Source organism: Carassius auratus, unplaced genomic scaffold (genome assembly GCF_003368295.1).
Source record: "Carassius auratus strain Wakin unplaced genomic scaffold, ASM336829v1 scaf_tig00217656, whole genome shotgun sequence".
Classification (NCBI taxonomy): domain Eukaryota; kingdom Metazoa; phylum Chordata; class Actinopteri; order Cypriniformes; family Cyprinidae; genus Carassius; species Carassius auratus.
The window spans coordinates 37,786-181,964 of record NW_020529165.1 but is presented as its reverse complement, the minus strand read 5'-3'; the positions used below and the strand labels follow the sequence as shown (position 1 = coordinate 181,964).

General features: G+C 36.6%; 1 protein-coding gene, 1 long non-coding RNA gene, 6 other non-coding genes and 4 pseudogenes across 8 annotated transcripts; 11 read left to right on the top strand and 1 right to left on the bottom strand.

The window, feature by feature from the left end:
• The first annotated feature begins 49,364 nt into the window (after nucleotides 1-49,364).
• LOC113101850 (uncharacterized) lies at nucleotides 49,365-49,772 on the top strand. Its single transcript, XR_003290443.1, has 3 exons — nucleotides 49,365-49,386; nucleotides 49,466-49,525; nucleotides 49,694-49,772. It is a non-coding gene; the product is annotated as an uncharacterized LOC113101850 (long non-coding RNA).
• Nucleotides 49,773-58,313: 8,541 nt separating this feature from the next.
• LOC113101844 (leucine-rich repeat extensin-like protein 5) lies at nucleotides 58,314-71,539 on the bottom strand. The gene is made up of 8 exons (XM_026265686.1): nucleotides 71,481-71,539; nucleotides 70,529-70,741; nucleotides 69,955-70,120; nucleotides 68,702-69,868; nucleotides 68,144-68,209; nucleotides 59,192-59,262; nucleotides 58,798-58,841; nucleotides 58,314-58,522 (listed from the first exon to the last, which is right to left on the bottom strand). Exons 2-8 carry the CDS (start codon nucleotides 70,733-70,735, stop codon nucleotides 58,468-58,470), a joined length of 1,776 nt encoding a protein of 591 aa, XP_026121471.1. The 5' UTR covers nucleotides 70,736-70,741; nucleotides 71,481-71,539; the 3' UTR covers nucleotides 58,314-58,467.
• A 31,319-nt stretch (nucleotides 71,540-102,858) lies between these two features.
• LOC113101867 (5S ribosomal RNA) lies at nucleotides 102,859-102,977 on the top strand. The gene has a single exon (XR_003290459.1). It is a non-coding gene; the product is annotated as a 5S ribosomal RNA (ribosomal RNA).
• Nucleotides 102,978-103,335: 358 nt separating this feature from the next.
• On the top strand, nucleotides 103,336-103,454 carry LOC113101884 (uncharacterized; annotated as a pseudogene).
• Nucleotides 103,455-103,538: 84 nt separating this feature from the next.
• LOC113101876 (5S ribosomal RNA) lies at nucleotides 103,539-103,657 on the top strand. Its single transcript, XR_003290469.1, has one exon. It is a non-coding gene; the product is annotated as a 5S ribosomal RNA (ribosomal RNA).
• A 4,070-nt stretch (nucleotides 103,658-107,727) lies between these two features.
• Nucleotides 107,728-107,846, top strand: LOC113101871 (5S ribosomal RNA). The gene has a single exon (XR_003290464.1). It is a non-coding gene; the product is annotated as a 5S ribosomal RNA (ribosomal RNA).
• A 360-nt stretch (nucleotides 107,847-108,206) lies between these two features.
• LOC113101869 (5S ribosomal RNA) lies at nucleotides 108,207-108,325 on the top strand. Its single transcript, XR_003290461.1, has one exon. It is a non-coding gene; the product is annotated as a 5S ribosomal RNA (ribosomal RNA).
• Nucleotides 108,326-113,745: 5,420 nt separating this feature from the next.
• On the top strand, nucleotides 113,746-113,864 carry LOC113101875 (5S ribosomal RNA). The gene has a single exon (XR_003290468.1). It is a non-coding gene; the product is annotated as a 5S ribosomal RNA (ribosomal RNA).
• Nucleotides 113,865-116,096: 2,232 nt separating this feature from the next.
• LOC113101879 (uncharacterized) lies at nucleotides 116,097-116,215 on the top strand (annotated as a pseudogene).
• Nucleotides 116,216-116,585: 370 nt separating this feature from the next.
• On the top strand, nucleotides 116,586-116,704 carry LOC113101860 (5S ribosomal RNA). The gene has a single exon (XR_003290452.1). It is a non-coding gene; the product is annotated as a 5S ribosomal RNA (ribosomal RNA).
• A 373-nt stretch (nucleotides 116,705-117,077) lies between these two features.
• Nucleotides 117,078-117,196, top strand: LOC113101883 (uncharacterized; annotated as a pseudogene).
• A 4,097-nt stretch (nucleotides 117,197-121,293) lies between these two features.
• Nucleotides 121,294-121,412, top strand: LOC113101881 (uncharacterized; annotated as a pseudogene).
• The last annotated feature ends 22,767 nt before the right edge of the window (nucleotides 121,413-144,179 follow it).

The window sequence follows — 144,179 nt, the reverse complement described above, 5'->3', positions numbered from 1 at the left end:
GTCAGTTTACAGGTTTCTGAGAGCAGTAATGCTAAAATACTGCTTCTGTTCAAATGAAGTGAAATCTAGCCCAAATCTGCTCAAAAGCTTTTCTCTCTAATAGAGAAAGCTGTTTCATTCAATATTCAGTGCAAATCTTGCCAAACTGAAGGATGCTTATGCCTTATGAAATACAATTGTTTTGCAATGCTGTAAGACTGTTTTTAATGTGTTAGAAGTTATATGCACAAAAACAGGTTTCTGAGAGCAGTAATGCTGAAATACTGCTTCTGTTCAAATGAAGTGAAATCTAGCCCAAATCTGCTCAAAAGCTTTTCTCTCTATTAGAGAAAGCTGTTTCATTCAATATTCAGTGCAAATCTTGCCAAACTGAAGGATGCTTATGCCTTATGAAATACAATTGTTTTGCAATGCTGTAAGACTGTTTTTAATGTGTTAGAAGTTATATGCACAAAAACAGGTTTCTGAGAGCAGTAATGCTGAAATACTGCTTCTGTTCAAATGAACTGAAATCTAGCCCAAATCTGCTCAAAAGCTTTTCTCTCTATTAGAGAAAGCTGTTTCATTCAATATTCAGTGCAAATCTTGCCAAACTGAAGGATGCTTATGCCTTATGAAATACAATTGTTTTGCAATGCTGTAAGACTGTTTTTAATGTGTTAGAAGTTATATGCACAAAAACAGGTTTCTGAGAGCAGTAATGCTGAAATACTGCTTCTGTTCAAATGAAGTGAAATCTAGCCCAAATCTGCTCAAAAGCTTTTCTCTCTATTAGAGAAAGCTGTTTCATTCAATATTCAGTGCAAATCTTGCCAAACTGAAGGATGCTTATGCCTTATGAAATACAATTGTTTTGCAATGCTGTAAGACTGTTTTTAATGTGTTAGAAGTTATATGCACAAAAACAGGTTTCTGAGAGCAGTAATGCTGAAATACTGCTTCTGTTCAAATGAAGTGAAATCTAGCCCAAATCTGCTCAAAAGCTTTTCTCTCTATTAGAGAAAGCTGTTTCATTCAATATTCAGTGCAAATCTTGCCAAACTGAAGGATGCTTATGCCTTATGAAATACAATTGTTTTGCAATGCTGTAAGACTGTTTTTAATGTGTTAGAAGTTATATGCACAAAAACTTATGTTTGAGCTTCTATACTCAAGATTGTCAGTTTACAGGTTTCTGAGAGCAGTAATGCTGAAATACTGCTTCTGTTCAAATGAAGTGAAATCTAGCCGAAATCTGCTCAAAAGCATGTCTCTCAATTAGAGAAAGCTGTTTCATTCAATATTCAGTGCAAATCTTGCCAAACTGAAGGATGCTTATGCCTTATGAAACACAATGTTTTTGCAATGCTTTAAGACTGTTTTTAATGTGTTAGAAGTTATAGGCACAAAAACAGGTTTCTGAGAGCAGTAATGTTGAAATACTGCTTCTGTTCAAATGAAGTGAAATCTAGCTGAAATCTGCTCAAAAGCTTTTCTCTCTATTAGAGAAAGCTGTTTCATTCAATATTCAGTGCAAATCTTGCCAAACTGAAGGATGCTTATGCCTTATGAAACACAATGTTTTTGCAATGCTGTAAGACTGTTTTTAATGTGTTAGAAGTTATATGCACAAAAACAGGTTTCTGAGAGCAGTAATGCTGAAATACTGCTTCTGTTCAAATGAAGTGAAAACTAGCCCAAATCTGCTCAAAAGCTTTTCTCTCTATTAGAGAAAGCGGTTTCATTCAATATTCAGTGCAAATCTTGCCAAACTGAAGGATGCTTATGCCTTATGAAATACAATTGTTTTGCAATGCTGTTAGACTGTATTTAATGTGTAAGAAGTTATATGCACAAAAACTTATGTTTGAGCTTCTATACTCAAGATTGTCAGTTTACAGGTTTCTGAGAGCAGTAATGCTAAAATACTGCTTCTGTTCAAATGAAGTGAAATCTAGCCGAAATCTGCTCAAAAGCTTTTCTCTCTATTAGAGAAAGCTGTTTCATTCAATATTCAGTGCAAATCTTGCCAAACTGAAGGATGCATTCAGTGCAAATCTTGCCAAACTGAAGGATGCTTATGCCTTATGAAATACAATGTTTTTGCAATGCTCTAAGACTGTTTTTAATGTGTTAGAAGTTATATGCACAAAAACAGGTTTCTGAGAGCAGTAATGTTGAAATACTGCTTCTGTTCAAATGAAGTGAAATCTAGCCCAAATCTGCTCAAAAGCTTGTCTTTCTTTTAGAGAAAGCTGTTTCATTCAATATTCAGTGCAAATCTTGCCAAACTGAAGGATGCTTATGCCTTGTGAAATACAATGTATTTGCAATGCTCTAAGACTGTTTTTTATGTGTTAGGAGTTATATGCACAAAAACAGGTTTCTGAGAGCAGTAATGTTGAAATACTGCTTCTGTTCAAATGAAGTGAAATCTAGCCGAAATCTGCTCAAAAGCTTTTCTCTCTATGAGAGAAAGCTGTTTCATTCAATATTCAGTGCAAATCTTGCCAAACTGAAGGATGCTTATGCCTTATGAAATACAATTGTTTTGCAATGCTGTAAGACTGTTTTTAATGTGTTAGAAGTTATATGCACAAAAACTTATGTTTGAGCTTCTATACTCAAGATTGTCAGTTTACAGGTTTCTGAGAGCAGTAATGCTGAAATACTGCTTCTGTTCAAATGAAGTGAAATCTAGCGAAATATGCTCAAAAGCATTTCTCTCTATTAGAGAAAGCTGTTTCATTCAATATTCAGTGCAAATCTTGCCAAACTGAAGGATGCTTATGCCTTATGAAATACAATGTTTTTGCAATGCACTAAGACTGTTTTAAATGTGTTAGAAGTTAAATGCACAAAAACTTATGTTTGAGCTTCTATACTCAAGATTGTCAGTTTACAGGTTTCTGAGAGCAGTAACGCTGAAATACTGCTTCTGTTCAAATGAAGTGAAATCTAGCACAAATCTGCTCAAAAGCTTTTCTCTCTATTAGAGAAAGCTGTTTCATTCAATATTCAGTGCAAATCTTGCCAAACTGAAGGATGCTTATGCCTTATGAAATACAATTGTTTTGCAATGCTGTAAGACTGTTTTTAATGTGTTAGAAGTTATATGCACAAAAACAGGTTTCTGAGAGCAGTAATGCTGAAATACTGCTTCTGTTCAAATGAAGTGAAATCTAGCCCAAATCTGCTCAAAAGCTTTTCTCTCTATTAGAGAAAGCTGTTTCATTCAATATTCAGTGCAAATCTTGCCAAACTGAAGGATGCTTATGCCTTATGAAATACAATTGTTTTGCAATGCTGTAAGACTGTTTTTAATGTGTTAGAAGTTATATGCACAAAAACTTATGTTTGAGCTTCTATACTCAAGATTGTCAGTTTACAGGTTTCTGAGAGCAGTAATGCTGAAATACTGCTTCTGTTCAAATGAAGTGAAATCTAGCCGAAATCTGCTCAAAAGCATGTCTCTCAATTAGAGAAAGCTGTTTCATTCAATATTCAGTGCAAATCTTGCCAAACTGAAGGATGCTTATGCCTTATGAAACACAATGCTTTTGCAATGCTTTAAGACTGTTTTTAATGTGTTAGAAGTTATAGGCACAAAAACAGGTTTCTGAGAGCAGTAATGTTGAAATACTGCTTCTGTTCAAATGAAGTGAAATCTAGCTGAAATCTGCTCAAAAGCTTTTCTCTCTATTAGAGAAAGCTGTTTCATTCAATATTCAGTGCAAATCTTGCCAAACTGAAGGATGCTTATGCCTTATGAAACACAATGTTTTTGCAATGCTGTAAGACTGTTTTTAATGTGTTAGAAGTTATATGCACAAAAACAGGTTTCTGAGAGCAGTAATGCTGAAATACTGCTTCTGTTCAAATGAAGTGAAAACTAGCCCAAATCTGCTCAAAAGCTTTTCTCTCTATTAGAGAAAGCGGTTTCATTCAATATTCAGTGCAAATCTTGCCAAACTGAAGGATGCTTATGCCTTATGAAATACAATTGTTTTGCAATGCTGTTAGACTGTATTTAATGTGTAAGAAGTTATATGCACAAAAACTTATGTTTGAGCTTCTATACTCAAGATTGTCAGTTTACAGGTTTCTGAGAGCAGTAATGCTAAAATACTGCTTCTGTTCAAATGAAGTGAAATCTAGCCGAAATCTGCTCAAAAGCTTTTCTCTCTATTAGAGAAAGCTGTTTCATTCAATATTCAGTGCAAATCTTGCCAAACTGAAGGATGCATTCAGTGCAAATCTTGCCAAACTGAAGGATGCTTATGCCTTATGAAATACAATGTTTTTGCAATGCTCTAAGACTGTTTTTAATGTGTTAGAAGTTATATGCACAAAAACAGGTTTCTGAGAGCAGTAATGTTGAAATATTGCTTCTGTTCAAATGAAGTGAAATCTAGCCCAAATCTGCTCAAAAGCTTGTCTTTCTATTAGAGAAAGCTGTTTCATTCAATATTCAGTGCAAATCTTGCCAAACTGAAGGATGCTTATGCCTTGTGAAATACAATGTATTTGCAATGCTCTAAGACTGTTTTTTATGTGTTAGGAGTTATATGCACAAAAACAGGTTTCTGAGAGCAGTAATGTTGAAATACTGCTTCTGTTCAAATGAAGTGAAATCTAGCCGAAATCTGCTCAAAAGCTTTTCTCTCTATGAGAGAAAGCTGTTTCATTCAATATTCAGTGCAAATCTTACCAAACTGAAGGATGCTTATGCCTTATGAAATACAATTGTTTTGCAATGCTGTAAGACTGTTTTTAATGTGTTAGAAGTTATATGCACAAAAACTTATGTTTGAGCTTCTATACTCAAGATTGTCAGTTTACAGGTTTCTGAGAGCAGTAATGCTGAAATACTGCTTCTGTTCAAATGAAGTGAAATCTAGCGAAATATGCTCAAAAGCTTTTCTCTCTATTAGAGAAAGCTGTTTCATTCAATATTCAGTGCAAATCTTGCCAAACTGAAGGATGCTTATGCCTTATGAAACACAATGTTTTTTGCAATGCACTAAGACTGTTTTTAATGTGTTAGAAGTTATATGCACAAAAACAGGTTTCTGAGAGCAGTAATGCTGAAATACTCCTTCTGTTCAAATGAAGTGAAATCTAGCCCAAATCTGCTCAAAAGCTTTTCTCTTTATTAGAGAAAGCTGTTTCATTCAATATTCAGTGCAAATCTTGCCAATCTGAAGGATGCTTATGCCTTATGAAATACAATTGTTTTGCAATGATGTAAGACTGTTTTTAATGTGTTAGAAGTTATATGCACAAAAACAGGTTTCTGAGAGCAGTAATGCTGAAATACTGCTTCTGTTCAAATGAAGTGAAATCTAGCCCAAATCTGCTCAAAAGCTTTTCTCTCTATTAGAGAAAGCGGTTTCTTTCAATATTCAGTGCAAATCTTGCCAAACTGAAGGATGCTTATGCCTTATGAAACACAATGTTTTTGCAATGCTGTGAGACTGTTTTTAATGTGTTAGAAGTTATATGCACAAAAACTTATGTTTGAGCTTCTATACTCAAGATTGTCAGTTTACAGGTTTCTGAGAGCAGTAATGCTAAAATACTGCTTCTGTTCAAATGAAGTGAAATCTAGCCGAAATCTGCTCAAAAGCTTTTATCTATATTAGAGAAAGCTGTTTCATTCAATATTCAGTGCAAATCTTGCCAAACTGAAGGATGCTTATGCCTTATGAAACACAATGTTTTTGCAATGCTGTGAGACTGTTTTTAATGTGTTAGAAGTTATATGCACAAAAACAGGTTTCTGAGAGCAGTAATGCTGAAATACTGCTTCTGTTCAAATGAAGTGAAATCTAGCCCAAATCTGCTCAAAAGCTTTTCTCTCTATTAGAGAAAGCGGTTTCATTCAATATTCAGTGCAAATCTTGCCAAACTGAAGGATGCTTATGCCTTATGAAATACAATTGTTTTGCAATGCTGTAAGACTGTTTTTAATGTGTTAGAAGTTGTATGCACAAAAACTTATGTTTGAGCTTCTATACTCAAGATTGTCAGTTTACAGGTTTCTGAGAGCAGTAATGCTGAAATACTGCTTCTGTTCAAATGAAGTGAAATCTAGCCGACATCTGCTCAAAAGCTTTTCTCTCTATTAGAGAAAGCTGTTTCATTCAATATTCAGTGCAAATCTTGCCAAACTGAAGGATGCATTCAGTGCAAATCTTGCCAAACTGAAGGATGCTTATGCCTTATGAAATACAATTGTTTTGCAATGCTGTTAGACTGTATTTAATGTGTTAGAAGTTATATGCACAAAAACTTATGTTTGAGCTACTATACTCAAGATTGTCAGTTTACAGGTTTCTGAGAGCAGTAAAGCTGAAATACTGCTTCTGTTCAAATGAAGTGAAATCTAGCTAAATATGCTCAAAAGCTTTTCTCTCTATTAGAGAAAGCTGTTTCATTCAATATTCAGTGCAAATCTTGCCAAACTGAAGGATGCTTATGCCTTATGAAATACAATGTTTTTGCAATGCTCTGAGACTGTTTTTAATGTGTTAGAAGTTATATGCACAAAAACAGGTTTCTGAGAGCAGTAATGTTGAAATACTGCTTCTGTTCAAATGAAGTGAAATCTAGCCCAAATCTGCTCAAAAGCTTTTCTCTCTATTAGAGAAAGCTGTTTCATTCAATATTCAGTGCAAATCTTGCCAAACTGAAGGATGCATTCAGTGCAAATCTTGCCAAACTGAAGGATGCTTATGCCTTATGAAATACAATTGTTTTGCAATGCTGTAAGACTGTTTTTAATGTGTTAGAAGTTATATGCACAAAAACTTATGTTTGAGCTTCTATACTCAAGATTGTCAGTTTACAGGTTTCTGAGAGCAGTAACGCTGAAATACTGCTTCCGTTCAAATGAAGTGAAATCTAGCCGAAATTTGCTCAAAAGCTTTTCTCTCTATTACAGAAAGCTGTTTCATTCAATATTCAGTGCAAATCTTGCCAAACTGAAGGATGCTTATGCCTTATGAAACACAATGTTTTTGCAATGCTGTAAGACTGTTTTTAATGTGTTAGAAGTTATATGCACAAAAACAGGTTTCTGAGAGCAGTAATGCTGAAATACTGCTTCTGTTCAAATGAAGTAAAATCTAGCCCAAATCTGCTCAAAAGCTTTTCTCTCTATTAGAGAAAGCTGTTTCATTCAATATTCAGTGCAAATCTTGCCAAACTGAAGGATGCTTATGCCTTATGAAACACAATGTTTTTGCAATGCTGTGAGACTGTTTTTAATGTGTTAGAAGTTATATGCACAAAAACAGGTTTCTGAGAGCAGTAATGCTGAAATACTGCTTCTGTTCAAATGAAGTGAAATCTAGCCCAAATCTGCTCAAAATCTTTTCTCTCTATTAGAGAAAGCTGTTTCATTCAATATACAGTGCAAATCTTGCCAAACTGAAGGATGCTTATGCCTTATGAAACACAATGTTTTTGCAATGCTGTAAGACTGTTTTTAATGTGTTAGAAGTTATATGCACAAAAACAGGTTTCTGAGAGCAGTAATGCTGAAATACTGCTTCTGTTCAAATGAAGTAAAATCTAGCCCAAATCTGCTCAAAAGCTTTTCTCTCTATTAGAGAAAGCTGTTTCATTCAATATTCAGTGCAAATCTTGCCAAACTGAAGGATGCTTATGCCTTATGAAACACAATGTTTTTGCAATGCTGTGAGACTGTTTTTAATGTGTTAGAAGTTATATGCACAAAAACAGGTTTCTGAGAGCAGTAATGCTGAAATACTGCTTCTGTTCAAATGAAGTGAAATCTAGCCCAAATCTGCTCAAAAGCTTTTCTCTCTATTAGAGTAAGCGGTTTCATTCAATATTCAGTGCAAATCTTGCCTAACTGAAGGATGCTTATGCCTTATGAAATACAATTGTTTTGCAATGCTGTAAGACTGTTTTTAATGTGTTAGAAGTTATATGCACAAAAACTTATGTTTGAGCTTCTATACTCAAGATTGTCAGTTTAGAGGTTTCTGAGAGCAGTAACGCTGAAATACTGCTTCTGTTCAAATGAAGTGAAATCTAGCCGAAATCTGCTCAAAAGCTTTTCTCTCTATTAGAGAAAGCTGTTTCATTCAATGTAACAACAATGAGTTTTACATAGTAATTAACTCAAATGATATATAGGGAATTTGAATAATTAATCAAGAATTTGATTAATATATATCTCAGATGACAGTTACATTTAATTTTATTGATTATGAAAAATAGCTCAATTGCCAATACCAATACTAATCACAGGGCACTGTAATTTACTCATTAATATGTCAATATTACATTCTTCATATCAATTATTGTGATCTCTTACTGTAAATTACTGCAGATCAAACCGTGGTATGTCCAGCACACCACTGTAGACCTATCAATTTTCAATAAAGTTATCACGCCTTATAATTCAAGGAAAAGTATTCTCTGGCCATGAAAATATTATCCTATCCTTATGATAAATTTAGTTTCTAAATTTAAGCTTGTAGCTAAAGACCAAAAACATTTCAGTGACTCGTAATGAGAGTGGGGTGGAGTCCAAGCCAATCATTTTATATATGGGTTTTTAATAATTCAACTAGTAATACATCAAACTACAAATCACACAGAGTAAATATGCGTACGAAAATACAGACAATAAACATTTACAAGACATAACGGAATCCAAATAAAAGAGAGAGAGAGAGAGAGCGAGAGAGAGAGAGAGAGAGAGAGAGGGAGAAGTGGAGAAAGCGAGAGAGATCACAGAATGAGCCCAGGTATGAAAATCAGTCAGTAAACCTTAGTGAAACCAACAACGAATCAAATAATAGCAACACTTTAAAGCAGCATTTAAATCTCCATAGAAAACGATACTTGCATGGCCCAGTGGGTGAGCGTGGTACCGGCGACGCACGTGTGATGTCACGTGGTCCTTTGAAAACTGCGCGCGTGGGCCGGAGGCCGTGTGACGCGCGTGCAAGCTGTGTTCGTTCATCTTCGCGCGGTATTTGAAAGGTTCAACAAACAATGTTCCAGAATTCGTCTTCATTGTGTGGAGAGGCGAATAGTTGAATAAACTTAGTAAAGAAAAGAAAACAAAACAACGAAAATGAAAGTTTCCAAATGAGCCATGAAAATGGCTTTCCTCTCCTCAGTCCGTGTGCTGAGGGGGGAGGAGAACGGGAAGAAGAGCAAGAAGAGAGAGGCGGACCTTGTTCGGTCGACTCTTATAGCTTGAGATGTTCACGCCTCTTTTCGCGTGAACCACCCAATGAACATCCGCGATCTGAAGCGGCGGGAAAGTTCCTTTGTCTCTGGGAACAACCCACCCTAATGATTTAGGACTTGTCCGATTTCATCAGGGATATTCTAGCACATTCGTAATTCCAGAATAATACATTTTTCATTACTTTACTTTAGATAAGTGGGTCTGTCAAAGCATGACGATTAGAACAAGACTAGACATAATATATATATGACCAAAGATCTAATTTTTAGATCGAATTACACATTTAAAGATTTGTTTAACACATGATAACACTGCAGATGTTGGGAAACATCTAAATGTACCAAAAGGGAATACGTAATACATTTATAAAACATGAAAACAGAAAGTTAATGAATACATTCCATAGAATGCATTGTTCAAAAGAAGCCAGTGACTTGGCTTCTCTCCTGTCCTGTGTGGTCGTAAAATTTTACGAGCTACCAAGGAGTGTGGGGGTTGCAGAACATTTCTTTTTGAGAAAGTTAAAGTGAGGAGAGACATTTCCTAAAGTATGAGCTTGCAACTTATACTCTTCACATAACAAGGATTAACCATTTTATGCAATCCAAAAACATAATTAAAATACATATTAATAATAAAATGAAAGTAAGGAACTTATACAAAAAGGTTTCCTTTGTCTCCAGTGTGTTGGAGGAATTTGGGGGGGGTTTCAGGTATCCTTTGAGGCTCGCATGGGTATCGTAAAGTAATTTAAGTCCAGCCAGGCTGGCATTTAGTACCAACAGTCTGAATTTATAAAACAGAATTTAACCCATGAATCGCTGACCTGCATATCTGTTACATCTCCCCCTTTACGTCAGATGAAGTCCCTGTGTGGACATCATCGGACGGCAATCATCCGGATGGGCAGATGACAGGTGAATCGTGATGGTCATGCAGCAGGTGGGTCATGATGACAGGTGGTTCCTGAAGCTGAGGATTCAGCTTGGTGAGGTTCGGTATTGTCTTTGACTTTGCGTCCCTTTTCCGGGGATTCCATCGGAGACCTCCAGCCACAGTTGTCGTGAGTTTGGCTGTAGAGGTTTGCATCTCGTTGAGTATCCTGTATAGGATGAAGGTCACGCCAAGAGTAAGGGCGGGACCAATGACGGTGGAGATGCACCGTGCAGTGTCGGCAGCAGTCCAGGCTAGGACCGCAGATGACTGGTTCAGAATGGGCTGTCGAGACAGTGCTTGGAGGGCTGTATCGACAGGAGTAATGTCAATGTGTTGGGTGGTACCTTTCAGTACTTGGTCCAGCAGGTTGGCACGGGTGGCGGTGTCATGCTGGTCGTAGGTCAGCATAGCTGAGCGCACAGGAGTGTTGACGAGCCATCTGTTACCCACAATCTCTGCTTGCGTTTCTGTGACTTGTGTACGAGGCTTGGCTTCGGCAGGGCAGCGCGTATCGCTGACCCAGGGTTGCAGCTCGCAGATTCCTTCAGAGTTGTGTCTGAGGAAGGGTTTGCTAAGGCAGAGATAATGAATGTCTTTGGTTAAAGTACACATGTGCATGTTTGGGGCCAGGTACAGCTGTGTGTTGCTGTCGTGGTAGGCCACCACATTTGGAATGTGTGTTTTGGTGTGGGTGTTGCTCTTCCACATCCTGACACTGACAATGTCTTTAGGTCTGTAGACTTGGTTTGACTCACTGATGAGTTGGTTCAGGAGCACGTTCACTTCTCTCTGTTTGGGGTTTACGTGCCGTAGGAAGGCGCTATTCAGAGAGTTGGCCAGGTGTACTTGTAGCAGGTCAGCTGGCATGGTGATGGCGTAAGACAGCACAGTTAACACAAGGCTTAAGGGTATCATGTATGGTGGGGTTTTACTCGTGGTTAGGCTGTCATTGGAGGAGCTAACCTCCCACAGCATGTCTGTTGTTAACGCTGTAGGCAGCTGAGTCTGGGTAAAGTTCTTCTGGAAGACAGTAAACAGTGGTTTCAAGGAGTTTACAGTCTGGTTCGCTGCATTGACACTGGACATAACAATGTTAAACATTCTGGCGGCAGCAGCAGCGGCTCTAAGCAAAGCTCCCGGGCACTGTTTGGAGCGGTGGTGGTGTCCACCTAACTCCATTTGTGTAACCGTCACTTTCTCATGTTGGCTGAACAGGTGTTTGACATCGGCCTCAGTGTGAGTGAGGGAGTCCTCTCTCCATCGGAACCTTGTACAGCTGTATTCGGTTACAGTGCTGGGGTAGTGTGCCCTGTCATCGGTAGTCAGGAGTCTCAGCGGTTTTCTCGGTGGCAGCTGTCCTCTCTTTGGCTGACAGCACGGCACGGCAAACCACAGCAGCATCCTGGTACAGATAATAGGGAGAGAGAGAGAGAAAGGGGAGAAAGAAACAAACAAGGCCTGTCTTTGGTTGGACAGGACAGTCTCTTTGCTTCGTGGGCGGTGACTGGGTTTAGCTCGCCCTCGCCCATGTTTTGCCACATCTTGCTGCTGGCATGACGCTTGCTTCAGTGTTTTGTCAGTGGCTCTGGTGCTGCGTGGTGCAGCACATGCTGCGTCATGGAAATATATTGGCTTTATCCCCCTTTTGCTCCGTGGCATTACACGCCCTGGCATTGTGATGTCAGACGGTGCACAACCCACAATATTGTTCTGTGCACGCAGCATGGTTTGTGTATCATGCAGTGGTCTGGGGCTTTGGTTGTCAGTGACTGTAGACTGGTTGCCAGGGTGGATGGAGGGGTCTGAGAGGTGGTAAAACAAAGTCATTATCAAGGTTTCAGAAGCCCGCATGTCCGCTATGTTGGTCTGTGTAGACAACGGAGCCTGCGTAAGCGATTCTGAGGTAGGCAGTTTAGCTAGTAAAGTTCTTGTGCTGTGTGTAATCACTTCAACCTTGAATGTGGGTGGGTGGGTTGGGAGTGACCACAGAATGTTGTTTAGTGTGCCAGTTTTGGCAAGGGTGTCAGTGTGATCTTTAAAGTCCTCGTCTAGACTTGGTAACTTTGAGTGTCCTTTTTCCTTCTTCCAGTACACGATCACATTGTGTGTTTTTGTGATGTTATCACATTGCTGGAACAGGTGTTGGTGTTTGACATGCTTGTTTGCAAGTGTGAGTCCGAGTTCCACACATTCAGGTGAGGATTGGAAGAAACCCAGCGTGTGGTGTAAGGTTTGACCACCTTGCAGGTTGAGCCGAACAGCGACCCCTTTGGTGTAAGCTGGTACCACCGTACCCTGTTTGTTGACTAAGGTACAGAGGCTTGAACTTGGGCCTGTTGTTAGGGCGTTGTACTCATGGCTGGCTGCTGGGGTTCCCGTGACCTCTGTGACCTGACCGTCTGGCTCTGTGGGAGTTCCCGTGACCTCTGCGACCTGACAGTCTGGCTCTAGCAACCTGTGTGGCTGGAGAGAAAGAGGTTCTCGCACTTGAGCAAAGTCTTTTAGCTGTTTGAAGTTCAGAAAAGGGTCAAAGTGTTCTAGCAGGTCTTTGTCGATGAGCAATGTATGAGTGTTCATTGGTGGGACATACATGGGATGTATTAGACTCATCGGAACGAATGTCAGGTGAATGGAAACAACCTGTTCAAACTGGATGTCATCCTGTCTGTACACCTGTACATTCAGTTCATAAGTTTGAGGTGTAAGAGTTCGATCTTGTCTCTTAGCTTCAAATTGGAGTCTTTTGAAAAGGTAAGATGAGATCACCGTCAGGTTTAATCCTGTGTCGATCAGGTCTTCCCTGTTGACTCCTTTTTGACCCACCCCCTTTTTGACAGGGCTGCCCAGGAATGTTGGCATTAGGGCAGGTGGGACGATCGGTGGGTGATGAGGACCGGTCTTGTGTAGCTCGCTGCGAAGGCAGGTAGTCAAAACAGCATTTTCTGGTACCTTGTGTTTGTGGTACCTGGTGTGAGGACCTGTGCTGTCTCGTTCAGTTAGCTGTAGCTGTTGACTGTGGAGCTCGGGCAGTGTTCTGGGTGCTTGGCTCATCTTCCTTGCGAGTATTCATGTGAAGAAGATCTTTCAGCACCCTCAGGATCTCTGCTGTCTCAGACGTGGCTGCACTGTGTTGCCCTCTGCTGGCTTGGAATGGTATTGACTCTCTGTAAAGATGTCTGTGACTGTGGTGTTGTAGAGCGCCATCTAGGGTTAACTCCAAGCAGTGCTCAGAGACAGAGACGTTGGGGTTTTTCACAGTCTTTTCACAAATAGTCTTTTGCTTGGTGCAAGCTTTGTGGGCTAAGTTCCGTAACTCTTGTGTAGTCCTGTTACGGGGACACGCTGGGACTCTGAGATGAAAACTCCAACTAGCATGTAGGTTTAGGAGGGACAGAGTTTTTAAGTTGAAATCCTGTTCCATACCTGGTTCGTTGCATGCTCCGAAGTAGGTGTTTCGTAGCTGACTACAGAAAGTCTGTGGGTTTTCAAATCGGCCCTGTTTGAGGTCCATAGCAATAAGGAGCCCATGATCTGAGTTTGGATCAGAGAATTCAAGAATCAAAGTCTGTAGCAGTTGCTGGTAGTACGCTTTGACAGTCTCTGGTTGACGATCCAGAAAGCAATGCACATCACGGCTGGCCGTGATTTTTAACAGGTACAATGTGTTCACATCTGTCACGTTGGCGACAGTTTGCAAATGAAAGTCAATGGCTTGTAAAGAAGCATGAACATCATGTCCTCCTGCAGGATCTGGAATGAATGTAGAGATGCTTCTGGCTAGCTTGTGAAGTTCTCTGTGAGCAGTGCAGGGTTTGGTGACATGCGTTCTCTGGAAGGGTTCTCTTCCCTCCGTTGTTGACAGATGTTCTTGTAAGCTGGCTGGTGATTTCCTTAGAAGGGAGATTACACCCCCTTTTCCAGCTCTGGGTTCTTGGCTGAAAGGGTTGGAGTGGCGGCCCGGGAGAAATTTTGTGGTGTGCGTTTCTCCGATCCAGCCACTCTGTAACCTGTGAGATTGTCTCAGTTCGGTGTGAACAGTGTCAAGTTCATCTTGGAGCTTGTTGAATTTAGCTCGGGCCGCTTGCAAGTGTGTTTTGCAGGCCCAGGTTTTATAGTCTCTTTCTTTCAATTCAGTCTCTGCTCTTTTTAGGAGAGCGTCACCTTGCTAGAGTTTTTTTTGAGGTCTTTTCTGGCTTCTCTCTCCAGCTGTTCTCTTTGATCTGTGTCGAGGCGAAGATCTTGCAGGGCATTGTGAAGTCTTTCACCTCCTTTCTGTAGCTCTGGATCTGTGTCGTCCTCTTTCTCGCGCTGGTTCTGGGTCTCGAGGAGAAGCTGATCAAGATGACTCTGGGTTGGGGCCTGGTCCTTCCAGGCCTCCTCCGCGATGTTGCTCCGTTCACTGAGCCGTGCCTGGGTGACGAGAATGTGAACTAGGCTTCCGAAGATCCTGGCGAGTTCTCTGTAGTAGTCGCTTTGGTTTGGATCGCGTGCCATCAGTTCATCTAGCTCGGTGTCTAGTTGCTCTGGGTGCTGCAGGTTACTGGCGTCCTTGGGCAGGAAGGGGGTCGTCACTGCTTTCAACCATGTCGAGAGGTTGCCCCCGTGGACTGCTGGACTGGATGCCTGGAACATCCTGATTCTCTGTCGGTGAGAGAAGCACAGCACACACACACAAAAAGACCAATGCAAGTTCGTTCTACGTTTAACGAGCTATATTCATACGGGCTGTGCCGTTTATGAGAATTTTGGGGCTGACTGATGCAAACAGTCAGACAGTTAAGTAGCCAATTAACTTGGGTCAACGAAGGACCTGAAATGGAGATTTGACAGGCAGTAGCCTAGCGGGTCGTGTGATGACACCGGCTGCTGGTGGTCGCTCTACTATTTAACTTCGTTGGTGGCTCCCAGGATACTGTCTCTATGTGAAATGAAAGAAACAAATCACAACAGAACAGAGGGTAGAAAAGATCAAAGTGAAACAACACTTGAAATGAGATGAAAACAATAGAAACACAATGTGTTAGTGGGAATAAGGAGGCCTAAGCCTACTGCTAGGTTTTAAGATAGGGCCAACAGGTGAGTGGGCTATCTGGGTAGGAAACCTAGAAATATGGTGTGGCTTAAAGAAGCAAAAGGGTCAGAACACTGAAAATATATCCGGGGGAATATCTAATATTCTGTGGCTTATAATAAGTGGATAGGTTATATCATTTTTGGTTCACCTGGTTGAATTGAAGTCATTCAGGTGGGAACCAGTGGCTTGGTCAACCTCCCCGGTGCTCCCCAAACACTGAACCGCAGTGTCCCCGGTCCTCTGTTACTCTGGCGTGTCGCAGGACAGCACGGCTTGTGACTTTTAGCACAACCTTTGGAGTGCCAAAATTGCTGATGTCTCTTGAGACAAGAGGGACCGAGTTTCACTCGCAGCCAGTATCGGTAACACCGGTCGGGCAGCCTTGCTCACTGGAAACCTGAGATGACTGTCCAATCACCGAGGGAGTTCTACAATCAAATACACAAAGGATGAACAAAGGAAACTTAAAGTTAATTAAGGTTTGGTTTGTTTAACATCAATTGAGTAACTATATGTAGAGAGGAAAGGTAACAGCTTTACCTAATCATGATAAAACAAAACAAATGAATTATGATAATAATGGTAATTATCAAAATAACCTAAGTCAAAAGAGAGAAGCAAAATAATAAACATAAAATAAAAAAAAAAAGGAATGAAACAAGAGAGAAGGAGTAGCTGGTTTTCACCACAAGGGGGGGGGGGGGGAAGTACTGCTTCTCTGTCTTTAACCTGCTGAGCAGAAAACTTAATTCAAATTAAAAATTCAAAACTGGTTTAAATCAAAATTTAAAATAAGCATGTATGAATTAAAAAGGAAAATCTGAATAATATCCTATAATAACCATTGATAGCTTGTAAGTCATCATTAATGATCATGAAATTAATCAAACAGTGTGAGATTAATCAAAGAGGGTAAAAGTGGACATGCAATTTCAAAACAGAATGGAAAAGACAGAGGTCTGTTAGTCGATTTAACAGGAGACTGCCACTAGATGGCTTGCCTTCTAAGTGGGTCAATCAGTGGTTGACCTGACACATCTAGATTTCCACTATTAACAATTACATTTTAATTCAAATCATGTTTGAACTAAACTCAAAGTAAATGTAAACAGTCAAAGGCAGGGAACATTCTTTTGTTTCCCTGTAATAATATTCGCACAAGCAAGAGTGTAAATGCAAATAATTATCGAGAATTTAGACATCTAATTCAAATACATCAAGGGGAAAAATTAGCAATTAGAGCGCATTATCTGAAATGGCCATAGGATGGCAGCTTTGCACTCATGCAAGCTGGAATCAGAAAGCAGGGCGTACCCTGAAATTTCTAACCCACGCGTTCCTCCTGGTGTTTAGATAGAGGAACTACAATTTCAATATGACTTAGAAATTATCTGATCGTTTGTCAGGCTGATTTTCTGCATCAAAAATCACAAGTAACAAACCAAAGGTTTTAATCTCTGAGGTGCTATATTAACATAGGTTGAAGAAGGATCCGTTCACTTCCAAAACACAACTGTAATAAAAACAGGAATTTTCCCACTGTTGACTCCAATAAACATTTATCAAAATAGCACTTATGTTTAAATGTTTTAGGTTTAAAAATCGGGTAGCTAAGCCAATTTTAGACCAGGAGTTTTTATCGTTTTATTTTTGAATATTATTGTGGTTTACCACGAATTCAATAACGATATTTAATAACAAGGCCTTTTTAAACTGAATCAGAGGAACATCGCTCATGTTCAGATTTACATGTTGCAACTAATAAAAGATTTCTTTATCTTTTAATTATTCATATTAAAATGTTCTCACTGTAAAAGATTTGGTCTTTCTTAACAGGATACTTTTTAACATTATACTGCAGTTTACTTTCATTAAAAATAACAGTGACTATACTGTTAGGTTTCTACAAATACCTAGCGCTGACTGACCAGCTTTTTGCCTCAGTCAGTTGAGTGAGTTCGCGTCTTGCGACTTATCTCACCAGTAACGTTACATAATTTCATAGCGCACGTGCAGAAATTATTAAAAACCATATACGCAGATTGATTGCTCACAAAACGAAGTTTGAAATGCCCGCGTTCCTCCACCAAAATGTAACAACAATGAGTTTTACATAGTAATTAACTCAAATGATATATAGGGAATTTGAATAATTAATCAAGAATTTGATTAATATATATCTCAGATGACAGTTACATTTAATTTTATTGATTATGAAAAATAGCTCAATTGCCAATACCAATACTAATCACAGGGCACTGTAATTTACTCATTAATATGTCAATATTACATTCTTCATATCAATTATTGTGATCTCTTACTGTAAATTACTGCAGATCAAACCGTGGTATGTCCAGCACACCACTGTAGACCTATCAATTTTCAATAAAGTTATCACGCCTTATAATTCAAGGAAAAGTATTCTCTGGCCATGAAAATATTATCCTATCCTTATGATAAATTTAGTTTCTAAATTTAAGCTTGTAGCTAAAGACCAAAAACATTTCAGTGACTCGTAATGAGAGTGGGGTGGAGTCCAAGCCAATCATTTTATATATGGGTTTTTAATAATTCAACTAGTAATACATCAAACTACAAATCACACAGAGTAAATATGCGTACGAAAATACAGACAATAAACATTTACAAGACATAACGGAATCCAAATAAAAGAGAGAGAGAGAGAGAGCGAGAGAGAGAGAGAGAGAGAGAGAGGGAGAAGTGGAGAAAGCGAGAGAGATCACAGAATGAGCCCAGGTATGAAAATCAGTCAGTAAACCTTAGTGAAACCAACAACGAATCAAATAATAGCAACACTTTAAAGCAGCATTTAAATCTCCATAGAAAACGATACTTGCATGGCCCAGTGGGTGAGCGTGGTACCGGCGACGCACGTGTGATGTCACGTGGTCCTTTGAAAACTGCGCGCGTGGGCCAGAGGCCGTGTGACGCGCGTGCAAGCTGCGCTGGATCTTGGCGTGAGCGTGGAGTCACGTGTTCCTTTGTTGCAAAGAGGTGTTCGTTCATCTTCGCGCGGTATTTGAAAGGTTCAACAAACAATGTTCCAGAATTCGTCTTCATTGTGTGGAGAGGCGAATAGTTGAATAAACTTAGTAAAGAAAAGAAAACAAAACAACGAAAATGAAAGTTTCCAAATGAGCCATGAAAATGGCTTTCCTCTCCTCAGTCCGTGTGCTGAGGGGGGAGGAGAACTGAGCGCGGCCCGAGGCCGCGCGGAGCGACGTGTCCGAGAACGGAGAACGGGAAGAAGAGCAAGAAGAGAGAGGCGGACCTTGTTCGGTCGACTCTTATAGCTTGAGATGTTCACGCCTCTTTTCGCGTGAACCACCCAATGAACATCTGCGATCTGAAGCAGCGGGAAAGTTCCTTTGTCTCTGGGAACAACCCACCCTAATGATTTAGGACTTGTCCGATTTCATCAGGGATATTCTAGCACGTTCGTAATTCCAGAATAATACATTTTTCATTACTTTACTTTAGATAAGTGGGTCTGTCAAAGCATGACGATTAGAACAAGACTAGACATAATATATATATGACCAAAGATCTAATTTTTAGATCGAATTACACATTTAAAGATTTGTTTAACACATGATAACACTGCAGATGTTGGGAAACATCTAAATGTACCAAAAGGGAATACGTAATACATTTATAAAACATGAAAACAGAAAGTTAATGAATACATTCCATAGAATGCATTGTTCAAAAGAAGCCAGTGACTTGGCTTCTCTCCTGTCCTGTGTGGTCATAAAATTTTACGAGCTATCAAGGAGTGTGGGGGTTGCAGAACATTTCTTTTTGAGAAAGTTAAAGTGAGGAGAGACATTTCCTAAAGTATGAGCTTGCAACTTATACTCTTCACATAACAAGGATTAACCATTTTATGCAATCCAAAAACATAATTAAAATACATATTAATAATAAAATGAAAGTAAGGAACTTATACAAAAAGGTTTCCTTTGTCTCCAGTGTGTTGGAGGAATTTGGGGGGGTTTCAGGTATCCTTTGAGGCTCGCATGGGTATCGTAAAGTAATTTAAGTCCAGCCAGGCTGGCATTTAGTACCAACAGTCTGAATTTATAAAACAGAATTTAACCCATGAATCGCTGACCTGCATATCTGTTACACAATATTCAGTGCAAATCTTGCCAAACTGAAGGATGCTTATGCCTTATGAAACACAATGTTTTTGCAATGCTGTAAGACTGTTTTAATGTGTTAGAAGTTATATGCACAAAAACAGGTTTCTGAGAGCAGTAATGCTGAAATACTGCTTCTGTTCAAATTAAGTGAAATCTAGCCCAAATCTGCTCAAAAGCTTTTCTCTCTATTAGAGAAAGCTGTTTCATTCAATATTCAGTGCAAATCTTGCCAAACTGAAGGATGCTTATGCCTTATGAAATACAATGTTTTTGCAATGCTGTAAGACTGTTTTTAATGTGTTAGAAGTTATATGCACAAAAACTTATGTTTGAGCTTCTATACTCAAGATTGTCAGTTTACAGGTTTCTGAGAGCAGTAATGCTGAAATACTGCTTCTGTTCAAATGAAGTGAAATCTAGCCGACATCTGCTCAAAAGCTTTTCTCTCTATTAGAGAAAGCTGTTTCATTCAATATTCAGTGCAAATCTTGCCAAACTGAAGGATGCATTCAGTGCAAATCTTGCCAAACTGAAGGATGCTTATGCCTTATGAAATACAATTGTTTTGCAATGCTGTAAGACTGTTTTTAATGTGTTAGAAGTTATATGCACAAAAACTTATGTTTGAGCTTCTATACTCAAGATTGTCAGTTTACAGGTTTCTGAGAGCAGTAACGCTGAAATACTGCTTCTTTTCAAATGAAGTGAATTCTAGCGAAATATGCTCAAAAGCTTTTCTCTCTATTAGAGAAAGCTGTTTCATTCAATATTCAGTGCAAATCTTGCCAAACTGAAGGATGCTTATGCCTTATGAAATACAATGTTTTTGCAATGCACTAAGACTGTTTTAAATGTGTTAGAAGTTATATGCACAAAAACTTATGTTTGAGCTTCTATACTCAAGATTGTCAGTTTACAGGTTTCTGAGAGCAGTAACGCTGAAATACTGTTTCTGTTCAAATGAAGTGAAATCTAGCCGAAATTTGCTCAAAAGCTTTTCTCTCTATTAGAGAAAGCTGTTTCATTCAATATTCAGTGCAAATCTTGCCAAACTGAAGGATGCTTATGCCTTATGAAATACAATTGTTTTGCAATGATGTAAGACTGTTTTTAATGTGTTAGAACTTATATGCACAAAAACAGGTTTCTGAGAGCAGTAATGCTGAAATACTCCTTCTGTTCAAATGAAGTGAAATCTAGCCCAAATCTGCTCAAAAGCTTTTCTCTCTATTAGAGAAAGCTGTTTCATTCAATATTCAGTGCAAATCTTGCCAAACTGAAGGATGCTTATGCCTTATGAAACACAATGTTTTTGCAATGCTGTGAGATTGTTTTTAATGTGTTAGAAGTTATATGCACAAAAACAGGTTTCTGAGAGCAGTAATGCTGAAATACTGCTTCTGTTCAAATGAAGTGAAATCTAGCCCAAATCTGCTCAAAAGCTTTTCTCTCTATTAGAGAAAGCGGTTTCATTCAATATTCAGTGCAAATCTTGCCAAACTGAAGGATGCTTATGCCTTATGAAATACAATTGTTTTGCAATGCTGTAAGACTGTTTTTAATGTGTTAGAAGTTGTATGCACAAAAACTTATGTTTGAGCTTCTATACTCAAGATTGTCAGTTTACAGGTTTCTGAGAGCAGTAATGCTGAAATACTGCTTCTGTTCAAATGAAGTGAAATCTAGCCGAAATCTGCTCAAAAGCTTTTCTCTCTGTTAGAGAAAGCTGTTTCATTCAATATTCAGTGCAAATCTTGCCAAACTGAAGGATGCTTATGCCTTATGAAATACAATTGTTTTGCAATGATGTAAGACTGTTTTTAATGTGTTAGAACTTATATGCACAAAAACAGGTTTCTGAGAGCAGTAATGCTGAAATACTCCTTCTGTTCAAATGAAGTGAAATCTAGCCCAAATCTGCTCAAAAGCTTTTCTCTCTATTAGAGAAAGCTGTTTCATTCAATATTCAGTGCAAATCTTGCCAAACTGAAGGATGCTTATGCCTTATGAAACACAATGTTTTTGCAATGCTGTGAGATTGTTTTTAATGTGTTAGAAGTTATATGCACAAAAACAGGTTTCTGAGAGCAGTAATGCTGAAATACTGCTTCTGTTCAAATGAAGTGAAATCTAGCCCAAATCTGCTCAAAAGCTTTTCTCTCTATTAGAGAAAGCGGTTTCATTCAATATTCAGTGCAAATCTTGCCAAACTGAAGGATGCTTATGCCTTATGAAATACAATTGTTTTGCAATGCTGTAAGACTGTTTTTAATGTGTTAGAAGTTGTATGCACAAAAACTTATGTTTGAGCTTCTATACTCAAGATTGTCAGTTTACAGGTTTCTGAGAGCAGTAATGCTGAAATACTGCTTCTGTTCAAATGAAGTGAAATCTAGCCGAAATCTGCTCAAAAGCTTTTCTCTCTGTTAGAGAAAGCTGTTTCATTCAATATTCAGTGCAAATCTTGCCAAACTGAAGGATGCTTATGCCTTGTGAAATACAATGTTTTTGCAATACTGTAAGACTGTTTTTAATGTGTTAGAAGTTATATGCACAAAAACTTATGTTTGAGCTTCTATACTCAAGATTGTCAGTTTACAGATTTCTGAGAGCAGTAACGCTGAAATACTGCTTCTGTTCAAATGAAGTGAAATCTAGCCGAAATCTGCTCAAAAGCTTTTCTCTCTGTTAGAGAAAGCTGTTTCATTCAATATTCAGTGCAAATCTTGCCAAACTGAAGGATGCTTATGCCTTGTGAAATACAATGTTTTTGCAATACTCTAAGACTGTTTTTTATGTGTTAGGAGTTATATGCACAAAAACAGGGTTCTGAGAGCAGTAATGTTGAAATACTGCTTCTGTTCAAATGAAGTGAAATCTAGCCCAAATCTGCTCAAAAGCTTTTCTCTCTATTAGAGAAAGCTGTTTCATTCAATACTCAGTGCAAATCTTGCCAAACTGAATGATGCTTATGCCTTATGAAATACAATTGTTTTGCAATGCTGTAAGACTGTTTTTAATGTGTTAGAAGTTATATGCACAAAAACTTATGTTTGAGCTTCTATACTCAAGAATGTCAGTTTACAGGTTTCTGAGAGCAGTAATGCTGAAATACTGCTTCCGTTCAAATGAAGTGAAATCTAGCCGAAATCTGCTCAAAAGCTTATCTCTCTATTAGAGAAAGCTGTTTCATTCAATATTCAGTGCAAATCTTGCCAAACTGAAGGATGCTTATGCCTTATGAAACACAATGTTTTTGAAATGCTGTAAGACTGTTTTTAATGTGTTAGAAGTTATATGCACAAAAACAGGTTTCGGAGAGCAGTAATGCTGAAATACTGCTTCTGTTCAAATGAAGTGAAATCTAGCCCAAATCTGCTCAAAAGCTTTTCTCTCTATCAGAGAAAGCTGTTTCATTCAACATTCAGTGCACATCTTGCCAAACTGAAGGATGCTTATGCCTTATGAAATACAATGTTTTTGCAATGCTCTAAGACTGTTTTTAATGTGTTAGAAGTTATATGCACAAAACAGGTTTCTGAGAGCAGTAATTTTGAAATACTGCTTCTGTTCAAATGAAGTGAAATCTAGCCCAAATCTGCTCAAAAGCTTGTCTCTCTATTAGAGAAAGCTGTTTCATTCAATATTCAGTGCAAATCTTGCCAAACTGAAGGATGCTTATGCCTTATGAAATACAATTGTTTTGCAATGCTGTAAGACTGTTTTTAATGTGTTAGAAGTTATATGCACAAAAACAGGTTTCTGAGAGCAGTAATGCTGAAATACTGCTTCTGTTCAAATGAAGTGAAAACTAGCCCAAATCTGCTCAAAAGCTTTTCTCTCTATTAGAGAAAGCGGTTTCATTCAATATTCAGTGCAAATCTTGCCAAACTGAAGGATGCTTATGCCTTATGAAATACAATTGTTTTGCAATGCTGTTAGACTGTATTTAATGTGTAAGAAGTTATATGCACAAAAACTTATGTTTGAGCTTCTATACTCAAGATTGTCAGTTTACAGGTTTCTGAGAGCAGTAATGCTAAAATACTGCTTCTGTTCAAATGAAGTGAAATCTAGCCGAAATCTGCTCAAAAGCTTTTCTCTCTATTAGAGAAAGCTGTTTCATTCAATATTCAGTGCAAATCTTGCCAAACTGAAGGATGCATTCAGTGCAAATCTTGCCAAACTGAAGGATGCTTATGCCTTATGAAATACAATGTTTTTGCAATGCTCTAAGACTGTTTTTAATGTGTTAGAAGTTATATGCACAAAAACAGGTTTCTGAGAGCAGTAATGTTGAAATACTGCTTCTGTTCAAATGAAGTGAAATCTAGCCCAAATCTGCTCAAAAGCTTGTCTTTCTATTAGAGAAAGCTGTTTCATTCAATATTCAGTGCAAATCTTGCCAAACTGAAGGATGCTTATGCCTTGTGAAATACAATGTTTTTGCAATACTCTAAGACTGTTTTTTATGTGTTAGGAGTTATATGCACAAAAACAGGTTTCTGAGAGCAGTAATGTTGAAATACTGCTTCTGTTCAAATAAAGTGAAATCTAGCCGAAATCTGCTCAAAAGCTTTTCTCTCTATGAGAGAAAGCTGTTTCATTCAATATTCAGTGCAAATCTTGCCAAACTGAAGGATGCTTATGCCTTATGAAATACAATTGTTTTGCAATGCTGTAAGACTGTTTTTAATGTGTTAGAAGTTATATGCACAAAAACTTATGTTTGAGCTTCTATACTCAAGATTGTCAGTTTACAGGTTTCTGAGAGCAGTAATGATGAAATACTGCTTCTGTTCAAATGAAGTGAAATCTAGCCGAAATCTGCTCAAAAGCTTTTCTCTCTATTAGAGAAAGCTGTTTCATTCAATATTCAGTGCAAATCTTGCCAAACTGAAGGATGCTTATGCCTTATGAAATACAATTGTTTTGCAATGCTGTAAGACTGTTTTTAATGTGTTAGAAGTTATATGCACAAAAACTTATGTTTGAGCTTCTATACTCAAGATTGTCAGTTTACAGGTTTCTGAGCACAGTAATGCTGAAATACTGCTTCTGTTCAAATGAAGTGAAATCTAGCCGAAATCTGCTCAAAAGCTTTTCTCTCTATTAGAGAAAGCTGTTTCATTCAATATTCAGTGCAAATCTTGCCAAACTGAAGAATGCTTATGCCTTGTGAAATACAATGTTTTTGCAATGCTCTAAGACTGTTTTTTATGTGTTAGGAGTTATATGCACAAAAACAGGTTTCTGAGAGCAGTAATGCTGAAATACTGCTTCTGTTCAAATGAAGTGAAATCTAGCCGAAATCTGCTCAAAAGCTTTTCTCTCTATGAGAGAAAGCTGTTTCATTCAATATTCAGTGCAAATCTTGCCAAACTGAAGGATGCTTATGCCTTATGAAATACAATTGTTTTGCAATGATGTAAGACTGTTTTTAATGTGTTAGAAGTTATATGCACAAAAACTTATGTTTGAGCTTCTATACTCAAGATTGTCAGTTTACAGGTTACTGAGAGCGGTAACGCTGAAATACTGCTTCTGTTCAAATGAAGTGAAATCTAGCCGAAATCTGCTCAAAAGCTTTTCTCTCTATTAGAGAAAGCTGTTTCATTCAATATTCAGTGCAAATCTTGCCAAACTGAAGGATGCTTATGCCTTGTGAAATACAATGTTTTTGCAATACTCTAAGACTGTTTTTTATGTGTTAGGAGTTATACGCACAAAAACAGGTTTCTGAGAGCAGTAATGTTGAAATACTGCTTCTGTTCAAATGAGGTGAAATCTAGCCGAAATCTGCTCAAAAGCTTTTCTCTCTATGAGAGAAAGCTGTTTCATTCAATATTCAGTGCAAATCTTGCCAAACTGAAGGATGCTTATGCCTTATGAAATACAATTGTTTTGCAATGCTATAAGACTGTTTTTAATGTGTTAGAAGTTATATGCACAAAAACTTATGTTTGAGCTTCTATACTCAAGATTGTCAGTTTACAGGTTTCTGAGAGCAGTAAGGCTGAAATACTGCTTCTGTTCAAATGAAGTGAAATCTAGCCCAAATCTGCTCAAAAGCTTTTCTCTCTATTAGAGAAAGCTGTTTCATTCAATATTCAGTGCAAATCTTGCCAAACTGAAGGATGCTTATGCCTTGTGAAATACAATGTTTTTGCAAGGCTCTAAGACTGTTTTTTATGTGTTAGGAGTTATATGCACAAAAACAGGTTTCTGAGAGCAGTAATGCTGAAATACTGCTTCTGTTCAAATGAAGTGAAATCTAGCCGAAATCTGCTCAAAAGCTTTTCTCTCTATTAGAGAAAGCTGTTTCATTCAATATTCAGTGCAAATCTTGCCAAACTGAAGGATGCTTATGCCTTATGAAACACAATGTTTTTGCAATGCTGTAAGACTGTTTTTAATGTGTTAGAAGTTATATGCACAAAAACAGGTTTCTGAGAGCAGTAATGCTGAAATACTGCTTCTGTTCAAATGAAGTGAAATCTAGCCCAAATCTGCTCAAAAGCTTTTCTCTCTATCAGAGAAAGCTGTTTCATTCAATATTCAGTGCAAATCTTGCCAAACTGAAGGATGCTTATGCCTTATGAAATACAATGTTTTTGCAATGCTCTAAGACTGTTTTTAATGTGTTAGAAGTTATATGCACAAAACAGGTTTCTGAGAGCAGTAATTTTGAAATACTGCTTCTGTTCAAATGAAGTGAAATCTAGCCCAAATCTGCTCAAAAGCTTGTCTCTCTATCAGAGAAAGCTGTTTCATTCAATATTCAGTGCAAATCTTGCCAAACTGAAGGATGCTTATGCCTTATGAAATACAATTGTTTTGCAATGCTGTAAGACTGTTTTTAATGTGTTAGAAGTTATATGCCACAAAAACTTATGTTTGAGCTTCTATACTCAAGATTGTCAGTTTACAGGTTTCTGAGAGCAGTAACGCTGAAATACTGCTTCTGTTCAAATGAAGTGAAAACTAGCCCAAATCTGCTCAAAAGCTTTTCTCTCTATTAGAGAAAGCGGTTTCATTCAATATTCAGTGCAAATCTTGCCAAACTGAAGGATGCTTATGCCTTATGAAATACAATTATTTTGCAATGCTGTAAGACTGTATTTAATGTGTTAGAAGTTATATGCACAAAAACTTATGTTTGAGCTTCTATAATCGATTGTCAGTTTACAGGTTTCTGAGAGCAGTAATGCTGAAATACTGCTTCTGTTCAAATGAAGTGAAATCTAGCGAAATATGCTCAAAAGCTTTTCTCTCTATTAGAGGAAGCTGTTTCATTCAATATTCAGTGCAATCTTGCCAAACTGAAGGATGCTTATGCCTTATGAAATACAATGTTTTTGGAATGCTCTAAGACTGTTTTTAATGTGTTAGAAGTTATATGCACAAAAGCAGGTTTCTGAGAGCAGTAATGTTGAAATACTGCTTCTGTTCAAGTGAAGTGAAATCTAGCCCAAATCTGCTCAAAAGCTTGTCTCTCTATTAGAGAAAGCTGTTTCATTCAATATTCAGTGCAAATCTTGCCAAACTGAAGGATGCTTATGCCTTATGAAATACAATTGTTTTGCAATGTTGTAAGACTGTTTTTAATGTGTTAGAAGTTATATGCACAAAAACAGGTTTCTGAGAGCAGTAATGCTGAAATACTGCTTCTGTTCAAATGAAGTGAAAACTAGCCCAAATATGCTCAAAAGCTTTTCTCTCTATTAGAGAAAGCGGTTTCATTCAATATTCAGTGCAAATCTTGCCAAACTGAAGGATGCTTATGCCTTATGAAATAAAATTGTTTTGCAATGCTGTTAGACTGTATTTAATGTGTAAGAAGTTATATGCACAAAAACTTATGTTTGAGCTTCCATACTCAAGATTGTCAGTTTACAGGTTTCTGAGAGCAGTAATGCTAAAATACTGCTTCTGTTCAAATGAAGTGAAATCTAGCCGAAATCTGCTCAAAAGCTTTTCTCTCTATTAGAGAAAGCTGTTTCATTCAATATTCAGTGCAAATCTTGCCAAACTGAAGGATGCATTCAGTGCAAATCTTGCCAAACTGAAGGATGCTTATGCCTTATGAAATACAATGTTTTTGCAATGCTCTAAGACTGTTTTTAATGTGTTAGAAGTTATATGCACAAAAACAGGTTTCTGAGAGCAGTAATGTTGAAATACTGCTTCTGTTCAAATGAAGTGAAATCTAGCCCAAATCTGCTCAAAAGCTTGTCTTTCTATTAGAGAAAGCTGTTTCATTCAATATTTCAGTGCAAATCTTGCCAAACTGAAGGATGCTTATGCCTTGTGAAATACAATGTTTTTGCAATGCTGTAAGACTGTATTTAATGTGTTAGAAGTTATATGCACAAAAACTTATGTTTGAGCTTCTATAATCGATTGTCAGTTTACAGGTTTCTGAGAGCAGTAATGCTGAAATACTGCTTCTGTTCAAATGAAGTGAAATCTAGCGAAATATGCTCAAAAGCTTTTCTCTCTATTAGAGGAAGCTGTTTCATTCAATATTCAGTGCAAATCTTGCCAAACTGAAGGATGCTTATGCCTTATGAAATACAATGTTTTTGGAATGCTCTAAGACTGTTTTTCATGTGTTAGGAGTTATATGCACAAAAACAGGTTTCTGAGAGCAGTAATGTTGAAATACTGCTTCTGTTCAAATGAAGTGAAATCTAGCCGAAATCTGCTCAAAAGCTTTTCTCTCTATGAGAGAAAGCTGTTTCATTCAATATTCAGTGCAAATCTTGCCAAACTGAAGGATGCTTATGCCTTATGAAATACAATTGTTTTGCAATGCTGTAAGACTGTTTTTAATGTGTTAGAAGTTATATGCACAAAAACTTATGTTTGAGCTTCTATACTCAAGATTGTCAGTTTACAGGTTTCTGAGAGCAGTAATGATGAAATACTGCTTCTGTTCAAATGAAGTGAAATCTAGCCGAAATCTGCTCAAAAGCTTTTCTCTCTATTAGAGAAAGCTGTTTCATTCAATATTCAGTGCAAATCTTGCCAAACTGAAGGATGCTTATGCCTTATGAAATACAATTGTTTTGCAATGCTGTAAGACTGTTTTTAATGTGTTAGAAGTTATATGCACAAAAACTTATGTTTGAGCTTCTATACTCAAGATTGTCAGTTTACAGGTTTCTGAGCACAGTAATGCTGAAATACTGCTTCTGTTCAAATGAAGTGAAATCTAGCCGAAATCTGCTCAAAAGCTTTTCTCTCTATTAGAGAAAGCTGTTTCATTCAATATTCAGTGCAAATCTTGCCAAACTGAAGGATGCTTATGCCTTGTGAAATACAATGTTTTTGCAATGCTCTAAGACTGTTTTTATGTGTTAGGAGTTATATGCACAAAAACAGGTTTCTGAGAGCAGTAATGCTGAAATACTGCTTCTGTTCAAATGAAGTGAAATCTAGCCGAAATCTGCTCAAAAGCTTTTCTCTCTATGAGAGAAAGCTGTTTCATTCAATATTCAGTGCAAATCTTGCCAAACTGAAGGATGCTTATGCCTTATGAAATACAATTGTTTTGCAATGATGTAAGACTGTTTTTAATGTGTTAGAAGTTATATGCACAAAAACTTATGTTTGAGCTTCTATACTCAAGATTGTCAGTTTACAGGTTTCTGAGAGCCGGTAACGCTGAAATACTGCTTCTGTTCAAATGAAGTGAAATCTAGCCGAAATCTGCTCAAAAGCTTTTCTCTCTATTAGAGAAAGCTGTTTCATTCAATATTCAGTGCAAACCTTGCCAAACTGAAGGATGCTTATGCCTTGTGAAATACAATGTTTTGCAAGGGCTCTAAGACTGTTTTTTATGTGTTAGGAGTTATATGCACAAAAAACAGGTTTCTGAGAGCAGTAATGCTGAAATACTGCTTCTGTTCAAATGAAGTGAAATCTAGCCGAAATCTGCTCAAAGCTTTTCTCTCTATTAGAGAAAGCTGTTTCATTCAATATTCAGTGCAAATCTTGCCAAACTGAAGGATGCTTATGCCTTATGAAATACAATTGTTTTGCAATGCTGTAAGACTGTTTTTAATGTGTTAGAAGTTATATGCACAAAAACTTATGTTGAGCTTCTATACTCAAGATTGTCAGTTTACAGGTTTCTGAGCACAGTAATGCTGAAATACTGCTTCTGTTCAAATGAAGTGAAATCTAGCCGAAATCTGCTCAAAAGCTTTTCTCTCTATTAGAGAAAGCTGTTTCATTCAATATTCAGTGCAAATCTTGCCAAACTGAAGGATGCTTATGCCTTGTGAAATACAATGTTTTTGCAATGCTCTAAGACTGTTTTTTATGTGTTAGGAGTTATATGCACAAAAACAGGTTTCTGAGAGCAGTAATGCTGAAATACTGCTTCTGTTCAAATGAAGTGAAATCTAGCCGAAATCTGCTCAAAAGCTTTTCTCTCTATTGAGAGAAAGCTGTTTCATTCAATATTCAGTGCAAATCTTGCCAAACTGAAGGATGCTTATGCCTTATGAAATACAATTGTTTTGCAATGATGTAGACTGTTTTTAATGTGTTAGAAGTTATATGCACAAAAACTTATGTTTGAGCTTCTATACTCAAGATTGTCAGTTTACAGGTTTCTGAGAGCGGTAACGCTGAAATACTGCTTCTGTTCAAATGAAGTGAAATCTAGCCGAAATCTGCTCAAAAGCTTTTCTCTCTATTAGAGAAAGCTGTTTCATTCAATATTCAGTGCAAATCTTGCCAAACTGAAGGATGCTTATGCCCTTGTGAAATACAATGTTTTTGCAATACTCTAAGACTGTTTTTTATGTGTTAGGAGTTATATGCACAAAAACAGGTTTCTGAGAGCAGTAATGTTGAAATACTGCTTCTGTTCAAATGAGGTGAAATCTAGCCGAAATCTGCTCAAAAGCTTTTCTCTCTATGAGAGAAAGCTGTTTCATTCAATATTCAGTGCAAATCTTGCCAAACTGAAGGATGCTTATGCCTTATGAAATACAATTTTTTTGCAATGCTATAAGACTGTTTTTAATGTGTTAGAAGTTATATGCACAAAAACTTATGTTTGAGCTTCTATACTCAAGATTGTCAGTTTACAGGTTTCTGAGAGCAGTAAGGCTGAAATACTGCTTCTGTTCAAATGAAGTGAAATCTAGCCCAAATCTGCTCAAAAGCTTTTCTCTCTATTAGAGAAAGCTGTTTCATTCAATATTCAGTGCAAATCTTGCCAAACTGAAGGAATGCTTATGCCTTGTGAAATACAATGTTTTTGCAATGCTCTAAGACTGTTTTTTATGTGTTAGGAGTTATATGCACAAAAACAGGTTTCTGAGAGCAGTAATGCTGAAATACTGCTTCTGTTCAAATGAAGTGAAATCTAGCCGAAATCTGCTCAAAAGCTTTTCTCTCTATGAGAGAAAGCTGTTTCATTCAATATTCAGTGCAAATCTTGCCAAACTGAAGGATGCTTATGCCTTATGAAATACAATTGTTTTGCAATGATGTAAGACTGTTTTTAATGTGTTAGAAGTTATATGCACAAAAACTTATGTTTGAGCTTCTATACTCAAGATTGTCAGTTTACAGGTTTCTGAGAGCGGTAACGCTGAAATACTGCTTCTGTTCAAATGAAGTGAAATCTAGCCGAAATCTGCTCAAAAGCTTTTCTCTCTATTAGAGAAAGCTGTTTCATTCAATATTCAGTGCAAATCTTGCCAAACTGAAGGATGCTTATGCCTTGTGAAATACAATGTTTTTGCAATACTCTAAGACTGTTTTTTATGTGTTAGGAGTTATACGCACAAAAACAGGTTTCTGAGAGCAGTAATGTTGAAATACTGCTTCTGTTCAAATGAGGTGAAATCTAGCCGAAATCTGCTCAAAAGCTTTTCTCTCTATGAGAGAAAGCTGTTTCATTCAATATTCAGTGCAAATCTTGCCAAACTGAAGGATGCTTATGCCTTATGAAATACAATTGTTTTGCAATGCTATAAGACTGTTTTTAATGTGTTAGAAGTTATATGCACAAAAACTTATGTTTGAGCTTCTATACTCAAGATTGTCAGTTTACAGGTTTCTGAGAGCAGTAAGGCTGAAATACTGCTTCTGTTCAAATGAAGTGAAATCTAGCCCAAATCTGCTCAAAAGCTTTTCTCTCTATTAGAGAAAGCTGTTTCATTCAATATTCAGTGCAAATCTTGCCAAACTGAAGGATGCTTATGCCTTGTGAAATACAATGTTTTTGCAAGGCTCTAAGACTGTTTTTTATGTGTTAGGAGTTATATGCACAAAAACAGGTTTCTGAGAGCAGTAATGCTGAAATACTGCTTCTGTTCAAATGAAGTGAAATCTAGCCCAAATCTGCTCAAAAGCTTTTCTCTCTATCAGAGAAAGCTGTTTCATTCAATATTCAGTGCAAATCTTGCCAAACTGAAGGATGCTTATGCCTTATGAAATACAATGTTTTTGCAATGCTCTAAGACTGTTTTTAATGTGTTAGAAGTTATATGCACAAAACAGGTTTCTGAGAGCAGTAATTTTGAAATACTGCTTCTGTTCAAATGAAGTGAAATCTAGCCCAAATCTGCTCAAAAGCTTGTCTCTCTATCAGAGAAAGCTGTTTCATTCAATATTCAGTGCAAATCTTGCCAAACTGAAGGATGCTTATGCCTTATGAAATACAATTGTTTTGCAATGCTGTAAGACTGTTTTTAATGTGTTAGAAGTTATATGCACAAAAACTTATGTTTGAGCTTCTATACTCAAGATTGTCAGTTTACAGGTTTCTGAGAGCAGTAACGCTGAAATACTGCTTCTGTTCAAATGAAGTGAAAACTAGCCCAAATCTGCTCAAAAGCTTTTCTCTCTATTAGAGAAAGCGGTTTCATTCAATATTCAGTGCAAATCTTGCCAAACTGAAGGATGCTTATGCCTTATGAAATACAATTATTTTGCAATGCTGTAAGACTGTATTTAATGTGTTAGAAGTTATATGCACAAAAACTTATGTTTGAGCTTCTATAATCGATTGTCAGTTTACAGGTTTCTGAGAGCAGTAATGCTGAAATACTGCTTCTGTTCAAATGAAGTGAAATCTAGCGAAATATGCTCAAAAGCTTTTCTCTCTATTAGAGGAAGCTGTTTCATTCAATATTCAGTGCAAATCTTGCCAAACTGAAGGATGCTTATGCCTTATGAAATACAATGTTTTTGGAATGCTCTAAGACTGTTTTTAATGTGTTAGAAGTTATATGCACAAAAGCAGGTTTCTGAGAGCAGTAATGTTGAAATACTGCTTCTGTTCAAGTGAAGTGAAATCTAGCCCAAATCTGCTCAAAAGCTTGTCTCTCTATTAGAGAAAGCTGTTTCATTCAATATTCAGTGCAAATCTTGCCAAACTGAAGGATGCTTATGCCTTATGAAATACAATTGTTTTGCAATGTTGTAAGACTGTTTTTAATGTGTTAGAAGTTATATGCACAAAAACAGGTTTCTGAGAGCAGTAATGCTGAAATACTGCTTCTGTTCAAATGAAGTGAAAACTAGCCCAAATCTGCTCAAAAGCGTTTCTCTCTATTAGAGAAAGCGGTTTCATTCAATATTCAGTGCAAATCTTGCCAAACTGAAGGATGCTTATGCCTTATGAAATAAAATTGTTTTGCAATGCTGTTAGACTGTATTTAATGTGTAAGAAGTTATATGCACAAAAACTTATGTTTGAGCTTCCATACTCAAGATTGTCAGTTTACAGGTTTCTGAGAGCAGTAATGCTAAAATACTGCTTCTGTTCAAATGAAGTGAAATCTAGCCGAAATCTGCTCAAAAGCTTTTCTCTCTATTAGAGAAAGCTGTTTCATTCAATATTCAGTGCAAATCTTGCCAAACTGAAGGATGCATTCAGTGCAAATCTTGCCAAACTGAAGGATGCTTATGCCTTATGAAATACAATGTTTTTGCAATGCTCTAAGACTGTTTTTAATGTGTTAGAAGTTATATGCACAAAAACAGGTTTCTGAGAGCAGTAATGTTGAAATACTGCTTCTGTTCAAATGAAGTGAAATCTAGCCCAAATCTGCTCAAAAGCTTGTCTTTCTATTAGAGAAAGCTGTTTCATTCAATATTCAGTGCAAATCTTGCCAAACTGAAGGATGCTTATGCCTTGTGAAATACAATGTTTTTGCAATACTCTAAGACTGTTTTTCATGTGTTAGGAGTTATATGCACAAAAACAGGTTTCTGAGAGCAGTAATGTTGAAATACTGCTTCTGTTCAAATGAAGTGAAATCTAGCCGAAATCTGCTCAAAAGCTTTTCTCTCTATGAGAGAAAGCTGTTTCATTCAATATTCAGTGCAAATCTTGCCAAACTGAAGGATGCTTATGCCTTATGAAATACAATTGTTTTGCAATGCTGTAAGACTGTTTTTAATGTGTTAGAAGTTATATGCACAAAAACTTATGTTTGAGCTTCTATACTCAAGATTGTCAGTTTACAGGTTTCTGAGAGCAGTAATGATGAAATACTGCTTCTGTTCAAATGAAGTGAAATCTAGCCGAAATCTGCTCAAAAGCTTTTCTCTCTATTAGAGAAAGCTGTTTCATTCAATATTCAGTGCAAATCTTGCCAAACTGAAGGATGCTTATGCCTTATGAAATACAATTGTTTTGCAATGCTGTAAGACTGTTTTTAATGTGTTAGAAGTTATATGCACAAAAACTTATGTTTGAGCTTCTATACTCAAGATTGTCAGTTTACAGGTTTCTGAGCACAGTAATGCTGAAATACTGCTTCTGTTCAAATGAAGTGAAATCTAGCCGAAATCTGCTCAAAAGCTTTTCTCTCTATTAGAGAAAGCTGTTTCATTCAATATTCAGTGCAAATCTTGCCAAACTGAAGGATGCTTATGCCTTGTGAAATACAATGTTTTTGCAATGCTCTAAGACTGTTTTTTATGTGTTAGGAGTTATATGCACAAAAACAGGTTTCTGAGAGCAGTAATGCTGAAATACTGCTTCTGTTCAAATGAAGTGAAATCTAGCCGAAATCTGCTCAAAAGCTTTTCTCTCTATGAGAGAAAGCTGTTTCATTCAATATTCAGTGCAAATCTTGCCAAACTGAAGGATGCTTATGCCTTATGAAATACAATTGTTTTGCAATGATGTAAGACTGTTTTTAATGTGTTAGAAGTTATATGCACAAAAACTTATGTTTGAGCTTCTATACTCAAGATTGTCAGTTTACAGGTTTCTGAGAGCGGTAACGCTGAAATACTGCTTCTGTTCAAATGAAGTGAAATCTAGCCGAAATCTGCTCAAAAGCTTTTCTCTCTATTAGAGAAAGCTGTTTCATTCAATATTCAGTGCAAACCTTGCCAAACTGAAGGATGCTTATGCCTTGTGAAATACAATGTTTTTGCAAGGCTCTAAGACTGTTTTTTATGTGTTAGGAGTTATATGCACAAAAACAGGTTTCTGAGAGCAGTAATGCTGAAATACTGCTTCTGTTCAAATGAAGTGAAATCTAGCCGAAATCTGCTCAAAAGCTTTTCTCTCTATTAGAGAAAGCTGTTTCATTCAATATTCAGTGCAAATCTTGCCAAACTGAAGGATGCTTATGCCTTATGAAATACAATTGTTTTGCAATGCTGTAAGACTGTTTTTAATGTGTTAGAAGTTATATGCACAAAAACTTATGTTTGAGCTTCTATACTCAAGATTGTCAGTTTACAGGTTTCTGAGCACAGTAATGCTGAAATACTGCTTCTGTTCAAATGAAGTGAAATCTAGCCGAAATCTGCTCAAAAGCTTTTCTCTCTATTAGAGAAAGCTGTTTCATTCAATATTCAGTGCAAATCTTGCCAAACTGAAGGATGCTTATGCCTTGTGAAATACAATGTTTTTGCAATGCTCTAAGACTGTTTTTTATGTGTTAGGAGTTATATGCACAAAAACAGGTTTCTGAGAGCAGTAATGCTGAAATACTGCTTCTGTTCAAATGAAGTGAAATCTAGCCGAAATCTGCTCAAAAGCTTTTCTCTCTATGAGAGAAAGCTGTTTCATTCAATATTCAGTGCAAATCTTGCCAAACTGAAGGATGCTTATGCCTTATGAAATACAATTGTTTTGCAATGATGTAAGACTGTTTTTAATGTGTTAGAAGTTATATGCACAAAAACTTATGTTTGAGCTTCTATACTCAAGATTGTCAGTTTACAGGTTTCTGAGAGCGGTAACGCTGAAATACTGCTTCTGTTCAAATGAAGTGAAATCTAGCCGAAATCTGCTCAAAAGCTTTTCTCTCTATTAGAGAAAGCTGTTTCATTCAATATTCAGTGCAAATCTTGCCAAACTGAAGGATGCTTATGCCTTGTGAAATACAATGTTTTTGCAATACTCTAAGACTGTTTTTTATGTGTTAGGAGTTATATGCACAAAAACAGGTTTCTGAGAGCAGTAATGTTGAAATACTGCTTCTGTTCAAATGAGGTGAAATCTAGCCGAAATCTGCTCAAAAGCTTTTCTCTCTATGAGAGAAAGCTGTTTCATTCAATATTCAGTGCAAATCTTGCCAAACTGAAGGATGCTTATGCCTTATGAAATACAATTTTTTTGCAATGCTATAAGACTGTTTTTAATGTGTTAGAAGTTATATGCACAAAAACTTATGTTTGAGCTTCTATACTCAAGATTGTCAGTTTACAGGTTTCTGAGAGCAGTAAGGCTGAAATACTGCTTCTGTTCAAATGAAGTGAAATCTAGCCCAAATCTGCTCAAAAGCTTTTCTCTCTATTAGAGAAAGCTGTTTCATTCAATATTCAGTGCAAATCTTGCCAAACTGAAGGATGCTTATGCCTTGTGAAATACAATGTTTTTGCAAGGCTCTAAGACTGTTTTTTATGTGTTAGGAGTTATATGCACAAAAACAGGTTTCTGAGAGCAGTAATGCTGAAATACTGCTTCTGTTCAAATGAAGTGAAATCTAGCCGAAATCTGCTCAAAAGCTTTTCTCTCTATTAGAGAAAGCTGTTTCATTCAATATTCAGTGCAAATCTTGCCAAACTGAAGGATGCTTATGCCTTATGAAACACAATGTTTTTGCAATGCTGTAAGACTGTTTTTAATGTGTTAGAAGTTATATGCACAAAAACAGGTTTCTGAGAGCAGTAATGCTGAAATACTGCTTCTGTTCAAATGAAGTGAAATCTAGCCCAAATCTGCTCAAAAGCTTTTCTCTCTATCAGAGAAAGCTGTTTCATTCAATATTCAGTGCAAATCTTGCCAAACTGAAGGATGCTTATGCCTTATGAAATACAATGTTTTTGCAATGCTCTAAGACTGTTTTTAATGTGTTAGAAGTTATATGCACAAAACAGGTTTCTGAGAGCAGTAATTTTGAAATACTGCTTCTGTTCAAATGAAGTGAAATCTAGCCCAAATCTGCTCAAAAGCTTGTCTCTCTATCAGAGAAAGCTGTTTCATTCAATATTCAGTGCAAATCTTGCCAAACTGAAGGATGCTTATGCCTTATGAAATACAATTGTTTTGCAATGCTGTAAGACTGTTTTTAATGTGTTAGAAGTTATATGCACAAAAACTTATGTTTGAGCTTCTATACTCAAGATTGTCAGTTTACAGGTTTCTGAGAGCAGTAACGCTGAAATACTGCTTCTGTTCAAATGAAGTGAAATCTAGCCCAAATCTGCTCAAAAGCTTTTCTCTCTATTAGAGAAAGCTTTTTCATTCAATATTCAGTGCAAATCTTGCCAAACTGAAGGATGCTTATGCCTTATGAAATACAATTATTTTGCAATGCTGTAAGACTGTATTTAATGTGTTAGAAGTTATATGCACAAAAACTTATGTTTGAGCTTCTATAATCGATTGTCAGTTTACAGGTTTCTGAGAGCAGTAATGCTGAAATACTGCTTCTGTTCAAATGAACTGAAATCTAGCGAAATCTGCTCAAAAGCTTTTCTCTCTATTAGAGGAAGCTGTTTCATTCAATATTCAGTGCAAATCTTGCCAAACTGAAGGATGCTTATGCCTTATGAAATACAATGTTTTTGGAATGCTCTAAGACTGTTTTTAATGTGTTAGAAGTTATATGCACAAAAGCAGGTTTCTGAGAGCAGTAATGTTGAAATACTGCTTCTGTTCAAGTGAAGTGAAATCTAGCCCAAATCTGCTCAAAAGCTTGTCTCTCTATTAGAGAAAGCTGTTTCATTCAATATTCAGTGCAAATCTTGCCAAACTGAAGGATGCTTATGCCTTATGAAATACAATTGTTTTGCAATGCTGTAAGACTGTTTTTAATGTGTTAGAAGTTATATGCACAAAAACAGGTTTCTGAGAGCAGTAATGCTGAAATACTGCTTCTGTTCAAATGAAGTGAAAACTAGCCCAAATCTGCTCAAAAGCTTTTCTCTCTATTAGAGAAAGCGGTTTCATTCAATATTCAGTGCAAATCTTGCCAAACTGAAGGATGCTTATGCCTTATGAAATACAATTGTTTTGCAATGCTGTTAGACTGTATTTAATGTGTAAGAAGTTATATGCACAAAAACTTATGTTTGAGCTTCTATACTCAAGATTGTCAGTTTACAGGTTTCTGAGAGCAGTAATGCTAAAATACTGCTTCTGTTCAAATGAAGTGAAATCTAGCCGAAATCTGCTCAAAAGCTTTTCTCTCTATTAGAGAAAGCTGTTTCATTCAATATTCAGTGCAAATCTTGCCAAACTGAAGGATGCATTCAGTGCAAATCTTGCCAAACTGAAGGATGCTTATGCCTTATGAAATACAATGTTTTTGCAATGCTCTAAGACTGTTTTTAATGTGTTAGAAGTTATATGCACAAAAACAGGTTTCTGAGAGCAGTAATGTTGAAATACTGCTTCTGTTCAAATGAAGTGAAATCTAGCCCAAATCTGCTCAAAAGCTTGTCTTTCTATTAGAGAAAGCTGTTTCATTCAATATTCAGTGCAAATCTGGCCAAACTGAAGGATGCTTATGCCTTATGAAATACAATTGTTTTGCAATGATGTAAGACTGTTTTTAATGTGTTAGAAGTTATATGCACAAAAACTTATGTTTGAGCTTCTATACTCAAGATTGTCAGTTTACAGGTTTCTGAGAGCGGTAACGCTGAAATACTGCTTCTGTTCAAATGAAGTGAAATCTAGCCGAAATCTGCTCAAAAGCTTTTCTCTCTATTAGAGAAAGCTGTTTCATTCAATATTCAGTGCAAATCTTGCCAAACTGAAGGATGCTTATGCCTTGTGAAATACAATGTTTTTGCAATACTCTAAGACTGTTTTTTATGTGTTAGGAGTTATATGCACAAAAACAGGTTTCTGAGAGCAGTAATGTTGAAATACTGCTTCTGTTCAAATGAAGTGAAATCTAGCCGAAATCTGCTCAAAAGCTTTTCTCTCTATGAGAGAAAGCTGTTTCATTCAATATTCAGTGCAAATCTTGCCAAACTGAAGGATGCTTATGCCTTATGAAATACAATTGTTTTGCAATGCTATAAGACTGTTTTTAATGTGTTAGAAGTTATATGCACAAAAACTTATGTTTGAGCTTCTATACTCAAGATTGTCAGTTTACAGGTTTCTGAGAGCAGTAAGGCTGAAATACTGCTTCTGTTCAAATGAAGTGAAATCTAGCCCAAATCTGCTTAAAAGCTTTTCTCTCTATTAGAGAAAGCTGTTTCATTCAATATTCAGTGCAAACCTTGCCAAACTGAAGGATGCTTATGCCTTGTGAAATACAATGTTTTTGCAAGGCTCTAAGACTGTTTTTATGTGTTAGGAGTTATATGCACAAAAACAGGTTTCTGAGAGCAGTAATGCTGAAATACTGCTTCTGTTCAAATGAAGTGAAATCTAGCCGAAATCTGCTCAAAAGCTTTTCTCTCTATTAGAGAAAGCTGTTTCATTCAATATTCAGTGCAAATCTTGCCAAACTGAAGGATGCTTATGCCTTATGAAATACAATTGTTTTGCAATGCTGTAAGACTGTTTTTAATGTGTCAGAAGTTATATGCACAAAAACTTATGTTTGAGCTTCTATACTCAAGATTGTCAGTTTACAGGTTTCTGAGCACAGTAATGCTGAAATACTGCTTCTGTTCAAATGAAGTGAAATCTAGCCGAAATCTGCTCAAAAGCTTTTCTCTCTATTAGAGAAAGCTGTTTCATTCAATATTCAGTGCAAATCTTGCCAAACTGTAGGATGCTTATGCCTTGTGAAATACAATGTTTTTGCAATACTCTAAGACTGTTTTTTATGTGTTAGGAGTTATATGCACAAAAACAGGTTTCTGAGAGCAGTAATGTTGAAATACTGCTTCTGTTCAAATGAGGTGAAATCTAGCCGAAATCTGCTCAAAAGCTTTTCTCTCTATGAGAGAAAGCTGTTTCATTCAATATTCAGTGCAAATCTTGCCAAACTGAAGGATGCTTATGCCTTATGAAATACAATTGTTTTGCAATGCTATAAGACTGTTTTTAATGTGTTAGAAGTTATATGCACAAAAACTTATGTTTGAGCTTCTATACTCAAGATTGTCAGTTTACAGGTTTCTGAGAGCAGTAAGGCTGAAATACTGCTTCTGTTCAAATGAAGTGAAATCTAGCCGAAATCTGCTCAAAAGCTTTTCTCTCTATTAGAGAAAGCTGTTTCATTCAATATTCAGTGCAAATCTTGCCAAACTGAAGGATGCTTATGCCTTGTGAAATACAATGTTTTTGCAAGGCTCTAAGACTGTTTTTTATGTGTTAGGAGTTATATGCACAAAAACAGGTTTCTGAGAGCAGTAATGCTGAAATACTGCTTCTGTTCAAATGAAGTGAAAACTAGCCCAAATCTGCTCAAAAGCTTTTCTCTCTATTAGAGAAAGCGGTTTCATTCAATATTCAGTGCAAATCTTGCCAAACTGAAGGATGCTTATGCCTTATGAAATACAATTGTTTTGCAATGCTGTTAGACTGTATTTAATGTGTAAGAAGTTATATGCACAAAAACTTATGTTTGAGCTTCTATACTCAAGATTGTCAGTTTACAGGTTTCTGAGAGCAGTAATGCTAAAATACTGCTTCTGTTCAAATGAAGTGAAATCTAGCCGAAATCTGCTCAAAAGCTTTTCTCTCTATTAGAGAAAGCTGTTTCATTCAATATTCAGTGCAAATCTTGCCAAACTGAAGGATGCATTCAGTGCAAATCTTGCCAAACTGAAGGATGCTTATGCCTTATGAAATACAATGTTTTTGCAATGCTCTAAGACTGTTTTTAATGTGTTAGAAGTTATATGCACAAAAACAGGTTTCTGAGAGCAGTAATGTTGAAATACTGCTTCTGTTCAAATGAAGTGAAATCTAGCCCAAATCTGCTCAAAAGCTTGTCTTTCTATTAGAGAAAGCTGTTTCATTCAATATTCAGTGCAAATCTGGCCAAACTGAAGGATGCTTATGCCTTATGAAATACAATTGTTTTGCAATGATGTAAGACTGTTTTTAATGTGTTAGAAGTTATATGCACAAAAACTTATGTTTGAGCTTCTATACTCAAGATTGTCAGTTTACAGGTTTCTGAGAGCGGTAACGCTGAAATACTGCTTCTGTTCAAATGAAGTGAAATCTAGCCGAAATCTGCTCAAAAGCTTTTCTCTCTATTAGAGAAAGCTGTTTCATTCAATATTCAGTGCAAATCTTGCCAAACTGAAGGATGCTTATGCCTTGTGAAATACAATGTTTTTGCAATACTCTAAGACTGTTTTTTATGTGTTAGGAGTTATATGCACAAAAACAGGTTTCTGAGAGCAGTAATGTTGAAATACTGCTTCTGTTCAAATGAAGTGAAATCTAGCCGAAATCTGCTCAAAAGCTTTTCTCTCTATGAGAGAAAGCTGTTTCATTCAATATTCAGTGCAAATCTTGCCAAACTGAAGGATGCTTATGCCTTATGAAATACAATTGTTTTGCAATGCTATAAGACTGTTTTTAATGTGTTAGAAGTTATATGCACAAAAACTTATGTTTGAGCTTCTATACTCAAGATTGTCAGTTTACAGGTTTCTGAGAGCAGTAAGGCTGAAATACTGCTTCTGTTCAAATGAAGTGAAATCTAGCCCAAATCTGCTTAAAAGCTTTTCTCTCTATTAGAGAAAGCTGTTTCATTCAATATTCAGTGCAAACCTTGCCAAACTGAAGGATGCTTATGCCTTGTGAAATACAATGTTTTTGCAAGGCTCTAAGACTGTTTTTTATGTGTTAGGAGTTATATGCACAAAAACAGGTTTCTGAGAGCAGTAATGCTGAAATACTGCTTCTGTTCAAATGAAGTGAAATCTAGCCGAAATCTGCTCAAAAGCTTTTCTCTCTATTAGAGAAAGCTGTTTCATTCAATATTCAGTGCAAATCTTGCCAAACTGAAGGATGCTTATGCCTTATGAAATACAATTGTTTTGCAATGCTGTAAGACTGTTTTTAATGTGTCAGAAGTTATATGCACAAAAACTTATGTTTGAGCTTCTATACTCAAGATTGTCAGTTTACAGGTTTCTGAGCACAGTAATGCTGAAATACTGCTTCTGTTCAAATGAAGTGAAATCTAGCCGAAATCTGCTCAAAAGCTTTTCTCTCTATTAGAGAAAGCTGTTTCATTCAATATTCAGTGCAAATCTTGCCAAACTGTAGGATGCTTATGCCTTGTGAAATACAATGTTTTTGCAATACTCTAAGACTGTTTTTTATGTGTTAGGAGTTATATGCACAAAAACAGGTTTCTGAGAGCAGTAATGTTGAAATACTGCTTCTGTTCAAATGAGGTGAAATCTAGCCGAAATCTGCTCAAAAGCTTTTCTCTCTATGAGAGAAAGCTGTTTCATTCAATATTCAGTGCAAATCTTGCCAAACTGAAGGATGCTTATGCCTTATGAAATACAATTGTTTTGCAATGCTATAAGACTGTTTTTAATGTGTTAGAAGTTATATGCACAAAAACTTATGTTTGAGCTTCTATACTCAAGATTGTCAGTTTACAGGTTTCTGAGAGCAGTAAGGCTGAAATACTGCTTCTGTTCAAATGAAGTGAAATCTAGCCCAAATCTGCTCAAAAGCTTTTCTCTCTATTAGAGAAAGCTGTTTCATTCAATATTCAGTGCAAATCTTGCCAAACTGAAGGATGCTTATGCCTTGTGAAATACAATGTTTTTGCAAGGCTCTAAGACTGTTTTTTATGTGTTAGGAGTTATATGCACAAAAACAGGTTTCTGAGAGCAGTAATGCTGAAATACTGCTTCTGTTCAAATGAAGTGAAATCTAGCCGAAATCTGCTCAAAAGCTTTTCTCTCTATTAGAGAAAGCTGTTTCATTCAATATTCAGTGCAAATCTTGCCAAACTGAAGGATGCTTATGCCTTATGAAACACAATGTTTTTGCAATGCTGTAAGACTGTTTTTAATGTGTTAGAAGTTATATGCACAAAAACAGGTTTCTGAGAGCAGTAATGCTGAAATACTGCTTCTGTTCAAATGAAGTGAAATCTAGCCCAAATCTGCTCAAAAGCTTTTCTCTCTATCAGAGAAAGCTGTTTCATTCAATATTCAGTGCAAATCTTGCCAAACTGAAGGATGCTTATGCCTTATGAAATACAATGTTTTTGCAATGCTCTAAGACTGTTTTTAATGTGTTAGAAGTTATATGCACAAAACAGGTTTCTGAGAGCAGTAATTTTGAAATACTGCTTCTGTTCAAATGAAGTGAAATCTAGCCCAAATCTGCTCAAAAGCTTGTCTCTCTATCAGAGAAAGCTGTTTCATTCAATATTCAGTGCAAATCTTGCCAAACTGAAGGATGCTTATGCCTTATGAAATACAATTGTTTTGCAATGCTGTAAGACTGTTTTTAATGTGTTAGAAGTTATATGCACAAAAACTTATGTTTGAGCTTCTATACTCAAGATTGTCAGTTTACAGGTTTCTGAGAGCAGTAACGCTGAAATACTGCTTCTGTTCAAATTAAGTGAAATCTAGCGAAATATGCTCAAAAGCTTTTCTCTCTATTAGAGAAAGCTGTTTCATTCAATATTCAGTGCAAATCTTGCCAAACTGAAGGATGCTTACGCCTTATGAAATACAATGTTTTTGCAATGCTCTAAGACTGTTTTAAATGTGTTAGAAGTTATATGCACAAAAACTTATGTTTGAGCTTCTATACTCAAGATTGTCAGTTTACAGGTTTCTGAGAGCAGTAACGCTGAAATACTGCTTCTGTTCAAATGAAGTGAAATCTAGCCGAAATCTGCTCAAACGCTTTTCTCTCTATTAGAGAAAGCTGTTTCATTCAATATTCAGTGCAAATCTTGCCAAACTGAAGGATGCTTATGCCTTATGAAACACAATGTTTTTGCAATGCTGTAAGACTGTTTTTAATGTGTTAGAAGTTATAGGCACAAAAACAGGTTTCTGAGAGCAGTAATGTTGAAATACTGCTTCTGTTCAAATGAAGTGAAATCTAGCCGAAATCTGCTCAAAAGCTTTTCTCTCTATTAGAGAAAGCTGTTTCATTCAATATTCAGTGCAAATCTTGCCAAACTGAAGGATGCTTATGCCTTATGAAATACAATTGTTTTGCAATGCTGTTAGACTGTATTTAATGTGTAATAAGTTATATGCACAAAAACTTATGTTTGAGCTTCTATACTCAAGATTGTCAGTTTACAGGTTTCTGAGAGCAGTAATGCTAAAATACTGCTTCTGTTCAAATGAAGTGAAATCTAGCCCAAATCTGCTCAAAAGCTTTTCTCTCTATTAGAGAAAGCTGTTTCATTCAATATTCAGTGCAAATCTTGCCAAACTGAAGGATGCTTATGCCTTATGAAACACAATATTTTTGCAATACTCTAAGACTGTTTTTTATGTGTTAGGAGTTATATGCACAAAAACAGGTTTCTGAGAGCAGTAATGTTGAAATACTGCTTCTGTTCAATTGAAGTGAAATCTAGCCGAAATCTGCTCAAAAGCTTTTCTCTCTATTAGAGAAAGCTGTTTCATTCAATATTCAGTGCAAATCTTGCCAAACTGAAGGATGCTTATGCCTTATGAAACACAATGTTTTTGCAATGCTGTAAGACTGTTTTTAATGTGTTGGAAGTTACATGCACAAAAACTTATGTTTGAGCTTCTATACTCAAGATTGTCAGTTTACAGGTTTCTGAGAGCAGTAACGCTGAAATACTGCTTCTGTTCAAATGAAGTGAAATCTAGCGAAATATGCTCAAAAGCTTTTCTCTCTATTAGAGAAAGCTGTTTCATTCAATATTCAGTGCAAATCTTGCCAAACTGAAGGATGCTTACGCCTTATGAAATACAATGTTTTTGCAATGCTCTAAGACTGTTTTAAATGTGTTAGAAGTTATATGCACAAAAACTTATGTTTGAGCTTCTATACTCAAGATTGTCAGTTTACAGGTTTCTGAGAGCAGTAACGCTGAAATACTGCTTCTGTTCAAATGAAGTGAAATCTAGCCGAAATTTGCTCAAAAGCTTTTCTCTCTATTACAGAAAGCTGTTTCATTCAATATTCAGTGCAAATCTTGCCAAACTGAAGGATGCTTATGCCTTATGAAATACAATTGTTTTGCAATGATGTAAGACTGTTTTTAATGTGTTAGAAGTTATAGGCACAAAAACAGGTTTCTGAGAGCAGTAATGTTGAAATACTGCTTCTGTTCAAATGAAGTGAAATCTAGCCGAAATCTGCTCAAAAGCTTGTCTTTCTATTAGAGAAAGCTGTTTCATTCAATATTCAGTGCAAATCTTGCCAAACTGAAGGATGCTTATGCCTTGTGAAATACAATGTTTTTGCAATGCTCTAAGACTGTTTTTTATGTGTTAGGAGTTATATGCACAAAAACAGGTTTCTGAGAGCAGTAATGCTGAAATACTGCTTCTGTTCAAATGAAGTGAAATCTAGCCGAAATCTGCTCAAAAGCTTTTCTCTCTATTAGAGAAAGCTGTTTCATTCAATATTCAGTGCAAATCTTGCCAAACTGAAGGATGCTTATGCCTTATGAAATACAATTGTTTTGCAATGATGTAAGACTGTTTTTAATGTGTTAGAAGTTATATGCACAAAAACTTATGTTTGAGCTTCTATACTCAAGATTGTCAGTTTACAGCTTTCTGAGTCCAGTAATGTTGAAATAGTGTTTCTGTTCAAATGAAGTGAAATCAAGCCCAAATCTGCTCAAAAGCTTTTCTCTCTATTAGAGAAAGCTGTTTCATTCAATATTCAGTGCAAATCTTGCCAAACTGAAGGATGCTTATGCCTTATGAAATACAATGTTTTTGCAATGCTGTAAGACTGTTTTTAATGTGTTAAAAGTTATATGCACAAAAACTTATGTTTGAGCTTCTATACTCAAGATTGTCAGTTTACAGGTTTCTGAGAGCAGTAATGCTGAAATACTGCTTCTGTTCAAATGAAGTGAAATCTAGCCAAAATCTGCTCAAAAGCTTGTCTCTCTATCAGAGAAAGCTGTTTCATTCAATATTCAGTGCAAATCTTGCCAAACTGAAGGATGCTTATGCCTTATGAAATACAATTGTTTTGCAATGCTGTAAGACTGTTTTTAATGTGTTAGAAGTTATATGCACAAAAACAGGTTTCTGAGAGCAGTAATGTTGAAATACTGCCTCTGTTCAAATGAAGTGAAATCTAGCCCAAATCTGCTCAAAAGCTTGTCTCTCTATCAGAGAATGCTGCTTCATTCAATATTCATAGCAAATCTTGCCAAACTGAAGGATGCTTATGCCTTATGAAATACAATGTTTTTGCAATGCTCTAAGACTGTTTTTAATGTGTTAGAAGTTATATGCACAAAAACTTATGTTTGAGCTTCAATGCTCAAGATTGTCAGTTTACAGGTTTCTGAGACCAGTAATGTTGAAATAATGCTTCTGTTCAAATGAAGTGAAATCTAGCCCAAATCTGCTCAAAAGCTTGTCTCTCTATCAGAAAATGCTGCTTCATTCAATATTCAGTGCAAATCTTGCCAAACTGAAGGATGCTTATGCCTTATGAAATACAATGTTTTTGCAATGCTCTAAGACTGTTTTTAATGTGTTAGAAGTTATATGCACAAAAACAGGTTTCTGAGAGCAGTAATGTTGAAATACTGCTTCTGTTCAAATGAAGTGAAATCTAGCCGAAATCTCAACCCATTCTCACTGCCGAGGTGTCAAAAACTGAAGCATGGTCAAGTGCCTTCCGCGTCACAATTGCGACGCTGAAGTTACCCCTAGGCGTCACTATTTAGACGATCAGGGAACTCCATTGATTTAACTGCGTGCCTTATGCGTCAGAAAAAGATGCATAAAGCAAATGAGCCTAGAATAATAGCCTAAACGTTCTCGCAGTTTTCTAAAGCTCTGGTAAGGAATAAATATTAAATTGATTCGTTTTCCTAGGTCAGTTTTATGCATAAATGTAATTTTTGTCTATAAATCCCCTATTTCATATTTTCTGTGAAGACTTTTATCTGGTTATATAGGCTACCTTCAGCCACTCCTAAACTTTCAAATCCACAGCATGTGTGTTTATATATTATATAAACCTTTGCGTTTTTATGATGCATAATTAAATGATTGTGTAGACCAACTGTGTATTCTCTCTCTCTCTCTCTCTCTCTCTCTCTCTCTCTCTCTCTCTGTGTGTGTGTGTGTGTGTATATATGAAATATTAAAACAATGAAACGATTTATTTATTTTTTATTTGTAGTTTGGAAATGCCCAGTTACACTTATGTCGTTAATTATTTGATTTGTACATGCGTAATGTATTATTATTATTATTATTATTATTATTATTATTATTATTATTACTGCTATTTGCACTTTAGGCCTTTTTTTTACATCTGATGCCAGGGACATTAATAAATTAATAATCAGCTCATTAATGTTGTCTGTAAAATAAAGTAACTTATCTGGAATGTCTAAATAGTTGTCTGATTTGTCTTGTCTGTTGTCTTTTGTCTAATAAAAGAGAAAAGAGAAAAGGAAAAAGAAAAGAGAGATGTATGTATAAGGCGAAGGGGAGTGTTCCTTGTGTTAAATCTAATTTTTTTTTTTTTTTCTCCCCTATTGTATAGAGGTTATTGTTAAGTACTGGTAAACATTTGAATGAACTTGGCTGGAAAACCAGGTTGATTATTGTACAATCTCTCTGTTTTCTTTGTATTTGCATAATAAAAAACAATTATAAAAAAAAAAAAAAAAGAAATGTTGTCTGTAAAATATTATCAGATTAATGTGCTTTTACAGCTGTGGTTCTTATTATGTTGGCCAATCAAAAAAATACCGTGGAACTCATACAGACAATTAAAAAAGGATATTTTTACGGAGTAAAATTATAATTGTTGGTTTATAATTAAGACATTTAAAATATTGTATTACAACAATAAATAAATAATTAAATTAAAGAAGTAATCTCTAATTCATCAGTTTAAAAATATATATAACATTTTGGAAGATATAGGAAAGATGAGGTGATTTTAAATAGATTAACGAGGGCACGCAGGATTAATGCATCACTATATCAAATAGGTAAACATATTGCAGGACCGTTGAACATGTAATAATAATTAAAATGATAAAGAACTTAAAAGGTAAGGATAAAGAAAAAAATAAGATAAATTGGATGTTCGGAATAAATAAATAAATAAATAAATAAATAAATAAATAAATAAATAAAGCAAAGGAATAAAGGAATACACAAGTTTGGGACGGTACTAACTTTGCTATCATACATAAACAGTTAAATACATACATATAAACAGTTGGCGGCGTTATGTGGTGCGCAATACGCCGAAAATTCCGAAGAAGAAGATAAAGCAAACCACCCCATCCCCCACCCCCCACCACTCTAGCATCCCGCGCCATCCACTGCTATATCTCGTCCTTTGACACGGTAAATTATGGGACAAAAATTACATAATTTAGATAAAGAATGTCAGATTCTGGTTTAACTGCCCTTGTGCATTATGTTCAAACGTATATTTTTTTCTTAAAAATATTTAATTATATTAGATAACCTAATATATATATAATCAATGGTATATGTGAACATTAAATAATCTTATTTTTTGCAGTATCTTTCTTTGTTTTTCCATAGGCTATATAACGAACCCAAAAGCACTTTTAAGAGCTTATCTATCTATCTATCTATCTATCTATCTATCTATCTATCTATCTATCTATCTATCTATCTATCTATCTATCTATCTATCTATCTATCTATCTATCTCGTCTGTCTGTCTGTCTGTCTCTGTTTTGATCTGTGTATATCTGTTGAGTGTCTATATTCATTCACATGATGGACTTCGAGTTTGAAGAAGAGCTGAGAAATACTGATGAGCTCCTTGAAAACTTACAAGCTCGAGAGGTAAAATAAAGTCATCATACATACATTGAGTTCAATATATTTTCCTGTTGGTTTAATATTATTAAGTCACAATCAATATTAATTTTGCCATTACTGTTACTGTATCGGTCATTAGTAAGCAGTTTTTAACCCTAACAAGACATTAAGTTATATTTCTTGAATTACTGGCTGGTCATTTTTATGCACTTAGGGAAGACTGGGCAAAAGCAATGTGCACCCTCTACCCTCACCCCCTACTGTTCAGTGGAGAAAGAGGGACAGCCAAGGGGAAATACTTTACAAATATCCTAGAGCCAAAAGGGCAGCGACTGTAGAAAGCAAGTATAATGTACTTACTAATGTACTTACTGTAAACGCAAATCTCTGTGTATTCTCTCTCTCTCTCTCTCTCTATATATATATATATATATATATATATATATATATATATATGAAGCATTCATACTTTTTTTTCTTAATTGTTTGCTATGCAGTATTTAAAATGATGTCAAATTGTGCTTCTGTTTTGTAAATAGGACTAAAAAGAGACCACACCAATGTTTCAGGTAATGTTTACATAAAAATTATGTTGTGTATATGTGTATTTCTTTTGTGTTTATTTCCTTCTTACATTTGTTCTGGCAGGTCCATTTGTTATGGAAGATGACTTGAATGGTGGCCCTGCAAATGCCTCTGAAACAGCTGGTATACACTGAAAAAATATTGTTTTATGATTTATATTTAATGGACTTTTTTATATAAATCTGAATATTTTCATCATTAGACTTTTAAGTGCATGCACAGGTATATACTGCTCACATGTAAATCTTGACTTTTAAAAAAAATATGTTTATGTTTATGAATTTAACTTAGATACTATTCTTGAAGAGCTAAAGAGGCTGTTGGACACTAAGGAAGGTGATGCAAATGTTGTCCCAATTCAAGATCATCAACCTCGGTCTATTTCTAATGACTGGGCCATTAGAACTGAAATGAGGGAGGAGAGATAGAAAGAAGCTAGATCTTCTCTTGTGGAGAACATTTTGAAAGGAGAAGATGCAAGTTCCTCATCCTGCCAACAGTGTAGATCAAATGCAGCTGTTGTGCGCTGTAGGGACTGCCTCCCTTACCCTTACCTCTGTGCAGAATGTGATGAGAAACGACATGGTAGCTTCTTTGTTCTCCACAATAGAGATTAATTTGTCTCAGGTTTTGTACAACCTTTACCTCCATCAACAGGATTCTTCCAGGCAGCTGGTCAAATTTCTGTTAAACATCTTGGTAAGATAATTTTATGCTTAGTTGTATTGTATTGTGCTCTTAACATATCATGTTTTTAAATATAACTTCTTTGTTGCACAGTTCGACTGCTGCCTGTAGAAATACCTACCCATATTTGTGATTGCAGTAACGGGACAGTCCTTGTTTCTTCAGGCAGGCCCATGACCCTGATCACTATGAATGGAAAGGAAGATTTTTTTTCTTCTAATATGTATTACCATTTTCTTAATGTCTTATAATTTCATGTAGCTTGTTTTCCTCCTTTAGGCCGTTACAACCTTAGCATGCCTCACTTGTCCTGTGCTTCGTGTGGATATTCACGAGAGGCGTCTTTGCCAGAACTTCAAAAGAGTGGTTACTGGCCTGGTAACATTCCTGCAAGTGCACTGTTCACAACAGATGTGCTTGTCTCATTTCAAGAGATGAAAATGGCATCACCAGGGATGTCTTTTCAAGCATTTGTTAAAATGCTTGATGAGAAAACAATTCTCTTTGGTAGAGTAAGTATTTTGTTTTGTTTTTAATTATTATTATTTTTTTCATCATTAACCATTGCCAAGTAAAATTACTATTTTCTTTGGACGTAGTAGAAACCTTTGCATGTATAGATTTAACTATTAAGATATTTAATGTACTGAGATTTTAATACATTATGATTCTCAATTTAGCTTTATAACCAAAACAATTAGTTCATTTTCAATGTGAAAATGATTGCTTTTCTGTAGACTGTGCTAACTTTATATGAAATGTTAAACAGACTATCCTTTATGACTATCCCTTTTGAGTCTTTGGAGATTAATTTAAAAGAATATGAGTACTTTCAGTACTACATATAATAAAACATATCACCCAGTAAAACACCAGTATTACCTGTTCTTAATTTCAGATTGGAAAAATATCGGCCAATGCCTTCAGCTGCAGTTTCAATGAATGGGTTGCAGCAAGATATGCAGTGGAAAAGATGTGTCAGGAGGAGTTTTTCACTTGTCCAGCATGCACTCCAGACATGTTAGCTGTATCTGTTGATGGCAATCGCAAACACTATCGCTTTAAAAACAAAGCAAGGTACTCATCTGTTTGTAAATTAAAGTGATTTTCTTAATTTTGAATGTTGTGTTAATATAACTTCCGAATGTTTTCCTCATTAGCACAGAGAAAAGGGGATTACTTGACCAACTTTTTATACAGAGTGATGTGGAGGTGTCTGAATTTGTGGACTATGTCCGCAAAAACAGTGATCACGTAACTATTATGATTGGCAAATATTACTGTTTAACTTGATTTCACAGCTTTTCGCAAATAATTTTACACATTTCTTGAAGTAAAATGTATTTCTTAGAAAAAAATTAAACAGACCCAGAAGATATCGATATGATGCCCTCTGACAACATATGTGTCACACCCTCAGCTCGTTCCCTCAGCCCCAGTCACCATTGCCAGTCACCATCCACTCAATCTCCCATGCACCGCTCACGTGAACCGTCACCTGAATACTGATTACCTGCACCTGCACCAGCAATTACCACACCTTTAAATACTCACCTCACTCATTCACTCACCGGCTGGAATCAAGATTACATGGACACTCTTTGTGGATCTTCTGCCTGCTCCTTGTGGACCGTATTGTGAGTCTGTGGAGATTCAGACACGGCGATTAAGGGAAGTGACTCTTTGTTGTCTGGCCTAGCTTTGTGCTTGAACTCACCTACTGATCAGTGCTTGAAGATTCACCGTCTGTGACCACACTTACCAGCTCTGTTGAAGTCCTATGTTAATAAAGCTTCACGAAAATACTTACCCGTCTTCTCCTCTCCTTGTGTGGATGTGACAATATGTATGTTTTGACTACTTTAGATGTTTGTGTTCATTGTTTTGAAATTAGCTAGGATTGAAGCATTTGGAGATGGTGTAGTTTAAGAACATAATATAACAGTAAACAGTAAATATGTACAACACATGGTAGCATAGATTTGGTTGTTTGAAGCATTAATAATTTTTTTGAGGAATCTATAAACTTATGTTAATGTTCTGTAAATATTTAATCTTTTTTGTTGATCAGGTGTAGAGTTATGTCACATTTAGAGTGGTCTACAGTATTTAGCAGTGTATCTTTTGAGCTTTTAAAAAATGTATGTAATTTATATGATCCAGGTGTCGGGAAGAGGATTATGTGGTGCATCACACTGGACAGCAGCAAAAGAACTGGCCAAGAAATCAAGCAGCAAACTGGATGAGGAGGGATTAGAGATTGCTGTCTGTCGCCATGGAGTTCTCCTTATGGCCTTAAATATGTTTCGAGGGGAAGTTTTTGCTTACCCCCTTTTTCTGCAGAAAAAGCTTGCAGACATGTCACAGGGGAGCATCAAATTCTTCTGTTCAGATGTAGCCTGCAAATACTTGCCATATCTCCAGCGTATTTCCAAGCACTTCCCCGAGCTGCAGTCTTTACTGGACATGCATCCTTTTCTGTCAGTGATGCATGCCAAAGCACACTCTTGGAAATGTGAGGTACATTACCATGTGTTTTAAGTATGTTATTCTAAGAAATAATATAAAATATACATAAAAAATTTGAGTGCATTGTTTTTGTCGGATTTGAAAACTTGTTAGGTCAAGTATAGTGGGGCCTACCAGGAAGGAGCTGGGTCAACTATTGGTGAGGTAGTGGAGCAGGTGAACAGCTTCCTATCTAGAATTGCTGTTACAAGCAAATACATGTCAAAATCAGGTATGTTGAATAAGGTATGATTTTATGCAGAATGCCTTTTGTTATATACACATGTCTCATTACATTTTCTACTATTTCTGTTATAGGACGAGCAGACATGATTACAATGCAAGCCATGTTGTGGAATAAGCGGAAGATTCTCAATTTGGGACAAGCTCTGGTTAACAGATATGTAAAGGTATAACTTTCTTATCAGTCAAATATTGCAGTTGGGATTTGTAGGTTTTACTAATTGATACCCATCTATTAGTGCTTTAAGCAATTAAAAAAAAAAAAAAAAAACTGTTGAAAGTGGATCAGTCTGAGCACCACAGCACTCTTGAAGCCAAAAAGCAGTAGGGGGCGGGTACACTCTTGATGGAGATGAGAAAGAAGGAGATTTGAAGAAAGACTGTTGGAAGAGAGATGGCTGACAGACATTACAAAAGAAGGGAATATCACTGGAAAAAGAGCACTGAAGGGAGGGCTGTGTTTGTTTGGGTTGATTTTATATATCCACAGTTTCTCAGAAATTATTTACTGCACTTTTGAATGCTGGACATTTTAAATTTGACTTTTTATTTTGTAGACTCAGAAGGCTCTGCAAATGCAGCAACACAGCTTGGAAGAACTGAAGACAGAGCTTTCACTGCATGAAGATTGTGTTCATCAGTGGGTTTCAGATGTTCAACAATGGGCAGAAGGTATTATTTTGATTTGCTTTGTAATCATTCTTATCATTGGCAGGTAATATATATAGATGCTTTTGCATTTTCTTGTGTAGAAAGTGACCGACATGGGAGTGGTGACATGAGAAGGCTTCAAGAGGAAATAGAAGGTCTAACCATCAGCATCAAAAGGCGTACACAGCGTCTGTACAGTCAAACAGGTGAAACACAAACATTGGGAATTTACCATGTTGTTTTTTACTATACTGTATATCATTAGCTGTTAATTGAATATGCATTTTTTAGTAGCTAAAAATGTGCTGTAATGGCTAAAAATAATTAGAAAAAAACATTAATTCTATTCAGATAGCAACAAGCGGCGTCATTCTTTGCGCCTCAGAAGGACTGAAGAGAAAAAGAAGCTAGTTGCTGCAGTGGAAGAGTACAACAGTATAGCAGATCCATCCCAGAAGCTTGGCTCAGTTGAAGTCTTCTTCACAGCTGAAACTGTTGCTTGGCCTTGGCAAATCCCTAGCAGTACTGGTATGTTCTATATAACAGGGCAATTCAATTATGTTCCCAGAGGACCACCACCAGCATAATTCAGTTCCAACCCTAATCAAACACAACTGCCTGTAATAATCAAGCAATCCTGAAGGCCTTGACCAGGAACAGAATTGAAAAGTCATATTCTATAAGACAAGTCTATACCAATGTTTTTTTTTAATGAGCAGGCACCTCATATAATGACTCTTTTGTTTTGACAAACAGAATCGGCTCCCTTTCTCACCAAGAGGAAGGTGTTTGACAAGGTGATGGCAGTGAGACGCCTTCAGGAAGAGAGAGGTCTAATTTGTAAGGAGATGAAACAGCACTGGACGGTCATGACACCGAAGATTTCCAAATTCGAAGCACTGATTAATGACATAAGTTCAAAATGTAAGAAAGTCTTCAAACATTCTTTTTTTTAGCAATTGATATATAGCATTTTATTTTTTGATAATGTTTCCTTTTGTTTTTCAGCTCTTTTTCCAACCCTGTCTGACACTGCATGCAAAGGTCTCCTCTGCATTGTTCGAAAGAAACATTATGAACTTAAACATTTAATGCAGTTGGTAAAGGCAGGCTATGTGAAAATCTTCAGCCAACAAGATTTGATGTCTGAAGAAGAAAAGCTTGAACCGGAAGATGACGTGCAAGAGGAAGAGCTTACAGAAAGCGATAACAGCTCCGATGATGAAAATGATTTTCCTTAACATAATAAATGTAAAGTTTATTTACATACCCCCCCCCCCCCAAAAAAAAAAAGATAATTGGAATGTGAATTAGACTTTTGTCTTTAAATGTCACATAGAACAATTCGATCAGAAGGCCTGTTTGTCTGTCGTTGTTGATTGTGTCAACTGTTCTGTAACTACTTGATGTGTCTTTGAACAATAACCTAATAAATTACACGTGGCTAATTACACATCTAACAAAACTCCTCTCATGATTTAAATCAATGGAGCTGTCTACACTTAAAAGATCCAGTTATGCAGTTTACATTCAGTGTGTCATTTTTTTAGTCTTGTGACTTAACTTACTCAGCTTATAAGTACTTATTGTACTTGTCAAAATTAAATAAAATGTATTAAAAAAAAAATATATATATGTATATATACTCAATGTTATATTCACACACAGATAACTCTAAAAATTATATTGTATATGCATCCAATGTATGTCAGTGTTAACTGCACAAAAAAATGCATCACTGATACGTTGCTCTTAAAAAGAAAATTATTAATAAAAAAAATAACTATTAATCAGTTATCAAGATTTACAAATGCATGACTTTTTAGTTTTAATCATTTATTTAGTCTAATGAATGATTTGATGGATCTGACAATTCTGTTAAACATGTATCTGTCTTACAGAATGTTATCTAAAATCAGCATTAACTGATTTGGGTTGCATATAACACCCAAAAACTTTTTAAATATTTATTTTAATATCCTGTATAATATTTGATATAAACACCAGGATGAGATAACTTGATCGTTTAAGTTGAGAGAAATATACTGTGTCCTACATTGTATGAATTTGTTCGGTCCTGGTATGTAAAGCACTTTGGCCAATATGTTGTTTTTAAATGTGTTACATAAATAAAAGTGGATTGATTGATTGCTTGATTGAGTTAGTTTACATACATGTATAATTAGTTACCATCACTTAACAAACATTTGTTTAGTCAGATCTATCCTATTCTGAACAATAATGCACTAAAATATTATTGCATGCATATATTTAATGTCCTGGCTCTCAAATATGTCATAGAGGATTGCGCAATGAACATATCTACACATCCATTTGTTCATTAAATATAATATATATTGAATTTCGTTACTAAACGTTTTAAACTACATTACCCATAAGCCCCTTTCATTCTATGGATGGAACGGTTAAACAGGAAGCTATAAATTGTAGTTCATTGAAGTGTGTAGTTACGCTTGGGTTAGGATCTCGGAAATTAGTAGTTTATCTCAACATTGCAACAGCTCATTGTTAACTTAATGTATCACTAACGTAATGATTACAGCAAAACATACTTTGTAACATGAATCGTTTTTAATATAGCTTTAAATACCTCAACGAGTCCTGTCACCTATGAGTTTCAATGAAACGTCATAGGCAATGAAACCCCCGCTTTAAAAAGGAATAACCCATTGATCAAGGTTGAAATTATAACCAGATAAAAGCTGGTTATATTAAAGTGTTAGTTCATTTGACACTGGAGACACTAAACCTTCTTTATAGATGAGAGTGTGAATGTTTGTCTGTATACTGTATGTTGCCATGCAGGTTGTTTCATGCCATCAGAACAAGATGCTAGGTTCCCGCAAGTCGAAATAGATCTGTGAATCAAGTCTCGGCAATGTGAATACAGATGAATAGACTCGTCATTTTTATTAATTATATTATACACTTGACAGTTTTAAATCAATTTTTAATTAATTGTAAAACAACATTTGATGGCTATATGCTAATGTTTTAATGTATTTTTGACTGTTAAAATTAGCATTGTTACTAATTTAATATAAATATATAAATATATATTTAAATATATATAAATAAATATATATATATATATATATATATATATATATATATATATATATATATATATATATATATATATATATATATATATATATGTGTATATATATATATATGTATATATATATATATATATATATATATATATATGTATTAGGGGTGTAACGGTTCACAAAATTCACGGTTCGGTTCGATACGATACACTGATGTCACGGTTCGGTTCGGTTCGGTTCGATACGTTTTAGATACAGCAAAATGTAAAAACATCTCAACTTTTCAGAATGCCGCAAGCGCACCGCGGGTCATGTGACAAGAACCAACCAATCAGCTTCATCCTTTCCCGTAACAACGTTGAGAGCTCAGCCAAGATGAAGGAACAGCTGATCATAGTTGTATATGGATTGCAATTTTGAAATAAATTCAGTAGCAGAGCTACTGCAAGCGATTTTTAGAGCTGCAAATCCATTTATCCTTCGCTGAAATTTCCGCGTCTCATGGAGAGAGCACGTCATTGTTGCTTAGCAAAGACAGACGCCTCATGAGCGCTTCTGCCCGAGCGCTTTGGAAAGGAGGAGAAAGACGCGCTTAGCGTTTTCCATGCGTTTTTAGGCACGATATGTGAACGGCCCCTAAGGCGCTCGCTCACTCAGCACGCGCTGAAGGCTCGTTGCAAAATGTCTAATGCATTTAACAGACCAGAAATATAAGATCCTAAAATAACCAACAGGTCTGGTGTTTGGGTTGGATTCCCTGTAAGCTATAGTGTCTAAATGCTGCAGGGATAGTTTGCTGCGTGCATGTTTCTCCTTTTTTTCGTCTTTTCCCAGATAGTACTGACGCATATATCCCAGATATTCCCGCTGTTTTTTTTTTTTTTTTTTTTTTGTAATCCCGCTGGTGTACCCTGTCATGTTGCAGATGCGACATACCGTTGTTTTTTTATCCACCACTCTCTTGCCATCACCATTATAGCTTAAAGGGAATCCAAAGTGCACCCAAACACCAGACCTGTTGGTTATTGGAGGATCTTCTCATTTCTAGTCTGTTAAACGCATTGGCTATTTTGCAACGAGCCTTCAGCGCGTACTGAGTGAGCGAGCGCCTGCTGAGTAGCCTAACATAAACATATAAGATGGTGTTTTTTTCTTCTTCGGGAGTGTCAGGGGCGTTGCCTGTTACGTTGTTTGGGTTATTGGGCTACCTTGTTGAACGCATATCATTATATTTCTTTCTCTCTCTTTTTTTTTTTTTTTCAAATATAATTAATTACTCCAACGAACCGTTCGGTATACATAATGCGTACCGCGTACCGAACCGAAAGCGTCGTACCGAACGGTTCAATACGAATACGCGTATCGTTACACCCCTAATATGTATATATATATATATATATATATATATATATATATATATATATATATATATATATATATATATAATGTTAATTATTCTGTATCTGTACAAAGAACAATTTTTGCCCCATAAATAATTCTTAAGTTATCAATTTACTAACCTTTACCAGATTATTGTGTAAAGTTAAAATATTTATTTTATCCTTTGTACTATTAACACCAATTAAAAATATTACTCCAAAATGTAATGCAAAAAAAAATAATAATAATAATAATAAAACAAAAATTATCAGAGTACCAATGTTTGATTATTTATTAAATTACCATAAGTGATTTTTAAACTGAAAAGTAATATCAATCAATTATTAGAAGTATTAGAAAACAGCAAATAAACAGTTACATGCACTTAAAGTATATTGTACAAGAAAACATGAACAATAAACAAACACAGTAACTTAACCAAGAACAGGTACATAAAGTTTGAATAAGCATTCATTCATTAAATCTGAATAAACACTGATAAAGGCACAGGGACATGGATCCTTATTCTGGAGATAAAAGATTGTAGGGCTCCCAGGTGTCTGTCCATTTCATCCCACTACAAATTGGTAAAAATGACAAACAAAAATAATTTAATCATATACGAATTTACAGAACAGGCTGTGACATGTAAGTGTATTGCAATAAACTTGTTAAACATCTTTCATGCATTCATTTTTGTCTTAGATAGAATGACTTATTGAAATAGAAATATATTTTTGCATTCAGTTAAGATATTTGTGTTTCAGAATTAACCTTGATTTTGACAACAAGTTTACCTCATTTGTATCATTATTGAAGTGTGCTCTTGTACAGGTTATATGTAATACATACCATCCTGAGCACGGCTTCCATCTTACTTTAACCTCTTCAACACCCTTTAAGAAACATAAGCAACAATAACTGGTAGTGTAAAATACACACACACACACACACACACAAACATGTACACACACACACACGTTTGTTTTGCTATACTTTTGAGGACCTCCATAGACATAATGATTTTTATTCTGTACAAAATTTATATTCTCTCCCTTATACTAAACCTACCCCTAAACAAACCTATCACGGAAAACGTTTTGTATTTTTACATTTTAAAAACAACAACAACAACAACTAAAAAATATATTTTATAATTTTTATTAGTAAATATCACCAAAAAGACATTTGGTCCTAACAAATACAGCTAAACATGCCTACCAACAAAATATGACTTTAATCTTACTTCCTTTGATGTCCTCCTCCTTATGATCTTGTCATATGGAAATTGTTTTAATCTGGGATGTACTTGGCATTCTACAACAGAAATATATAACAATTAGGAAATGTTTCCATTGACGCATCTTTTTAGCTGTGCATTTATTGAATGAGCACTGTCAAATGTCCGAACTGATTACTCTATATTTTCAATGTTTTATTTTATTTTATTTTATTTTTATGTAAAATCATTTTCTAACTGTTTTTAAATGTCTTAATCATTTTAAAAGTTTTAAAATTGCTTGTTTTATTTTTGTTATTTTTCTTCATGATTATTTTACTTTCTTTTATGTAAAGCACTTTGAATTACCATTGTTTATAGTTGGACATTTATGGATGACATGATTTTCACATTTGCATAATACCAAATATTTAATTTTTACAGTAAAGGCACTGTGCATTGTCATCAGAGCTGCTTATTTTGTATGATCAGTACATTACTGAGAGCATAAAACAAATATAAAACTACATAAAACATACAAATTAAGTTGTCAGAATACAAAAATAAGTACATTAGGGAAATTAAAAGCAATGGAAAATTTATTTTTAAGCAAAGTTTTAAGCAAAGATTTAAAGATCTGTAATGCAGGCACAGATCTAATGTGAACTAGTAACATGTTCCAGAGTTTCAACCCATTCTCACTCCAAAGGCGTCTAAAACCGAAGCATTGTCAAGCGCCCCTAGCGTCACTTTCATGACGCCAAATGTGCCTCTCGGCGTCAAATATCGAAGCACTACGACCTTCATTGCTTTCAATGGGAAACTTTTGGCGTCAGAATTCGACACGAGGACATGAGATGTTTATCGCTATGAAATCACGTGCAAGAAGTCTCATTCAGCACACATCGCGATACTTGCTATCAGTTCCACAGTTTGGGTGAGTAGTCGTATATACGCTCTTTTAATGCCTTTTATAAAATGTATTCTGTCTTATTTATTAATCAGACTAGTGCCATATTTTTAATCGCTGTATTATATCGGTCATCCGCGGCTGTCTTTGAGTTTCATTGCGTTTAAATAAATGAAAACAGCTGCTAATTAGTCTGATTAAACTGTATCTGCCACGTGACGTGCCATAGACCTTCGAACAGTTTTATATTATTATTAATTTCAGGATGAATGATGTAAGTTGTATTTGTAGTAAAATCATGGTAATCACGACACTTACAATAGTAATAAATGAAATGTGAAGTTAAAACACAGTAAACAGGACATTAGTAACTGTAACTGTAGTTTTACTATGGTATATTAATAATCAATACAACAATACAATAATCACCAAACCAGCTATGTTTGTATCACTGTAATGTTAGTGTTTTTATGTGCTTTTATATGACAGATATCACAGTAATCATATGTTCTCTAGCATGCTTTTAATACCTTTTAATGTAAATCCCAAAAAAAAAAAAATCAAATTAAAAATAAATAATAAAACATGTATTTTTCCATTTTGCAGTTCATTCATATCAGTTTATATTTATATATATATTTATATATATTTATTATATCTAAATATTTTGCTCACAGATCATTATTAACATTCTTTATATAATTCAATTTTATTTACTCTCCCCATTTTATTTTTATTTTTAGCTGAAAAGACGTAAAGGCAGTCAGCCCAGTGGTGTTTCTGGAGAGGGATTCCTTCAGAAATGGAGAAGACAGAAAGCTGCGGAGGCAGATATATGCAGCAGTAAGTCTGTGATAGTTTGTCCCTTTTATCAAACACTCCTGCTGTTATAATTTGTACAGCATTTGTTGTTTCTTAAACTGTTGCACTGTCCAAATACCCACACTTGCCATCTTTGCACTTGACCACTTGATTACTTATTTGATGTCTTTCCTGTATTTGGCCTAGTGTTCAAGTGAGCATGATGACCACAAGTGTGTGTCGAACTTTTCATGACCTGATGACTGTGTTTCCCAATCCTGATCCTGGAGAACCCCAGCACTGCACGGTTTTGGTGTCTCTCTTATCTGCCTTGGAGTCTTCACTGATGAGCTGACATCTCAAATGTGCAGTGTTGGGGTTCTCCAGGACCAGGATTGGGAGCCACTGCCTTATGGGACACTTATGTGTTTACAGAGATTTTTAATATCTAATTATCAATATTTCACTGTTACTGTACATTGGACAGCTTCCCATGACCTCTTGTGAGATCTCGGCAAAAAGTCTGACGATTTATTTCAAAACATGATGCATGATGGGATACACTAAGCTTTGTATAGTGCTCTGGAGCAGTATTGGAGAGGTTTAGTGTGTGTTAAGGACGCTGTGCTTTGGCATTATTAAGACCGGGGACAGTCTCGTTCACACACTGTCACATACACACACTTCAAGTGGCCAAGACTGCAAGTGTGGGTATCTGGACAGGGTCAAAGTCTTAAAAATGATCCCTAAACACATCACAGTCTTAATAATCCAGTTTAACACTTGTATGATATTGTACAAGTTCCAGGACGGTCTCATCTGACACTATCATAGAATTCATATGACTATAGCTTGCTATTAATTACTTGCTTTCAATAATGGATGCATTTAACATTTAATTATACAGCATCTTTACAGAGGCTGCTTTTATGGTCTAAACAAAACACAGTGTAATGTATAAGTTGAATGTAATTTAATATTTCCTTCCTTTCTGTCTTACAGGATTGTTTGAGGATAACGCTGTAGCTCCATCATGCACAAGGACTCACCTCGTTAACTCTTTATCCCCCGCACACACAGAAATGGTCCCTGGATCAGTGATTAGACTTTGCAGTGGTTTGATTTTTGCAGAAGATGTAACTTTGTTTTAATTATAAGCTCATAATGAATACATTACAGAACCAGTGATGAAAACAATAGTTAAAAATAGCGCTCCATATTAAAAATATATTGCACACTTGACATGCATGTCTTCATGGTGTTTTTTTTTGTGAGTTTGAAACATTTACATTGTGTTGTATAACATTTTGGTCACAACACTTTTTCCAGTGTTCTCTGAAAGACATACTGTATTTACTGTTTTGTTTTTTAATAAAAGCATTTTCATTTGCATACTGAAAATAGTTAATGTTTACAACATAACTGCCTTTTTATTCTTTATGGTGGCAAAAACGAGCTTGGTGACAGAGGATGCAGTGTAGTAATTTGGGCATGTTGTCTTTAAATGAGTTTGACATATAAATAAATAATGGAAGATCCTTACAAAAATATGCATGTTTATTATGCTTTATGTATTTATTTGTTCATTCATTCATTCATTTATAATTTCAGTTTTTATTCCTAGAGTTCAAATGGTAGAGAATGGTAAATCACAGAAACACAAATGTGAACAATTTTAACTTTAAAACACAATGTAATATACAATGTAAATTTTAGAAACACGTCATTTTATTAGTAAATATATTTGTCTTTGGTCAAAAAAAAAAAATACAAATCTTAAAAATGTGTCTTATATTTATTATAGAGGAATCTGTCTGTTGGATACAACTGCGACTGCTGGGCATGTGCACATCAATATTGCCCAATGTTTGTCAAGCTGAACAACGGAGGAAGGTGAAGACGTTAATAAAACAGAATCTAATAAGTAGCAAGCTTAATCTATTGTTAACCGAATCTATCCCTTCAGCCGGAAAACGAAAGACGTCGGTCATACATGGATAAGGAAGTGTGACGCTACTGCTCAGCTTTGATGTCATTGGCTATGAATTTTCAGGACAGTCTGTGGTTGGACTATCTTTTAACCCATATTAAACAGCGCATCATGTTAAAAAGTATGTTTTGCTGCTATCATCACATTAGTAATATATTAAGTCAACAATGAAGTGTTGCTATCTTGACAAAAATTACATCTTTAGCGAGATCCTAATCCTAACCCTAAGCATAACTTCAATGAACTACAAAAAACAGCCCCCTAGTGTTGCCTTTGCATAGATAGAACGACGGAGGCTTGTGGGTAATGTAGTTTAAAACTTTTTATTAACTAAACGAAATAAATTATTTATTTTAAGGAAAACTGGATATCTAAATATGTTTATTGTGCAAACCTCTATGATATATTTGAGAGGCAGGCTGAAATGTTGTATTTTACAGTGAGCAATATTTAAAATGCCTTTATGTCAGCTTTCCATTTATTTCTGAAAACTGAGCTCAACATTATTTTATCAGCATAGCATAAGTAATAATCCTGCCCATTTTCTCTTTGATATGTTAATTGGACTCTGATTTACAGCCATTTGAAAAATACAGTTTTGGGCTCTTCCGGGGGGTGCTACTGGGCCCCTGGGGGTAGAAGGGCAGTAAAACCTACATATATGTATTCTCCTCATCATGGACAACAAACTGAGCTGAGTCACATTTATATCTGACAGTTTTCATAGTCCTCTGTTTTCTATTCTATTCATCATGACTATTATACCTTTTGACAGGACATTGTGAGGCCATCTGATGAAACATTGAAAAATTAGAAAGAAATGATTTAATAATGAAAATAATAGATTATTTATTTGATTTTTGAAGTAAATGGCAAGAAATATAATGGATGAACCTGCAACAACTTGCCTTTATCTATTCCCCACCTGTAAAGCAGTAATCAAGGACAATGTATACACATTGTGATACTTCACTATTACACAAGGACAAATTCATGTATATATATATATATATATATATATATATATATATATATATAACTATTTAGCAAAAATCAGTGTAAAAATGTCCTCCTCACCCCGGTATCTTGCTCCTCAGGTGCTGGACATCAGTAATGTGCCTGCTCTTGGTTTTAATGCAGTACAAGATCAACATTGATCATTCCTGCTACATTCTCAGTTATCCCTCAAGTGTTTGTAACAATAAAGCCCATGGCACCATCTTGTAATGCAGAATAATTAATCTCGTAACTCCCTTTATTTCACTAAAAAATGTGCATATTTGTTACTAAAATATAAAAAAATTACTTTCTGGTGTACTGATGTCCCAGATGTTATTAATCCGATCAAAAATGTTTATGTCTTAAATAAAAAAATAATCCCAATAATTAATATGTTGTTTTTCCAAGTCTAAAATAAACACATATGAGCCTACCTAGTAAAATTATGTATTTACCAAGAATCTTCAGAACACAATATTCACCATTTTCATTTTATTGAAGCATAGACTATAAAGTTGATAAAGTAGCATCAAGACAAATAAGATTCAATGAAAATAATTATCATCAAAAATACATTAACCTCATATATAAATCAGTTCACACAGATGAGTGATGAAATGTCCTTAAAAGTCACACAGTCCCATCCAGTCAACTGTGATACAGATCATGTGATACATATAAGACATGAGATACTGTTCCAGAAAATAATGATTCCCATCATCACATCTAAACTGGTTTCATCTCCCCATCGTGTTCTTCTTCTCTCGTGTCTGGAAACAGTTTGTGGTTGATATCCAGCACTGATGTGGTGTAGCTTGTCCTCAGCCAGAGGATCTCTCAGTCCTAAGATCCCAGACCTGGTCAAAGTGAAACAAGCAATCCAGATGAAGTTGTTTAATGGACAGAGAGCTCAGCTTATGTTCTGTGTGATTTTAGCAGTGTGAGCAACTATGACCCTTGTAGTACTGTACACTTACCATTCTTCAAGCTGTTTTGAGACCTTTTGAGAAGCTTTTTCTCTGAAGAGAATTTAGCACATCCTCTTCTTTCACTCCTTTCAAGAGCATCACTTGGTCAAAACCCCTCATTTGGCTGATAAGATCATCTGTACAAATTAAAATACTGCAATAAAAATTAAAGAATTAAGAAAAAGTTACAGAGGCAAAGGTCTTGCTCATGAGACTCCATTAGCATGTGTAGTTCTCAGAGACTCTAGAATTCATCTATTGTTGCAGTAAATGTGTTTTTTCCCTCTAGAATCTTTCTCCAAAGTTCCTGACTTCTCTCACAAATGTATTTTAGTCTGTGCAGTGTAAGGCCTGGCTTCAAACCAATCCACTATCAATTCACAATTTATAACATAACATTTAGAAAACAATGAAATAATGTACATTGGTGTTTATATCAACTAAACCAATTTCATGATACTTGTCTACTCTTAAAACAGGTGGTGTGTTTTTAAAAACATAATATTAAAAATGTCCAGTCACACTTTGCTAACATGCTGTAATTGTAATAGTAAAAAAAGAAATCAAGGCTGACATGACCAGTTCTGTGAGAGATCATCATAAAATGTTGTATAACACAGCATTGCTTCAACACACACATACCAGAGGACTTCTGTTTGTTTGAGCACAAGATGGCCATCTTCATTCCTCATCCTGAGCAAATCATTTCCTTGGTCTTCCTTCTCTTCTGTGAAACAAGATAATCTCTACTTACTCTGTGTGCAATTAATATTGCTCATTAAATATGATTAAGTTAATTTAAAGTAAGATTCAGACCAGAGCATTTGAGGAGTAAATGTTGATTAAAAAAAATATTCTAAACAAATGTACCTGGGAAGAGCTGATCATGGCAAGATTCGCTGAGACTCAGTAATAGCTCTTTTAGTTTTTAGGAAGGTTTGTGAGGGTTGGCTCTTGAGTGAGCTGTTGAGCTTGATATTTTAGACCTGAAAAAGAAGAACAGCATTAGGATTATCTGCAAAAAATCCTGTAAGACAGAAAGAAGGAAATATTATTAAATACGTGCAACTTGTACATTACACCTCTGTATAATTATATGTTAAATGCATCCATTATTGAAAGCAAGTAATTAATAGCAAGCTATAGTCATATGAATTCTATGATAGTGTCAGATGAGACCGTCCTGGGGCTTGTACAATATCATACAAGTGTTAAACTGGATTATTAAGACTGTGATGTGTTTAGGGATCATTTTTAAGACTTTGACCCTGTCCAGATACCCACACTTGCAGTCTTGGCCACTTGAGAGTGTGTGTACATGACAGTGTGTGAACGAGACTGTCCCCGGTCTTAATAATGCCAAAGCACAGCGTCCTTAACACACACTAAACCTCTCCAATACTGCTCCGGACCACTATACAAAGCTTAGTGTATCCCATCATGCATCATGTTTTGGAATAAATCGTCAGACTTTTTGCCGAGATCTCACAAGAGGTCATGGGAAGCTGTCCAATATACAGTAACAGTGAAATATTGATAATTAGATATTAAAAATCTCTGTAAACACATAAGTGTCCCATAAGGCAGTGGCTCCCAATCCTGGTCCTGGAGAACCCCAACACTGCACATTTGAGATGTCAGCTCATCAGTGAAGACTCCAAGGCAGATAAGAGAGACACCAAAACCGTGCAGTGCTGGGGTTCTCCAGGATCAGGATTGGGAAACACAGTCATCAGGTCATGAAAAGTTCGACACACACTTGTGGTCATCATGCTCACTTGAACACTAGGCCAAATACAGGAAAGACATCAAATAAGTAATCAAGTGGTCAAGTGCAAAGATGGCAAGTGTGGGTATTTGGACAGTGCAACAGTTTAAGAAACAACAAATGCTGTACAAATTATAACAGCAGGAGTGTTTGATAAAAGGGACAAACTATCACAGACTTACTGCTGCATATATCTGCCTCCGCAGCTTTCTGTCTTCTCCATTTCTGAAGGAATCCCTCTCCAGAAACACCACTGGGCTGACTGCCTTTACGTCTTTTCAGCTAAAAATAAAAATAAAAATAATAAAAAGGGGAGAGTAAATAAAATTGAATTATATACAGAATGTTAATAATGATCTGTGAGCAAAATATTTAGATATAATATATATATATAAATATATATATAAATATAAACTGATATGAAAGAACTGCAAGATGGAAAAATGCATGTTTTATTATTTATTTTTAATTTGATTTTTTTTTTGGATTTACATTAAAAGGTATTAAAAGCATGCTACAGAACATATGATTACTGTGATATCTGTCATATAAAAGCACATAAAAACACTAACATTACAGTGATACAAACATAGCTGGTTTGGTGATTATTGTATTGTTGTATTGATTATTAATATACCATAGTAAAACTACAGTTACAGTTACTAATGTCCTGTTTACTGTGTTTTAACTTCACATTTCATTTATTACTATTGTAAGTGTCGTGATTACCATGATTTTACTACAAATACAACTTACATCATTCATCCTGAAATTAATAATAATATAAAACTGTTCGAAGGTCTATGGCACGTCACGTGGCAGATACAGTTTAATCAGACTAATTAGCAGCTGTTTTCATTTATTTAAACGCAATGAAACTCAAAGACAGCCGCGGATGACCGATATAATACAGCGATTAAACATATGGCACTAGTCTGATTAATAAATAAGACAGAATACATTTTATAAAAGGCATTAAAAGAGCGTATATACGACTACTCACCCAAACTGTGGAACTGATAGCAAGTATCGCGATGTGTGCTGAATGAGACTTCTTGCACGTGATTTCATAGCGATAAACATCTCATGTCCTCGTGTCGAATTCTGACGCCAAAAGTTTCCCATTGAAAGCAATGAAGGTCGTAGTGCTTCGATATTCGACGCCGAGAGGCACATTTGGCGTCATAAAAGTGACGCTAGGGGCGCTTGACCATGCTTCGGTTTTTGACGCCTTTGGAGTGAGAATGGGTTGAGAGTTTAGGGACCGCAACAACAAAGTCGTTCTCTTCTCTTTGGTTTAGTCTGACTCTAGGAACAGTGAGCAATCTAAGACTACTAGATCAAAGAGCTTGAGAAAAATGTAAATATAGTTCAGATTAATATGAGGGGGCTAATTAAGGGGTTATTTAGGGACTTAAAAACTAAAATTAGAATTTTAAACTCCATTCTAAAGAGCACAGGCAGCCAATAAAATGATGATAACAAAGGTGTAATGTGATCATGTGATCAAATTAAATAATTTATTAAAAAAAGTATGTCAAACCTGCTTGCTTATGCATCCATTTTCTTTGTTTGCCTCCTGACCTTGGAATTATTGTGGAGGAACTGTCTGTAATAACACAAACACACACACACAAATAAATAAATATATATTATACATCATTTTGGCATTGATAGTGGTGCCATAGAAACACATAACTCCCAGTCCAAGGGAACCGCTTAGAATATAACTTCATGTGTTGTCATCTCAAGATTACAGTAATTACACGATGGCGTGAATGCAGCATCAGTTTCCAGCCACTGGTTTACTCGGTTAAGTTACTCATTGCATTTTAGTTGGTTTCTAAGGTTACTTCTAAATTCCCTCATTTGTATTACCTGTGTTAATCCAACCATCTCTGTTATCACTTGTGTGTGTGTGTGTGTTTATGTATATATATGTATGTGTCTTAGTTCTCACTTGTCAGTTCTCGTTAATGCTTCAGCTTAGATTGGTGATGTGTTATTTTCCCTATTATAAATGTTATTTATCTGATTCTTCATCTATGTGTTCCTCTACATTCCTCATGGAGCCTTACATTCCTTAAGTGAAAAAAATCACCTGTATTGATTGGGGCAGCATGGGTGTTCTGGCAGGGGAAAGAAGGGTTTGTAGGTGAAAGGTTTGAAAAATTGAAAGGAGGAGGAGGGTTGATGCAATGGGACGTAGGAGTAAGGGTGGAGGAAAATGGTGTAGGAGGAGGAGTGGGGAAAGAAGTTGGTGGAGGAGGAAGAGTGCAGGAAGAAGAGGTAGGAGAAAGAAGGGTGATGTAAGAGGAGGTGGGAGGAGTGAGGTTGGAGGAGGATGAAGATGGAGGAGGAGGAAGAGTGTAGAAGGTGGAGGGAGGAGGAGGAAGGCTGGAGGAGGAAGACGATGGAGGAGGAGGCAGAGTGTAGAAGGTGGAGGAAGGAGGAGGAAGGCTGGAGGAGGAAGACGATGGAGGAGGAGGCAGAGTGTAGAAGGTGGAGGAAGGAGGAGGATGGCTGGAGGAGGAAGACGATGGAGGAGGAGGAAAAGTGTAGAAGGTAGAGGAAGGAGGAAGAAGGCTGGAGGAGGAGGAAGATGAAGGAGGAGGAAGAGTGTCAAATGAGGAAGAAGTTGGAGGAAGGCTGGAGGAGGAAGAAGATGGAGGAGGAGGAACAGTGTCAAATGAGGAAGAAGTTGGAGGAAGGCTGGAGGAGGAGGAAGATGAAGGAGGAGGAAGAGTGTCAAATGAGGAATAAGTTGGAGGAAGGCTGGAGGAGGAAGAAGAAGGAGGAGGAGGAACAGTGTCAAATGAGGAGGAAGTTGGAGGAAGGCTGGAGGAGGAGGAAGATGGAGGAGGAAGAGTGTCAAATGAGGAAAAAGTTGGAGGAAGGCTGGAGGAGGAGGAAGAAGATGAAGGAGGAGGAAGAAGAGTGTAGGAGGTGGAGGAAGGAGGAGGAAGGGTGTAGGAGGAAGAAGATGGAGGAGGAAGAGTGTCAAACGAGGAGGATGTTGGAGGAAGGGTGTAGGAGGAAGAAGATGGAGCAGGAAGAGTGTCAAACGAGGAGGATGTTGGAGGAAGGCTGGAGGAAGAAGATGGAGCAGGAAGAGTGTCAAACGAGGAGGATGTTGGAGGAAGGCTGGAGGAGGAAGAAGATGGAGCAGGAAGAGTGTCAAACGAGGAGGATGTTGGAGGAAGGGAGGAAGTCTGGTGCTGGCAAACAGTTTCAGCAGTACTGGTGTGGCTTTGAATCCTCTGGTAATCTATGAGAAATTTGTTTAAAGAAAATTTGAAAATATTTGTTTGAAAACATGAGAGCATTTGTACACCATGTGAACAAAGTACTTACTTTTAATAAAAAATTCATGAAGGCTAGTCATCCTTTCAAAGATGGTTTGAAGTGGTCCAACTGTAAATGGACCCATTGAAGTGATGACTTCAGCTACAAACCCATTTTTTTTCTCTTTTGAAATGAAGAGAACTGGCTTATAGCCTAGTACCTCCAATTTCTTAACCTGTAAAACAAATGCACAGAGAGACATATAACAGAATAAATATCGACTTATTTATAATGCTAAGTAGTGACTTTAGACAATTCTGTAGCAAATCAACTGCAATATCAAAGTAAAAAAATAAGGTTAGTAAATGTTTAATTAAGAATAACATTTTTAAAATAACAGAGTTTTACAATTTAATTATTCAGGTATATATGCTTATATTAACATATAATGCATGAATTATAAATATGAGAATACCTGGATTGGCAAAAGCAATGTATGCATTCACTTCACCAATACTCAGTAAATAATAAGTGCTCTGAATAACTGTATATCATTACCTCATTAATTTCAGTACAGTACACTGTGAACATAAGATAATATATAGTGATATATATGAATACATTTGCTGAACATTTGACTTACAGCAATGCGGGCCGAATCAACCACACGAGCAGCATTTCTGGGTTTTTTAGTGTTCGACATCCATGCACTCTCCTCGGTATGCTTTTTTTTAATGTTTTTAACTCTCTTTCTTAGGGGTAAACTAGCAAAACATGCTTTACATGTTTTGCAGCTGATATTGTTGAGTGCTTGGCAGTGAGGACAGGGTTTCTGTTTTGGTTTTGTCATTTTTCCCTAAAATGAAAAACAAAATACAAAAAAAAAAAAAAGATTACATTGCAAACAAAGTGCAGAAAACTGCTATGGTTTAAAACATTTTAAGCTCTTAACCTATTAACAGATCTATCAATCATTTAGTACAGCGCAATTTAAGTTTTAGATGGAAGAAGAAAAAAATCTGGTGCTGAAGTGGGGTGGACAAAAAAATTAGATAATATTCCCTTGAATGCATGACATAATGCAGGTGTTCACATATGTGAAAGAAATACTAATTAATTAATTAAAATACTAAATCATTGTCCTTTGAATGAATTTTCATTCTTGGACTTATTACAGTATGTGTATAAATATATAAACAGTATACGCACACATAATTTACATATTATTTAGAACATATTTAAAAAACACATAACGTTACACTTATATAAATTATATATTTATGCGCATTAACACATAGACCGATATTGGATGTAAATAATAAAAAGTATACCATTAATTTGGCACAAATCCTAGTTCATAAAGTATGTGATAATCCTCAAATTATGTATTAGCTAACATGCTAACAAGACACTTTATGTGTCATTAGCACCACAGACATATAAATTAGCACCTGTCAGTTGGTTTGGGTGTGGCTTTTATGCTTAAAATATATATATAACTACTCTGATAGACGTTTTTACATAATGCACAAGTGCAGTGAAACCAGAATCTGACATTCTTTATCTAAATGATGTAATTGTGTCCCATAATTTACCGTGTCAAAGGACGAGCTATAGCAGTGGATGGCGCGGGATGCTAGATTGGTGCGGTGTGTGTGTGGGTGGGTGGGGGGTGGGGGGTACTTTATTGGTGAAATTGCTTCTTTATTTTATTTATTTATTTAGTTATATATTTTTTTGTTGTAATACAGTATTTTAAATTTCTTAATTATAAACCAACAATTATAATTTTACTCCGTAAAAATATCCTTTTTTAATTGTCTGTATGAGTTTCACGGTATTTTTTTGATTGGCCAACATAATAAGAACCAGATGTAAAAGCACGTTAATCTGATAATATTTTACAGACAACATTAATGAGCTGATTATTAATTTATTAATGTCCCTGGCATCAGATGTAAAAAAAAAAAAAAAGGCCTAAAGTGCAAATAGCAGTAATAATAATAATAATAATAATAATAATAATAATAATAATAATACATTACCCATGTACAAATGAAATAATTAATGACATAAGTGTAACTGGGCATCTCCAAACTACAAATAAAAAATAAATAAATAAATTGTTTCATTGTTTTAATATTTCATACACACACACACACACACACACACACACACACACACACAGAGAGAGAGAGAGAGAGAGAATACAAAGTTGGTCTACACAATAATTTAATTATGCATCATAAAAACGCAAAGGTTTATATAATATATAAAAACACGTGCTGTGGATTTGAAAGTTTAGGAGTGGCTGAAGGTAGCCTATATAACCAGATAAAAGTCTTTACAGAAAATATGAAATAGGGGATTTATAGACAAAAATTACATTTATGCATAAAAACTGACCTAGGAAATCTAATCAATTTAATATTTATTCCTTACCAGAGCTTTAGAAAACTGTGAGGACTTTTAGGCTATTATTCTAGGCTCATTTGCTTTATGCATCTTTTTCTGACGCATAAGGCACGCAGTTAAAAACAATGGAGTTCCCTGATCGTCGAAGTAGTGACGCCTAGGGGTAACTTCAGTGTCGCAATTGTGACGCAGAAGGCACTTGACCATGCTTCAGTTTTTGACGCCTCGGCAGTGAGAATGGGTTGGAAATCTGCTCAAAAGCTTTTTTCTCTTTTTCTAGGCTGCTTCATTCAATATTCAGTGCAAATCTTGCCAAACTGAAGGATGCTTATGCCTTATGAAATACCATGTTTTTGCAATGCTGTAAGACTGTTTTTAATGTGTTAGAAGTTATATGCACAAAAACTTATGTTTGAGCTTCAATGCTCAAGATTGTCAGTTTACAGGTTTCTGAGAGCAGTAATGTTGAAATAGTGCTTCTGTTCAAATGAAGTGAAATCTACCCGAAATCTGCTCAAAAGCTTTTCTCTCTATCAGAGAAAGCTGTTTCATTCAATATTCAGTGCAAATCTTGCCAAACTGAAGGATGCTTATGCCTTATGAAATACAATGTTTTTGCAATGCTCTAAGACTGTTTTTAATGTGTTAGAAGTTATATGCACAAAAACAGGTTTCTGAGAGCAGTAATGTTGAAATACTGCCTCTGTTCAAATGAAGTGAAATCTAGCCGAAATCTGCTCAAAAGCTTTTCTCTCTATCATAGAAAGCTGTTTCATTCAATATTCAGTGCAAATCTTGCCAAACTGAAGGATGCTTATGCCTTATGAAATACAATGTTTTTGCAATGCTGTAAGACTGTTTTTAATGTGTTAGAAGTTATATGCACAAAAACAGGTTTCTGAGAGCAGTAATGTTGAAATAGTGCTTCTTTTCAAATGAAGTGAAATCTAGCCCAAATCTGCTCAAAAGCTTGTCTCTCTATCAGAGAAGGCTGCTTCATTCAATATTCAGTGCAAATCTTGCCAAACTGAAGGTTGCTTATGCCTTATGAAATACAATGTTTTTGCAATGCTCTAAGACCGTTTTTAATGTGTTAGAAGTTATATGCACAAAAACTTATGTTTGAGCTTCAATGCTCAACATTGTCAGTTTACAGGTTTCTGAGACCAGTAATGTTGAAATAGTGCTTCTGTTCAAATGAAGTGAAATCTAGCCCAAATCTGCTCAAAAGCTTGTCTCTCTATCAGAGAAAGCTGTTTCATTCAATATTCAGTGCAAATCTTGCCAAACTGAAGGATGCTTATGCCTTATGAAATACAATGTTTTTGCAATGCTGTAAGACTGTTTTTAATGTGTTAGAAGTTATATGCACAAAAACAGGTTTCTGAGAGCAGTAATGTTGAAATACTGCCTCTGTTCAAATGAAGTGAAATCTAGCCGAAATCTGCTCAAAAGCTTTTCTCTCTATTAGAGAAAGCTGTTTCATTCAATATTCAGTGCAAATCTTGCCAAACCGAAAGATGCTTATGCCTTATGAAATACAATGTTTTTGCAATGCTCTAAGACTGTTTTTAATGTGTTAGAAGTTATATGCACAAAAACTTATGTTTGAGCTTCAATGCTCAAGATTGTCAGTTAACAGGTTTCTGAGACCAGTAATGTTGAAATAATGCTTCTGTTCAAATGAAGTGAAATCTAGCCCAAATCTGCTCAAAAGCCTGTCTCTCTATCAGAGAATGCTGCTTCATTCAATATTCAATACAAATCTTGCCAAACTGAAGGATGCTTATGCCTTGTGAAATACAATGTTTTTGCAATGCTCTAAGACTGTTTTTAAAGTGTTAGAAGTTATATGCACAAAAACAGGTTTCTGAGAGCAGTAATGTTGAAATACTGCTTCTGTTCAAATGAAGTGAAATCTACCCGAAATCTGCTCAAAAGCTTTTCTCTCTATCAGAGAAAGCTGCTTCATTCAATATTCAGTGCAAATCTTGCCAAACTGAAGGATGCTTATGCCTTATGAAATACAATGTTTTTGCAATGCTCTAAGACTGTTTTTAATGTGTTAGAGCTTCGATGCTCAAGATTGTGAGTTTACAGGTCTCTGAGACCAGTAATATTGAAATAGTGCTTCTGTTCAAATAAAATGAAATCTAGCCCAAATCTGCTCAAAAGCTTGTCTCTCTATTAGAGAAAGCTGCTTCATTCAATATTCAGTGCAAATATTGCCAAACTGAAAGATGCTTATGCCTTATGAAATACAATGTTTTTGCAATGCTGTAAAACTGTTTTTAATGTGTTAGAAGTTACATGCACAAAAACTTATGTTAGAGCTTCAATGCTCAAGATTGTGAGTTTACATGTTTCTGAGACCAGTAATGTTGAATTAGTGCTTCTGTTCAAATGAAGTGAAATCTAGCCCAAATCTGCTCAAAAGCTTAATATCAGGTGCTTTAACCTTTTGGGTTTTCTTTTCTACTTACATAATGTACTGGCGATTAGATTGGCTGGTCTTTAAATAGCCCTCTCTTTGCAGCAGTCTTCTCTTACGGTCATACGAACCTGGCTATGCCCGATCTCATCTGATCTCGGAAGCTAAGCAGGTTTGTGTATGAAGTTATTTTTGATTCAAAACAACTGAACACCTGTGGCAGTGCGATTTGTAGCTGTAGAGAAAAGCCACACATGTGTATCAGTAAATTTGAAGTCACAGAGAGAAATGTTTTAAGAGATGCAAACCTGTAGACTTTTTTTCTCTCCCACAAACACAACACAACAGTTACACCTTCTCAAATTCTTCATTGCAGGTGCACAAATCCTATTCTACAAATCACACATTTAGAAACTCGTACGCTCACATTTTTTAAACAATTGCTGCAGTGAATGTGGTGCAAAACGCATTTACACACCCGCATCAAGAAATGTGTAGTCGTGGAGAAATGTTGAACATCCGCAAATCAGTACGTGAATTCATCAAATGAGAGTTGCACACTTGTAGAATATTTTCTCAGAAATGTCTTGTATATTTTTCTAACACAAACACAAAGTACATAACTACAGCTGCTTGAATCTGCTGCGATGAATCTCAAACACTGTTTTTCGCTTTCAAGTGACAAGTTTCGCGCTCTCCCTTTTGCACCAAGATATTTGGTTCAAAAGTGATTTGTGCATCTGTAGAGGTAGTGGGCGGGACTGTTTAGAGATTAGTGAATTTCAGCCAATCAGAAGAGCTACTGTGGCTCGTTGCTGAGTAGGTGGAGGCTTGGGAACTGTAGCCGTTAGATATACGCCCCAAGCAGTTTTACGCCCCTGTTGTTCCACATGCGTCCAGTAGGGGGAGGCTGCAGACCTATGACCTACTGTAAAATGTATTATTTATATTTATTTATAAACTGTTTTTATATACAGGAGACTGACTGATATATGATGTTGTGAATTTATATTAAGTTATATTTAGATATTAACCATATTCAGGCCATTAGACAGCACTGTGTAATCGTATGGATCCTAAATGAAATATTTGCTGTACAATTCACAATTGCTCGTTATACAGCAACAGAACATGTCCTACATAGCATTTTATGAAGACAAACACAATTTAACCCCTTCCTAAAGTTCCAAGGGTCATTAAAAAGAAAGAGACAACATTGTTGTTCAAAAAAAATTATTTATTAACACCATGACTTGGTTATTTCTTAACAGCATGACTCCTGTAGATGACTCTCCTATGGCTTGCCACTAATCTTTAATTGTTTCTTTATCCTGCTGTCAAAGTGATCCCACTCACTGATAAAAATAAATAAAAAAGCAAAAGTTGCATAGTGGTATAAACAATGGTTATTTATATATTATGGCAGGATTTCATGTTTCAACATTTTTTCCTTTAAAGGATCCTAACAGTACCTTACCAGTACCACAGGAATTTCAATTCAGCCTCCAAGATGGACACATCTTTCACAACAGCAAGAGCACAGATGATGGACTACCAGAGAAAGATTTATCACAGCCCAAATAAGCCAAGCATCATTTAGCATTTTTATTTTTTTACAACAAAATCAAAAGTGCCTTTTCTATATTAAGCACAAAACTATTATTTTATTGCAGTGGTCTAACATTATGGATAAACTATTTGACATTAAAAACAATGTGAATATGACACCATGAGTCTATGCTCAGCAACAAGCCAAAGTAGCTCTTCTGATTGGCTGAAATTCTGTAATTTCTAAATAGTCCCGCCCACTACCTCTACAGATGCACAAATCACTTTTGAACCAAATATCTCGGTGCAAAAGGGAGAGCGCGAAACTTGTCACTTGAAAGCGAAAAACAGTGTTTGGGATTCATCGCAGCAGATTCAAGCAGCTGTAGTTATGTACTTTGTGTTTGTGTTAGAAAAATATACAAGACATTTCTGAGAAAATATTCTACAAGTGTGCAACTCTCATTTGATGAATTCACGTACTGATTTGCGGATGTTCAACATTTCTCCACGACTTCACATTTCTTGATGCGGGTGTGTAAATGCGTTTTGCACCACATTCACTGCAGCAATTGTTTCAAAAATGTGAGCGTACGAGTTTCTAAATGTGTGATTTGTAGAATAGGATTTGTGCACCTGCAATGAAGAATTTGAGAAGGTGTAACTGTTGTGTTGTGTTTGTGGGAGAGAAAAAAAGTCTACAGGTTTGCATCTCTTAAAACATTTCTCTCTGTGACTTCAGATTTACTGATACACATGTGTGGCTTTTCTCTACAGCTACAAATCGCACTGCCACAGGTGTTCAGTTGTTTTGAATCAAAAATAACTTCATATTTGTGCCTGGTTAGTACTTGGATGGGAGACCACCTGGGAATACCAGGTGCTGTAAGCATTTTGGAAATTTTTCACTTATTACATAATAATTTTGCCAAAAAAAAAGAGTCAATGCCCGATCTCTGAATCTTAGCAGGTTTAGGTCTGGTTAGTACTCAGATGAGAAACCGTCTAGGAATACCAGGTGCTTTAAGGTTTTGGGTTTTCTTTCCTACTTATATTTTGTACTGGCAATTAGATTGGCTGGTCTTTAAATAGCCCTCTCTTTGCAGAAGTCTTCGCTTACGGCCATACCAACCTGAGGGCGCTAGAGAGCTACAGGAAGTGTTGGCTGCAGTTTGGAGATGAAGGCTCTCCTCCATTTTGTTTTTTCAGTTTGTGTTTGTTTGTAAGTTGTTTTTGGACTTTAGTTCAGTTTTTTGTGTGTTTTTCAGTTTTAAACCACCTAACAACAGCTTTTTGCTGGCTGGAGGGTGGTTTCTTTGTTTTTTGTTTTTTTGTTTTTCTCTACAAATGGACGGATTAATGGATCACGACACAGGACCGGCTGGAGAGACACGTATGGCAAACGACACTGGATTGGCTGGAGAGAGACGCATGGCAAACGATACTGGACTGACTGGAGAGAGACGCATGGCAAACGATACTGGATTTGGCGGAGAGACACGATCGGTAAATGTCACTGGACTGGGAAATCGACTACGAGCTGGGAATGGAAATAACCAAGGTACGATGGACAAATGTCTTGAAAGAAAATATCTAAAGGAGGCTACAGTGATTGTGAATGTAGAGAATGTGATCGAGGTGAGAGCAGAGGATATCATCAAGGCTGTATCAAAACAATGTGGACATGGGAAAATCCTGGCACTAAGGCCAAGACAAGGAAAAAAATATGAATTAACAATGGAGAAAGAAGAAACATGTGATAAACTGATTGATGGACTGATGATAAAAGGAGTGAACTGTGAGGTAAAAAATTTGCAAAACAGAGATTATGTTGTTTCCTTCATGCACCTGCCCGTCTATATTGATGACAAAGAAATTATAGGTAAATTGGAAGGATGGGGAGTTAATCCCATTTCACAGATAAAAAGATGTTGTTACCCGGGCACTGACATAAAAGACGGAACAAGGTTCCTAAAAGTGAGATTCCCCAAAGATGTCGCATCATTGCCATATAGCACAAAGCTGGAAACAGCAGAAGGGCAGCAGTATTTAAGGGTGATGCACAGCTATCAGGTGAAGAACTGTAAGCTGTGCATGAGCCCTGGACACCTGCTGAAAGACTGCCCAGATTTTATGTGCCGGAAGTGCGAGGAGAGGGGACATTTTGCAAGAGATTGCAATGCTGTCAGATGCCCAGGGTGTCAAGAAGTTTTAAATAAATGTGAATGTTGGATGGAAAGAGAGGAAGGAGGTATGGACCTTCAGTTGGACGGACAGGTGCATGAAGGAAACAGTGAGGTGGAAAGAGAAACTGATGAAGGACAAGAGTAAGGCGGATTGCAACAAGAAGAAACAGAAGGAGGAGCAAGCAACAGAGAGGAAGAAGGAGAAAAAGTAAATGATGCAGACAAGGAGCATACAACAGAACAGGACACCCAATGGACGGGAATGGAAATATCGGACCGTTTTAAAAATCTTTTAGATGGCATGGACGGAGATGGACATAGAATGGATGATCAAAACAAAGAAATGGACAGTGGAGAAGAAACGAGGATGGATAACATGGAAAAAGACAGAGAGGGGAGAGGACAAATAAGAAGGCGAACATTAAAGGTAAAACCAAATGTGGAAAATGCTAGAAAAAAGATAATGACAATGGGCGGAGTGAAAATTGTAAACAGATATGAAGTGTTAAGTGGGTTGGAGGGAGAAGATGTAAAGTAATGTTTGTTATGTATTTATTTTTCTTTTTAATGGTTTTAAGTTGTGTTACTTTTAATGCTAGGGGACTGATGGACATGGGTAAATTTGAAAAAGTGAAGGAAAAATGCCAAGGCGAAGATGTTACTGTTTTACAAGAAACAAATTGGAAAGAGAGCAAGATGGAGGACTATAAAAAGAAATGGGAAGGGGATATTTTATATAACAATGGGGATGGGAGGCTTGGAAGAGGAGTGGCTTTTTTAATAAGAAAATATGTTTTTAATTCAAGTAGGGTAGTGTATAAAGATAAGATGGGGAAATGTATGGTGGTTGAAGTAAATTGTAAAGGACATGAACTGATTTTAGTCAATGTACATGCGCCAACAGAGGAGAAGGAAAAGAAAGATTTTTTTTATGTTTTAAGAAATATCATAAACAAGTATACGGAAATAATAATGATAGGGGATTTTAACACAGTTTTTAGTAAACAAGACATGGCAGAAGGAATGGTTTTTAAAAATGACAAGGGGAGAAAAGAATTAAAAGCATTAATGGGAGAAAATGATATCATCGATGTGTGGAGATAAAGAAATGAAAAGATAAAAGAATTTTCAAGGAGGCAAATAGTGGGGCAGTTTGTGTGTGAAACAAGAATAGACTTTATTTTATGTACAAGAAATGTGGAGAATTTTATAAAAAAGATTAAGTATGAAGAAACAAGTTTTAGCGATCACAAGTTTCTATTTTTTAAAGTAGACTGGAGTAAAGTGCAAAGAGGGCCGGGAGTCTGGATTTTAAATACAGAGGTTTTAAAGAATGAAGATTATGTTTTAAGTATAAAGGAGATCATTGAAAAGGAAAAAGAAAATGAAATGTATAGTGAGAATAAGCGAATGTGGTGGGAGAACGTGAAATATCTGGTAAAAAAGTTTACAATAACATATTGCAAATTAATTAATAAATGTAAGAAAAATAAGGAAAGAGAGCTAAGACAAAACTTAAATAAGGAACTGGATAAGGCAGAAAAAAGCATAGAGAAAATAAAAGAAATAGAAGGTAGACTGAAGGAAATGGAAGAGGAGAAATATGAAGCTGCAAGATTAAGAAGCAAAGCAAAATATACAGTGGAGGGGGAGAAGTGCACAAAAATTTTCTTTGATCTAGAGAAAAGAAAAGGGAAAGCAGACATGATTAAAGAAATAAGGGGCAAAAATGGGAGAATAGTAGAAGAAAATGCGGACATTTTAGAGGAAATAAAATCATATTATGAGAACTTATTCTGTACAGAGGGGGTAAAAGAAGGAGAAAAAGTGGAATTACTGAAGCAAATAAAAGCCAGAGTAGGAGAAGTGGATGAAAAAGAGTGTGATGATGAAGTAAGAGAAGAAGAAATAAAAAAAGGATGGGAATGGGATTAATGAAGCTGATATATAAAAGGAAAGGAGACAAAGTGGAGTTAAAGAATTATAGGCCTATAACAATGCTTAACACAGATTTAAATATTTTATCAAAAATTTTAGCTAACAGATTAAAAGAAGTGATGCCCACAATAATTCAAACAAATCAAGCTTACAGTATTAAAGGAAGAGACATTGCAGATACAACAATGAGCATAAAAGATACCATACGATATATTAATGAAAAGAAGAAAGATGGTTTTATAATCAGTTTGGACTTTGAGAAGGCTTTTGACAGGGTAGAGCATGATTTTTTATTTGGGGTTTTGAATACTTTTGGTTTTGGATGGAATTTTATTAAATGGGTTAAGATTTTATATAAAGGTGCTTTAACGAGAGTTAAATGTAATGGGTTTTTAACAGAGTGTTTTAAATTAACAATATCAATTAGACAGGGCTGCCCGTTGTCGGCACTTTTATATGCTTTAGTTGCGGAACCACTTGGGTTAATGGTAGAACAGGAAGGGAGAATAAAAGGAATAGGCATAGAGGGAGGAGAGAATAAAATATTTCAATACGCTGATGATACTACGCTATTGCTGCAAGATCTGTTGAGTGTAGGGGAAGCGATGAAAATAGTACAATCATTTTGCAGGGGATCAGGGGCTAAAGTGAATGAGGATAAAACGGTATACATGAGATTTGGGTGAAGTGAGGTTTTAACTGGGCAGTTTAATTTTAAGGAAATTAATGAAATAAAGATTTTAGGTGTTTTAATGGGGAAGGATGAAACCAAAGCAGAACGAATTATGTGGGAGGAGATGTTAGGAGGGATCGAGAGAAGGTTGAATTTTTGGAGATTAATGTCCTTAACTTTGAAGGGGAAGGTTTTAATTTTGAATGTTAGTAGACCTATCATACACTTTATCTCAAGTCTTGATGATTTATTACCCTGATTTATGGCCTGATTTATGGCCGTACAGTCCGTGTAGATTGACATGTAGTCAGAAGTGTGTATGGTCAGTTTGGATTGATTTATGACTATAAGGCCTGTCAGTCAAAGCGGTTGCCATGTCACTGGGTCCTGTGACCCTTGATTGACATGGCAGAGGTGTGTAAATCAAAAGATCAAAGATATCTCAGATTTGACTTGTGTTGTGTTTATTACTGGATATATGATGGTTGTATCTGTTACCAGAGCAGTGGGGGGTTTCTTATGATGGTTGTATCTGTAACCAGAGCTGTGGGGGGTTTCTGTGAAGTTCCTTTCTGGCCTCTTGTTCACACCTAAAGACAGTGGGGAGGTGTTTGGGTTCTTCCTGGGGAAAAAAAAATGGCTGTGCAAAAGTGAGGGTTTTGACACCTTGACAGGATCAATGTTTGTTTGCTCTATATGGTGTTGATACCTAGGCACCGACAGGCCACATGCTCCCCATCTACAAACACATTTGAAAAGGAGGACGATGTCTGGTGTCTTTCCAGGTGAGAATTTCAAAGAGTGAGAGAGACAATTATCTAAATCATCAACTAACCAAGCCGCTGAAGAGATAAATAATTGAATGTTATCTGGAATTAATAAAATCAAACAGGCATTTCTTAATGTTAAGAAAATACTATCCATAATATGTGGTGTTTAAAAGGAGTTGAAATATCACGTTAATTTTAAAACCAACTCTAAACACACACACACACACACACACACACACACACATTGGTTTTCCATGTTCTATGGGACATCCCGTAGACGTAATGTTTTTTAGACTGTACAAATTGTATTTTGCATCACCAAACATCAACCTTACACTTAAACCTACCCCTTACACAAAATTTCTTTCATTTTAAGATTTTCAAAAACACTTCATTCTGTATGATTTATAAACATGTTTCATCACGGGGACAAAAACAATTCCCAAGGATTTTGGATATTGCCATCATTGTTCCCCATAACATGGGGTATACCTGAACCAAACACACACACACACACACACACACACACACACACACACACACACACACACACACACACACACACACACACAGTAAAACTGAGTAAACTAAATTTGAATTATGAGCAAAACCTTATTTGTTGTTTTTACGTTGTGTTATGTACGTATTTTTTCATTGAATAATCTAACCTGTAGATAGTATGTGTACTGTAAATGAACAAATGAAGAGTTCAGATGCAAAAGCCTCTAAATGCCATCTGAAATTTTCATCTAAAATTATGATTTTTATCAAGCTCCTATGCTTAGGTTGAGTAATTTTACTTTAATGGCAATGTGCAGGTCCTTTGCCAGACTATTTAACTGAAATAACTGAACATAAATATAGGAGCCTGATAAAAATCCTAATTTTAGATGAAATTTTCAGATGGCATTTAGAGGCTTTTGCATCTGAACTCTTCAAATATACATTTGACTTAAACTCAGTAAAATAATTACACCTTCCAAGATTACACATTGTGTGTCACTAAAGCAAGGCACACTGTCTATTGTCTTAATTATTTTTTAAATAACCTGATGACCAGCATTGTTTCTTTAGATCATTTATGCACACAAGTGCTTTTTTCACACGACTAGAAAACTCTTTGGATGTGTTTGGCAAACATCATTTCTACATCTTAAATGCATGACTGAACTTTTCTCATTCGACAGAAATACTATTTTCTAATTATTTACCCGGCCTATAACACGTGGTGTAAATGTTCTTACCTAGAACAGAAAACATACACTTTGACTATTTGATTATTTTGTAGGCATCGTGTAATGTTAAATGGTTTACTAAAAAAAAAAATAGCACCAGCAGCAGATTATCAAAATGAAAGAAATGTACAAGCTAAGGATGTTTCAACTATCATCATTTCCTTTTGACTGATAAACTGGTAATGAATTTTCTATGCAAGTGACACAATATACAGTTCTCATACTATTTGTGTAGATAGCTGTACTAAAACATTTATGACTATTTTTGCATGCCAGCAGATTATGTCGAGGGTGTTTCACATCTAAGAATCACAATGTTTTGTAAATGACATTTTTCTTACACCTCAAGATTTAGCCACATCAAGATTTTGGACTGCCGTTCACAATTTGTTTGTTGGACTGTACGTTTTTAGGCGATCTTTGTGTGGTGTCATCATAATAGGAATAAATGAAAATTAAGAAATTAAGTTACAGTTTTTCTCTTCGAGATATTTCTTTTAGTGCAACTGTGTCTGTCCAAAAAGTGTGATCACATGAAGCATCGACACAAAAATGAAGTCTGGCTGTTTTACACTTAAAACTATTACAACCAATACAAATCAAACGGTTCCACTGAAAGCTGCACACTCATTTAAGTTTGAGCATGTTAATGTTTCCACACTCCTGTGTAGATAAATTTTATCCATAACCTTTTGCGTTTTCACGTGACCAAATCACTAAGAAAGAGAGTATAGCAAGAAAATGTTTACAATGCATATAAAATTCAGAATACAATTGTTAAAAAAATGTATGTTGATTTGTAAATGGTATTTTTTATTAATCCACTAGATGAAGTCATCTTGTTCAGATAGCAGATGAATCCATTCACATTTTGTTTATTTGGTCGTTTTTGTTTTAAGACTCCTGTAAGTTCATGCTAACTCTCGCGTGGGAAAGAGAGCAGGGTGAGCACATCCTATTCATTTAAGAAAAAGTATTAAACATTTGACAGAACTTTTTTATTATTTTGACAAAACACAACAACATTAAAGAATGTTATCAGTTCCTATGGCCATCTTCTTTGACTCAAATAAAGCAACATCTCTGGTGTACGTAAGCATCTACAATGTGTGTATGTGCTAAACATCTGTTTCTCCACTTCAGACAGATTTGTTAGATGGGCTTTTGTTGTAATACAGACACATTTGAGAACTACGATGTTCTCACTTTTGTAATGGTTCTAGAAAAATTCAAACATAACTTTTGCATACGGATTATCTGTGAGCAAAACTGACTAAAAAAATCACTGAATTATGAAATGCAAAAGTGTGTACGGCATTTGGCAAAACAGGATTTTAGCTGTAATGAGCACATAAGACAAAAATTGTCAATGTGTGACTTGTAAATATATTTTATTTTATTTTATTTATTTATTTATTTTTACCAGAGATAGTTGACTGATCTGTTTACATGTTGTTTTGCAGTTTTCTGATGAAGAGTTTTCTCTGACTGTGGTCAAACATACAGTGCCTGTTCATAGGACTTTTTACAGCATAACTACAGCATAAAAATATTGCCCCTACATCTAGAGCTCTTGTTCATATAGCTGATGATGATGTTCACATTTGTATTTGTCGTACTCGTTAGTTTCAACACTTCTACTGGACATTAAAGAGTAGGCCTTTATGTCGGAAGCATTAGCATCTACTGTGTGCTAAGATTTTTCTGTTTTCTCCACTTTTGGTGGATTTGCTAGAGGGACTATGTGACCTTGTTGTAATGTGATTACGTTTAAGATCCATAAGATTGCACTAAACGCCCTTGAATAGGTTATAGACATACTCTTCTATACAGGAAATATGTTTCCACAACAGAAATATGTATCAGAATAACAAATACTAATATTGAAATCCTCTCTTCTAAATTATTGTGAAAACTTTTAATGTCGATCCAGCCCACCAGCCGTGTATCTTTTTCATTGTTTTTTAGATAAAGACTATTCCTCGAGTTTGGTCAAACAGGCAAAAACATGAACAAAATAGAGTACAAGATGATTAAATGATTGTCAAGAGACTGTTTAAACTGAGATTGTGATGCACTTTAGAGCTTTTTCTGGTCTACCAGTGTCACAAAGACACATAATAGCCACTACCTCAACTTGAAAATGAGTCCTGCCATTTTCTGTTCTGACTGTTACACTTAATACAAACCCATCTATTACACTTAAAGTTAGACATTAAAAGTCAAGGATGCCACAGGAACTATTTCCTTTCTCTGTTTCTCTAAACATGACACTGGTAAATAAACCAGAGATCACATGTAGAAAGAATTCATTTAAAGGGGCATGTTTTAGTCCATTTTAGCTGGTCTGCACCGACATATGTTTTAGATGTTTTAGGTATTCATCAGACTAACAGGTTTGATTCGGGAAACACACACGACTGGAACTGCGTGTTGTCATGACTGTCTTTATAATTGATCTACTTTTACTTTTAAAACAACACAGTGAGAAATTTTGGTCTTCGACAGCATGGGCCCCTGAAATGTTGTATTATTTCTTTGTTTTCACAAAATATCTAAACATTTATCTATCTTAAAATATTAGTTATTACGTATTTACAAAGTTGTCGTGTCCGACGTTTACATTTTTAAGAACATCTGATATAGTTTATCATCTTTTAAATTTTATAACATATGTTTCACCAAACCTTGACGCCTGAAAAACGGGTTTAGCATCAGTCCACATTTCAGTTGTTAGCCAGAAAATGCAAGTGAGCCGATATTTCATTACCGAGATAATCTACATGATGTGAAACTAGCTCACAGTTACATTACAGTTTTGGGTTCAAGTTTATGTTGAATAGTGTTTGTTACTGCTCCAAATGTTTAACACCACATTACTCCATTGTGAAGATATGTACTGAACAAAAAGTTTTTCACTGTAGTAGTCCAACTCTGAAACCAGACCAAACAAAAATGAGCTTGAGCCTTAGTTGTGGCAGAATTATGTTTTTTATGATTTCTTTTCATCTTTCCATGATTTGTGCGTGTTGTTCTGAACCACGGTTTCATTTTTAACATCACAATCGTATTGTATTGTCATGCATGATTGTAAAGAGTTTTGTGTGTGACAGTCTCTGGATTTTTTTTTTTTTTTTTGCAAAAAGAACTGGTGTAATGTTAGCGAGCTCTTTGTGTTCTCTCCTTTACTGTGTTTATATACGTCAGAATTCTTTAAATTTGCTCGATTAAATTAAGTATTTAACACAGTTTTGGGTAATGTGTGTGTGAATATAGAGGATCTTTACAAATATGTTTTCTTGAAATAGCCATGTAACACTCTGAATCGAGACTGCTTCTTTTAAATATAACATTAACACATTTTTCATGAGCTCAGGCCCATTGTTTTATAAACCACGAAAGATTTAAATGTGATTCAACATTTTATTTCAACAATACATTTTTGAATATACATTCATACACTGAAGTAGTGAAGAAAATGGTCAAATTGGCATTACTAACAAACAGTAATAATGACATTACAGGTGGTCTAGCCAGAAAAGAAAATCTCTACAGGCCAGCATGTTTTGTTCTAGTATGTAGTTGACGTAAGTTTGAACAATCTCACATGTCATGGAACCATAATTTTTTGAAACCAACAATGTACATAAATCTGTTACACATGTACACAGACAGAGAACCTCGTTAATGTCCATCTCATCGTCACATTCAGACACCACATCCAGAACTTTTCTAGTCGTTACACAGACTGATTCTTTACTGGTAATAAACATACTAGTCAAATCAGGCCATGGGTTAGTTTTCAGGCTTCTTACAACATTCATTTCATTCTTAAGATTTTTTACACACTTGGTATCCCCGGTACAATCATGATTTGGATTCTCTATGACAGCATGCATCAGTTTGATCATTTGTTCTCGGTAACGCTGTTTAAACATAGTGTCTATGTAGTCTGTTACATGCCACGCTTCCCCCAGGGTGCAGTCGCACTTCATCTGATCATCCGTAGTGGCACCAGAACTCCAGTTGCAATCCATCTGCTTTTGCCCAGCGTCAGACATCCTTTTCAGAATTTAATTCAAGAGATAGACTTTGTACCCTAATCAATATACTGTAGAATGCTGTCACCATTTGCCAGAATCTGGACTGACTGTATTAATCCACGACGATCCAGGCCTTGTGCAATTTCAGTTTCAATTTCTGGTTTATGGTTCAGATCCGTCGAAGCCTTATTATTTGAAAAATTAGAGAGTGCATCAGTTTCAGACAAATTTGATTGTTGAAGCTGATTCTGTCAGTCCATGTAGATAATGTTTTGATCAACAAGATGTTGCAGTAGCTCCGTTGACCGTGCTGTAAAAACCCTTGTTCGCAGATCTAGGAAAACCTTCGATAACTGCAGAGTTTATGAGGTCAGCCGCTCACAGGGGATGAAGACTAGCCATAGTCACGAAAAAGTAGTGGTGGATCTTCTGTACATTTGAACAAAAAAATAAAAATGGGTGGTCTTGTTTCTACGTTTCAAATGTTGCTTGGTTGGTTGTTGAGATGGGGGTGTTGCACTCTAAAAGTGGAGGAGGGTGAAGGGGCCTAATTAGGGATGTGTTTTGACCAGCGAAGCCTAGCTTATGTCACCAAAGAGAAATCTGTCATTTTCACTGGAAGATATTTGGATTAAAGATTACGAGGTTTATTAGGATTTTTGTTAAGACACTTGTTTCAAGTAACGGTAATGTATCGTGTATTGGGAAAACTTAATCCGACAGCCATTTATTAAACATAGAGCAAGGAACACATAGAAGGGTGAATAAACACTGAAAAAGAAACATTACAACATCATTGTTCAGGTTTTTTATACCGAATACACTATTAACTGACTGATGATTCGGTTTTAAAATAAATTTAAATTGCCTGAAACAGCTTGTTTATCATTGAAAAAATTGTGTTGAACAAGGGTATGTTACATTGCTCAAAATATAGTCTCTTTTTGCAGCATTCATAAGAGTTGACCTCAGGAAGGGGCCAGTCACGATCAGACTCATCAGAGTCAAAGTTTGTTTCAAAGTCCTCCCGACGTTTATTTATCTGCATGAGATAATTCTGGTCATGAAGCGTTTTGTTCCAACAGGATGCTATAGATATGTAGTCTGGTGGCTTTCTCGCATAGTACCGCATACCAGGCGTTGTACCATCCCATTGGAAAATGTACCAGATTTTTTCATCCATATTAAAGTTTCTCCAAATTTGATTGTAGAAGTATGCCCAGTCTACGGCGGTCAAAAGCAGGTAGGTGCATTCGGATGTATATTCTTCATAAGATTCCAAAACGTAGAGCTTCACAATCTGCAACTCTTTGTCAAACACAAATCTCCCCACACGATCATAAGACACAGTGAAATCTTGTTTCACAAAATCTTCATCTTCAATGAGAACCTTTCTTATGCTCTTCCCTTGATTTTTCCTTGGTGCAAAAGTCAGCTCCTCTCTCATTTCAGCAGAACTTCTTGGCGGTGTGTCACACATAATTCTTCTAGATGTTTCAGGACTGTTTGGAGCGGCGGCAGTCATTGTAACAGGAGCATGCAGAAAGTCTTCTGTGGTTAACTATATGCCCCTAAACCTTTTTTAAATATCACACTTGGAATGTAGGTAGGAGCCCACAGGTGTGAAACAAACAAGGATGTGACACCTTCAGTAGTCTTAAAACATTGGATGCTTTAGCACATTCAGTGAGATTATTTTCTCTTAAACAATGTATGTTTTCCTTGCGACCAAAGCAGTCAAATGATCTTTCTAGTAAATCTAAAGCACACTGTTGCAAGGTACTTTTGTTTACACCTTAAGTTTGTGATGACCACTAACATAATTTAATAATGTACAAATCGGCCGAGAACTATAATTATTATTAATGTGTATTATTATTATTAATGTGGATTTATGTACATTGTTGGTTTCAAAAAATTATGGTTCCATGACATGTGAGATTGTTCAAACTTACGTCAACTACATACTAGAACAAAACATGCTGGCCTGTAGAGATTTTCTTTTCTGGCTAGACCACCTGTAATGTCATTATTACTGTTTGTTAGTAATGCCAATTTGACCATTTTCTTCACTACTTCAGTGTATGAATGTATATTCAAAAATGTATTGTTGAAATAAAATGTTGAATCACATTTTAATCTTTCATGGTTTATAAAACAATGGGCCTGAGCTCATGAAAAATGTGTTAATGTTATATTTAAAAGAAGCAGTCTCGATTCAGAGTGTTACATGGCTATTTCAAGAAAACATATTTGTAAAGATCCTCTATATTCACACACACATTACCCAAAACTGTGTTAAATACTTAATTTAATTGAGCAAATTTAAAGAATTCTGACGTATATAAACACAGTAAAGGAGAGAACACAAAGAGCTCGCTAACATTACACCAGTTCTGTTGGCAAAAAAAAAAAATCCAGAGACTGTCACACACAAAACTCTTTACAATCATGCATGACAATACAATAGGATTGTGATGTTAAAAATGAAACCGTGGTTCAGAACAACACGCACAAATCATGGAAAGATAAAAAGAAATCATAAAAAACATAATTCTGCCACAACTAAGGCTCAAGCTCATTTTTGTTTGGTCTGGTTTCAGAGTTGGACTACTACAGTGAAAAACTTTTTGTACAGTACATATCTTCACAATGGAGTAATGTGGTGTTAAACATTTGGAGCAGTAACAAACACTATTCAACATAAACTTGAACCCAAAACTGTAATGTAACTGTGAGCTAGTTTCACATCATGTAGATTATCTCGGTAATGAAATATCGGCTCACTTGCATTTTCTGGCTAACAACTGAAATGTGGACTGATGCTAAACCCGTTTTTCAGGCATCAAGGTTTGGTGAAACATATGTTATAAAATTTAAAAGATGATAAACTATATCAGATGTTCTTAAAAATGTAAACGTCGGACACGACAACTTTGTAAATACGTAATAACTAATATTTTAAGATAGATAAATGTTTAGATATTTTGTGAAAACAAAGAAATAATACAACATTTCAGGGGCCCATGCTGTCGAAGACCATAATTTCTCACTGTGTTGTTTTAAAAGTAAACGTAGATCAATTATAAAGACAGTCATGACAACACGCAGTTCCAGTCGTGTGTGTTTCCCGAATCAAACCTGTTAGTCTGATGAATACCTAAAGCATCTTAAACATATGTTGGTGCAGACCAGCTAAAATGGACTAAAACATGCCCCTTTCAATGAATTCTTTCTACATGTGATCTCTGGTTTATTTACCAGTGTGATGTTTAGAGAAACAGAGAAAGGAAATAGTTCCTGTGGCATCCTTGACTTTTAATGTCTAACTTTAAGTGTAATAGATGGGTTTGTATTAAGTGTAACAGTCAGAACAGAAAATGGCAGGACTCATTTTCAAGTTGAGGTAGTGGCTATTATGTGTCTTTGTGACACTGGTAGACCAGAAAAAGCTCTAAAGTGCATCACAATCTCAGTTTAAACAGTCTCTTGACAATCATTTAATCATCTTGTACTCTATTTTGTTCATGTTTTTGCCTGTTTGACCAAACTTGAGGAATAGTCTTTATCTAAAAAACAATGAAAAAGATACACGGCTGGTGGGCCGGATCGACATTAAAAGTTTTCACAATAATTTAGGAGAAAGGATTTAAATATTAGTATTTGTTATTCTGATACATATTTCTGTTGTGGAAACATATTTCCTGTATAGAAGAGTATGTCTATAACCTATTCAAGGGCGTTTAGTGCAATCTTATGGATCTTAAACGTAAACATTACAACAAGGTCACATAGTCCCTCTAGCAAATCCACCAAAAGTGGAGAAAACAGAAAAATCTTAGCACACAGTAGATGCTAATGCTTCTGACATAAAGGCCTACTCTTTAATGTCCAGTAGAAATGTTGAAACTAACGAGTACGACAAATAAAAATGTGAACATCATCATCAGCTATATGAACAAGAGCTCTAGATGTAGGGGCAATATTTTTATGCTGTAGTTATGCTGTAAAAAGTCCTATGAACAGGCACTGTATGTTTGACCACAGTCAGAGAAAACTCTTCATCAGAAAACTGCAAAACAACATGTAAACAGATCAGTCAACTATCTCTGGTAAAAATAAATAAATAAATAAAATAAAATAATATATATTTACAAGTCACACATTGACAATTTTTGTCTTATGTGCTCATTACAGCTAAAATCCTGTTTTGCCAAATGCCGTACACACTTTTGCATTTCATAATTCAGTGATTTTTTTAGTCAGTTTTGCTCACAGATAATCCGTATGCAAAAGTTATGTTTGAATTTTTCTAGAACCATTACAAAAGTGAGAACATCGTAGTTCTCAAATGTGTCTGTATTACAACAAAAGCCCATCTAACAAATCTGTCTGAAGTGGAGAAACAGATGTTTAGCACATACACACATTGTAGATGCTTACGTACACCAGAGATGTTGCTTTATTTGAGTCAAAGAAGATGGCCATAGGAACTGATAACATTCTTTAATGTTGTTGTGTTTTGTCAAAATAATAAAAAAGTTTGGTCAAATGTTTAATACTTTTTCTTAAATGAATAGGATGTGCTCACCCTGCTCTCTTTCCCACGCGAGAGTTAGCATGAACTTACAGGAGTCTTAAAACAAAAACGGCCAAACAAACAAAATGTGAATGGATTCATCTGCTATCTGAACAAGATGACTTCATCTAGTGGATTAATAAAAAATACCATTTACAAATCAACATACATTTTTTTAACAATTGTATTCTGAATTTTATATGCATTGTAAACATTTTCTTGCTATACTCTCTTTCTTAGTGATTTAGTCACGTGAATACGCAAAAGGTTATGGATAAAATTTATCTACACAGGAGTGTGGAAACTTTAACATGCTCAAACTTAAATGAGTGTGCAGCTTTCAGTGGAACCGTTTGATTTGTATTGGTTGTAATAGTTTTAAGTGTAAAACAGCCAGACTTCATTTTTGTGTCGATGCTTCATGTGATCACACTTTTTGGACAGACACAGTTGCACTAAAAGAAATATCTCGAAGAGAAAAACTAACTTAATTTCTTAATTTTCATTTATTCCTATTATGATGACACCACACAAAGATCACCTAAAAACGTACAGTCCAACAAACAAATTGTGAATGGCCATCCAAAATCTTGATGTGAATGGCAAAATCTGGATGTGAACCGACCCCCCAACTGAGCCTGGTTTCTTCCAAGGTTTTTTTCTCCATTCTGTCACCGATGGAGTTTCGGTTCCTTGCCGCTGTCGCCTCTGGCTTGCTTAGTTGGGGTCACTTCATCTACAGCGATATCATTGACTTGATTGCAAATAAAAACAGACACTATTTCAACTGAACAGAGATGACATAACTGAATTCAATGATGAACTGCCTTTAACTATCATTTTGCATTATTGAGACACTGTTTTCCAAATGAATGTTGTTCAGTGCTTTGACGCAATGTATTTTGTTTAAAGCACTATATAAATAAAGGTGATTGATGTGGCTAAATCTTGAGGTGTAAGAAAAATGTCATTTACAAAACATTGTGATTCTTAGATGTGAAACACCCTCGACATAATCTGCTGGCATGCAAAAATAGTCATAAATGTTTTAGTACAGCTATCTACACAAATAGTATGAGAACTGTATATTGTGTCACTTGCATAGAAAATTCATTACCAGTTTATCAGAGTCAAAAGGAAATGATGATAGTTGAAACATCCTTAGCTTGTACATTTCTTTCATTTTGATAATCTGCTGCTGGTGCTAATTTTTTTTTGAGTAAACCATTTAACATTACACGATGCCTACAAAATAATCAAATAGTCAAAGTGTATGTTTTCTGTTCTAGGTAAGAACATTTACACCACGTGTTATAGGCCGGGTAAATAATTAGAAAATAGTATTTCTGTCGAATGAGAAAAGTTCAGTCATGCATTTAAGATGTAGAAATGATGTTTGCCAAACACATCCAAAGAGTTTTCTAGTCGTGTGAAAAAAGCACTTGTGTGCATAAATGATCTAAAGAAACAATGCTGGTCATCAGGTTATTTAAAAAATAATTAAGACAATAGACAGTGTGCCTTGCTTTAGTGACACACAATGTGTAATCTTTTAAACATGTTTAAAATGGAAGGTGTAATTATTTTACTGAGTTTTAGTCAAATGTATATTTGTTCATTTACAGTACACATACTATCTACAGGTTAGATTATTCAATGAAAAAATACGTACATAACACAACGTAAAAACAACAAATAAGGTTTTGCTCATAATTCAAATTTAGTTTACTCAGTTTTACTGTGTGTGTGTGTGTGTGTGTGTGGTTCAGGTATACCCCATGTTATGGGGAACAATGATGGCAATATCCAAAATCCTTGGGAATTGTTTTTGTCCCCGTGGGGAAACATGTTTATAAATCATACAGAATTAAGTATTTTTGAAAATCTTAAAATGAAAGAAATTTTGTGTAAGGGGTAGGTTTAAGTGTAAGGTTGATGTTTGGTGATGCAAAATACAATTTGTACAGTGTAAAAAACATTACGTCTACGGGATGTCCCATAGAACATGGAAAACCAATGTGTGTGTGTGTGTGTGTGTGTGTGTTTAGAGTTGGTTTTAAAATTAACGTGAGATTTCAACTCCTTTTAAACACCACATATTATGGATAGTATTTTCTTAACATTAAGGAATGCCTGTTTGATTTTATTAATTCCAGATAACATTCAATTATTTATCTCTTCAGCGGCTTGGTTAGTTGATGATTTAGATAATTGTCTCTCTCACTCTTTGAAATTCTCACCTGGAAAGACACCAGACATCGTCCTCCTTTTCAAATGTGTTTGTAGACGGGGAGCATGTGGCCTGTCGGTGCCTAGGTATCAACACCATATAGAGCAAACAAACATTGATCCTGTCAAGGTGTCAAAACCCTCACTTTTGCACAGCCATTTTTTTTCCCCAGGAAGAACCCAAACACCTCCCCACTGTCTTTAGGTGTGAACAACAGGCCAGAAAGGAACTTCACAGAAACCCCCCACAGCTCTGGTTACAGATACAACCATCATAAGAAACCCCCCACTGCTCTGGTAACAGATACAACCATCATATATCCAGTAATAAACACAACACAAGTCAAATCTGAGATCTCTTTGATCTTTTGATTTACACACCTCTGCCATGTCAATCAAGGGTCACAGGACCCAGTGACATGGCAACCGCTTTGACTGACAGGCCTTATAGTCATAAATCAATCCAAACTGACCATGCACACTTCTGACTACCTGTCAATCTACACGGACTGTACGGCCATAAATCAGGCCATAAATCAGGGTAATAAATCATCAAGACTTGAGATAAAGTGTATGATAGGACTACTAATGTTTTAATGGTTTCTAAGTTATGGCATGTTTTATATGTGGCTTCAATGCCGTTGTGGACAGAAAAAAGGCTGAAAAAGTGTTTTTTAGATTTTTTATGGGATGGAAAGCCACCGAGAATTGCATATGACACTTTAATAGGAGCAGTGGGGAAGGGGGGGCTAGGGCTAATGGACGTGGAGCAAAGAAAGAACAGTTTAAGGGTGAAAATCATAAGCAAATATCTAGACGAAGGAAATAAAGCAGCATGGAAAAGAACAATGGGGCATTTTTAAAACAAGTGTAGTAATTTTAATCTGGGGGACAACATTTCATGGATGAAAACAAAAAATTGGATGACGGAGGGGATGCCAGAATTTTATAGAGAACTGATGGGAGCATGGGGAAATTTTTTTAATAATGTTCATTTTAAGCCACAAGGTAGAGAGAACATTTTAAATCAGCCTTTATTCTTAAATAACTGCATTTTAAATCAAGGGAAGCAGGTTTTTTTTAAGAAGTGGTGGGATGTGGGAATCATGAAAGTCAGAGATGTTTTATATGAATTCAAAGAGGGGTTTTTACCAGTTCAATACATTGTGGATGTGATGGAGGAGGCAAAGGAGGATTATAGCAGACAAGAGATTACAAACAAATATGATTTAATTAAAAATGCAATACCTAAAGAATGTATAAAGAGAATTGAAAATATGGAAGAAGAAGATCAAGGAAAAGATGTTTATGTAAATCTGGGGGGGAAATTGTGTGCTTTTAAAGAATGTAATGTGAAAATGTTTTATTGTTTTTTTAGAGATGTGGTTTTCAAGAAACCTGTTGTAAATGAATATTGGCTACATATGTTCAATGATGTAACAGAAGAGAAAATATGGGGGAATATAAAGGGGAAAATTGTACAGACTAAACTGGAGAATATGGAATATTTTATCAGAAACAAAGCAGTGTTCACAGACGTAATTTTAAGCAAAATTGGGATGGAGGAAAGTGCAATATGTAAAGTTTGCCAAGATGCTGATGAAGGGTTTTTACACTTGTTTTTATATTGTGATAAGCTGAAAGATTTTAATGAGAGGTGTAAAAGCATTATTTTAAATTTGAGAGGAGAGGGAAATGGGAACTTTGAGTGGGAAAAGGTGTTAATGTTGGGCATTAATGAGAATTGCAAACATGAGAAGCTGATAAATTTACTTGTGATGCTGATGAAAAGTGCGATTTGGGAAAGAAGAGTGGTGGTGAAAAAGGGAAATGTTTTAATTGATTTATGGAATATGTTCAGGAGAAAAGTTGAAAAATATGTTGAATGTCTGTTTTATTATTTTAAGTTGGAGGAAACGATCGATGTCTTTTATAATATTTTTACTCAGGAGGTGTTAAAGGTTTTCAAAGAGCTGGGGATTGAATTGTCATTTTTAAAAGATTAAACTATTTAATGACTTCTTTTTAAATGTAAGTAAGATGTCTGTCAATTCAAATTAGGAGTTTTATATGTCAAAGAAAGAATCTTATGTATTTTTGTGTGTGAATATTTGATATGTATGTTTGAATTGATTAATTTCTTCAATAAAAAAAAGAATTAAAAAAAGGCTATGCCCGATCTCGTCTGATCTCGGAAGCTAAGCAGGTTTGGGCCTGGTTAGTACTTGGATGGGAGACCGCCTGGGAATACCAGGTGCTGTAAGCTTTTTGGAAATTTTTCACTTAGTATATAATAATTTTGCCAAAAAATAGAGTCAATGCCCGATCTCTGAATATTAGCAGGTTTGGGCCTGGTTAGTACATGGATGTGAGACTGCCTGGGAATACCAGGTGCTTTAAACTTTTTGGAAAATTTCACAAATTATATAATAATCTTGCAAAAAGAAAAAAAAGAGTCAATGCCCGATCTCTGAATCTTAGCAGGTTTAGGTCTGGTTAGTACTTGGATGAGAGACCGCCTAGGAATACCAGGTGCTTTAAGCTTTTGGGTTTTCTTTCCTACTTATATAATGTACTGACGATTAGATTGGCTGGTCTTTAAATAGCCCTCTCTTTGCAGCAGTCTTCGTTTACGGCAATACCAACCTGGCTATGCCCGATCTCGTCTAAACTCGGAAGCTAAGCAGGTGCTGTAAGCTTTTCGGAAATTTTTCACTTAGTATATAATAATTTTGCCAAAATATAGGGTCAATGCCCGATCTCTGAATCTTAGCAGGTTTAGGTCTGGTTAGTACTTGGATGAGAAACCGCCTGGGAATACCAGGTGCTTTAAACTTTTGGGTTTTCTTTCCTACTTATATAATGTACTGGCGATTAGATTGGCTGATCTTTAAATAGCCCTCTCTTTGCGGCAGTCTTCGCTTACGGCCATACCAACCTGAGCACGCCCTAGTGGAAGCAGGAAGTGGTACAGCTTGCAGGAGGATATCAAACAACAAGTGTGGAGAGTTGAGAATTGGAAACTGAAGCCTTTAAGTTAAAAACAACCTTTTTAAAAAAGGGGAACTGGTCTGCTTTAAAGTCATTTAATAAATACTTTCTATACTGAGAAGGCTACAACACGGTGTGACAAATGGAGAATGCAAAAGGACAGGAGAAAAGGAACACAAGAGAAATGGACGGAGAGCTGGGTCAAAGAAAAAGGCATTATGAAAAGAGGCTCACAGTGCTGGTGGAAATAGAAGGAGAAGATAGACTAACAATGATGGAGATACTGAAGAAAGTAAGAGAAGAATGTGGAGTGGTGATCGGATGTAGATTCAAAACACCAAAAGAATACGAGTTAACAATGGAGGAGGAAAAAGGAAAGGAGAAATTGTTGGATGGGCTTAAGATAAAGAATAGTCGGGTGATGGCGAAAGAGGTGGACTGTATGGAGATGGTGGTCTCGTTCCTTGGGTTACCAACATACATACAGGATGAGGAGATACTTAAAAAGCTGTCAGAATGGGGAGTTAAAGCAACTTCAAGTGTGAGAAGGAGAATGTGGCCGGGGACGGATATCGCTGATGGAACAAGATTTTTAAAGGTAAAGTTCAATGAGGTGGTAAAATCACTGCCGTATTCAACGAAGTTTGAGACATTAGGAGGGACGGAGCACTTCAGAGTAATACATGATAGGCAAGTGAAAGTCTGTCGCCTGTGCATTCAACCAGGTCATATTGTAAGAGACTGTCCAAGCTTCAGATGTTTTAAATGTCAAAGGCAAGGTCATTACGCGAGAGAGTGCAAGGAAGAGAACTGCAATATGTGCAATATGCGACCTGGATTATGTGTGTGTGAAACCCCAGCAGAGATAGGTGAGAGAAACAGCAATGGGGAGGATTCGGATCAGTATGAGGTGGATGAGGAGGTGGAGATCAAAGGAGAGGTAGGTGAAATGACTGGACAAGAAGAGAGAAGGGATGCATGGAGTTGGGAAGAAAGAACAACGGAATGGAGAGCGATTGTGGATGTGAGTGTTCAAGAGGAGGAGGCTGCAGGGAGGAGATGGAGAGAGAGAGAGAAAAAAAAGGAAGAGAGGGAAGCGGAACCTGGAAAAAAGATGGAAAGGAACATCTTGGAGTGTGAAGACAGAGAAGGGGAGGGAGTGAAAGCTGATGGCAAGAGTCAGGAGGGTGACAATGTGAAAAGGCAAGAAGAAAAGTTGCAGGCGGAGAGCGCTGGAGGGAAGAGAGAGGTGCCAGAAAGTCTGGTGACAATTGACGACGAGGACATGGACACAAGTAAAGGGGAAAGGGTGCAGAAGAAAAAAAAGAAATAGAGGAGCATACGGCAGAAAGTAAATGTCTGGAATTAACAAAATGAGGATGATTCTTTTAAAAATGACAATACTTGCTATGTGGGGCTTTATGAACATTGCCTGTTTGAATAGCAATGGATTAAGAGATGAAAATAAGTTTGAGAAGGTCAAGGGATTGTTAAAAGCTGAAGTATTCTGTTTGCAAGAAACACATTGGTCTGATGATATAATGGACAACATAAGGAAGAGGTGGGAAGGGGAAATTTTTGTGAATCATGGGAATGCAAAATCCTGTGGCGTGGCAACTCTTATAAAAGGAGATATATTGAATAATGTGAAGCAAGTATACAAGGATGGTAATGGGAGACTGTTAGTGACTGAATTTGTGTTTCAAAATGAATGTTTCAGGCTGATAAACATTTATGCACCTAACATAGAAAACGAAAGAAAATAAATATTTAAAGAAATTAAGCCGTTATGTAAAGGCAACTATATTGTAGTTGGGGATTTCAATGTATGGTGCACGAGACTGGATGCATCAAGTAGTGCAAACTTTAAATCAGATGCATCCAGGAAATATCTAACTGAATGGATGCAAAATGAGGACATAGTAGATGTATGGAGGGAAGAAAATCCCTACAAAAAAGACTTCTCTAGAAGACAATTGGTGATGGGTGTTTTGAAACCGAGCTGAATAGATTTATGTTTAACCAAAAGGGAAATGTTGAAATATGTAAAAAATTTGAAATATAAGTTTGTGGGTATAAGTGACCATGCTATGATGATGGTTAAGATGGATGTAAACGAGGTGGAGAGGTGTGGGGGGGGGAATGTGGTGTTTGAATGCAGACTTGCTAAAAGAAGAGACATACAAAGAAAATATCAAAAAATGTATAGATTATGAAATGCAAAATGTGTTATTTGATGAAAATGTATGTGAGTGGTGGGAAAAAATGAAAGGGACAATTAAAAAAAGAAGTATTAGATATGCAAAACAAAGGGGTTTTAATAAGGAGGAGTAAAATTGAGGATATGCAAAATGAACTGAAGAGGGAAGCAGAAAAAATAGAAGGTAATCCTGAGCAAGACAAAGAACGCTTTATGCAAATAAAAGCAGAAATAGAAGAGTATGAAAAAGAAAAAAAGTAAGGGTGCAATAATAAGGAGTAGAGCACAGTATGCGTTAGAGGGAGAAAGAAGCACGAAGTTCTTTCTAAACTTAGAAAAGAAAAAACAGAGGAAAAAGCATATAACAGAGCTGGAAAATGAAAAAGGTGAGAAGATTACTGATTATGTGGGGATAATAAGAGAAGTAGAAATATTTTATAAAAAGCTATTTAAGAAAGAAGGGGTAAAACAGGAGTGTGTGGATGAAGTTTTAAATACTGTGAGTAAAAGGTTAAGTGAAAACGAGAAAAATATATGTGAAAGCGATATAATTATCGAAGAAATAAAAGAAGCAATAAAACAGACAAAAAAGAACAAAAGCCCGGGCTCAGATGGCTTAACGCATGAGTTTTATAAGACCTTTGAAGAGATTGTAGCGCCAATATTGTTGAAGGTTTATAGGAGTATGGAAGAGAGAGGGGAAATGCCAGAATCTATGGGGTTAGGAATAATTACAGTACTATATAAAATAAAGGAAGTCCACATAAGCTAGGAAATTATAGACCATTGAGTCTTCTAAACACAGATTATAAAATATTGACAAAAGTGCTGGCAAATAAGATAAAAGAGGTAGTAGGGTCAATAGTATCATTAAGCCAAGCCTATAGCATAAAGGGTAGAGATATTACAGATACAATTTGCACAATAAGGGACATAGTAGAAGGGATGGGGAAAGATGGGAAAGGGGGATTGGTTTTATCTATAGACTTAAATAAGGCATTTGACAGGGTGGAACATAGCTTTATAGAACAGACAATGGGGAGATTTGGGTTTGGAGAGAGGATGCAAAAGTGGATAAAATTAATATATGGAAATGCTAAAAGTTGTGTTAAAGTTAATGGGGTGTTAACTGACCCCTTCCCTTTAGAGAGGTCAGTAAGGCAAGGTTAATAGCAGATTATAGTGAGGGGGGGTTAAAATTGGTAGATTTAGATGTGAAAAGGAAGCAATAAGAGTTAAGACAGTAAAAAAATATGTATGTGGTAAAGCAGAATAAGGTTGGAAGGGGTATATGAGAAAATATTTAAATGAAAGTGGTGGATGTGGTGAAGAGAGAGTGTTTATGGTTTTAAAAAATCCAATGATTGAAAAATTGCCGTTGTTTTACCAAGAAGTGTTTACTGCATGGGCTGAATTTGTGATAAATGTAAACTATGAATGTGAAAACATAAATCAAATACACAATCAGCCAATTTTTATGAACCCAAGAATAAGGAGGGGAGGGAAAATGCTCTACAACAGGCTGTTCATGAGAGCAGGGGTAAGGAAAGTAAAGGATTTGGTGTATGAATATGTAAAGGGTTTCTTACCAAATAGGGCAATATATGATTCTGTGGTGGGGTGGGATGAAAAAATTGACAAAGCAAAAGTGTATGGTGAGTGTGAAAACATTAAAACAAGCCTGCCTGAAAAGTGGGTAGAAGGGATTGAAAGAGAAACTGTTAAAGTGGGAGATTGGGGAATGCCTGAAATGTATATTGTGGAAAATGGGAGAAAAAAGTTTTTGATGGAGATAAATGTGAAAACTATATACAAAATTATGGTCAGAAAGGAAATCAAAGTGCCTGCATCAGAGGCGGTATGGCCAAGACTCTTTCCTGATATGAAGGTAAAGACAATATGGAGAAACTTAAATGTCAAATACAATGGACTGGACTGTGAGACTAGTTTTCTAAACTACGTTTGCGTTTCGATTCTTACCACCTGACGTCTGAGATTTTCATGTACCCATTCGGACGGGACTAGTATCTCTGTGTTTATTACAGAGGTGGGAGGGTCTGATTTGTGCATCTGGGCGTCACAGAGATCACGCGCTCTGTATGCGTGCATTTAATTCATTCAGAATGATTGCCTCAGTATTATTAGACAGTAAATACTAAATGGCTAGTATAGCAAAACCATGTTAATGTGTGGTTCCTTCAGTTTAACTTGTTTTCCTTTTTTCTTTTTCTATTTTTTTTAATTAAATGTAATTAAAACATTATGCAATTGAGTACATAAATGAACGTGAGTAATCTTGCCTGATGCTGATATTACAATAGCCGGTTTTAACAGTTTACGCGATCTTGCTCTTGATTTTATTATTTGTATTATTTTTTTATTATTATTTCTTTGCCGCTAAGCAAATATATCAAACATTCGCGCGGTAAGAGCATCTACGGTAATTCACGTTGGCCAAAACTCACAAGGAAACGTGTTGTGAAATAAAATATCACCGGCAATCACAGACATTCGCATTCGAACGGGATTAGTTTTCTCAGAGGATCACTGAGTTTGCTGAAAAACAGTAGGTAATTTGCTCTGGAATTATCACAGAGGTTGTGTGAGAAAAACACAGACGTGGCAGATTCGGACGGGATTAAAATCACTAAGTACGTCTGTGAAACGCAGATTTCTCTAACGACCCCCTGTAAAACTTGTCCCGTCCGAATAGGGCTTTTGAGTGCAAGGAACTTGAGGAGTTTCATGCAAAAATGAAAAAACTGATAAAAGATGGAATAGGCAAGGAGTTTGCAGAGGATGAGTGGAAAAAAATGTTTTTATTTGGAGAACGTACAAATTATAAGGATAGAAACGTGAATTTTTGGAATTTGATTTTGAGTAATGCAAGATATGCAATATGGGTGAGGAGGAATATGGCATACTTTGAGAGAAAGAAAGTAGATGTGATTGGAATTTTCAAGAGTATTGTTAGAAAGAGTGTGTATATAATGTGGATATACCTAAGCAAAGAATAATTTGAAAAAGCATTTGTAGAAGAAAATGGAAGTACAACTGAAGGGTTAAGTTTAACATTTTGAAAAGACAAGGTTATGTTAAAGTTAGGTAATTAGTTTTGGTTTGGGTTTGAGTGAAGTAATGTGATTAAATTTCAAAGTTGATGCTGTATATGTAAAATATAATGAACATGTAATACGTTTGAAAGTGAATTGTTGGAAATATGATTTATGTTATTATTATTTTTAAGTACTTTTTGATAAAAAAAAAAAAATGCCCGATCTCGTCTGATCTCGGAAGCTAATCAGGTTTGGGCCTGGTTAGTACTTGGATGGGAGACCGCCTGGGAATACCAGGTGCTGTGAGCTTTTTGGAAATTTTTCACTTACTATATAACCATTTTGCCAAAATATAGAGTCAATGCCCGATCTCTGAATATTAGCAGGTTTGGGCCTGGTTAGTAAATGGATGGGAGACTGCCTGGGAATACCAGGTGCTTTAAACTTTTTGGAAAATTTCACAAATTATATAATAATCTTGCAAAAAAAAAAAAAAAAAAAAAACAGTCAATGCCCGATCTCTGAATATTAGTAGGTTTAGGTCTGGTTAGTACTTGGATGAGAGACCGGCTAGGAATACCAGGTGCTTTAAGCTTTTGAGTTTTCTTTCCTACTTATATAATGTACTGGCGATTAGATTGGCTGGTCTTTAAAAAGCCCTCTCTTTGCAGCAGTCTTCGCTTACGGCGATACCAACCTGGCTATGCCCGATCTCGTCTGATCTCGGAAGCTAAGCAGATTTGGTCCTGGTTAGTACTTGGATGGGAGACCGCCTGGGAATACCAGGTGCTGTAAGCTTTTTGGAAATTTTTCACTTAGTATATACTAATTTTGCCAAAATATAGAGTCAATGCCCGATCTCTGACTATTAGCAGGTTTGGGCCTGGTTAGTACATGGATGGGAGAATGCCTGGGAATACCAGGTGCTGTAAGCTTTTTGGAAATTTTTCACTTAGTATATACTAATTTTGCCAAAATATAGAGTCAATGCCCGATCTCTGAATCTTAGCAGGCTTAGGTCTGGTTAGTACTTGGATGAGAGACCGCCTAAGAATACCAGGTGCTTTAAGCTTTTGGGTTTTCTTTCCTACTTATATAATGTACTGGCGATTAGATTGGCTGGTCTTTAAATAGCCCTCTCTTTGCAGCAGTCTTCGCTTACGGCAATACAAACCTGGCTATGCCCGATCTCGTCTGATCTCGGAAGCTAAGCAGATTTGGTCCTGGTTAGTACTTGGATGAGAGACCGCCTAAGAATACCAGGTGCTTTAAGCTTTTGGGTTTTCTTTCCTACTTATATAATGTACTGGCGATTAGATTGGCTGGTCTTTAAATAGCCCTCTCTTTGCAGCAGTCTTCGCTTACGGCAATACAAACCTGGCTATGCCCGATCTCGTCTGATCTCGGAAGCTAAGCAGATTTGGTCCTGGTTAGTACTTGGATGGGAGACCGCCTGGGAATACCAGGTGCTGTAAGCTTTTTGGAAATTTTTCACTCAGTATATAATAATTTTGCCAAAATATAGAGTCAATGCCCGATCTCTGAGTCTTAGCAGGTTTAGGTCTGGTTAGTACTTGGATGAGAGACCGTCTAAGAATAACAGGCCATACCAACCTGAGGGCGCTAGAGATCTACAGGAAGTGTTGGCTGCAGTTGGGAGCGGAAGGCTCTCCTCCATTTTGATTTTTCTGTAAGTGTTTGTTTTGTGAGTTGTTTTTGGACTTTAGTTTATTTTTTGTGAGGTTTTTCAGTTTTAAACCACCTAACAGCAGCATCTTGCTGGCTGGAGGGTGGTTAATTTTTTGTTTGTGTTTATACAATGGACGGATTATTGGCAAACGACACTGGAATGGCTGGAGAGACACGCATGGCAAACGACACTGGACTGGCTGGAGAGAGACGCATGGCAAACGACACTGGACTGGCTGGAGAGAGACGCATGGCAAACCACACTGGACTGGCTGGAGAGAGATGCATTGCAAACGACACTGGACTGGCTGGAGAGAGACGGATGGCAAACAACACTGGACTTGAGTATCGACAACGAGCTGGACACTGTAAAAATCAAGATGTAAAAGATACATTTGGTAAAAGGAAATACTTAAAGGAGGCAACAGTGATTGTGAATGTGGAAAATGTTAGTGAGGTGAAGGCTGTGGATATTATTAAAGCGGTGACAGACAAATGTGGATATGGGGAAATCTTGGCACTAAGGCCAAGACAAGGAAAATAATATGAGCTGACAATGGAAAAAGAAGAAACTTGTGATAAACTGACTGAGGGATTGTTAATAAACGGAATGAACTGTGAGATAAAAAAACTTCAAAACAGAATCTATGTTGTCTCTTTCATGCATCTGCCTGTCTACCTTGCTGATGAAGAGATTTTAAATAAACTGGAGGTTTGGGGGGTTTCCCCAATTTCAAAAATAAAACGGCGTGTTTATCCGGGCACCAGCATTGAGGATGGGACGAGATACGTAAAGGCGCGGTTTCCGAAGGAGGTGGCCTCCCTCCCTTACAGCACAAAAATAGAAACGGCAGAGGGACCACAATACTTTCGGGTGATGCACAGCCATCAGGTTAAGACTTGTTGGCTGTGCATGAGCAGAGACCATGTGGTGAAGGACTGCCCGGAGTTCACGTGCCATAAATGCGAGGAGAGAGGCCATTTCGTGAGAAATTGCAATGCTGTGACGTGCCCGGATTGCAATTTGGTTTTAAATAAGTGTGAGTGTTGGATGCAGGGTGAGGAGGAGGAGGAGGAGCAGCAGGTGGGCGGGCAGGTGCATGAAAGAGACAACGAACAGCGAGTTGATGGAGAAACAGTACGAGGTGAAGGACTGGAATTAAATAAGGATATAGAACAACAGAAAGAGTGTACCGAACCGATCATACAAACACAACAGGATGGGGGAATTTGGACACAGATGGATTTGACTGACAGCTTGCAAAATGCTTTGGATACTATGGAACTGGATGATGAAAGGAATAAAGTATTGAATGATGCACAACAGGAGGGAATTTTATGTACACCGATGGATGTGACGGACAGTGTGCAAAAGGAGATGGCCACAGTAGAAATTAATGATGCTACAAAAGAGTGAACAAGGAAAAGAAAATGAGGAGACGCAGGGGAAATCATCGAAAAGAAGAAGATCTGTAAAGGTAATGCCCAATCTAGATACTGCAAGAAAAAGAGTGCTTAAAGAAGATGGTTTTGAGTGTGCAAATAAGTATGAGCTGCTTAAGGATTTGGAGGAGATGGACTGAGTTTATGGGTTTTATGCATGTTTTTATGTTTTATGCTTTTAAGAATTGTTACTTTTAATGCTAGAGGGCTTTCAAATGTAGGAAAATTTGAAAAAGTCAAAGAAATGTGTAAAGGAGAGGATGTGATTTTATTACAAGAAACTAACTGGAGAGAAGAGTACATGACAATGAACATTTTACAGAAATACTGTAAAGGGTCAGGCGGAAAGGTGAATGTCGAAAAGAGTGTGTGTATGAGAATTGGCAAGGTGGAACTTTTACCTCAGCAAATACTTTTTAAGAAAGAAGAAGAAAATATAAAAATATTGGGGATCTGGGTAGGTGTGGATTTTAATAAAGCTGATGTTTTTAACTGGGAGGGAGTTTTAAAAGGAATTGAAAGACGACTGAGATTTTGGAAATTAAGAAATTTAACATTAAAGGGGAAAGTATTGGTGATAAATGCGTTAATGCTTTCTAAAATTTGGTATGTGCTGAGCATAACCTCATTGCCCTCTGAGTATTATAAAAGAATAAAAGAAAGTGTTTTAGATTTTTTATGGGGAAAGGGAAGAGTGAAAATAGCTTATAATACACTTATTGGAGGAACTGAAATGGGAGGACTGGGGCTTTTAGATCCCCTTCTAAGGATGAAAACTTTAAGGATAAAAGTAGTGATTTTTTATTTTTTTTTTGATGTACAGAGAAAAGCAATGTGGAAAAATGTAATGGATTTTTTTATAAAAAGATGTGGATATTTTAACATGGAAAATAATATATTGTGGATGAAAACCAAAAAATATATGTTGAAAGGGTTACCAAAATTCTATAAGGAAGTTTTAGAAGCATGGGGAGAATTTTTAGATAATGTATTAATTAAACCAAAAGGAAGAGCACAATTGCTAGAACAACCATTATTTTTAAATCCAAATATCACAAGGGAGGGAACTATGATTTATTATAAGAAATGGTGGGATGTAGGTATAAGGCAAATAAAAGATGTGTTGTATGAAGTAATAGAAGGATATCTTCCGTTGCAAGCAATTGTTGATACAATATTTGAAAAAGAAGGAAAGGTTGGAAAGGAACACTGGTTAAACAATATGATGTTTTGAAGAAAGCTATACCAAATGAATGGGTGGAAAGAATTGAAAAGAATGAAGAAGAAGATGAGGGAGGCATGCCTAAATTGTATATCAAAAAGAAAAATGGGGATAATAGGTTATTTATTGAATGTAAAGTGAAATAAATTTAGTTGGTGTTTATAGAAATGGCTTTTATCAAACCTGTGGTAAATAATTATTGGAAAGAAAGATATGATGATTTAAGTGAAGGTGAGATATGGATGAATGTAGGAATGAAATATATGGACCCAACTCTAGAGAATTGTAACTTTTTATTGAAGCATAATTGTATGTTAACCGAAATGAGGTTACAAAAATTTGGGATAGAAAGCGATGCAAAGTGTAGAGTATGTACAAAATGTGAAGAAGGAATATTGCATTTGTTTATATATTGTGAAAAATTTAGAGTTTTTATGGGGAAAATAAAAAATATAGTGAAGTCAATGTTGAAAGACAAATATGATGAAGACAGGACAGAAAAGAAGTGGGAAAAATTTTTTTTATTTGGTTTTAATGGTAAAGAATGAAATGTGTTAGTATTTAATTTTTTGATAACAATTGCAAAACATGAGAAACGAGAAGTTGATGTATGGACTATGTTTAAGAATAAAATGCAATTTACTGTAAAGCTGTTAAGGGAATATTTTTTAATGAGTGATAAAGAGGATGAATTTATTCAAAAGTTTGTAGAAGGAAACACTATGTTAGAATATAACATAGATGGTGTAACTTGGATATGGGAGAAATTTGAATGACTGTAATTGTTTTTGTGATTGTCTCTTTTGTTTGTTATGGTTCTGTGGAAAATGTGTGCAATGTTTTTAATGTAATCTTTTAAATTTGTTAATAAAAAATAAAAAATAAATCTCGTCTGATCTCTGAAGCTAAGCAGGTTTGGGCCTGGCTAGTACATGGATGGGAGACTGCCTGGGAATACCAGGTGCTTGAAACTTTTTGGAAAATTTCACAAATTATATAATAATCTTGGGGAAAAAAAAGAGTCAATGCCCGATCCCTGAATCTTAGCAGGTTTAGGTCTGGTTAGTACTTGGATGAGAGACCGCCTAGGAATACCAGGTGCTTTAAGCTTTTGGGTTTTCTTTCTTACTTATATAATGTACTGGCGATTAGATATGCTGATCTTTAAATAGCCCTCTCTTTGCAGTGTTTTTCACTTATGGCCATACCAACCTGGCTATGCCCGATCTCGTCCGTTCTCGGAAGCTAAGCAGGTTTGGGCCTGGTAAGTACTTGGATGGGAGACTGCCTGGGAATACCAGGTGCTGTAAGCTTTATGGAAATTTTTCACTAAGTATATCAAAATTTTGCCAAAATATAGAGTCAATGCCCGATCCCTGAATATCAGCAGGTTTGGGCCTGGTTAGTACATGGATGGGAGACTGCATGGGAATACCAGGTGCTTAAAACTTTTTGGAAAATTTCCCCAATTATATAATAATCTTGCAAAAAAAAAAAAGAGTCAATGCCCGATCCCTGAATCTTAGCAGGTTTAGGTCTGGTTAGTACTTGGAAGACAGACCGCCTAGGAATACCAAGTGCTTTAAGCTTTTGGGTTTTCTTTCCTACTTATATAATGTACTGGCGATTAGATATGCTGGTCTTTAAATAGCCCTCTCTTTGCAGCAGTCTTTGCTTATGGCCATACCAATTTGGCTATGCCCGATCTTGTCTGATCTCGGAAGCTAAGCAGGTTTGGGCCTGGTTAGTACTTGGATGGGAGACCGCCAGGGAATACCAGGTGCTGTAAGCTTTTTGGAAATTTTTCACTTAGTATATACTAATTTTGCCAAAATATAGGGGCAATGCTCGATCTCTGAATCTTAGCAGGTTTAAGTCTGGTTAGTACTTGGATGAGAGACCGCCTGGGAATACCAGGTGCTTTAAGCTTTTGGGTTTTCTTTCCTACTTTCCTACCCTAATGTACTGGCGATTAGATATGCTGGTCTTTAAATAGCCCTCTCTTTGCAGCGTTTTTCGCTTACGGCCATACCAACCTGGCGGTGCTAGTGATTAATACAGGAAGAGAGTTGGCAGTTTGAGCAGTTGGTGAGAGAGGCTCACCTTTTTTTGATTTGTGTTTTGTTCATTATTTTTTGGGAAAAGCTTTATTTGTTTTTTTTTTTTTTGTTTTTGTTTTTCTCCTCCCAGCAGCTCACGCTGTTTGGGGGGGGGGGAGTGGGGGTTTGGCTTTAATTTTCAAAATGGATAGATTACCGGCAACGACCACAGCAATGGCACGAGAAACACGGAGTGGAAATGAAATCGATCTTGAACAAAGACACAGAGATGGACATGAAAAAGAAACAAAGAATGAAACCTGGAAAAGAGTTTACAAAAAGGAAGCAACAGTAACAGTGGACTTAATGGATTTGGATGATGTGAGAGCAGTGGATATTATAATGTCAGTGACAGAAAAAGTTGGAGAAGGGAAAATCTTGGGGGTTCGACCGAAACAAACAAGATGTTATGAGGTGACTTTGGAGACCGAGGAAGACATCGAGAAGCTGATGAATGGAATAATAATCAAAGGAAAAACCTGTGAGGCAACAAGACTTCAAAACAGAGATTTTGTTGTTTCTTTTATGATTCTCCCTGTTTACATGGATGATGAGGACATTTTAAAGAAATTGGAAGGATGGGGAGTTCTCCCCATCTCTAAAATAAAGAGACGGTTTTATCCTGGCACAAATATTGAAGATGGAACAAGATTTGTAAAAACAAGATTCCCCAGAGAAGTGATCTCACTCCCGTATAGCACCAAGTTTGTCACAGCAGAAGGACCACAGCACTTTCGGGTCATGCATAGCCAGCAGGTAAAGACATGTAGGTTGTGCATGAGCCCAGAGTATATGGTGAAAGACTGTCCGCAGTTTATATGTTACAAATGCAATAAGAGAGGACACATTGCGAGGGACTGCAGGGTGGTGAAATGCCCAGATTGCGAGGAGGTGCTAAGCAAGTGTGAATGCTGGATGGGAAACGAGGAAGAAGATGAAGAAGGTGTGAGTGGGCAGATGCATGACAGTGAAAAGGAGCAAGAGGAAGGAACAACAACAACACAGATTAATGAAACCAACGAAAATAAGGACAAAGGAGAACAGAGAGAAGAAAGTTGCATACAGGATAAACAATCACAGCAAGGGGGTGAAGCGGAGATGCAAATTGCAGAGACCGTTGAAATACTTTTAGACAAAATAGAACATCAAAGGATTGTAAATGAAGAACAGACTGTTGAAATGGGCAGTGAAGAGGAAAAGGAGGACAAAGCTGGGATACAAATGAAAAGAAGAAGATCGATCAAGGTAAAACCAAGTTTGGGCGGGGTGAGGAAAAAAGTAGTTAAAGAAGACTTGTTGAAAAATGTAAACCGATTTGAACTGGTAAAGGACATGGGGGAGATCGAATGATAAAGGATGGTTTTAAGAATACTTTTTTCTGTCTTATGCTCATAAAGTTGGTAACTTTTAATGCAAGAGGACTTCAAGAAAGTTTGATAAAGTAAAAGAAATGTGTAAAAAAGAAGACATAATAATGCTACAAGAAACTAATTGGACAGATAAGTCTATAAATTAAATGAGGAAAAGGTGGAATGGTGAAATTCTGTATAATAATGGTGATGAAAGAAATGGTAGAGGTGTGGCAATTTTAATAAGGGAAAACAGTGGTGTAAGCTGTAAAGAAATATACAAAGATGAAATAGGGAAATGTTTGATAGTGGAAATGAGTTACGAAGAGGTATGGGTTTCAAAAGTGATACAGGAAGTAAAGAGTTAAGATCACTAATGGAGGAAAACAATATGATGGATGTATGGAGGGAAAGGAATGAAAACAGAAGAGAATACTCGAGAAGACAAATAGTAGGAAATTTCATTTATCAAACACGAATAGATATGGTTTTATGTACAAGGAATTTAGAATGTTTTATAGAGAAGTTAAGGTATGAAGAAACGAGTTTAAGTGATCATAAGCCTTTTTTTGTACATTTGGATTGGGATGTTGGGAAAAGAGGGCCAGGGGTATGGGTTTTAAATACAGACATTTTAAAGGATGAGGATTATGTGGCAACAATAAAAGATACAATAAAAAAAGAAAAAGAGAATGAAATGTATTTAGAGGACAAAAGGATCTGGTGGGAGAACTTGAAATTTTTAGTGAAAAAAAAATCACTATTAGTTATTGTGTGTTAAAATAGAAATGCAAAAAGAATAAAGAAAAAGAAATAAGAGAAAGACTGGAGAAGCAAGTAAATGATGAAACAGAAGATATTCAAAAAATAAAAGAAATACAAGAAGAGCTGAAAGAGATGTAAGAGAATAGATATAAGGGGGCAATGTTGAGGTGTAAAGCTAAATATCTGGTAGAAGGAGAAAAAAAGTTTTTTTTTGATCTTGAAAAAAGAAAAGGAAGAGTTGAAACTATAAAAGAAATACGAAAAGAAAATGGTGAAATGGTACAAGAATGTGGGGAAATTTTAGAAGAGGTAAAAAACTATTTTGAAAAATTGTTTAGTACGGAAGGAGTAAAGGAGAGAGAAAAAAGGGAATTAATGGAATTAATAAAAATTAAAGTGAGTAAAGAGGAGAAGGAAGAATGCGATCAGACAATAAGTAAAGAAGAAATAGAAAGTGCAATAAATGAATTGAACAAAAAGAAAAGCCCAGGCATTGATGGTTTAGGAAGTGAGTTTTACCAAACTTTTAAAGACCTTTTAGTAGATATTTTAAGAGATGTTTATGATGAGATTTTTGAAAAAATAGCGAATAGATTAAAACAGATAAAGTGAAATATAATTACAACAAATCAGGCATATGGAGTAAAAGGGAAAGACATTTCGGATGTAACAATGAGTATAAAAGACACGATAAGGTACATGAGAGATAAAAGGAAAGGAGGTTATATCATTAACTTAGATTTTGAAAAAGCTTTTGACAGGGTGGAACACGAATATTGATTTGATATTTTAAAAAGTTTTGGGTTTGGGGAGATTTTTATTAAATGGATTCAAATTTTATACAAGGGAGCAATGACAACAATAAAATGTAATGGGTTTTTAACAAAATGTTTTAGGATAACACGATCTATAAGACAAGGGTGTCCTTTATCAGCCCTGCTATATTCATCGGTGGCAGAACCGCTTGGACTAGCCATAAAACAAGAAAGGGGAATTAAAGGAATAGAGATTGAACAAACAGGACAAGAGAGTAAAATTTTTCAATATGCTGATGACACTACCATTTTTGCTAGAGAAGAAGAAAGTGTCAAACAAGTAATGGAAATAGTACAGAGATTTTGTAAGGGGTCAGGAGGAAAAATAAATGAAGAAAAAACTGCATATATGATATTTGGGCAGACGACAGACTTAGCAGAGTAAAAGGAAGGAAGTAAAAGAAATGAAGATTTTAGGAATTTTAATGGGTAAAGATGAAGATAAAGTTAGAGAAATCATGTGGGAAGAAATAGTGGGAAGCATTGAAAGAAGACTGAACTTTTGGAAATTGAGGGCACTAAATTTAAAAGGGAAGGTTTTAATCTTGAATGTTTTAATGACTTCATAACTGTGGTATTTTTTATATATGACATCTATGCCGGTGTGGGTGGAAAGAGGGTTGAAAAGATGTTCTTTAGATTTTTTATGGGTAGGGAAACCAGCTAGAATTGCGTACAATACTTTAATAGGGATGGAGGGAAAAGGAGGTTTGGGTTTAATCGATATTGAGCAAAGGAAGAATAGTCTGAGAGTCAAATTAGTCAAAAAGTATCTGGATGAGGGAAACAAAGCAGAATGGAAAACAACAATGGGGATTTTTTTAAACAAATGTGGGAATTTTAATCTGGGAGATAATGTGTTATGGATGAGAACAAAAGAATGGATAACAGAGGGGTTGCCAATGTTTTATAAAGAAGTTTTAAGGGCTTGGGGGAATTTTTTAACTACCGTTCAATACAACGTACATGGAAGAGAAAACATCTTAAATCAGCCATTATTACTAAACACCGGCATTTTAAACCAAGGGAAGGAAATATATTTTAAAGAATTGATGGAAGTTGGAATAGTCAAAGTAAGAGATGTTTTATATGAATATAAAGAATGTTTTTTACCAATGCAGTATATAGTAGATGTGATGGAGGAAGCAAAGGAAGAATTTAATAACAAGAACTAAAAACTAAGTATGAAATTATAAAAAACGCAATACCGAAAGAATGGATAGAAAATGTTGAAACTATGGAAGGGGGGGGAAAGAAGAAAAGGATGTGTACGCAATACTGGGAGAGAAATTGTGGCTTTTAAAAGAATGTACAGTGAAAATGTTTTATGTTTTTTTCAGAGACATGATTTTTAAGAAACCTGTTGCAAACAAATTTTGGCAGAAGACATTTGAAGGTTTAAAAGAAGAAGATATTTGGAAAAACATGAAAGGGGAGATAATTGAGGTCAAATTGGAAAATTCTGAGTATTATATCAGACAAAGGGTGCTGTTTACTGATGTTATAATGGAACAAAGTGCCATATGCAAAGTATGCAATGAGGAAGAGGAAGATTTTTTACATGTGTTTCTACACTGTAAGGCACTGAAGGATTTCAATGAAAAATGCAAAACTATAATTGTAAACCTGGGAGGGGAGCAAGATCGAGAGGATACAGAATTGGATAGGATCATTATGTTAGGGTTTGATGAGAAGGAAAAAAAACAAAAAGGTGTTTGTAATGTTAATGAAAAAAGTAATCTGGGAAAGAAGAGGGATTGCAAAACAAGAAGAAATTATAATGGATGTGTGGGGTTTGTTTAAAAGACGTTGGAAAAGTATATAGAATGGTTGAATTGTTATTTTAAACAGGAACAAAAAAATAAGGAATTTGATAAAGTGTTTACTTCAGAGGTTTACTCATTTTTGAAGGAGTTTGAAATAGCATTTCCAGGAACAGAATGATGTGAAAGAAAAACACAAAGAAAATTTCACAAATTATATAATAATCTTGCAAAAAAAAAAAAATAGAGTCAATGCCCGATCTCTGAATATTAGCAGGTTTAGGTCTGGTTAGTACTTGGATGAGAGACCGCCTAAGAATACCAGGTGCTTTAAGCTTTTGGGTTTTCTTTCCTACTTATATAATGTACTGGCAATTAGATTGGCTGGTCTTTAAATAGCCCTCTCTTTGCAGCAGTCTTCGCTTATGGCCATACCAACCTGCCTATGCCCGATCTTGTCTGATCTCGGAAGCTAAGCAGGTTTGGGCCTAGTAAGTACCTTGATGGGAGACCGCCTGGGAATACCAGGTGCTGTAAGCTTTTTGGAAATTTTTCACTTAGTATATAATAATTTTGCCAAAATATAGAGTCACTGCCCGATCTCTGAATATCAGCAGGTTTGGGCCTGGTTAGTACTTGGATGGGAGACCGCCTGGGAATACCAGGTGCTGTAAGCTTTTTGGAAATTTTTCACTTAGTATATAATAATTTTGCCAAAATATAGAGTCACTGCCCGATCTCTGAATATCAGCAGGTTTGGGCCTGGTTAGTACATGGATGGGAGACTGCCTGGGAATACCAGGTGCTTTAAACTTTTTGGAAAATTTCAGAAATTATATAATAATCTTGCAAAAAAAAAAAAAAAAAGAGTCAATGCCCGATCTCGGAATCTTAGCAGGTTTAGGTCTGGTCACTACTTGGATGGGAGACTGCCTGGGAATACCAGGTGCTTTAAACTTTTTGGAAAATTTCACAAATTATATAATAATCTTGCAAAAAAAAAAAAAAAAAGAGTCAATGTCCAATCTCTGAATCTTCAAGTTTAGTAGTAGTAGTAGTAGCCCTTTATTGTCACTAGTCACAAGTACCAGCGAAATTAGCCATCAACCTGTCCATACATACAAACATACAATATGACAGTGGGGTAGACAGGACAGGAAGACAGGGTATTTGAGGAAGAAATAAGTACAGCATAACATTAGGTAAGTGAGGAGAAAAAAACCAACACCCAGACTATGCTCCTTATGGGAGCACAGTATGAGAACAGGAAAAACACCTCAGCACAAAAAGCACATAATCAATACACCATAGACACACGACTTTGCAACTGGGTACGGAACTTGGGGTGGTTGAGGTAATCCAGCGCAGGCAAACAGCCATCCGGTCCCAGCAGCTTGAAAGCGCTAGTCACAGACCCGCCTGCCAGACTGGAGGAACAAAGCGGCGAAGGCGGGGGATGGGGGTTGAGAGGGTGACTGCATATCTGTATATGTGTAAGAGTTTGTGTATTTGTAGGCCTGGAGAGTTGAGACTCTCTCTAGATGCCTCAGTCCGCAGATTTTACAGCGTCACAGCAAGTTGCCATGGAGACGTCCTTGGGCAGGTCCTAGACAGAGTCAACAATCAGCAGGTGTCTATGGGAGAGGGTGGAGGAATGCAAGAGAAGTCAAGCTGCCCTGCTCGCCTGGGAGATTTTTGTCATCCAGCCAAGGCTGGTAAAAGCCAAAAGAAGATAAGATACCAGTTGTTTGGTCTAGTAGCCACATTTCTTTTCACGGTCACTATGATTTTTCATTGTCCATTGGTCTCCAAATTCTCCAATTTCTTTTCCAAATCCGTGAGCTTCTTCATGATGTTATCCATATTGCGGTTAATAGTCTCAGTCTCAATGCTGACCGCTCTGCCCACTACTTCAATCATGACGGGCAGCCTTGTGAGGCTTTGGACGGCTGTTCCCGTCTTCTTAATTTTCCGATAACCCAGGGCAAAGCCTAATCCAATCTGCAGAAGACCTGTTATCATGGTTCCGAATAGGTAGATGTCTTCAATGTCCTCCACGGAAAGAGTCACCAGACACACGACCCGCCAATTCGCCCACGCGTCCATCGTGTAGCCAGCTGCAAACGTTCCGGCAGGACAGTCAGGTTCCCCCGAACCCAGGCTTCTCGTCGAGAAGATGTTGTCAATTGCGTTGAGAGACCAGTTATCAGATCCATATTCCAGTTTAGGAGAGCAGTGCAGAGAGAGAGTCTCTCAAGTAGACAAGACAAGAGAAAAACAAGCGAAGCAAGGAAAGGCAGGGAGGGAGAGGAAAGAAATGCGACCGCCTCCGTTGAGAGCAAGAGAGAAGCAGGTTTAGGTCTGGTTAGTACTTGGATGAGAGACCGCCTAGGAATACCAGGTTCTTTAAGCTTTTGGAAATTTTTCACTTAGTATATACAAATTTTGCCAAAATATAGAGTCAATGCCCGATCTCTGAATATTAGCAGGTTTGAGCCTGGTTAGTACATGGATGGGAGACTGCCTGGGAATACCAGGTGCTTTAAACTTTTTGGAAAATTTCACAAATTATATAATAATGTTGCAAAAAAAAAAAAAAGTAAATGCCCAATCTCTGAATCTTAGCAGGCTTAGGTCTGGTTAGTACTTGGATGAGAGACCGCCTAGGAATACCAGGTGCTTTAAGCTTTTGGGTTTTCTTTCCTACTTATATAATGTACTGGCGATTAGATATGCTGTTTTTTTAATAGCCCTCTCTTTGCAGCAGTCTTCGCTTACGGCCATACCAATCTGGCTATGCCCGATCTTGTCTGATCTTGGAAGCTAAGCAGGTTTGGGCCTGGTTAGTGCTTGGATGGGAGACCACCTAGGAATATCAGGTGCTGTAAGCTTTTTGGAATTTTTTCACTTAGTATATAATAATTTTGCCAAAATATAGAGTCAATGCCCGATCTCTGAATATTAGCAGGTTTGAGCCTGGTTAGTACATGGATGGGAGACTGCCTGGGAATACCAGGTGCTTTAAACTTTTTGGAAAATTTCACAAATTATATAATAATCTTGCAAAAAAAAAAAAAAAAAAAAAGAGTCAATGCCCAATCTCTGAATCTTAGCAGGCTTTATGTCTGGTTAGTACTTGGATGAGAGACCGGCTAGGAATACCAGGTGCTTTAAGCTTTTGGGTTTTCTTTCCTACTTATATAATGTACTGGCGATTAGATTGGCTGATCTCTAAATAGCCCTCTCTTTGCGACATTATTTGCTTACGGCCATACCAACCTTGCTATGCCCGATCTCGTCTGATCTCGGAAGCTAAGCAGGTTTGGGCCTGGTTAGTACTTGGATGGGAAACCGCCTGGGAATGCCAGGTGCTGTAAGCTTTTTGGAAATTTCACTTAGTACAGAATAATTTTGCCAAAAAATAGAGTCAATGCCCGATCTCTGAATATTAGCAGGTTTGGGCCTGGTTAGTACATGGATGGGAGACTGCCTGGGAATACCAGGTGCTTTAAACTTTTTGGAAAATTTCACAAATTATATAATAATGTTGCAAAAAAATAAAAAAAAATAAATAAAAAAGTCAATGCCCAATCTCTGGATCTTAGCAGGCTTTATGTCTGGTTAGTACTTGGATGAGAGACCAGCTAGGAATACCAGGTGCTTTAAGCTTTTGGGTTTTCTTTCCTACTTAGATAATGTACTGGCGATTAGATTGGCTGATCTCTAAATAGCCCTCTCTTTGCGGCAGTCTTTGCTTACGGCTATACCAACCTGGCTGTGCCCGATCTCGTCTGATCTATGAAGCTAAGCAGGTTTGGGCCTTGTTAGTTCTTAGATGGTAGACCGCATGGGAGTACCAGGTGCTGTAAGCTTTTTGGAAAATTTCACAAATTATATAATAATCTTGCAAAAAAAAAAAAAAAAGAGTCAATGCCCGATCCCTGAATCTTAGCAGGTTTAGGTCTGGTTAGTACTTGGATGAGAGACCGCCTAGGAATACCCGGTGCTTTAAGCTTTTGGGTTTTCTTTCCTACTTATATAATGTACTGGCGATTAGATATGCTGGTCTTTAAATAGCACTCTCTTTGCAGCAGTCTTCGCTTACGGGCAAACCAACCTGGCAACGCTAGTTAGCCACACAGGAAGTGAGTTGGCAGTTTGTCGTAGGCAGTAGGTGAGAGAGGCTCACCTTGTGTTTTTTGTTTTGTTTTATCTACGTAAATATTTTTTTCTTTTGCAACTTATTGATTTTTGTTTGTTATAGTTTTTACGCTTCCCAGCAGCAGTTTGCTTTCTCGGGAGTAATTTTTCGTTTGTTTGAAAAATGGATGGATTACATGGCAAAGAAGTGGACATGGCAGGAGGAAGACGAGTGCTAACGGACAAAGAAATGGATAAATTTAAATTAGATTTTACCAGAATAGAAAGAGGAGAAGGGGTTTGGGTTTTAAATGCAGCAATATTGAAAGATGAATCTTATAAAGAAAAAATTAAGCAAATAGTAGAAAATAGTAAAATGCATAAGATGTACGAAGAAGAAAAAAGAATATGGTGGGATAATTTGAAATGGGATATAAAGAATGCTTCGAGACAATACTGTAAAAGTTTAAGAAAAGTGAAAAACAGTAAGGAAATGAAAATAAGAAAAGAGCTGGAAAAAGAAATAAAAAGAATAGAGGAAAATAAGGGAGAAGAATTTGGGAAAGTGTTAAAGTTACAACAACAGATAAGCGAAATTGAAGATGAAAAATGTCGGGGGGCCATCATTAGAAGTAAAGCAAAGTATGTTGTAGAAGGAGAAAGAAGCACAAAGTTCTTTTTTAATTTGGAAAAAAAAATAGACAGAAGGCAGATTTAATAAATGAAGTGGTAGATGAAAATGGTGGAAAAAAAAACAAGGTACTGAAGAAATACTATCAACTGTTAAAAGCTTTTATGAAAACATGTTCAAGGGAAGGGGGATAGATAAGAAAGAAGAAGAGTTTTATTTAAATCAAATAAAGGTAAAAGTTTTAGAGGAAGATAATATTTTATGTGATGCAGAGATATCGGAAGAGGAAATTGAAATAGCAATAAGTCAATTGATTACAGTAAAGAGCCCAGGTATAGATGGATTAACAAATGAATTTTATAAGAGTTTTAGAGAGATGATATTACCAGTTTTGAAAGTAGTATATGATGAGATCTTTAAAAAAGAAGAATTAAGTGAAAAAATGAAGATAGGAATGGTTGAAATGATTTATAAAAAAAGAGGGAATCCTAATGATCTAAAGAATTATAGGCCTTTAACTATGCTAAATACAGATTTTAAAATTTTAGCAAAGGTTTTAGCAAATCGATTGAAAAAGGTTTTACCCAAAATTATAAGCACGACACAGGCATATGGAGTAAAGGGCAAGGATATATTAGATACAGTTCAAAGTATAAGAGAAACAATGTTTTATATGAGGGAGAAAAATAAGGGGGGGTATTTAATCTGTTTGGATCTAGAGAAAGCCTTTGATAGAGTGGAACATGAATATTTATATAATGTAATTAAAAAGTTTGGATTTGGGGATAATTTTAGAAGATGGATTATGATTTTTTATTCTAATATTTACACATGTATTAAATGCAATGGTTTTATATCTGAATGTTTTAAAACAACGAGATCAATTAGACACGGATGTCCGTTATCTGCTTTACTATATTCACTTGTAGCAGAGCCACTGGGGTTAGCAATAAAAGCAGATAATGACATAAAAGGTATAAGAATAGAAGGAAAGGCTGAACAAGAGCCAATTTATCAATATGCAGATGACACAACATTGCTGGTTGAGGATGTTCAAAGTGTTACGAGGGCAATGAACATTTTACAGAAATACTGTAAAGGGTCAGGCGGAAAGGTGAATGTCGAAAAGAGTGTGTGTATGAGAATTGGCAAGGTGGAACTTTTACCTCAGCAAATACTTTTTAAGAAAGAAGAAGAAAATATAAAAATATTGGGGATCTGGGTAGGTGTGGATTTTAATAAAGCTGATGTTTTTAACTGGGAGGGAGTTTTAAAAGGAATTGAAAGACGACTGAGATTTTGGAAATTAAGAAATTTAACATTAAAGGGGAAAGTATTGGTGATAAATGCGTTAATGCTTTCTAAAATTTGGTATGTGCTGAGCATAACCTCATTGCCCTCTGAGTATTATAAAAGAATAAAAGAAAGTGTTTTAGATTTTTTATGGGGAAAGGGAAGAGTGAAAATAGCTTATAATACACTTATTGGAGGAACTGAAATGGGAGGACTGGGGCTTTTAGATCCCCTTCTAAGGATGAAAACTTTAAGGATAAAAGTAGTGATTTTTTTTTTGATGTACAGAGAAAAGCAATGTGGAAAAATGTAATGGATTTTTTTATAAAAAGATGTGGATATTTTAACATGGAAAATAATATATTGTGGATGAAAACCAAAAAAGATATGTTGAAAGGGTTACCAAAATTCTATGAGGAAGTTTTAGAAGCATGGGGAGAATCTTTAGATAATGTAGTAATTAAACCAAAAGGAAGAGCACAATTGCTAGAACAACCATTATTTTTAAATCCAAATATCACAAGGGAGGGAACTATGATTTATTATAAGAAATGGTGGGATGTAGGTATAAGGCAAATAAAAGATGTGTTGTATGAAGTAATAGAAGGATATCTTCCGTTGCAAGCAATTGTTGATACAATATTTGAAAAAGAAGGAAAGGTTGGAAAAGGAACACTGGTTAAACAATATGATGTTTTGAAGAAAGCTATACCAAATGAATGGGTGGAAAGAATTGAAAAGAATGAAGAAGGAGATGAGGGAGGCATGCCTAAATTGTATATCAAAAAGAAAAATGGGGATAATAGGTTATTTATTGAATGTAAAGTGAAAGAAATTTATTTGGTGTTTAGAGAAGTGGCTTTTATCAAACCTGTGGCAAATAATTATTGGAAAGAAAGATATGATGATTTAAGTGAAGGTGAGATATGGAGGAATGTAGGAATGAAGTATATGGACCCAACTCTAGAGAATTTTAACTTTTTATTGAAGCATAATTGTATGTTAACCGAAATGAGGTTACAAGGGATTGCGATAGAAATTGGGGGTTAAATTGGGATAGAAAGCGATGCAAAGTGTAGAGTATGTACAAATGTGAAGAAGGACTATTGCATTTGTTTATATATTGTGAAAAATTTAGAGTTTTTATGGGGAAAATAAAAAATATAGTGAAGTCAATGTTGAAAGACAAATATGATGAAGACATGACAGAAAAGAAGTGGGAAAAATTGTTTTTATTTGGTTTTAATGGTAAAGAATGCAATGTGTTAGTATTTAATTTTTTGATAACAATTGCAAAACATGAGAAACGAGAAGTTGATGTATGGATTATGTTTAAGAATAAAATGCAATTTACTGTAAAGCTGTTAAGGGAATATTTTTTTAATGAATGATAAAGAGGATGAATGTATTCAAAAGTTTGTAGAAGGAAACACTATGTTAGAATATAACATAGATTTGGTGTAACTTGGATGGGAGAAATTTGAATGACTGTAATTGTTTTTGTGATTGTCTCTTTTGTTTGTTATGGTTCTGTGGAAAATGTGTGCAATGTTTTTAATGTAATCTTTTAAATTTGTTAATAAAAAAAAAATAAAAATCTCGTCTGATCTCAGAAGCTAAGCAGGTTTTGGCCTGGTTAGTACTTGGATGGGAGACCGCCTGGGAATACCAGGTGCTGTAAGCTTTTTGGAAATTTTTCACTTAGTATATAATAATTTTGCCAAAATATAGAGTCAATGCCCGATCTCTGAATATCAGCAGGTTTGGGCCTGGTTAGTACATGGATGGGAGACCGCCTAGGAATACCAGGTGCTTTAAGCTTTTGGGTTTTCTTTCCTACTTATATAATGTACTGGCGATTAGATATGCTGGTCTTTAAATAGCCCTCTCTTTGCAGCAGTCTTCGCTTATGGCCATACCAATTTGGCTATGCCCGATATTGTCTGATCTCGGAAGCTAAGCAGGTTTGGGCCTGGTTAGTACTTGGATGGGAGACCGCCAGGGAATACCAGGTGCTTTAAGCTTTTGGGTTTTCTTTCCTACTTATATAATGTACTGGTGATTAGATATGCTGGTCTTTAAATAGCCCTGTCTTTGCGTTTTTCGCTTACGGCCATACCAACCTGGCGGCACTAGTGATTAATACAGGAAGTGAGTTGGCAGTTTGAGCAGTTGGTGAGAGAGGCTCACCTTTTTAGGGCTCAAGCCTGGAGGGCGAGAGCCCTATTGTTTTCCTGAGGATTATTTGTTATTATTATTATTATTATTATTATTTATTCTTCTAATTTTTTTCCAAGGTTTCGGGGGCTTTTAGGGCCCTTAACATGCTTAAAAAGTCTTGAAAATTGGCACACAGATTGGAACCTGCGGCCATTAGGGCCAGGCAGAGACTGATACACGGGCGTGGCACAGGGGCTCTACAGCGCCCCCTGGAATGCTGAGGGCCATATATCATACATACTTGCTCGTAGACGTATGAAACTCGGTACACATATAGATCTCATCAATCCAAACCACTTGCGTATTGCATGTCATAGGCTCCGCCCAACAGGAAGTTGGCTATTTAGGGTTTAGTATTCATATTTGTCGTCAAAGTTTTGGGGGCTTTTGGGGTCCTTAACATACTCAAAAACTCTTGAAAATTTGCGCACACTTTGGAATCTGTGGCCTTTAGGAGCCTGCAGAGGCTGGGACCCAGGTGTGGCACAGGGGCTCTACGGCGCCCCTTGCACATATTCATATGAAACTCAGTACACATATAGATCTCATCGTGCCGAAAACCTTTCATATTGCATGTCATAGGCTCCGCCCAACAGGAAGTCAGCTATTTAGAGTTATGTAAAAAGCGCATGCTCTGGAATTTGAAATACTTGTCATAGGTTTTTTACTCGATTGCCGCCAAACTCGGTCAACATGATCTCAAGACATTGGGGATGAAAAATTGCCAGGGGATTTTTGATATCTCGAACGGTTTGCTCGTGGCGAGGCTTTGAAATTATGGCGAGAAATGAGAAACAGGAAGTGTCTAATACCATCCACATAAATTTCCTGATTTTAATCAAACTTCATCAGATTATTCGTTGTATGATGTCGATCGCATATATGTGACTATTAGGAGTCAAAGTTATAGCGCCACCAACTGGCAGAAGGAAGTGTGTCATTTTCAAAATGATTTGAAGTCAGCATCTTATTATTACTCGATTTGCTTCAAACTTCATCAGCATAATGTTAAAACACAGCCGATATAAATCTGCAAGGGGGATATTGATATCTAAAAATAATGTTGCCGTGGCAACATGTCAAACTGGAATATTTCTCAGGTGATTTTGAGGCATATAACATACTTAGAATTTCACGAAACTCGGAACACACATCAGTATTTCTGATAGCTAGACACTGGCAAAAGTTCATAAAAGGGCGTGGAAGAGGAACTCTATAGCGCCACCTTTTGTCAAAAGTGGGGGGGTTAGTTTTAGCTACAGACACCAAACTCGGTACAAAAAATGTTCTTATCAAGACGGACAACTTTCAAATTCACAGTCATCAGCTACAGGAAGTCGGCTATTTTGATTTGAATGTGGATTTTTTTTTACATTTAGCTGTGAATTAATGCATACTGCTCAGAGGAGAGTAACACTATACACACCAAACTTTGTCTACATGTTGAAAAAACATTGAGGAACTTAATTTGTGAATGGGTTTTGGATAGCTTGGATGGTTTTGTTGTGGTGATTTTTTTTAAATGACAGTAAAAATGAAATTATTAATTTTCCTGCATTTTTAAATTCCAAACACTTCAAAACCTTTTTTCATACAGAAAATAAGTCATTCTGAGGAAATATGCATAGTTTCATGACTTTACAACACTGTATGGATAACAGAAAATTATAAAAACTGTCAGACATCTCATCTCACTCTGTCCATCTGTCTGAGTATATGTGCTTAGACTTCCATTGTCTGAGAGAAATAGCGCCCCTAGGTTCAATTCCCGGACTAAAAAAAGGGAGGAGACTCTCTTTTGGTTTCACTTTTAAATCGGTTAAAATACAAATAAATACTTGGATTTAATTCACACTGACAAGCCAAACCAGCATATATGATTATTATAGGTTCAGGGCTCATTAATAATTGATGTGTGGTCAGTGATACGTGAGAAACACGAGAGATGAATCACTGCTCTGAGCACCAGCGTGTGGAATGACGAGCTCAGAAAAAAAAAACGAGTTTATTCTTGTTTTATAGCTATTAAAAATAAAGTATTGCAGCGATATCACACAATTCACCAATTAGAACACACCAAGAGCTAAATTCAGATGTTTTTGAACTGTTTGTGTGAAAATGAAATATTTGCGGCTGCCTATCTGAAATCACAGCCTCCGATCAGCGCGTACAGTGTCACCAGTGTTGGGAAGTAACTAGTTACATGTAACGGCGTTACGTAATTTAATTACAAAATAAATGTAACAGTAATCAGTTACATTTACTAAGAAAAAATGAGTAATTAAATTACAGTTACTTATGAAAATTGTAATGATTACAAAGAGGATTACATTTGAATATTTACACACATCAACATACAGCTTATTTCTTTCCCAAATTGCACTAAGACATGTGTCCCATAATCCGTAGAATTCAGTCATAAAAATGGAATTCAGCCTATAAGGCGGACGAAATATGCCACATTTTGTATGAATGAATCAAAAGTAGGTCAGTACACTTGAATAAAAACGCGATATGGACTGGTGTCTGTGAATATTAAGCCGCAAAAAGACTGAATATGAATCCTGCACGTTCTGCGTTTCTGTGGAAATCAGGCGCTGACTGGACTTTGGGAGAACCGGGAATATTCCCGGTGGCCTGGCAGACGATTTGGCCCTCTACTTTGATATTGTTATTGTATAATTGCAGGCCGAATATACTAAAGCGATTATTTCCGAATCCGCCATTCGATAATTAAATCTCTAATAAATCATGAATCGGTTAGTTGTGACTGGCCATGGTTGGGCTCGCGCGCTCTCTGCGCCTCCGCTGAACGGTTTGGATCAGACTCTGGAGTAATCAATGCGAGAGAGAGAGACCAGAGTGAACTGTGTAGCACACAGCTGGAGCAGAGAAGCGACACTTCTGTTCAGGGTTTCAGGTGCAGGTCAGTTTCATCTGTAAATATGCTAATGTAGTTTTGTCTTTGTTTAATTAGTCAAGTAGCAGCAGCAGCACATTGCTCACACTCACTCAAAATACTGTATAAACGACGTCATTATTATCTATTGTAATGTTACAGTAGTAATATAGCAGACAAATCATCATATTTCCTTAGGAAAATTAATGTAGCCTAGGGTATGGTACTAACCATGGTTTAACATGGAATTTGTTGTAAAAATAAATACAAGTGGTAATTCATTTGCCAAAAAACAAAACAAAAATGCACCTACAACATGGTAAAAGTCAAATAAAAATCTTCAGTATTAAAGTCATGAGAGAGATGGATGGATAATGGAAGTGAAGGTGCAGTTCAGGAGAGAACTCTTAATTATGTTGCAAGTCCCCCAACCTAAGGATTCAAATTTTTCATGTCAGGTCCATAAAAAAAAAAAAAATAGGGTTGTCCATGTTTCAGAATGGGTTGTGGGTGTATGAGTGTGAGATTTCCCAGCCTATTTTTGTATTTTTATTTTGAGAAACTATCATCATATCATATACAAAGAGACAGCAGTGTTTCAAAAAGACACCAATGTTTCAGGAGTTTAGTACGCAAAATAGGACACATGCTTATTAGATAACCGTATTTAAGTTGATGTATATGCTTTTATTTTTTTTATTAACTATTTTCCCCCAAACCATTGTTAGATGCAGTTAGATGCCTGTAGTTATGCAAAGATTTGGTTTCAAAAAGATTTGGTTCATCTATAAACTATTTCTTTTGATTTTAAATCTGCATCGAACTTCAGATCAATCTCATTAAAGTAAAAGGCAGTACTAAAGTCTGATTGTGTGGTGGATGTGTTCAAATGGGATCATCTTAATTCAAGTGATGAAGGATGGTGAAAGTCTGACAGTGTTGAGCACTACTTTAAGGTTAAACCTGCATGGTGTAAATGGTTGAAGATGATTAACAGTTGCAAATAAACATTCATTAGAAATTTATAAAAGTAATCAAAAAGTACTCAAAAGTAATTAGTTACATTACTTTTTTAAAGTAATTAAAAAAGTTACACTACTATTACATTTTAAACAGGGTAACTTGTAATCTGTAACCTATTACATTTCCAAAGTAACCTTCCCAACACTGAGTGTCACAAGTTCAAAACAAACGAATTTATTCTTGTTTAAGAGCTTTTTAAAATTAATTATTGCCATAAATGCACACAATACACACATTATAACACAACAAGAGCTAAATGCAGGTGTTTGTGACCCGTTTAAGTGTGCAAGACTATTTGAAAGCGCAACTGGCAGAATAACATATATCAATAGGTTACTGTCGTAACCCCGGTTCTCTGAAACATCGAGTGGAGAGATCCACCTATGGGAAGGGCATCCGTACCTGACCTCTGCAGAAGCATCCAATTGCACCAAGTCTGGCTAGACAGACAGAAGCGCGCAGCCAATGCCAGGTAAGGGCCCGCCCCCTTACCTAGGGGTATAATAATGGCTGCAGCGCTGCTATTCTCCAGTAAGTATATTCGCTTCTCGTGTGGCAAGCGGGGCAACGCTGGTGGATCTCTCCACTCGATGTTTCAGAGAACCGGGGTTACGACAGTAACCTATTGTTCTCTTTCATCATCTCGTGTTCGAGATCCACCTATGGGAGAGACATGGACAGCTCCCCGATTGCCCAATACACTCACAGTGAGGTTCTGAAAGCCAGAGAAGGACGGTCACCCCAGAGAGGCGGTGCCTGACACGTCCCATACTCATGAACCTGCAATACTGATGCACAGTCGTGACTGCTGTGCATATGCAGCACATGAAAAAATGTTAGCATCACACACATGATAACCAATGTGCATATAAATACACCCAGAAAAGGAATGTAAAAACATGCTAGTGACAGGGATGTGCATGGCCAGCCGGCCCATTCACTCCTTCTTCACCTCTTCCAGCGGGGTTGCAGGGAAGGGCTAAGAGGACCACACCCCTAAAACCGAATGTGCTACCGAGATGCTGGTGACAACCAGCCAGTAATAACGCACAAAGGTATAAGGAGAAGACCAAATGGCAGCGGAGCAGATGTCCTTTAGTGACGCTCCCTGGTGGCTGCATTCCCTTTGATTCATAAGCCAAAGTTATAGCATTCACAAGCCAATGTGAGAGGCGTTGCTTAGAAATAGGATTCCCTCCATGAGTGGATGCCCATGAAATAAAGAGCTGGTCGCTCTTCCGGAAAGCACTAGTCCTGTTCATATATGTCCGTTAAGCACGGACGGGACACAGAGCATTTAGCCTCTCATCCTCCGGGGAGGAAAAAGGTGAAGGGTCAAAAGCGGACAGCTCCAACACCTCTGAAGTGAACGCAGGGAAGCACTTCGGCATGAAGGCCGGATTAGGCTTAAGGGAAACCATATCTCCACTAAGAGAAAATTTAGTGCACAAGGGATGAACCGAAAGTGCATGTAGCTCACTGACACGTTTGGCTGATGCCAAGGCCAAGAGCAAAGCTGTCTTGAAGGACAGCAGCTTAAGGGAAATACTTCCAAGAGGTTTAAAAGGATACTGAGACAGAGCCTCCAACACCATGGAGAAGTCCCACTCAGGCACCCTTCATAAATCTGCGGATTAGATGATGTTGCCCGACTGTTGAGCCCTCAAAGCCCACATGAAAGGCCGAAATCGCAGCCAAGTAGACCTTAATTGTGGAAAAAGACCTGCCTTTTTCCAAGAGGTCTTGGAGGAAACACAAAATATCAGGAACTGAGCACTGATAAGATGTGAGACCACGCCCATCAAACCACCCTTCGAACACTTGCCACTTACTGCCATACAAGAATCGCATAGACACGGCCCTGGCATTCTGTATAGTAGCAATCACACACGGCGAAAGCCCCAGTGCGCTTAGGTTCGTCCTCTCACGGGCCACGCCCAAAGAGCCACCCTGTCCGGGTGTGGGTGATAAATCTCCCCGTTCGCTTGGGACAAAAGATCTGTGCGGGGGGGGAGGCGCCACGGCTCGGCATATAACAGAGGGATTATCTCCGCCAGCCATGGTGCTTTGGGCCACCTGGGTGCTATCAGAATGAGAGACAGGCCCTGCTCTCTCACCCTGGCCAGTGTAGGAATTATCAGGCACAGGGGAGGAAAGGCATACAGCAGCACTCTGGGCCACGGGTGGGCCAGTGCATCTACCCCGAGGGGTGCGTCCACGTCCTTTAGCGAGAAGAACATAGGACAATGGTAGTTTTCGCGCGAGGCGAATAGATCTACGGTTGCCTGTCCAAATCTCATCCATAACATATCCACTATCTGCGGGTGAAGGCGCCAATCTCCGTAGATTGGGTTTCCCCTTGATAGAAGATCCGCGCCTCTGTTTAGAAGGCCGGGAACATGAGTCGCGCGTAACGACAGGAAAACCTGTGCGCTCCACACTAGAAGCTTGTAAGCTAGAGCGTGAAGTTTCGACGAGCGCACGCCGCCCTGACGGTTGATATAAGCCACTGTCGTGGTATTGTCGCAGCGTACGAGCACATGATGTCCCTGCAGGCGAGGCAGAAAATAATTCAGAGCTTTCCATACGGCCATAAGCTCTAAATAATTTATGTGCGCTGAACGTAGTCTGCTCGGCCACAGACCGTTCACCGTTCTGCCCTCCTGGGTGGCGCCCCAGCCTGTTAAGGACGCATCTGTCGTCACAACTTTCCGCATCATAACTGTCCCCAGAGGGGTTCCATGTGCGTAAAAGTCTGCGCTCTTCCAGTGGCGCAAGGCTGCCGAGCAGGCGCGCGTCACTATTACAGAGCGGCAAAGATCGCGCGTCGGGCTGAAATGTAGTAACAAAACCCATTTCATGAACGCTCTCATTCTCAGGAGTCCCAGCGGTACAACCTGGATTGATGAAGCCATAAGACCCTGCAGCCTGAGGCATGTGCGATATTGTACTTTCGCCCCCTCTCTGAACTGCGACAGACAGTTCATTAGAGAGAGAACGCGCTCTTGAGAGAGACGCACTCGCATGGAGACTGAGTTCAACTCCAAACCCAGGAAAATGACATTCTGACTGGGTGTAAAATTGCTCTTGCCCACATTCACTCTGAACCCGAGAGATGTGATGTGCGTGAGCACACGGCAGGTGTCCTGCAACACTTTCTCTTTCGATTCGGCTATGATTAGCCAATCGTCTATGTATGTCAGAATCCTCAGACCTGACATTCTCATGGGTGCTAAACCCGCCTCCGCACACAGACAGAAACACCGGGGGCTTAGACTGAGCCCAAACGGCAGAACTGTGAATTCGTAACATGTGCCTTGGTAGGCGAAACGAAGAAACTTCCTGTGTGGCGGATAAATGCTTATATGGAAGAAAGCATCTTTCAGGTCGACCGATGTGAACCAGTCGTTCTGTTTTATGGCACGGGCGAGCGAGCCATGAGTCAGCATTCTGAAATTGTATTTCCTCAAATGTTTGTTTAACACACGAAGGTCCAGAATAGGGCGGAGAGCGCCGTCCTTTTTTGGGACCAGGAAATAACGAGAATAAAATCCCTGATTCATCAGAGTGGGGGGCACCATCTGAATCGCTCCCTTGTTTAGGAGGGAGGATATTTCCTCTTTCAGAATGTGTGTGGCGTTCTCTTCTGTGTGTGAAGAGAGAACGCCGTTGAAATGCGGGGGTTTCATTGAAAACTGCAGTCTGTATCCCTGCATTATAGTACGCATCACCCACTCGGGAGCCGAAACAGTTCGCCAAGCCCATTCGTGATTTGAAAGTGTTCCCACCCGAGCTGCAGCGGGGCTGTGTAAGCCCAGCTGGTTTATTTGTGATGCAATGGCGCCATCTAGTGGACACACCAGGGGCAACATGCAGGGGTTCAGACAGATTTCCTCTCTCTGCGGAGAGAGATCCTTTCTCCATAACGAATTCATTTGATTCGTTTGTTTTAATGTGTTTTTTGTTTTTCTGTGTGTTTTGTGTTGGGGAAACACTGGGGCCGAAGCCTTTATTGGTTAGGTGAGGGGAACAGAGTGTATGCGGTGTGGTGACACTGCTTTTGCACTTTTCCTCACAACAGACCCCCTGAACGTGAGGGGGGAACACACACCGTTCATTAAACACATGGGCTGGGCAGCCTCGAACGAAGAGGAATCGATCCATCCGCGGGAGACCCTGCGTCTTTTGAACGGGGGTCCTGGGACAGGGAGAGAGTCCGAAGGGCTCGTGGCCCATGAACGCGGACTCGATGCCTCCATCAATCGAACATCAGGCAGGCCGCTTACGTTTCGAGTCGATGGGGTTAGGGTTAGATGGTCCTCCAGCCGCGGCCGCGGCGGGAGTTGATTTTTCTCCTTAGGAAGACATAACTTGAATGCCTCGTCCTCCTTCTTTTTGTCGTCACACCGTTGTTGCATCAATGCGACGGCGGGGCCGAACAGAGCCCGATCGGGCTCCATCGACGCGCCCGCGATGCGCCGCTTCTCACTGTCAGGAAGGCCTGACAGGTTAAGCCAGAGCGCGCGCTCTCCCACCACAGAAAGCGCCATAGAGCGCCCGCAGGCTTGGACGGCCTGGCGAGCATTACGAAGGACGAGGTCGTTCACCGTGAGGATCTCCTTCCACAAGTGTAGAGAAGGAGTTCGCTTTTTTAGCTGTTGCCCTAATTCGTCCAAAATCTCCGCCTGGTAAGCGGAGAGGAGAGACGAGACGTTCAGGGCCCTGACTGCCAAGGCCGAGGACTTGTATGCGGCCTGGTGAACTGAGGCAGAAAAACGGTCCAGCTTGTTGGGCAAGACCGGCTTAGGGGGAGCGAGCAGCCCGCCCTGAGCGGGGTTAAGGTGCCTGGCGATGGAAGGCTCGATAGCGGGGGGGTCGCCCATACCATGAGCTGCCATATCCTTTACTTCAAGGCCCGAAAGGCCGTGTTTGAAGTCGAGCGGTTCGCTCCAGTTGTGCCTCATATGCTTAGCGCACGCTGGAAGGACGGGGAAGAGTTGTTTCCCCGGACCGGGAGGAGATCCCAACACTTTTCCGTCGTAAATATCCCTCTCCTGGTCGGTGGCGCTCTGTGGAGCCGGCCACTCAATGTTGAGGCGAGCGGCCGCTCGCTCACACACTTCCAGGAGGATGGACTGAGGCAGGGCTGCGTGGCCGCTAGCCTGGGGAACGCCGGAGGGCGGGATGGCATCCTCGTCCTCTGAGACCCCGAGAAGGGTTGCATCATCCTCATCGCCGGAACCGGCCGGTTCGTCGGCGAGCATGAGGTTGCCCGCGAAGATGTCCTCTTCGGGGAATGCGGGATTGGGCTGGTCAGCCCAAACAAGTGAGGAGGCGCCCCGGGAGTCCCCCGGTAGCGCGTCGTCGTCACCGTGTCCCAGATCTGAGTCAGTAAAACCGAGCTCGGAGCACTGGGTCGCTGCAACCTTAAGACGGCGTCGTAAAACATTTTTGGGCAGCATAAGGCAATGACTGCAATTTTCCGCGTTCTCCAAGGCTTCTTGAGCGTGTTTAAGGCCCAAGCAAACCACGCAGAACGGGTGAAGGTCCTTGGCAGCGATGAGTGCTCCACACGCGGCCGGGCAGGCCCGTGATAGGCTATTCCCCGGAGAAGCGTTATGTATAGAAAGCGACATACCGGAGAAGAAATCGGAAAAATCCGTGGCGGGCAGCCGTGGGAGCAGGTGAAAACGACGAGAGCGCGGCGGCCCTGAATGCAGAACACAGCAGAAAAGCTGAGAAGACGACAGTCACGTCTGGCGGAGGCTGATCAATTGATATGTCCTCCTGAAGACACGAAGGTGAGCATCGTAATCCAACCGAACTGTGTCAATGCAGAGATCGCGAGAAGCGAATGTCAACTGGAGAATAGCAGCGCTGCAGCCATTATTATACCCCTAGGTAAGGGGGCGGGCCCTTACCTGGCATTGGCTGCGCGCTTCTGTCTGTCTAGCCAGACTTGGTGCAATTGGATGCTTCTGCAGAGGTCAGGTACGGATGCCCTTCCCATAGGTGGATCTCGAACACGAGATGATGAAAGAGAACTCTCGAGCTGCAGGATTCTGCCTTTCGTCGTAAGAACGAACACATCACGGACAAGATTATTTCAAAATACCTAATAGCTTGGCGAATATAAACGAAAACAGCCACGTGAAGATAAACTGTTGAGAAATAAATCTGAAGTGGATCTACTGGATTTTAATATTAAGTGACCGCATATACCAGCTGCTTCTGTCTTCAGTTTTAATCTATATAAAAAATGAAACTCATTTATCTTGGCTGCTCTTTTAATGTGTGTACGTATTTATTTATTATTTTGCTCTAACAAGACTAAATCTATATTTAATTAAATCAATTACATTTTATTTTACATTTGATTTGTCCATTTCTGCATCTAAATGCCTAAAAACCTAAAACATGCTCTATTATACTATTGTTAGCAATTTCTTTATCGTCCAGTTTATCTGGTGTACACACTTTTATTTTCATAATAAACTTGTTTGTTAGATTATACACAGTTACAGTGGTCTATAATAAATATTGACAGGTTTTATTCAAGCTGTTTAGAATGATTGCAGTAGGCTATTTTTTTTTAAATGTAAATCCAAAAAAATAAAAAAATAATAACAAAATAAATAAATAAAAAACATTGGAAAAGAATAACTGTTGTACTTTTTTATACATTTTGTATAATTTCATAGTTTATGCATTATAGTTATAAAAACAAATAAATTTAGCCACTCACATAGAAATCTTAGGCCTTATCCTTTTCTGACAGTTTTAGGGATTTTTAAAAATCCTAAAAAACCTTATTTGTGCTGCAAATAATAATTTCAAACTAATTTGATACTGACCTCTGACATCCTGTGACATAATATTTATTTGAATTTACATAATCTCATGGATGTAACAGTAAAACTGTTCAGCTCGCAGATCAAGACTAAGCTGTAATGCAAGCAGAACTTTCACAAATGCTTACAGGTCAATAAAATCATTACAAAACACTTACAAATCATTTAAGGGATTTGATAACACTGTAAAATAATGTCTAATTTGTTAACATTAGCAAATGCATTGATAACACTTTATAATAACTGCACTCATTAGTAAATAGTCAGTTCATGCTTTATAAAGCCTTGTCCCAATATTAATAGTCAGTAGTAGGCAGTTTATAAATACAGCTATAAATAGCTTGTTCTTGGTTTATAAGCACATTTATTAAAAAGGGGAGTAAAGGGTCAGTTATCTTCCTATGAAAAATAAAAATATAAAAATAAACAAACAACAACACAGATTGATACAGAACTCAGAAATGTTATTGTGGATTCATGATAAAATCAGCCTGTAAATGAATTCATCCTCCTCCAAAAAGACACAAGTAGTTCACACCACAAACTTTTTTAACATGAAGCCAATATACTGAAGATGTTAAATTGCGAATGGGTTTAGGATACCTTAAATGGTGTGGCCATAGCGATTTATTAAAGTAACATAAAAAATACAATAGTTATTTTACTATATCTTTAAAAATTTTCATTCCAACTATTCATAATTTTTTATATACGTAGACGTCATAATTTGAAGGAAGCACAGTAAGTTTAAAATTAAAACTATCATAACTTATAAATCAAACTTGCAATTCTTAGTACCAATAATGGCCACCAGATGGAGCTATAGGATTACTTTTAAATAATTATTGTAGAAACAAGTATGATTTAAATCATTTATAGAAATCTTTCTAAGAAAAATAATATGAATTTTATGTATTTTACTGATAAAATGACCCTCACTTAATTAGAATAACAAGCTGAAGTATTGTGAACTGTATATTAAGAATAATTCTTAATAGGCTTTATGGACTGATAAGTTTTGAGGGACTCTTGAAGGATCAGCACCACATCCTCTTTTACCACTGTTTAAAGAATTTATCTTACAGAACAGGTGCGGATGAATTTTGGATAGCTTGAATGATTTTGTCGTGCTGATTTTTTGAAATAACAGTAAGAAAGTAACTAGTAAATGTCTTTTATTTTTTTTAAGTGCAGCTTCTAAACACTTCAAATGTACACATAGAAGACAAGTCATTCTGAGGAAATATGCATAGTTGCATGACTATAGAACACTATATGGATGATAGAAAATTAAAAAACTATCATACATCTGATGTCACTCTGTCCCTCTGTCACTGCGGGCAATGTGTGTTGTGTGTGTGTGTTTGTGTGTGTGTTAAGTGAATTAGGTGTGAAACTATCAGGGAGCATTTAGTCTCCATCGCCAACATTTTACAGAACTGCCACTTTCCTGGAGTCTCAGAATTACAATGTGTCAGGTTCTGAGAGATCTAAGATTCCAAAAAATTATTTAATTAGAATACCATGAAGTATTGTGAAATACTATATAATTAAGACTTTATATATATGCTTTATGAACAGATTAGAGTGACTCGTGAAGGACCAGCACCACCTCCTCTTGTCCGATGGTTTGAGGAATATATTTTCCTGAATCCGGGATTAAGATTTAGGAGCTCATTTTTATTCCACCTCCTTTCCTGAAAGTCTGTCTTGCAGAATTGACTAAAAATTAATCTTCACATTAATTCCTAATTATTTTGCTATTCTTTTTGTCAGTTCTTCTTAACTGTTTTTTTCTTCTTCTTTTCTGACCTCATGACCCAGTCAGCATTTTTGTACAATGGTCAAGTCTTAACTTATCTATTTCTGTATTGCATTTGTGTTTGATATTTCTCATGGGTATTACATGGGGACTTTACAGTTTGAGTTAAAACTCTTTTTTTTAGCGCATTTCATCTGTAAAAGACAACATGCCCAATAATTCTGTACACTTGAATATAAGGAGTTTTTCTCTTCCAGCTTTCCTGGACTATTGTATAGCAATCATAAATTATTAAATAAAATATAATGGTAGTTATTAAGATTGATATGGTTTGGAATTGGTAAAATGTGCTTGGAAAAAAATCACGATAAAACAATGTTTTAATGTTTAAGTTTGGAATATTAACTGACATGAATGAATGCTATATAAATATTGTTCATGTTAACATAATGTTTATAAATAAAATCTTATTGTAAAGTGTTACTAAAAAAAAAAAAATATATATATATATATATGCCCGGATTGCGAGGAGGTGCTAAGCAAGTGTGAATGCTGGATGGGAAACGAGGAAGAAGATGAAGAAGGTGTGAGTGGGCAGATGCATGACAGTGAAAAGGAGCAAGAGGAAGGAACAACAACAACACAGATTAATGAAACCAACGAAAATAAAGACAAAGGAGAACAGAGAGAAGAAAGTTGCATACAGGATAAACAATCACAGCAAGGGGGTGAAGCGGAGATGCACATTGCAGAGACCGTTGAAATACTTTTAGACAAAATAGAACATCAAAGGATTGTAAATGAAGAACAGACTGTTGAAATGGGCAGTGAAGAGGAAAAGGAGGACAAAGCTGGGATACAAATGAAAAGAAGAAGATCGATCAAGGTAAAACCAAGTTTGGGTGGGGTGAGGAAAAAAGTAGTTAAAGAGGACTTGTTGAAAAATGTAAACCGATTTGAACTGTTAAAGGACATGGGGGAGATCGAATGATAAACGATGGTTTTTACGAATACTTTTTTCTGTCTTATGCTCATAAAGTTGGTAACTTTTAATGCAAGAGGACTTCAAGAGAGACCGGCTAGGAATACCAGGTGCTTTAAGCTTTTGGGTTTTCTTTCCTACTTAGATAATGTACTGGCGATTAGATTGGCTGATCTCTAAACAGCCCTCTCTTTGCGGCAGTCTTCGCTTACGGCCAAACCAACCTGGCAACGCTAGTGAGCCACACAGGAAGTGAGTTGGCAGTTTGTAGTAGGCAATAGGTGAGAGAGGCTCACCTTGTGTTTTTTGTTTTGTTTTATCTGCGTAAAGATTTATTTCTTTTGCAACTTATTGATTTTTGTTTGTTATAGTTTTTACACTTCCCAGCAGCAGTTTGCTGTCTGGGGAGAATTTTTTTTTTTGTTTGAAAAATGGATGGATTACATGGCAAAGAAGTGGACATGGCAGGAGGAAGACGAGTGCTAACAGACAAAGAAATGGATAAAGGACAACGAGATGGACAAGGACGAATGGATTATAACAAGAGGATTTACTCTAAAGAGGCTACAGTAATTGTTGACATGGCGGATCAGAGAGATGCAAGAGCAGAGGACATTATCAAAGCAGTGAACGAAAGGATTGGAGGAGGAAAGATTCTAGCAGTCAGACCAAGGCAAGTAAAAGAATATGAAATTACACTGATAAACAGGGAGGCGTGCGATGGATTAGATGAAGGATTAATGATAAAAGGAAAACTGTGTGAGATTCGACAACTGAAAACAAGGGAGTATGTGGTTTCTTTCATACATTTGCCAGCCTATATTGAGGACTCTGACATTTTAATTAAATTACAAAATTGGGGTTTAAACACCTGTTTCAGACATCATAAGAAGAATGTATCCAGGCACAGACATTGCGGATGGTACAAGGTACCTAAGGGTGAAATTTCCTAAAGAAGTAGTGTCTCTGCCATACAGTACAAAGTTTGATACGGAGGAGGGAAAACAGTATTTCAGGATCATGCATGATCGTCAGGTTAAAACCTGTCGATTTTGCATGAATCCGGGACATGTGTTCAAAGACTGTCCAGATTTTAAATGTCATCAGTGCAATGGCCAGGGTCATTACGCAAGGGATTGCGATGCAATTAAGTGCCCGGATTGCAGAAAGGTGATCATAAGATGTGAGTGTTGGATGGAGAATGAAATTCAAAATAAAGAGAAAACTGAATTACAAAATGGTGGAGAGAATGAGGAAGAAGATGGTGTGAATAAAGAGGCTATTGTGGAAAATAAGAAGGAATTGGAAGAGAAAAGGCTGGAAGGAGAAATGGACAAAGGAATATTGACATCACAGGAAGTAACACAAGGGGTATTGGAGGAAATGGAGAACCAAGGATTAAAAGAAAAGGAGGAAATGCAAGAGATAACTGAAGAGGAGAAAGAAATGGAATTGGAAGAGAAAAGGCTGGAAGGAGAAATGGACAAAGGAATATTGACATCACAGGAAGTAACACAAGGGGCATTGGAGGAAATGGAGAACCAAGGACTAAAAGAAAAGGAGGAGGAAATGCAAGAGATAACTGAAGAGGAGAAATGAGTGGACAGAATTGATGATAGAAAGGACAAAAGGGTGACATTAAGAAGGAGAACCCTTAAGGTAATACCAAATGTGAATGTGGCCAGAAAAAAAAGACATTTTAGGGAAAAATGCAGTAAGGGGAAACATTTGTTTGAGAATAAATTTCAAGTGTTGAGGGAAGATGAGGAGGAGGAGGTAGACTAAGAATACAATGTTTGGTTTAAATTTGTATTATTATTTATTATTATAATGTTTTTAAACATTGTATCATGGTATGCTAATGCCTAAATTGTATTTCAAAAAGAAAAATGGGGATAATAGGTTATTTATTGAATGTAAAGTGAAATAAATGTATTTGGTGTTTAGAGAAATGGCTTTTATCAAACCTGTGGCAAATAATTATTGTTTTTGTTTGTTATGCTTCTGTGGAAAATGTGTACAATGTTTTTAATGAAATATTTTAAATTTGTTAATAAAAAAAATACAAAAAATAAATAAGTCTCGTCTGATCTCGGAAGCTAAGCAGGTTTGGGCCTGGTTAGTGCTTGGATGGGAGACCGCCTGGGAATACCAGGTGCTGTAAGCTTTTTGGACATTTTTCACAAAAAAAAAAAAAAAAAAAAATCTCGTCTGATCTATGAAGCTAAGCAGGTTTGGGCCTGGTTAGTACTTGGATGGTAGAACGCCTGGGAATACCAGGTGCTGTAAGCTTTTTGGAAATTTTTCACTTAGTATATAATAATTTTGCCAAAAAATAGAGTCAATGCCCGATCGCTGAATATTAGCAGGTTTGGGCCTGGTTAGTACATGGATGGGAGACTGCCTGGGAATACCAGGTGCTTTAAACTTTTTGGAAAATTTCACAAATTATATAATAGTGTTGCAAAAAAAAAAAAAAAAGAGTCAATGCCCAATCATGGGGAAAAGACAGAGGGGAGAGAGGACAAAGTAGAAGGAGAACATTAAAGGTAAAACCAAATGTGGAAAATGTAAGAAAAAAAGTAATGACAAGGGGCCGAGTAAAAAGTGTAAACAGATATGAAGTGTTAAGAGTGCTGGAGGGAGAAGATAAAGAATAATGTTTTTTAGGTATTTATTTTTATTTCTTTTAATGGTTTTAAGTTGTGTTACTTTTAATGCAAGGGGACTAATGGACATGGGTAAATTTGAAAAGGTGAAAGAAATGTGTAAAAGAGAGGATGTGATTTTATTACAAGAAACTAACTGGAGGGAAGAGTACATGACTGAAATAAGGAAAAGGTGGAGTGGAGAGATTTTTTATAACAATGGTGATGGGAGGCTGGGAAGAGGAGTTGCGATTTTAATAAAAGAAAACTGTGGGGTATCATGTAAAAAAAAAAAAAAAAGGCTATGCCTGATCTCGTCTGATCTCGGAAGCTAAGCAGGTTTGGGCCTGGTTAGTACTTGGATGGTAGACCGCCTGGGAATACCAGGTGCTGTAAGCTTTTTGGAAATTTTTCACTTAGTATATAATAATTTTGCCAAAAAATAGAGTCAATGCCCAATCTCTGAATATTAGCAGGTTTGGGCCTGGTTAGTACATGGATGGGAGACTGCCTGGGAATACCAGGTGCTTTAAACTTTTTGGAAAATTTCACAAATTATATAATAATGTTGCAAAAAAAAAAAAAAAAAAGAGTCAATGCCAAATCTCTGAATCTTAGCAGGCTTTATATCTGGTTAGTACTTGGATGAGAGACCGGCTAGGAATACCAGGTGCTTTAAGCTTTTGGGTTTTCTTTCCTACTTAGATAATGTACTGCCGATTAGATTGGCTGATCTCTAAATAGCCCTCTCTTTGCGGCAGTCTTCGCTTACGGCCATACCAACCTGAGCGCACTAGAGGCACTGGTGAGCAAAACAGGAAGTGATTGGGCCAGAGAGGGGTGAGGGAGGCTCACCCAAACTTTTTGTGTTTTGTTATTTTGTTTGGTTAAAATACATGTTTTTGTTTGTAATTTTTTTGTTATTTTTGTTTTATCTGTGTCCTCCCAACAGCTCTGCTGTTTGGGAGGGATCTGTCGTGGTTTGTTTTTTGTAAAATGGAAGGATTAATGGCAACTGACATGGATTTGACACGAGGAACACGGAGGCAAGTAGAAAATGGACTGGGTTATCGACAAAGAGAAAAGGTTTACAATGAAATAACTGATAAGAGGATTTACACAAAAGAAGCGACTGTGGTGGTGGATTTGTCGGAGGTACAAGATGGCAGAGCAGAGGATATTATAAAAGCATTAACAGAAAAGATTGAAGTAACAAGAATTTTAGCAATACGACCTAAGCAGATGAGGGAATATGAGATTACATTGGAGCATGAAGAGGACACTGAGAAACTGGTTGATGGACTAACAATTAAAGGTAAAATTTGTGAAATTAAAAAGTTACACAACAGAGACTTTGTTGTCTCGTTCATGCATTTGCCTGCATACATGAGTGACCAGGAGATTTTAAATAAGCTTGAAGGATGGGGAGTAACACCCATTTCTCAAATAAGAAGGAGATTCTACTCGGGCACCCACATAGAAGATGGAACGAGGTTCCTAAGAGTGCGTTTTTCCAAAGGAAGTGGCTTCTTTACCTTACAGCACAAAGGATGGAGACAGAGGGAGGTCCTCAATACTTTAGGGTGATACACAGTAAGCAGGTCAAGACCTGTAGACTGTGTATGAGCCCTGAACATATAATGAAGGACTGTTTGGACTTCAAATGTCACAAATGCTCGGAAAGAGGCCATTTTGCGAGAGACTGTACTGCGCTGAGGTGCCCAGACTGTAAAATTACTTTGGAAAAATGTGAATGCTGGATGAACAATGAGCAACAGGAAGAAGATCAGGTGAGCTGGCAGATGCATGAGAATGATAATGAGGATGAGCAACAGGAGGACGCAGAAAAATCAAAGGAAAAGAACATAGAAAATGGACATGAATTAACAACATTGACACAGGAAGAGGAAGAGACATGGACACCAATGCAGATAACTGCGAGTATACAGAATATACTAGACAAAGTGGAGGAACAAGAGGAGTCAACGAAGAAGGGGAGCTAGACATTGAGAGTGGAAACATCACGGATAGTGGGAGCACGGGGGCATCGAACAAAAGAAGAAGAGTGAAAAAGGTAACACCAAATATTGAAAAAGCAAGGAAAAGAGTGGTGAAGGAAGTGTTTACAGAAAATCAGGACAGTGGTGGAATTGTAGAAGAGGGAGAAGATATGGACTAACAAGATGGGGATTTTATCGTTTTTGTTTTACTTTATGGTGTTGAGAATTGTGTCCTTTAATGCAAGAGGCTTATTGAATGTTTTGAAATTTGAAAAGGTGAAAGAGTTGTGTAAAAATGATGATATGATTTTATTGCAAGAAACTAACTGGAAAGGAAATGTAATGGAAGATTTCAAAAGAAAATGGGATGGGGAAATATTTTTTAGTAACGGGGAGAAAAGTCTGGGAGGAGGAGTGGCTATTTTAATTAAAAAAGGGAAAGCTATTATGACAAAACGAATATATGATGATAAAAAAGGGAAATGTATTGCAGTAGAAATTGATTTTGAGGATGAAAAATTTATTGTAGTAAATGTACATGCACCAAATGAGGAAAAGGATAATAAAATGTATTTTAATGTTTTAAGAGATATAATGGAGAAATGGAAAAGGGTGGTTGTTGCAGGGGATTTTAATACTGTTTTTAGCAAAATAGACATGGATAATGGGATGGTTTTTAGGACGGACGGTGGAAGGAAGGAACTTAAATTATTGATGGAAGAAAAAAATATGATTGATGTTTGGATAGAAAGAAATGAAAAGAAGAGAGAATATTCAAGAAAACAGTTAGTTGGGAATTTTATGTGCCAAACTAGGATATATTATTTTTTGAGCACAAGAAATTTGGATTGCTTTATTGATGATGTACTTTATAAAGAAACAACTTTAAGTGATCATAACATGGTTTTAATGAGGATGGATTTTAAAAGGGAAATGAAAGGGCCTGGGGTATGGATTTTAAATACAGAAATCTTAAATCATGAAAGTTTTAAAAATGGGATAGAGAATTTATTAGATGAGGAAATAAAAGATGCAATGTATTTAGAAGATAAAAGACAATGGTGGGAAAATTTGAAATTTGAAATAAAGAAATATTCAATTAATTTCTGTAGGATACTGCAAAAGGTGAAAAGGACAAAGGAAAAAGAAATAAGAAGAACGTTAAAAGAAGAGTTAAGCAAAAACGAAGTAAATGTGCAAAAAGTGTTTGAAATGCAGGAGAAGCTGAAAAAAATGGAGGAAGACAAATGCAAGGGAGCGATGTTGAGAAGTAAAGCTAAATACACAATAGAGGGGGAAAAATGTAACAGAGTCTTTTTTAATCTCGAAAAAAGTAGAGGAAAAGCTGAAATGATCAAAGAGCTTAAAGACAGAGATGGCCAGTCGGTTTTTAATGCAGGAGAGATTTTAAAAGAAATAGAGACTTTTTATGAAAAGCTTTTTAAATCAGAAGGGGTGGATGAGGAGAAGGGAAATGTTTTGTTGCAAAGGATAACTAGGAAAGTTGGAGAAGAAGATAAAACAGACTGTGAAAAGGAGATAGAAACAGAAGAAATTATACAAGCTATAAACTCCCTAAGAGTAAAAAAGAGTCCAGGAATAGATGGTATTGGAAGTGAATTTTACAAAGTTTTTAAAGAAAAACTTAGTTTGATTTTAAAGGGAATTTATGATGATATTTTTAGGAAAGAAGGAGTCAATCCAAGAATGGGGTTAGGTTTAATGAAAATAATTTATAAGAGACAAGGTGATAAAACAAATTTGAAGAATTTTAGACCCATCACAATGCTAAATACTGATTTTAAGATTTTAGCTAAAGTTTTAGCTAATAGATTGAAGAATGTAATGCCAAGTATAATTGAAACTAATCAAGCATATGGTGTAAAAGGGAGGGACATAGCAGACATTACAAGTAGCATAAGAGACATAATAGGTTATATAAAAGAAAAGGAAAGGAAAGCATATGTTATTAGGTTAGATTTTGAAAAAGCATTTGATAGAGTGGAGCATAAATTCTTATTTTCTGTTTTAAAGAAGTTCGGGTTTGGGGAAAAATTTTATTAAATGGATTGCAATTTTATACAAGGATATTTTAACGAAAGTAAAATGTAATGGATTTTTAAGTCAACCTTTTAAAGTTTTAAGGTCCTTAAGGCAGGGGTGTCCGTTATCAGCACAGCTTTATTCTTTGGTGGCGGAACCTTTAGGACTTTTAATAAATAAGGAGGAAGGAATAAAAGGAATAAATATGGAAGAGGAAGGGGAATTTAAGAAAATCTTTCAATACGCAGATGATACAACAGTTGTGGTGGAAAATATGGAAAGCATTAAAAAGGTTATGGAAAAAATGCAATACTATTGTGATGGGACGGGTGCAAAAATCAATGAAGAAAAAACTGTGTATATGAAATTTGGAGGGGTAGTGGATCTAACAGGGGTGTTTAAGTTTATGGAGGTACAGGAAATAAAGATTTTAGGGGTGGTTTTAGCAAAGAATGAAAAAGTGGCAGTAGATAATGTGTGGGAAGGGATAGTAGGTGGAATGGAGAGAAGGCTGATTTTTTGGAGAAGCATGTTTTTAAGTTTGAGGGGAAAAATATTAATTGTGAATTTGTTAATGTTGTCTAAAATGTAGTATGTTTTACATGTGTTGCCATTGCCAAACTGGGTTTTAAAAAGGATAAAGAAATGTGTTTTAGAGTTTTTATGGGATAAAAAGCCTCCAAGGATTGCTTATTTTACATTAATAGGGCAGCTGGATGAGGGAGGGATGGGTTTAGTGGATGTTGAACAAAAAATTCAAAGTATGAGGGTGAAAGTTGTTAAAAAATATCTGGATAGGACAAACAAAGCTGAATGGAAAAAAAAAATGATGGGTTTTTATCTAAGTAAATGTGGGAATTTTAAATTGGGGGATAATATTTTATGGATGAAACTCAAAAATTGGATGCTAGAGGGTATACCAGGATTTTATCAGGAAGTTTTAAGTGCTTGGAGACTTTTTTTTTAACAGATGTTGATTTTAATCCGAAGGGGAGGGAAGTTGTTTTAAATCAACCTTTGTTTCTGAATGGAAAGATGAAGCTACAAGAGCAGGATATCTATTTTAAAAAATGGATGAAGGTGGGAATTTTAAAAATACGAGATGTTTTATGGGAATATAAAGAAGGATTTTTACCTTTGCAGGTCATTATAGATGCTATGGAAGAGGAGAAGGAGGATTTTAATATGTCAGGTTTAAGAAGACAATATGAGGATGTAAAAAAGGCAATCCCCAGGCAATGGCTGGATGAAATAAGCAAAGGGGGGATAAACGAAAACAAAATGTATGTGTTTTTCAAATGGAAAGATAAGTGGGTTGACTTAAATTTGGGAACTGTTGGAATGTTTTACTGTTTTTTTAGAAATTCAGTTTTTAAAAAACCTATTGCTAATGTATTTTGGATGAGGCATTTTAATGAAGTCAACGAGAAAGATATTTGGAAGATCCTAAAATGGCAATGGTTGGATGTGGAACTAGAATGTTTGGATTATTTTATAAGACACAATGCGGTTTTTACTGAAATGAGATTGTGTTTAATGAAAAAAGAAACAAATGCACGGTGCAAAGTATGTAAAAATGCTGATGAAGGTATTTTACACTTGTTTTTATATTGTGAAAAACTGACCCCATTTTTTAAAGAACTAAAAGAGACAATTAATGCTTTGAGGGATAATAAGGGGGATTTGAACTGGGAGATGAATTTTATGTTAGGAATGAATGAGAATAATGCAAATAAGAAACTAATTAATTTATTATTAATTTTGGCAAAAAAGACAGTTTGGAAAAGGAGAAATGTGGCTAAAAACAGGGATTTTATTTTAAATTTGTGGTTACTGTTTAAAAGGATGGTTGAAGACTATGTTCAAATATTGTATCATTATTTTAAATTGGAAAACAAGGTGGGGAATTTTTACAAAATATTTACAAAAGATGTTGTGTGTATTCTTGGTCAAATGCAAATTGCCATGCCTGAAAAGGATGTTGTTTAGTTTTTTTCTAATGTTTATTTGATTGCATGTAAAAATTATGCTTACTAAATAATAATAAAAAAAAAAAAAAAAAAAAAAGCTATGCCCGATCTCGTCTGATCTCGGAAGCTAAGCAGGTTTGGGCCTGGTTAGTACTTGGATGGTAGACCGCCTGGGAATACCAGGTGCTGTAAGCTTTTTGGAAATTTTTCACTTAGTATATAATAATTTTGCCAAAAAATAGAGTCAATGCCAGATCTCTGAATATTAGCAGGTTTGGGCCTGGTTAGTACATGGATGGGAGACTTCCTGGGAATACCAGGTGCTTTAAACTTTTTGGAAAATTTCACAAATTATATAATAATCTTGCAAAAAAAAAAAGAGTCAATGCCCAA

Excerpts from the sequence above, each read along its gene's own strand:
- LOC113101844 (XM_026265686.1), bottom strand. The coding sequence starts at position 70,735 with ATGACAAAACCAAAACAGAAACCCTGTCCTCACTGCCAAGCACTCAAC. Across the intron at positions 70,121-70,528 it reads TTGATTCGGCCCGCATTGCT|GTTAAGAAATTGGAGGTACT; the intron begins GTAAGTCAAATG and ends TTTGTTTTACAG. Across the intron at positions 58,842-59,191 it reads GGAGGAGGACATCAAAGGAA|GGTGTTGAAGAGGTTAAAGT; the intron begins GTAAGATTAAAG and ends TGTTTCTTAAAG.